Source organism: Trachinotus anak, unplaced genomic scaffold, assembly GCF_046630095.1.
Source record: "Trachinotus anak isolate AG129_WGS33_773 ecotype Australia unplaced genomic scaffold, CSIRO_AGI_Tana_v1 ptg000009l, whole genome shotgun sequence".
In the NCBI taxonomy this organism is placed as follows: domain Eukaryota; kingdom Metazoa; phylum Chordata; class Actinopteri; order Carangiformes; family Carangidae; genus Trachinotus; species Trachinotus anak.
The window spans coordinates 17,529,514-17,673,692 of NW_027273860.1; positions in this window are offsets into that span (position 1 = coordinate 17,529,514).

The window sequence follows — 144,179 nt, forward strand, 5'->3', positions numbered from 1 at the left end:
TCTAGCCACTGGTGATTTCCTGATGCTGCAGTCTTGGACTAATCATAGGTGCTGTATTTGTATTCTCATAAGATGATAAATCGTCCTGATTCATGAATTGTTGTGAACTCATTTTTTCAAGAAAGTTCACATCAAACTGTGATAACAATGTGATCTTTTTTTTTTACGATTAAGAATGTGGAAAAAATAATTTGTCCGAAGGCTTAAGTAGTTTTTTTATTTTTAGTAGGTTTTCTTTTTTGAAGCCACAAGTAACCACAGTCCAAACATCTGACAGAACAGATACTCTAAGCTTCAAACATGGGAATATTTTCTGATTAAAAACTTGCACAAGGAGGGTATGCTAGAGGAAGAAAAACAGAACACATGAAAAAATGGCTTGATCATTTTATGCTCAAAACTTTATTGTTCTTAGCGTCAAGCTTTGAAAAACCATGTAGACTGTCATGTTGGGAAAGTTGACAGATTAGCTAAAAAAAAAATCAAACAATTAAAAAGTAATTAAGGAAATTTAGAGGCCTTGTTATTGGTTTCTGAATTAAATGCAAATGTTCAAGGTTGTGTTGGGGGTAGGGCTGGGCAATCAAACGAAAAAGTATCAACACCGACATTTAGAACCTCTCATGACTTCATCTTTCTCCTGTTGCTTAATCTGGTTAATACTTTCCCCAGTGCATGCATTCATGAACTGCAACTTTAAAAAGGTACTACTTTGTGCTCAGACACTTGCCTCCGGACGGCTGTAAAATGGACACTTTGGAAATGCTGCTTGACCCATTTTTGTTTGAAAACTCCTTGCCTACTGATAATCGTGATATTGACTTCAAATCATATCAACCAGCCCTAGTTGGGGGACTTGTGACCTCAGTATTTCTCAAACCCTGCCCCACAGTTTTGCTTGCACCAATTTATAATTGTGGAACATCCACATCCAGGAGACACAAACAGTTGTCTACACCTTACTTGTGCAGATTGGGTATTGCTGCTCAGTGAAAAATAAGACCAACTTCCTAAGGTTTAGCAGGTATAGTGTTTACTATGCTCATCATCTTAGTTTACATCTTAAAATGATAATTTTTCCATGACTAAAAGGGGCAGTGCAGCTGAAGCACCTATCACAGCTACTGGACCAGTTGCCATGGAATATAATATATGAACCCCACAGTATGGGTCCTAATGCTATAGATAACCTTTGAACCTTCTGTAAAATACTACCACCATGCTTTCCAGTTTGGGTCATGCTACAGTCTTGACATTGGTGGTTAAAATTTGAAATCTAAACATGAAATCTATTGTAGCCATTAATGGCCCCTCAGTGTGCAGTACCCTCAGGGCAAACTCTAGAAAAATTGTTGGTGTGTTTGACACTTTTATACTGAATGTCTTAGGTTGTAGTAGCTATTAGCTGTACTTCAGGCCCACATGATTTTGATCTCTGGAGCTCTTTCGTCTATTTTATATGCATAAGGAAAACATTATTAGTCTTAATAAACACTAATAATAAAGCTGGCTCTTTCCAAGTCCACTAACCTCTACTTCCTAGCAACAACTGCAAAATTATCTTCATTTAAGACTGGGGATGAAATCTTTAAAACTATAGTGGTTGCAGTGACAGTTAAATGCCTATTACTCTAACTCAATAATAAAATTGCACCCAAAAGTGAGGTCTATATTTTCTTCATGCACTTAGAGTAGTGAATTATGTCACTGAGTTAAATGTTTAAGTGTTGTTTATGAAACAAAAGCTGTCTGTGCCATTAAGGCTGCAGAGAGTTGGTTTCTGGGAGCCTTTGGACTCATGCTGTTGGTGATGTATCTGTCACACAAATAATGCTCATGTCTCCATATAAATGACAGTACACTCAGTTATGTTCCAATTCTCAGCTTTTCTCTTCAAATAAAATAGCATCTCTGGAATTTGAGGCAAAAAATTCACAGGCACTTTGTCTCACATTTAGCCCCTCAAAACCAATGTAGTGACACTAATTGTGTTCATCTGTAGTAAGAACAGATGAGCGAAAAAAAAATCAACATGACAGCAAGCAGAGAACAAGTAGTCACTTTGTTTAGCCTTTTCCTTTACAAGTCAAGCAGAAAGACACACTAATAGTCTGTTTCTGGAGATCAAGATATGATCTGCAGCTTATTGCAAATTGTGCAGTATTACATAACTGAAGCTAAGGGCTGCAATGTTATCAGAATTGCTTACTGTATGTAAGACCTGCATGATTCTGAAGATAAGTGTAACTTGTGATTATGTTCTTTGTTACAGTTTCAGTTTTGACCTGAGGGTTACAGAAGTGACCTGAGGAGATTTACTTCTGGCAAAAAAATGACCAAATTAATCTTTTCTTCTGACAGGTTCTTTCAAGTTCTGTCTGTACTGGATTCGCACTGGTATTGCAAAGGTCAGCTATGATCTGACTTTCCCAAGTTAGTGGATTATTTTACAATTATTTTATTGCCGACTCTTGATGTCTTTAGATTTACGCCAACCTATATTACGGGCGAGAGACTTCTTCTTTCACAGGCCACAGAGGAGCTGAAGGAAAAGGGTGTGTGTATCACTGGAGCATCGCAGGGCTTTTATCTCCCAAGCCTCTGTGTATACAACTGAAATTAAGATACAAGATAAAATCTATGGTTAATAGAGATGCAGATAATATGGCCTTTACTGGCCTTTCGGGTGATGTGACTGGAGAATTAGCATACCTGAACCATGTAACTGCTCTCCGGGATAAGTGTCAGCAGAATGCACTGGAGCTTAAAGGAGCACTCCACCAGTTTAGGAGAAACTGTCCTCCTGTAAAAAATTAGCCCATAGGTCATGTCTGCAGTAGGGTTGTCACGATACCAGAATTTCAGTAGTTGATACCAATACCTGTGATTTTCCATGATTCTCGATACTAACTCGATACCACGATTTAAAAAAAAACCCCAAAAAACCCAAAAAAACAGAACCCATAAAGTATATAAAACAAACAATATTCTTCTTCTTATAAATATGCAAATAAATAACAAAACAACAGTGGTGTGGAGCCTGATCTCACATAACTAAAACCTCTAATACCAGGCACTGTTTGCATGTCGGCTTGTTTGTGTCTAGAATTGCTCCGTATTCATCCGCCTCAAATGCAAAATATTTCCACACGCGACTCTTTGTACCTGTTTTGTCAATGAGCCGACGTGTTGTGCTTCCACTCCCACTTGCTAAAGCCATTGTTATTGTTATCTCAGCGCCGCTGACTGCTCTGTGCTGCTCACACGCGTATACTGCCCCCGTCAGTTCAATGTATTTTTTGCGTGTTGGTATCGAATTGGTAACGGAAGTATCCGTTCTTGTGACAACCCTAGTCTGCAGCAGGTTATTATGACCCATAGTTACGTTTTGTTGTTAGATGACATCTAGTGGCCAATGAATTTATGACAGGAACAAAGGGAAAAGTACAGTGATGTAGTTTATAGAGCCACAAAATCCACATCAGGAGGAGGGTGGGGTGGTGTTTGATTCCCATGTGAAAGTAGCAGTTTATGTTGTTTCTATTATCCATGACTGTTTGACAAAGTTAACCAGGCTGTTATTATTGTAACCACGACAACAAAGATCATGTAATGCTGAGGAAGTACTAATTTTAACCCAAATCACCATCTTTTCCTAAACCTAACCAAGCCATGACAGTTATTATAGTCACTATTGCAACAAAAGTAGGTATACCGCTGTAGGTACAGTCCATGTGTCTATTATTGTAATCACAACAACCAAGGTCTGGTACACCTGCAGGAGACACTCCTATGGGTTGTATCAGAGGTTGTTCAGGTTGGAGGATGTTGTTAGTTTAGGACTGTGCTCCTGCAACACAGTCAGACTCATGATGGACAGTTTAAAAAAAAAAAAAAGTGAGCACAAGAACCAGAGATATCCTCTTTTTCATTCCACACATCCTTCTTCCTTGTTTAAACCTTGTGTCTACATTACCCACAATGCAACTCAACAGACAACCATTTCATCAGAGATTCAGGTGTGTTGTGCTACTAGCAGCTTATGTAGCAGCTTATGTGTGCCTCTAGCCTCAAGCAGAGATTAGGAGCAGGCTACAGAGGTCAAACTTGTAGTCTTCAGCCATTTTAATCCTTAGTAGTCATACTGTCAGTGTTGTTAAGTCGTGTGTGTATGTGTATAAGTTTGAATAAACTGCCAGATGTGCCAAAGGTAATTTCTATCCTTGGTGGATAGTACTTGCTATTTCATTATCATGGTAGGTAAAACACTGTGATTTAATAAATCATCAGCTTGATGTAGCCTACAACTAAATATTTTGTACCAGTACCAACATCAATCAATGATTGATCACCACCACAATAGCAAGACAGTTTTTGGTTCTCCATCCATCAAACCTTTGCTGGTTACATGTCAAAGCCCTTTTAACACTTCTAAATCGGGGATGGGGTTTGGGGGTCCTGGAACCCGCTCGGTGAGCATATGGGACCAACCAGTCCTGTTTTTCTCTAACAAAAGGCTTTGAAAACAGCAGGAGCAGCGTCCCTGTATCCTTGGTGCTTAACTAAACAGTACTTGTATTTATGAGAGAAGGAGTGCAATACATCATTCACATGAGCAATTAATTTTTTGTCTCAGATTTATTATTACAAATGACCATGTTGAGACCAATCACGGGCACACATCATTCAAGCACAGTTCCCAACATAACAAATATTACATTCATTTTCAAACTGTATTTTCCTCTCTTCCCCTAAATGTAATCTGTATTGCAGAAATATGATTTGCTTGCAGTTTAATAAGGTGGAGCCTAAACATATTCAGATACTGAAGCTAAAACATATTTATGTTGGCACTTGAATATTTTTAAAAGCTTAAACATATTCAGTATATTTAATCACAGGGCAGTGAATATTAACTTTTTAGCATCTGTTTATTGCAGAGAGGTGCGTGTGTATGTCTGTTTGTATGTGTGCTTCACAACCTCATGCAAACAGCAACTTCAATATCCCATGCTCACTTTTTCTTCCTCTCTTGTTTGATTAATAGAAAAATAGATGTTCAACTGCAGCCGCCATATTTTTCATCTCATTTATCTTAAAATTATACAGCCCTCCTCTTTTTTAATGCTTTCCATTAAGGGTCACTATAACAATGATAATGATAATAGGTTAGAAATTAAAAGGGCAAACGGGCTCTTGGGTGCACTTCAAGCTGAATTGAGACATGAGCAGATGACTACCAATTCAAGTACCTGCTTGTTTGGAATTTTAATTGGGATGATTTCCAAGGTGAAATAAAATTTTGAGGGTTATTATGGAATTTCAGCTGTACACCTGTTTCAAGTAAGACTAAGACAGGAAGTAGAAATAATTACAATTTATTGCCATAATTTAAACTTGTAATACTGTCATTTTGTCTAGAAGACAAGAAATGGGAATTTAGATTTGGGAAAAAATACTCTGGAAGCAGCAGCTTCTCCCACTTGGCAGCTCTATTGTGCGTCTTGTCTGTTGGGCTTTCTGGGAAACGTCATACATCTGGTGATATTCTTTATTTACCCTGTTGTTAACAAATCACATGTACAAACTCAATTAATTGACTCTACTAACAAGTATTTTGTGTGTGTATTGAAAGCCATTGTTGTCTATTAAAAACATCAATGAGTGATACTGTTGCACTGGGTGACATGTTCTTTAATCACCATGAGCTCAGTGTCATAGATTGTCCTGCTGCACAAAATACTCACCAGAGCAACAAATGTGGATTAATCCACATTTGCTAAAAACAATGCTAAAAACAGTCCCCAGCAATTGCACTCTTCCCTCCTGTTTCAGTAACATTTGTTACTAAACAAACAGTAACAAACTGCAGTGTAAATAGTGACATAGTTATGCCACTGTAAATCCCTTTCAGGGCGGAGGTTTGAGTGGATGGTTGGGTATAGAAAAGACTGGCTTACCACAATCCAGAATTTAGCTAACCTTAGCCAAGTAGTTTCAGTTTCCCAAACTTAACCAAACCTTAAGCACAGAAACGGCAGATAAATCGATAAATCTCGTAAATTAGGTTCAGAAGGGAGAGCAGTGTGTGACGACCAAGGAACAGAGACCTGAACAATTAGGGGACAACAATTTATTTTTCACCACGACTCAATCCTAAAAACAGTTACAACATAAAATGTCTGATAAAGGTAATAAAATTGGAAGAAATAAAAATGTTTAAAACAGAGGTCACACAAATGGGAGTTGGTATAGGGTACCGCACAGTCCAGTGTTTGTGGAAATGCTGTGCAGTTCAACAGCACAGCCAATGTGAAACAGTTTCTCCCTCCAGCGTCAGCTGCTAACCCACGGCTGGATCCACAGCCAACCCGTGAACCGTCTCATGCAGTGCGTGGCTCCCTCCGGTCACGACTTCCTGCTGCACCTCCGCGGTGCCCCTGTCCGCGAGTGCACTAGGCAGTGCGTTGCTCACAAAAACCCCACCAAGTACTTTTTACAGTTCACACAGCTGCTACCAAACCTCTGCTGTCGCTCTAGCACCTCTGGCTAGAGAACGGCGGATACTCACCCGTCCGTAACTGAAGAATGTGGCCGTAGATACAACAGTTGGCTCTTTCTCAGCCAGTGTCTCGCAGTTTTCTGGGGAACAAACAGCCGCACGGTCACAGTAGCAGCACTCCCTGCTGTTCTCCTTGGCCCGTGCTCGTGTATGGCGTCCTCACGTTATTACAACCACCTGTGGGTCCACTTTGTAATCGCCCATTGGATCCCCCGGCATCTGCCCCCAGCTGCTGATTGGCCAGTTCTACTGTCTGGCTCATTGTTCAATCAAGCAATTGTCCAGTCTATTGCACTTAAGTCCGGTGCACAGTACGGCAGAAAACAAACCTCCAACACAAAATACACAAAACCAGGATCCAAAACAGCAAACAATCTCAAAATCAAAACACAGCAATCAATAAATTAGGGCTGTCAATCGATTAAAATATTTAATCACGATTAATCGCATGAGTGATCATAGTTAATCATGATTAATCGCATATTTTTAATCTGTTCTAAATGTACCTTAAACTGATTTTTTTCAAATTGTAATACTCTTTTCAACATGAGAATAGACAAATGCTTGCTTTATGCAAAAAAAATCATGTTTATTTATTGCTACAATGAGAAATACACTCAGTTCAAGTAACTAACATGTGCAAACTGCATTGTAAAACAAGATGCTGAAATAAACTAAAACAAAAGCCCAACAAAAAAAAATTACAGATGGGCATACCAATTTACTAACTGTAACATTATACTATAATGTTAATAATAATCCATTACTGCTCACGACGGCATCGACCTCGGTGCATTGCTTCCTGATTTCCCGAGCTATGAAGTGGCCCGAGGTTCAAATGTCACAAGCGTTAATCGCGTTAAAAAAATTACTCCCGTTAAAGGCATGTTACGTTAACGCGTTAACTTTGACAGCCTTACAATAAATATAAACTAAGCACAAAAAGTAAGGAAATTTGTGTTTGGTAGATTATTTCTTTGTAACAATGCTTCTTGGCAATAAATCTTATACTGTTAGAAAGCCTGTTTCCCTTTTAAATGGTGCCACATTTGCAAGGAACATGCATTTGTGGGATGAGCAGCAGAGCTGAGTATGTGGGTTGTGCCCATGAAAGATTTTCCAAATCTTCTCTGCCAATGCCAAACAGCTTTTTTTTGCTGTTGACTCTTGTTTGGTGTTATTTATTGTATGATTGAAACAAGACATTGGCAAGTTAACAATTTTTTACAATTTACAACAGGAGCCTCAGTAGCGTGTGGAAGAACCATACACAGCCACAACAGCCTGGCACCTCCTCCTCATGCTGGTCACCAGCCTGGTCACACACTGCTGTAGGATTGCATCCCATTCTTCAACCAGCATTTGTCGCAAGTCAGCCAACGTGGTTGTGTTGGTCACGCTGGTATGAACAGCACGCCCAAGCTGATCCCACAAGTGTACAATGCGGTTGAGGTCAGGACTGCTGGCAGGCCATTCCATCCTCTCCACTCCCATATTCTGGTGCTGGTCTCTGATAAACCCCGCTCTGTGGGGGTGAGCGTTGTCATCTTGGAGGATAGAGTTTGGTCCCAGACTGTGGAGATATAGGATTGCCACTGGTTGCAGAATTTCATCTCGATATCTCTCTGCATTGAGATTGCCTACATTGATGACTAGCCTCATTTTCCAGTGAGGGAGATGCTGCCCCACACCATCACACTGCCTCCACCAAAAAATGTTACTCTATCGGTGCAGAAATCACCAAAGCGTTCTCCATGTCTTCTCCACACTTTGACCCAACTATCCAAGTGCCATAGTCAGAATGTGGACTCATCGCTGAACATAACGTTCCTCCACATGTTCAGGTTCCAGTGCACGTGTTGCCGACACCACCGCAAACGGGCCTGATGGTGAAGGGCAGTCATGGCAGGCCTCCTGGCAGCCCTATGAGACCGGAGATTGGCTGCGTGCAGTCTGTTCTGGATTGTCTGGGCAGAGAGCCGTCGGGCATATCATCCTGCAAACCTTGACTGCAAATCTATAGAAAACAAGAGTCAATAGTCAAAAAAAAGCTGTTTGGCATTGGCAGAGAATATTTGGAAAATCTTTCATGGGCGCAACCCACATACTCAGCTCTGCTGCTCATCCCACAAATGCATGTTCCTTACAAATGTGGCACCATTTAAAAGGGGAAATAGACAGGCTTTCCAATGGTATAAGATTTATTGCCAAGAAACATTGTTACAACAAAGAAATAATCTACCAAACACAAATTTCCTTAATTTTTGTGCTTAGTTTACATGCAACACAGTTAAAGCCAAATAATCAAAATTAACAACACAACATTTAATGAATAACATGCAAATATCAATCAAAACGTATTCTGCCATGTGACACGTACACAAATTAAAAACTACATAAAAAAAGCTAATTAAAAGAATTGAGGCACGTTAAAGAATACATGAAAGGATGCCAAAATGGTCCATGAGTATTTAAGGTTCATTCAAAGGCAGTCCAGAACATGCAAGTTTTTTAACTGAGCAGGAAATGTAACATCGTCTGTAGTGTACAGTAACTAAATCTAGCTGATGACCTGAGAGGCCAAGAGGATCCGTGTGGTAAAAGACAGTCAGAGATGTATTTTGAGTTTAAGCACTGAGATTTGTGGACAAGCGGTAGTACTTGGAATTGAATTGATTTATATAATTGACTAGTTTCTTTGTACTTCTCTCTGTGATGTTTTTAAGATGGTAGAATGCAGACTTGGTAACTGATTTATTGAGGCTGAGCCCAAGAGCACAACACGATTTCTGGTTGGGTTTTGGTTTTCTGAGACAGGTGGCCCGATCTTACACCCGCTGCAAGTGTCTTTCCAAGTTTCAGACTGACACAATTGTCATTTTCTTGTCCAGCACTCATGCTGTTTAAATAACAAATACACTTGCGTCCATTTCATCGTTGTCAGTGTTGGTCTTACAATGAGGTGTTGTCAGACACATTGCGTTCTAGAGATGGTGGAAAGCGATTGAGCAACTGATCAACACAAACCTAGTCTTAAGTCAGCTGTGCAGTATTTCAGTTATTTCAAGAGCAAATTATTAAGAGTAATAAGCGCCTACATAGGCAGGCGCACATAGTGCAAATTAGCCCGTTGCACATAAGCAGTGTTCCACTGTGTTTCCCATTCTTAAAATTTGTCTCACCATAGTCTCACAATGAACCGAAAATTACTTTAATTACATTACTTTAATGTAACATAAAAACATCTAATCTTGTGATTTGTCCTGTTGCTTCTTTGTAGAGCTGTGTGCAGCACATTGATTCACTCAGCCCTTCCTTGCCCCTCAGTATGCACAGGGCTTCTGCATTGGTGTGTCAGGGCTGGACTCACTGATCAGTCACAATGTGTAATTAGCTCACCACAAAAGGGAATGGGAGATGACACTGTGATTGGCTTCTTGCATCTTATACCTAAAACACTCCCATGATTATATAATGTGTACACCTTTTTGAACTACCTGGCGCAGGGACGTTTTTTCTCACCGTTAAGTAACAAAAGTTATATCCGCATGACCTAAATACATTTGTGCCATGTGCTTTAGACTGTGAGCTTTGGTTTGGCTCTTTGTTAAAACAGAGCCAAGAGAGTCAAGAAAAGCGGTAACAATCAGTCTTCCTTCTCTTCAGCAAAGACTTCAGTTCAAAGTTCAAGCACATTCAATAATTTGTTCAATTCCCTTCCAGAGAGAACTTGTGTCACTGGGTGAGAGAAGGTACATTTTGGATGTCATCTGCATAATTATGATAGTATAATGTATAATCTGGCCTACACAAGAGGACCAAGGGTTGAGCCCTGGAGAACTCAGCAGTTGGTCCACTCAAATGCATAATTACCAAATGAGAAAAAATAGATCCAATACTTAAGTTAGGGCTTGAATCACTTTAGCACTGTCTGAGAGCCCAACCCAGTGTTCCACTCTGCCCAGTAATATTGTATGGTCAACTGAGTCAAATCTTGTCTGAATCAGTTTCTAAGCAAATAGCATATAGAACCTTGATACTAAAAAGAGGATGTACATTATTGGCATTGTTGCTGATGTTGGAGATTAATGATTGTCTAGTCCGTCTAAGTTAGAAACTGTAAATATTGAATGTAAATGATGCTTTTTTTGCCTTCTGTTCTCAGCTTTTTGGCATTACCTTCCTCCTTTATGGATTTGGCAAATCTTAATGGTGCTTTTTGTTGACCAGGAGATAATTTCATTATAGAAAGTGCTGAAGAATGTACCCATTTCTGTTTCTCATATAATCTAAGAAATGAAGAACAACAGATAGCTGCTATATATAGTATGTATATATATATATATATATATATATATATATATATATATATATATATATATATATATATATATATATTTATTTATTTTTTTCTTTTCAAAAAGCAGTCCACAACCACTGCACCATGTAAGCCCTCTAATAAATAGGGAGCTGTCTGTTCACCAGACCCTGAGCTCTGTTACATATTCCAATGACAGGCAATTAGTCTGCTTCTCTCTGCTAGTGCTCCTACCCGCAGACATGTCCGTAGGTGGCCTTTCAAAACACACACACACACCTCCAGGAATGTTGACATGATATAATCAGAAGGTTTTCATGGCAGAAATACAATTCGGCACATGTCACCTGATGGCTAGATAAGGCAAAAAATAATCAAACAATCTCCCGTCAGTGAAGAAGGGGGGCTGCATTTGTAATTGACCCGTGTGATGAGACTAATAAGCTCCCCTGTGAACTCATCAAAGAACAAAGGAGGGATAATGAGACTGTTTCTCTTTTTATATAACTCATAATCAGTTTGCCTTTTTTGTTTTTGCTTTTTTGCCATAACCTTCAGCCTCTCCTCTCGCTCCACTGCAGACAATCTGAGCGAGGTGCTATGTACACTTGTTAATTGTTGTGAAATATCCTTATTATCAATATCAGTAAATGACCTTCAGAGTGGTTCATACCTGCAATTCTTTGATCTGGTTTCATGTCAGACTTTAATATCAGCAATGCTATGAGAAAGGAACACTAATCAGGAAACATAAATATGTTTTTGTTTCTCCACACTGCCAATTATATGTTCTATTTTTACTTTATATATTTCTCCCTGATGACACAAAGATATGACATGTTAAACATTTACCCTTACATTCATGGTGTAAGCAGCACATGCTTGATTATTTTTTGTAAAGATTAGAAGATATACAAGATCCTGGCTAATAACTTCATTCTGGTCCCTGGCCCTTTGGTTTTTGTCTGCTTAAAGGGTAATTAGGGAACCTACAAGTCATCCCAAAAGTGTCTTTGCCCCATTAAAACAAACAAGCATTGATCTTGTTGGTCCGGTATACTGCACTGCAAGACAAAACAGCTTTGAATTAGTTGAAATGTACCCAACCTGTTATTTTACAATAGAATTAAGACCAAAATCCACTCTTTCATTTCATTGAGCCAAGGGCCAAAATACTGAGATTCACCAACATCCAGCCCATTTGGCCTGATTTTTGGAGCTTTGTTCAAGTGTCTGTTGGGGCTGAAGACTACAAGTTTGAAAATGAAAAAAATCTGGAGGTCTGGGGATAGTAGGATGTGAACTTACCAGGCCTCCTCCTCTGCTTTAGGCCAAAAACTCCAGGAAACGTAGTGTAGTGCACCTGACTCTCCAACCTAACTGTCGATGGTCAAGTTGCACTGTACTGTAGGTAATGTAGGCACCAGCTTCAATACTTTCTCTTTTTTATAAGCTATAATACTGGCATGGCTTTGGGTGGTAGTGGTCAGTCAGCCATCCATTCTGGTCCAGACTGAAATATCCCAGCTGGATATTGGATGGATTGACATGAAATTTTATAAAAACATTTGTGGTGCCCAGAGGATGAATCCTACTAAATATGGCAATCCCTGACTCTTCCTCTGGCACCACCAGCAGGTCAGAAGTTAAATTATCCAATACTTTGAATTATGACTGAATATTTATGAAAATGTATGACATTTCCATCAGCGTCAGCCATAGTTTGTCTTTAGTGCTTTAAAAAAAAAAGCACTAAATGCTTACTTCCTCATTGAGAACTTATGGATCAGTCCTCATGCCCCATCCACCTTAAGCCCCTAGCTCGTGCTAGGTTGACCGATGAAAGAGCAGTGAGTATCCAGATAGTTAGCGGTGGAAACATCAGAGAGATTTAGCCACACAGGACCCAGACCCAGACTCAGATGAGGAGTCTGTTGTGCACTGTTGTGTTTGCTTGTAACACGCAGTGGCTGACAACACACACTGGTTCACTACAGTTCCAAAGCAGAAACACTCAGTCATGGTGTTGACTGCTTATTTCACTAAGGATATGTCTTGTATTATGTCATATGGACATGTTAACAAAGTTAAAAATGTTTTCAACTTCATTGGAGGGAATCTTTAAGATTATGGAAGGATTGAGGTTAGAGGACGATTTAATATTGAAAAATCACGGGACAGGACATGTTTAACTACTTGGCTGATCATTTCTTATTGTTAATTAAACCAAAAGAAAAGTTGGATCATATCTTTGTTTTTAAAGATTGTTAAGTGTTTTATATGTTATGAAAAGGTAGACAAAAGGTCTTTCAGAAAATATCAGAGACACTCTTACCTCTCAGCTGGATGGAGGAGCGTATCAGTGTCTGTTTGACAGCATATAGCAGGCTGAGCACCAGCATAAGGACAAGAGACAAAGTAAACACCCTAGCTTACAGGTCACATGTATAAACTGTGTAGATAGTGGTAATAAAGAGGTGGAGCAGACCAGCTTTTAAACAGAAAGAAGGGAGATTTGCAGGTTAGTTTACATAGTTTAGGTCTTTAACATGGCATTACTGTTTTATGCAAAGGGTTTAATCTATCTAAATGGATACCTAATGGTGTTTCATTGAATGACTAATTATAACTAAGGGGCACTTCTATTAACTGGGTCAGACTACATGTAGCAGTAGAGGCCTAAAAGATCGTGAAGATGCTTTGATCTTCACTAACCCTTCAGTACACATACTGTATATTACTATCTCAGTAGCTGCAGCAGGTTGAACCCATGAACCTCAGTGGAACAGAGAGTGGTCTGTTCTGTGACAGGCAGCTTGAAAAGGTTACAATAACATGGGGAGGAGAAGCACAGTTAAACACATAGCTATGAAACAGTTCTTGATTATTTAAGTACGGGTGTATTGATTACAGATACAGCTGCTTGTTTGTGAAGTAGCAAACAGTTTGACAGTTGCTATTTTAGAGCAGTTTATATTCAAATTCACACTTACTCTTCCTGCTTTTCGATTTATTACACATTTATAATTCTGATATTTAATGTGAGTTTGCTTTTACTTTATTTGTGCTGTCGAGTCAACTCTCTCTCTCTCTCTCTCTCTCTCTCTCTCTCTCAGGGGTTAGTCTGCTGGGTTTAGGCCTTTCTAGCCTGTTTAAAATTGAATCATTTCCAAGGAGGCACTCAACTCTCTGGTGAACCACAAGTTTGCAGTGGGAAAAGAATTAGGACTTCAAAATGTGTGTTGCATGCCACTAAAGACACTAGATCTATAAACATGATGCATTCTGATGGTGTCCAAATTTTCTTGACTCAATGTTTTGAGAGTGGTGCAAAAATAAAACAAAAAAAAAGGATCAAGTGTAGTTTTTGTCCCATAATGCAATGCAAGGCCACAGTCTGCGAAAGTTGTCAGACAGTGATGAATATGCAGTAGAGGATTTAACATTTACTCAAACTGTTCATGGTGAGAAAAAAAGACAATTCCATGCCACTTGGAACGCCTCCTGATAAAGTATTATCTTGGCCAATTATGAGAATTGAGCAAATTACTTTTTTTTCTCTCCAGCTTCATTATACAGAATACCCCAAAATAGTAATGTTCAAGAAGTCATTCAGAAAGTATTTGTGCAAAAGCAGGTCTTCAACCTGCTGAACCATTCCCATGTCACCCTGTTCCAGTGCTGTTGCTAACATGACAGTTCTCTGACATCCTGTAAAGATCATGACTGCAGAATCCTCCCCTCTTAAAAATTGATCATCTCATATGATATTCTGATACATGGCCTCATGGTTTGTGATGCATTCTAGCTAGATGTTATGAAAGCGTAAATGTATCCATCTCTCCATGAAGCATACATAATCTTTACTCCTCCCGCTATGTCAGTCAGTACTCTGTGGAAATAGCTTCTTCTCTACAGGGTCCGTCCTCTGTGATAACGACGGTTGAAGTCATAATGATGTTGCACTGAATTTAGCTGTCACTCTGTCACGTGAGACAGGGCAAGTGTTACTGCCACTCTCTGGAGCAGAGGTTACCCTGACTGGGGAAAAAACAATGGCATTCATATTTGTGACACACTCAGTCGCCAGTTTATTAGGGACACCTGGTTAAAACTAAAAACTAATACAACAGGCTTACAATAAATTCTACCAACATGAAGGTTCTAATAAATCATATTGAAAGTAAGGTATGTAGAAGTTGTCACCCTCATCATCTGCTGTCAAACTGCTGTTTGGCTGGGTGGGTTAATGTGTAATTAATATAAGGAACAATATCCATTCCTCCAATATAACATTTTTATGTTATGTTATTTTTTATGTTATATAAATCTGTATATAGTAGAGGGTGGTGGGATAGTTATGAATTATTAGTTTGAGGGAATGAATTAGTAATGGCTGTGCAGAACTTACCCACTATACATGCCAGGCTCCATCAGAGTCATCAGAATATATTAGTTTATCTAACTCAGGTCTGACCTAACAGATAGGTAATGGCATGGAATCAAAGGGAGTGATCTCAATCTCATAAATACAGTATAAGAAGTCGTGAATATATATCACATTTTTTAAATGCAGTTGGAATCAAGAAGCTAAATCAAAAGTATAAGACTATTGGGCACCATTCCCCAACTCTTCCTCTGCCCTTCCCTCCCCTTCATTCCCACTGCTATTCTTAGCTGCTCTCAGTTGCTGTGCTGCTCTCTGTCCAGCAGAATGAACTCCTCTTCCCCCACCCTTTCCACCTGTCAGCAATACAAATCATTATTGTTTTATTTATTTATTGTGATTTGGTCGTAGGACATTGTTGATGAACTCTGGACCAAAACATGCTCTATATATATATATATATATATATATATATATATATATATATATATATACAGCTATTGTATATGCTTCTCTTTTTCTAAATGCATTGCAACTGACCTTCATCACATCATGCTTACTATTCTAAAGGTTATTTATCAAGCAGTCTTTTTTTTAATTATTATTTTTTTTTTTTAGGATGGTGCCATTTCAGCAGGACAATGTTTAAACATTTCATCTCTGTGCATGTGATGGTTGGCAGAGAAGCTTAGAATCACTGCTATTTAAATGTGCCTTAAATTTAAACACTTGATTGCTCCTATAATAACCTGTTTAAGTTGATGAGTTCAAATAGACTTACAATAGACATTTTAACTTATTATAGCAGGTGTAACTAATAACATTAATCACGGCTCAGTTCCATTTGAGTGTCCTTGTAAGTGATGTCAGTGAGCTTACACGTACAACGCTGGGACCCTGGAGCCGTAGCACTGAAAAGGAACGCAGTCGTCATTAATGTTATTAGTTACACCTGTGCTTACCCTGCCATGACTTGTCAAAATGTGTGCTGTGAAAAGGCTACATGCTAACCTCGTACAAGCACAAATAATATTAAGGCCCATTTGAAAATATGAATATGAAACATATGAAATATATGAAACATAACTTTTAGAGATTATAATATATGCTGAAGACAGTTATGGAGAAAGATCATAATTGCAAATGAATTGTGTGGTTTTAACCCCATTGAACACCCATCTACAGCAAACTCAAACAAGTTGAGTGATATTAAACATTTGAAGAGAGAATGTTTATTCTGAACCCACAAAAATACTGAACATCTCACAATAAAGATCCAATTACCAGAGTCCTTCTGTCTGACATCCTCCTCAGTGTTCCCACTCCTACGCAGTGTGCTCACCGATATCTTACATCATCCTGTCTGTTACTGTGCTGCAAGACCTTGTCTATATACTGTACTCAGCCTGTTTGTCACATTATATAATCAGTTAGCCTGCATACAATGGTGAAATAGAATTAAAATAAATAAATACATACCACCCCCGACCTTATGGTCTATATGTATATACAGTATAATCAGGATTATGAATCTGAATAATATACATGAGGGGAATATGCATCTGAAATGAAATACTATGATGAATAAATCACTTTGACGTACTGTGTTGACAGTTTCCAGTTGCTACATGTACGTTTTTTTTCTCTGCTGCAAAACATGGTTTCTTGCTGGGAGCAGGTGGTGGCGATGTTGCCATCCTCTCATGCTGAACTGAGGGGCACTGCTATGCTAACACTGACTATGTAGCAACAGCAAAAACTCACATACAGCACCTTTAAGCACCTTTGGTTTCAGGAACTTGAAGATAACAGATGAGGTTGATGTTGCCTGACACTGTCCTCATCATGTAATTTTGACAGGCACCTGAAGGCAGCACAACCGTTGAATCAGGTCAGTTGCAATTAATGAACAACATAACATGTCACTGTGATTTGTGAGCTACATGTTTTGGTAGGATAACTACAATTTGCAATTTACTCAATTTATCTGCTCTCATATTCCAACTTAGTGCAGTGCATGTGTCACCAGCAGATATTTGCAAGGAAAAAAAAGACAGGACTTGAAATCTGGTGAAAGATGTGGGCTGAGGAATGTGTTTGATCACAGTTGCTCTCCTGCTGAGCAGATGGAAAGATGAAATTCTAAATTAAAATTTAGCCCCTGCCTCCCCTTATTTTCTAAAATACACTAATGGCACTTTGCTATGCTTTTGTGTTTTATTATTAAGCAGGATAGATTTGTGCCCTTCGAGAATTCAATGCTTCCACCCTTGATAAGTACAACTTGAGCTACATGGGCACATTGGCCCAGAATCAATGCTTTTTTTTATTATTGTCAGTTGTATTATGAAACAGAGAGTGTTCACCGACAAAAGCTTGTGTTTATTTTGGCATCAAAGGCTTTAAGTTCAGCATTCAGGTGAACATGGTGTCAGTATCTTGGCTTTAAAGGTCATCCTGCAGACGGAACACAGGCAACAAGCATTGAATCACTGTTATATTTGTTGCTGTTGCTGTTCTATACAACAGTTTATAGTGATATTGTGGAGGTTTATGGAGTGTTTCTTCTCTCTCTTTTCCTGCTCTTAAAATCATTTGCTCAAAGTTAACTGGTTACACTTAACTCACCCTATTTAGCTTTTGTAAGCCCTATACAAACATTTAATACATTGTTTATAACACACTTTAACAGTCAAGGAATTTTTTAAGTATTGATTAATACACAATATCAACCAACAATTATATGTTATGTGAAGATATTTTTTACATAACTTTATTTTACTTTATCGTGATTCATTATCTGTTCATACACCAGTATCTACTTATGGGTTCCCACAGACAGAGTTATTAACAAGTACATTAAAAACATAAGTATCTGCATACAACAACATTATGTGTTCAAAGCTTTTATTAAATATTTATATGTTGCTTATTAATGCTAAAAAGAAGTTAAAGTGTTACTTGTGACTTTTCATATGATGCCACCCACTTCACCACAGTGAGGTGTCTAGCCAAACAAACAGATGGTTTAATCTGGTATTAACCAGCTATGATTATGTTAATTCTCATCCAGCTAACCTGTCGGAGTCCAGTTAGTTTGGCTGGATTCTGGATTTAATCTTAAATAACGCTGCACTCTTGAAATTACGGCCAAAGCTTCTTTAAAACAAAACCTAGACTTTGACAGTTACTCCAGAAGATCTTGATGATTTTCCAATAAATTATGTTTCTTATCTAATATAATTAATTATATGATCAAGTTATTGCTGTCTAAGAAAGAAGTCATATGTGAAAGTGGTTCCCTTTAAAAAAAAATTTTGGTCACGATCCAGCAAATTGCACTTTACAACAAATCTTTCTGGCTAAATGACAAAACATATTGTTTGTCTTCATCAAACAAAAGCAGTGTTGACTGTCAGTTGGTGGTCTACAGTGTCCAAGACATGCTTTAGTGACCTATTAATCCACACACACATGCAGACAACTGGCATAATTTAAACAGCTACATCAGATCCTTGTCAGATATCATATGCCTCGTTCCTCGGCCTGTGTCTGGCCCATACACTCCCACGTTTGGGAAGAGCCTGGCTGTTACTATTGACTGACAACCAGAGGATTTTCTGTATGTGTGCCAGAATAAGTCCAAATGTGGACTTAGCATTTGACAATCATGCTGCATATGGGCCAGATTTGGGCCATGGAACTGAGTGCATACTGGGCCAGAGGAAAACAAGCCTGTGGTAATTAGGCATTTGAATAGAGTGAATCCTGTTTATTTTCCTGTGATGTCTTGCATTTTCACAGGTTTGGTCATAAAGATACCCTGTGGTGAAACAAACTTATTAAGTTATGTTTACCTATGTGCACATTTAGTGTTACCGAACCACAGTGTGTGTGTCCTTGAAGTATAACAAATGTGTTAAATACATGTGTTCTCGTCATAAGATATTTCTGATTTATAAGAATATTTTAAATGTAGGGAGGAGGGCAGGGTGGATCGGGACCATAAACTTATATTCAGTGGATCCAAAAGCCTGAGACCACATTCCCTTGAATGAAAATGGTGTGAAAAAAAAAAAAAAAAAAACCTCCTGGCTCTAAAAATACTGTGTTAAGAGGAGAGGTCAGAGGAGACTGGCTAGACTGGTTCAAGCTGACAGACGTGCGACAGTTACTTAAATAACCCGGTGTTACAACAGTGCTATGCAGGAGAGCATCTCTGAATACATCCCTTCATGGCCACAGTCTACCCATCTTCTAGGGACTACTTCCAGCAGGATAATGTGTCATCTCACATCAGCTCAAGCTGGTTCTGCCAACATGACAGTGAGTTCTGTTACTGCAATGACTTCCACATTCACCACATCTCAATCCAACAGAACACCTTTGGGCTGTAGTGGAGCAGGAGATTTGCAGCATGAATGTGCACAAATCTGCACATTCAACTGCGTGGTAAGGAGTGTTTCCAGCACCTGCATGAATTTACCATGAACAATTCAGTTATGTATTTTTTTTCCAGCCACTGTCAGGGTGATTGCAAGGGACATTAAGACCATACACCTTACAGCCTGTTTGTATTTAACTAAGTTAACAAGCTCATCTCTTCTCACTCTCCTCTATGTGCTATAGTTTTATTATCTCTAGTGCAATACTCTTAACATTTATTGATTATTAAACTCTATGTAGGCTATATACAGTATAGTAGTTGACTCTGAAAGACATGCAGAAGAATTACCTGTGTATCTGTTCAACTCTGTAACTGTACAAATGGCAAATCTAATCTGAATTCTGGGAACAACAAGGGGTTCTACCCTGTTTTAGAAAAATGAACCTAATAAAGTGGTTAAGACTAAAAAGTGCATAAATGACATGAAGCAATAGTTTCACATACAGTTTGTAAAAACTTTAATCTAAATTCTGTCTTGATACATGTGCAGTCAAGTAAGTCATCACATATAAATGCATGTGATGTCACTTGCTGCGATGTTGCATTTTTACGACTTCCACAAACACTGACATCACGTGTTGCACAGGGAATTTATTATGGGCTCTTGCATAAACAATGGTTACTTCAGAATCCAATTAACTAAAGCAAACACTGCATCGGTTACCAGGGGCACGCTGTCTGTGAGTACTAAGATGTGCTCCACATGGAGGATGCTAAAAAGAGCAGTGTCTGACAACCACTCCATGCCCCAGCACTAATCACATGGGCTGTCTTCACTTTGATGTTTATGCTGCTAGCATGCAAAGCCTCCATGCAGGGACGAGAGGAGGGGGAGGAGGAGGGGGGGATGGAGTTAAGGATTGAGTTGATTTGGCAATCACTCCGTTTACTCATAAACAGAAACTGTATTGTGGACTGACTTTGGTCCATTTGATGTGATTCTCACGTGGCTCTCCAGGAGAAATTTGATTAGTCTGAAATATGCTTTTAGAATTGTTGTGAGTACACAAAGTATACATTTACGAGGGCCATATGACTATATTATTTCCTGTTATTGCTCTTATGCTAAGTGTACACACAGCCGAGGTAATCTTAGCTGCACTGCTGCATCTGCCACATCTGTAAAAGGGAAAATGTGCTTTTAAGCTTCCATTAAGTGGCAAATTTCTGGGATGAAAGGTGACATTTTTCCCAATTCACTCTAATTACCTTTAATCAGTGTCTATCACAGTCATTTCTGCTCCTAACAGCTGCTCTTCGCTATAACTCAGTCAACACTGACTATCAAAACATGCTCTATAAACTGATGTAGTAGATATTTCCTGATGGAGGACAAAAAAGGAAAAGAAATGTCAGCACCACTTGCCCTTCATTTACCATCTATTAAACAGTGAGATGGTCTCTGTCCTCTTGACCAGGTCTGTTGAGTTGGTTTGGGATGGCAGTGCTGGATGACCAGCCTGTCTCTATTGCTGTGGACAATGGCTTCAGGGTTTATTTGACCTCTTTATGCTTCATTATGCACTGTCCAGCATGTGTCACCTCTCTGACATCTGACTGCTGGAGATATAATATAACAGCACTCATATTCACAGCTTCTCAAAAAGGCAGCAATAAGTTTCATAAACAATGTGGAGTTAAAGGAGCATTCCTCTAGAAACCAATATATAATATATTTTATTTCTTGTGGAAGCAGTGAAACAACCTGCAATCACAACAGTGACATACTGTGTTATCACTGTTTAAATTTGTTACGGCAAACTTTCTAGCAATCACTTGCCTAATGAAGCAGACTCAGAGCAACATTAGCATTGATTTGGAGTTGTTTTTCTGTCCATCCAACAAATGTAACAAGAGCACTGCAAGGCTGAGGCAGCAGAACTACTGATGTCTTTTTTTATTCCAGACATTCCTCTTCCTTGTCGAAACCTGGTGCCTACATTACCCATAATTCAACTGGACTGGTGACAGAGATACAGGTGTGTTAAGCCAGTAGCTGCTCATGTAACCTGGAGTCCTTAGCCTCAAGCAGAGATGAGGATCAGGCTACAGATGATCAATGAGCTCACTTCTTTCTTTTCTTTTATTTTCAAATGCAAATCTTCAGATCTAACTGACACTGACTTCAGTGACATTATGGACATTCATCAGACTGCACACATCTCCCTCTGAAGACAAAATGCACTGTATTACATTTTTCACATATCCACACCCCAACACCTGGAGCCAGACTTGACGTTTAGTTCCCCTATAAATCCAATATTCGCTCTTCTCTCTGCTCTGTTTTGCTCTACACCAACTCCTGCTCCACCTTTTCACCATCTAGTTGCTTTTTCTGTCATTTCAGTACTCTAACAGTAAGGGTACACGTGATAAAATTAAAACAATGAGCTGAAAGTCTCCCAGAAGAATTGACTTTTTCTCCTCCAAAACTATAGAGTTGTGGGGTGTAAAGGCCATTGTGGACTCATCAGGTTTAGACTTTTATTCCCATTAATCCACGTTACCAATCTACTGTAGGTGGTCATTACATTTTTAGTAGCAGGAATGAAGCATTTTCTGTGCTCTGTGCACCTAACCCAGTACCCTGTAGTGTGCCTGCATTGTGGAGGAGTGCTCTTAGCACATTAGGTACTTTGTTTGTTTCATATTCCTATTCTTAATTAGTCTGAATCTGTCTGCTGGGAAAAATGATAGAGGTATTTAGATCCTTTACACAAGTTAAGTATAAATATATTCAACATCCTACTCATTTAAAAGTACATAAGTATAATCAGTTAAAAGCATCAAAAGTAAATATATTTTCATGCCTACTTCAGGAGTCATTCTCCCTTTCTGCTTCCCCTCTCTGATACCCTTTTCAAAATCCCCTTCACTATAGGAAACAACAACAATCTCCAAGCTGTAACCTACATGCAGAAAATGGGAAGTTTTGGATTGTGCAATCACACAGTTGACACACGTCTTTGCTGTTTTTTGAGGTGAATCTGACATTTTGAATGACACTTTCAGCTCTCTTCCACACATGCAAATGTTCCCACAAAACAAGTTCCTCTCCGACACTATTTTGCATCATCATCATCCAGGGCTCGGCGCCACCCAAAAACATTGATTGGTTTAAAGAATTGCACACAAACCAGAGCATTTTTTATGCTGTCATAGAACGATAGTGGGTGCAACCAGACTGTTCCACCACTGACACTGCACTGTGGAGATTCAGCAGGGTTTAGCATTGCTGCTGCTGCTCGAGGTGGAGACAGTTGTAACTACTGTACATACAGTTAACTAGTTTAGTTTATTAAGAGGTTGTGCACCTCCAAAAGGTCACAAGAGAAATGCGAGGGGTTGTGAGATGGTTATTGGGCGGAAAAAATAAAAAAAATAAAATAAAAAAAGCAAATGCATAAAAAACTTTCCACTATACAAATCTGCATTACATTTTTTGGACTTTTCTGTGATCTCTATTTAAATGAAACCATTTCAGAAGTTTACAGGATTAACGTCTATTTGGTGGAGCTGCTAACAAGTCTTCAACATCTGAAACATGACGAGGGAACCAACTAGATTCAACTTTTCTGTAAGGAGGCAGACATCTAAAAGTATCATGTGCTTTTGTTAAATCTTGAAATGAACAGTATAGTTGTCAAATAAATGTAGGGGACTAAGAAGTAGAATATTTTCCCCTGTAATGTACAGTAGCGGAATATAAAGTATAATATCTACTCGAGCAGAAAACAAGTACCTCAAAATTTTACTCCAAATAATTCACAATTCACAATTTGGATATTTAGAGACATTGTTTTACCTGACAGCTGTGTATTTACCACCTCAGAGACAAAACACAAACAGATTTCTGGACTCCAATCTTTATAATCTGCCTTTTTCAAGATGGTTTGTCTCATTTTAAAACAAATAATCATATTTATTGAAAGCGTAAAGAAAACAGTTACAAAAGGATTAAGTTTTGTTTGTCCATCTAGACATGTATATCGCTTGTGTATCCCCTGTGTTCCTACTCTCTCACTTCAAAAACAAAAGCAGCCAACCTAGAGTTCACTTTAATTAGATTTAACATGTGTTCTGACAGAGAACAATACATCTCATAGCATTTGCATGACAATGTGCTCTAATTGTGCTTTTGCTTAATTCGTTTTTAATAGCTAAAGCAGCAGTGCCTGATAATATTAAAAATGGATCACTGTCACCTCTCTCTTCTTCTTGTCCCTTTCTCAGTCCCTCTCTCCCTCTGAAAACTCACACCCAAATGGCCCACATGGAGAGTTATTCACAAATATCATTAACCCTCCTGACTCTTCATTGTGTTGTTTTCCCTTGGGGAATTGGAATCTGCACTCATTCTGATGAAGAACCGCAGCGGTTCCTTTGTTTGAGCCTCAGATGGAAAGAGGCTGATACTTGATTGTGTGAATGTGGTTGTACCCTGAACTCAAAAGTAAATAGGACTGGATAATGGTCACTTTTCTCTGCCTCTCTAAAGCCTTCTTCTCTCTCCTTGTGCCACTGAACCTAAATAAGAGCAACAATTTACGCTGGAGTGAGGAACTTGATGCTTGTGGCTGAAGGACTGAGCTTGGCCCCCTCAGCAACCTGGCGGTAGTGGTAGATTTAGAGTAAGGAAACCGCTGCTCCCACACCTTTCCACCATCAGGAGAACTTCATCTGACAATAGCCAGAATTTGAACTTCTCTCTCAAGCTCTTTCTTTTGTTTTTCATTCTTCACACAACTACTCTGAGGTTCAGGAGCTCAGAGTGCAGCAGGCAGAAATAGACATGGTAGGAGTGTAGCTGATCTGTCTCTTGAATACCAAGGCGAATGGAACGAATGGATTGTGTGAACATCTCAAAAGAAAAATGAAGCGTGCAGTGGCAGCAGTAGTGTTTCAGTTCATTGATTGTCTGGTCCAAAATTCGCAATCAGATATTGTGGTCATTAGTAAGTATATCTTTATTTTCAGCTTTTTTAAAATATTTAAATGTGGTGCGGCAGGATTATATTTCATAATGCGCATAACAACCGCCTGTAGGCTACCTTTAGGTTTCCCAAAATGGTTGCCACTTGTCCAGGATAATACAGGAACATCTCATATTTGAAGATAAAAAAACTGTGTCCTGTATGGAATCAGTATTGTCCCATATTGATTCAATATAGTCAATACGTGCTGTGCACAATATAATGTCAAGTAAAAACAAACTAGTCATAGCCCACAACTGTACTGGAGAAGTTTATTAGTGAGCAGTAGACTCAAGCTCCGTGTGCTGTGAGAAAATACATGGATGGTTGCCTTTTATACATACATAAGTAACCATGCAGTGTTGCACCAGTGGCCCATCTGGTACAGTGCAGATCTAAAAGGCTTATATTTAACCACAGTGATCCGGGTTTGAGTCCGACCGGAGGTCCTTTGCTGCATGTCATCTGCTTTCAGCGGTACACTGCATTTTTTTTTTACCCTTGATACTTTTGGGTTATAAGCACATGAAAGATTGTGTATCTGCATTTTGAAATTTCCAAAAATGTTTGCAAAAGTCAGCATTAATCTAAATAAACAAACCTAATCATTTAAAAAAATGCATGCAGAGTGCGTACAGGATTACTGCTACCTTTCTCATGTAAATCTCATCTGTGGTTTCACCTGTTTGAAAAGAATTTTCTCAGCAAAACTGACATACGCAAATTGTGTGAACTTAGTTGAAGCACATGAATCCATAATAAAATTCTGTTGACATATAGCATGTTTAAATATTATTTGCAAGGTGTGCCTCTCTCCTTATTGAATATGCACTTCAGGGATCATCCCGCTTTCACTTAGTGTACCTGAGAAATACACTGCGTAAGTCTAGAGTAGAGTGTGTCATGTCTGATAAAAGCCTGTAGACATCAGACATTATAAATTAGAGCCTGCTACAGTGCAGCATGCAGCTGTGCTAGTGACTTATCATATGCATTATCTCATTTTGCCATGTTAGCACGCTAGCATTTGTCTAAACATGAAGTACAGCTGAGCCTGATGGACAAGTCAACCTCATGGTGACCCATCTGAATCTATTGGCTTAGATGGCTAAACAAAGTGACTATCCATCTACTGTAAATTGAGATATGTTACTAGATCTTTGAGCTGCAGATGTGGAGGTGCTAAGAGTAAAAGTCAGGGCATCACAAAAGTCATTAGCATTCATCCACTGGGGAATAGTCTGATGATCATACTGAATTTCCATTTTGTTTCACTTCATTCATTTTATCTGATGTGTCTTCACATTAGCTGATTTGTTACTGAGAGGAGGGTTTTTTGTTTTATTTTTCTCCAAGCAATCAGTAGCAAGTGATGTCCCTGTTCCACCAACATCACTTTCAGTTAAAATGGAGGATGCTGTAACGGTTGCCAGGAGCATTTAACATATTGTTGATTTCAGAGTTATGTCTTATTACAACAGCTTATACATATCCCTCAATCTCTCCCATACTTCTGTTGCTGTTTTTCAAATCAATAGAGAGATGTGGGTAGGCAGCCAACAGTTTTATTGCAACCCCCGCTCTCCTTGTGGTCACTGATGCATTATGGGAAACCTAGATAGGAAGCAGGAGTTTTTCTTTTTTAGGAGTACCCTAACCCTGCTATGTTTGAAATATTTAGTCACTGTTTAATACTTGTGTAGTTGTAATAAGTTTCCCGTGTTGCTCTCCTGGACATGTCCCTCTCCCATGGGTCCACTGATGACTTTAACATTGTGTGACTGCAGAACAATACAGAGCCAAGTACTGGTGAAGACAGGTGGGAATTTGCGGGTATTCAATTGTATAAAAAAAGAAATAAGAAAGTAGCATTAATGCCTGTGGAAATAAGGCGATCATACTGATAATGCTAACAGAATAAATCTCTTCCTCCAAGCTTCTTAACAATTCTCTCAAATCCAAGAAAGACCCAAGAAGAGATGATTTCTAAAATGCCCTTTTCTTCTTATTTATTAAATTTTTCAAGACAGAACAACGCTGCAGGCAGTAACTGGGTGTTTGAAAGTTTAAAGGACTTAATTTCCTACAAATTATACAAGGTGATGTGGGTAAACTGACGGAAAAGTACCCCTCCTCCACCAGACTTTTTGACCCTTTATCAAGACTGAATGCTTCATGTCCACAGCACAATATTATCCTGCATGGAACCTATTGCACTCTTCTGTCTATGTCTTAGTTGCCCTCTGTATTACCTATTAAATGAATTTATTCTAACATTCCAAGTTACATCAGATCGAAATGAAGACATATCAATTTTAGTTTAAAGTTTCTTGAAGTGTGAAATGATGCCACAGATGGCAATGATGCACATGCTACACTGCTGGAGCGTGAGTCTGTGTGTAGACAGGCCAGACAACAGCAGAAGGTGGAAAAATAAAAAAATAATGCTCTTCTTCCCTGGTGACTAGAAGTCAAGTTGCAGTTGACAGTCAGTAGAGTCCATTGGGGTGGAGGTGTTGAACAGCTTCAGCCGTCAGTGACTCAAGTAAGGAGCCAAAATTTTTCAGTATTTAAAGGTAAAGTAAGTGATTGTAATCCAACACACTTTATGACAAATTCCACTATCTGTCCATTCTGTGCATGCTGAAAAAAAAGATCTGGTGTTCCTACACAGCCCTGGCTCTGTAAATGGTAAATAACAACCAGTCCTCCAACTTGAACAACCATACAGGTCTGTTTTTTCATTTTTTCAGCCCTCTTATACGACCCATAGGAACGTTTCCTGAAATGCGTGCGGACCTTGGTTGTCATGGTTACAATAAAAAAAGAAATTTAAAAAAAAAGGGCCCACTATACTGAGAGCGGCATACTTGCCTTTGTCACCATGGTTACTATAATAACGATCATGGCTTGGTTAAGTTTAGGCACAAAAACTAGTTGGTTAGGTTTACGAAAAGATGGTGATTTGTGTTAAAATAAGTACTTCCAACATTAGACGATTTAGTTGTCATGGTTACAAAAACAACAATGTGATTAACTTTGTTGATGGAACATGGATAATAGAAAAAACACAGAATTAGTACATTTAGTACCATAGTACAACATGTTAGCAAACGGTTGTTCATGTAGGCATCAAGCAGACATGGAGCAACATTACTTTTCCCTTTGAGTTGTGTATCTGGTCATGAAGTTCAGTATTCGGTCTCTTATAAACTCTGGTTATAGGAAAAAACATCTTCTCTCTTTAGCTGCTAAAAGCTCCAGCAGCTCATTGCCTTTCTCTCAGCAGTTTGGGTGCAGCAGGGTTTTAGAGCTTTTTGCTGAAAATTGCTTGAAACAAAAGTGACAAGAGCAGAGAGAGTGAACCAAAACAGGAAAGCTCTACACTCAAATGCTTTCTGTCATTTCATAACAATGAACAACCCCTTTTATGTTGCACATAATAATTTGATAAATATTTAATTCCAAATTGATTAGTGCTGCTTTAACATCAAAAATATCAAGGAAAGCTTATGTTTTTCCACTTTATACCTTACAGAAAAAAAACACTGCATCTGGTTTTTCTGTAAGGGATGCAATAGGTAGTGGCCAAAAAAAATATTCTAGCTACATGACCTGCAATATTGAATAAGGCTTTAAAAAGCGACAAGATAGGTAATGCTCATTGCAGCAGTCATCTCTCTGTCTCACTGCTGACTTATTTCTCTCTAATCAATTCTGTGAAGTTGCCGAGCAGCATGACATGATGCTGAGCGTGGCTTTTTGTTGCTGCGAATGAGTGTGTGACTAAATCGCTGCTTCCTATTCTGCTCCAATACAGGAGCTGCATTGTTTTCTCAGCCATGGTTAATGTCTTTGACAGTGAGGCAAATAATTAGAGTGTCTACCTGTTGCCTACCAATTTCCCATCCTCTAACTCTCTGTGTGGAAGAGGGGAGGAGAGGGGATGGGAGGAATGAACAATGATTATCTTCACTCCAGGAAATCCAAAATCACCCAGTGAATGTGACTATACTCACTCTGCTATGTTTACTCTCTCTATATTTCTGTCTGTGAGACGATCTGTACTTTTGTTGTGAACGATGGAAATCTGTGTTGCCATGCGTGCTTAGGGCTAAATGAGTGACTTATAGAGAAAACAATGAAAGTCTAACCGCAGTCACTCTACAATTAGCTGGAAAAATGAAGCCTACAGCATCTGTGAATGCTACACTCACACACACAAGCAAGGTTGATCATGCAGTTTGGCTCCAGTGTGCAGGACAAGGAGAGACAGCCAGAAAGATGGGACACCTGTTGTTTAGGCTTCACTGGCTCAAGGTCAAGTCACACCCAAGCAGTTGACTGAGAGGGGGAAAACTGTTCAACTAAGCAGTGAGTGGAAATGAAAGGTTTGTGCTGCTTGGGCACCCCGGTAGTTCACCTGGTTAAGTGTGTACCACATAGCAAGGCTGAGACCTTGGTGCAGCAACCTGGCTTTGAATCCAGCCCAGGCCGTTTGCTACATGCCCACCCGCACCCTTTCCTATCTGTCTCTACTAGAATAATGGCAGGAATAGTTTCTCAAATGCACTCATGGTTTTGTGGACTTTGTTTCTTGTGGTGTTATTTACATCATCTGCCTGGCATGGCTGAAATTCTGGTCAGTCCTGACCTTCTGCAGGTCATGCCACTCTGTGAAGCAAAGATGATCTGGGATTATGCACACCGGGATATAACAAGACACCTGCACTTGAAGATGCTTGAAGATCAGTTTTTTTGTCTTTCTGATTGTCAGACTCAGGAAAACATCTGTCTTTTCAGCATTCTCCACAGAAAATGTAATGACTCTGCAGCATAATAACAATAATAATAATAATAATAATGATAATCATAATCATAATAATACCACAAGAAATCGCAAAGGAAGACATCAGTAATATGAAATAAAATGTGTTCTGAATACAAGCATTTCCATGTTTGCACTGTGAGACTGTCTGACTATATACATTGTGCTATATAATACAGATAAAACAAAAATGAGGCAAAGACATGCTGATACCGCACATCATTTTTTTCTTTTCAAGTAAAATCACGCAACAGAGGGCTTATGAAGTTTCTAAAAGCATTAGAAACATGAATACTTACTTTCCCGCCAATTCTCCCAGTGTCAGCACCTCCACATTTTATCCATCAAATTTACTATTAAAAATATCCTCCAACACATCCAGCGAACACAAACCATTCATTACTACATCCAAAAATAAAGGTGATGAAGGCAGTGAGACTCAGCCAGTACAGTTAAGTTGCAGGCTGGAGAACTAAAACAATGACCTGAAAGACTCTAAAATGCTCCACAGAGCAGAGAGAAACTGCAGAATTGGTGGTAATGCTCTGGGTTCATAACTACTATTAGTATATAATAGATATATAATTAGTACCTAAATGCAATTTGTAAGCAATAGGATACTATTCTGAATAGGATATAGCAGTTGAAGAAATGATGAATTAAGTTGATAAATTACATATATGCATCTCTTTGAACCATGATGCGGATAGTTAAGAATAAATATTTGTGGAGAGAATTATGGAGGTGTATATATAGTCCATTTTCAGATATTTCATTGACTTTCAAGTTTTATATGAGCACAGTCTTTATTTCCACTCCCACAGTGTGCAACAGACAGTAGATGTAGGTAAAAACAATGGCTGTGGCCATTTATATTACCCACAGCTTTGACAATGCAATAATCCATTACTGTTAATGTCTCAATTAACATAATCAAACCTCAGAAAAGTAAAAAGTAGTGATTTATGGAACACCAGAGTTTACAAAATGCTTGTCTCTAAATGAATGAAAAGAACATAACAAAGGAAAATAAAGCCAAATGGAAAACACCAAATTCAGATTAAGTAAAAGAAGTAATAGAACAGAGCACATCACATTAATTAAAATGTTATGCATGTTTGATTAGCGTAGTACAAATAAATGACAAGACTGCAGTAAAATCATCACTGATTATCATCAGTGAAATACAAACCACATTGAAATATGAATGTCAGATATTAAATTCTGTCTCTCACCTTAATTTTTTACCATCAGACTTTGTTCTAGAAACTTTCTAGAAAGGGATGTGCTATTTTGCACCTGCTCTTTTTGTTAAGCATTTCATGTGTAGAAAATATAGGAACATACAGAAGGTGTAAATTGTCATTTCTGTCTATTTTTTTTTCATATTACATTAATACGCTGAATATGCATCATTATCCTGTACATCTGTCAGTATTCAGGTTACATCAGAAGTGGGTGTGGCTAATGAGATACTGGAAATTAAATTGTTACTTACCACACCTTAGCTACTCCTCATACATATATTACTTTAGCGGCCAACAAAATAATATATTTTCATTGTTTAAATAAAAGCTGTGTAATTGTTAGGGTCCAGTGGAAATCAATAGTGAACTGCATGATAAATAATTGTAAAAGCTATCAACAAAACAGATTTATGTAATAGATGTAGTTGTGTTGCTCAGATAGAACTGTCCTCACTGTTACCACAGCCCGCCTTGTTCCAGAGAAAAACTATTTTTCTGTTACAGCCTCTAATTATTATTATCATTAAAAATCTAAGAAGCTCCCTTGACACATTAACATGCACTTTTAAGACTTCCAAGGTGCCATGGAGGTAGTCAAGGTTCATCTATCACCATCCAACAAATCTGACAACTGATGAAAAATTATGGTTGAAGGATTAGGATTTGTTCTGAGCAGATTATCTATACACATTTACCCAACCCAAGTTGGAGTCTTTGAGTTTCAAATCTGAGTCTATATTAATTCAGTTATTCAGTCTTCCTTTGCCTTTATTAAAGGAACATTCTACCAATTTAGCATCGCAGTCTCATAACATTGTTGGACTCAGGATAAACAGTTAAAAAAATAAAAAAATAAAAAAATAAATTTTCATTTTTCTTAAAAACTGCTGACTACATTACCCACGATGCAACTGAAGCGCAGACAGTGCAGTCAGAGATTCAGGAGAGTTATGCTGGTACCTGCTAATGTACCCTGGAGATGGATATAAAATTACAGATGGTGTGCATCTAACAAGCAGACACTTTGCTGCTGGCCCTCTCCTCACCTGTTGATTTTGTCTGAGTTTGAATCATCTGAGGTCATTGTATTATGCAAATTAACATATATTGAAAACGACCTTGTAGCACACAAACACAAGTTAGCACAAATTTTGATTTTAGCTCGCTAAGCAGTACACTGAATTAACTCTTGACCAGAGCTGAATACAATAGGGAATTAAGGCAGTGCAATCATCGCTGTCTTTAAGAGGCTATACAAGACACAGATGAACATAGATTGGTAAAATCAATAGGAGGTGAATTCTGTATCTTTGAGGAAAATAATTGGGCAAAGCAGCTCTGCATACACAAGCAGGCTTTGACGCGTTAAATCTGGTAGCCTACAAATAATGATGCTGTAGCAGCCAGTGGAGAGTTACAATGATGCCCTTCCTCGTTCTGCACATAAACCTGTTTTTAGGGAGATTTTAATTCTTATGATTTATCTGGGTGTTTGCCAACCCTTCAAGCAATTCACTTTACCCACACATAACAAAGGGCCAAAGGTAACAAAGGTAGCTGCAGGATCCAGATCTGCCACTACAAAGCTAATATTATCATTAATAATTGTTGCTGCTATTACTGCTGCTGTTATTATTGATAACACCATTACACCTATGGGTATTACTATTATTGTTTTCACTATAACAATCAACAACTAGGCAGATAGCCACCCACCCTGTGTCTGGTTCTGTTGGAGGTTTCTTCCTGTTAAAAGGGAGTCTTTCCTCTCCACTGTTGCCAAGTGCTTGCTCATTGTTGGGTTTCTCTCTATTTTATATATGTGTGTGTGTGTATATATATATATATATATATATATATATATATATATATATATAAAAAATAGTATTTTATGATTTGCTGCTATACATATGCCTTCAGTGCTGTTTGCAGGCTGCCCCGGGAAGATCGGATCACAGTGTTATTCATCTTTTGCCCAAGCATAAGGCACTGCTGAAATGAGGGAAGATCATAACCAAAGTAAACTCTATTTACTCCTATATAAAGTTCTGTGAGGACAAAAAGTGTGAGAATCTTCCCCAGCAACAAGTCTTTGCGATCAAAAGAATTGAATGGATGTCTTAATGAAAAGAAAAATGACCTTTTGCAGCGGCGTCACTGAATGATTCTCTGAGTAAAGGAGATAATTAAGAGGGGAAGATCGTTAAAGCACAAACAGACAACAACAAAAATAAAACTGAAAAACATTTTTCCACAAATAACAAAAGACAAGGGTGGGAAGGTTTAAATGCATTGATGTGGAGCACCAGAAAAAAGAAGGAATGCTCTGACATTAACAGTCAGCTATTTACCAATGGGCTAAATGGATGTGAGTGCAGAATGTAATCGACAATGTGATGTGATAAACTATGCAGCAACATACCCTTAAAGTCGTGTGAAAAAGGCCACTGGCTCAGAATCATGGAAATCATAGAAACTCTCAGTGATTATGCCTAAGGCCCAAAAGCTAAAAGCAAGTAGTCAAGAGACTGACTATGTTTAATGTCATCACTAAACATCTTATGTATCATGAAGAGTATGCCAGAGTTTTATTTTTGTTAACTCAAAAAGCCTTTTACAAAGACTCATTGATCTTGAGGTTAATGTTGACTTAATTCCGTGGATTAAAAATTGTCTTTCTCATGAACAGTCAGTCAGTCTGTCATTGGCGCAGTGTCTGATTTTCTGACAGTACCGTCCTGCATGTACAAAGATGAATTTAGGAGTCAAAGAGCAGGGTTTTTGTTTGGATGAGTATCTGGAATACGTAGTCAGCTGCCTTCAGAAATCAGACCTTTAAGTGAATTGTTTATTTGGCCCATTTGCACAGTCTTCAGGTGCAAAAGTAGCAATTTTGTTGATAAGACAAAGAAACTGTTATTTGTGTCAAACAGGATTTTTACAACAGATATATATTCTTGTTACTTGTTGGAGATTGTTAAAAATAGCAAATATCTTGAACTACTTGGACTACTCTTGGACTATTGTACTCCTCTTAACTTAAAAACTTGTTGTATATTCCAGAGATGCACAAAACAGCTTCAGCTTCTTCTTAGGAGATTTAACAGTTTTCAAGTGAGCCAGTCAAACTTAGAAATTATACAAAAACCCTCGACTGAAAGTGTTTTAAATTCCCTAAAATCAAGTAACCTTGTTAACATGACTGAAGTCAACGCCATGACTGCATAGTTGTACCCACGAACTGCAGTGAACTAATGACCTGCGGGCATGGGAGGCAGGCAAATTAAATCCGAAACCTTGTCAGTGCAGAGAGCAGGAGTTTGGATAAGCACAGCTACTAACACTGTGTCAGCCACTGCCAGTTACAAGTTACACTGCTTTTATACTGTGCAAAAAATCCACTAACGCTTATGCCCCCTATTGTCATCAGTGTGAAAGGGTAAAATCAGCCTTCACTCCATGGCCAAATCACTCAGCAGTAGTCATGAGTATGTATTGGCTTGGGCCCTGATTGGTAGTGATGTAAAAAAACACCTGAGTGAACAAGCTGATTTTCATGCCTTTTCCGTTCTGTGATGTCTTTCAGAGCACACACTACCGTAAACAGACCTGTCACCTCCCCCCGCATGGTGGCTACACCTTCAGAGTGTGCTGCACTCCGAACTGTGCTTGAAATTAGTTTTAAAAACTATCACCAACCAAAATGATTCACTCAGAGGCTCAGAGACTTGCAGGTGCACTAACCAGAATGACAGATCCATGTTACCAGTCTGCGTTAAGTTTGAACTAAAAAAAACTGAGCCACACTTCGTGCTCCACAGTATTTTATGTTTTGCTTTAATGTTTTATACTTTCTGTGAAGTGTATTAGCTGTAATTGTTAATTTTGTAGTAGCTTGTTGCCACTTTTGCTATATACGTTACTTTTCTTACATTACATGTTCCCATGTTGCTTTTGTTTTCCTGAGCAGCCAAAGACAATTTTGCCATCTGGTGGACAGTTAAGTTCTATTTTATAGAACTCATTAATTCAGATTAATATTACCTTGGAGACAAAAGTATATTTGCAACTACAATTAATTCAAGCAACTGTACAAACAGTGTCAGGGATGATTCTCCTCAAATATTTGAATTAGATTTTTTTCTTTTTTGGTCTACAACACCCACTGTTTACTGAGAATTTATCACATCTTCATTCTGTCATTCTTATAACTGAACAGAACAATATTTTCATATCTGGAAACCTAAACCAGATAAAAGAAGTCAGTTAAAACTTTTATTTTTAAAGTATATCTTATCATTTGTTAAAGGTCAAACTCCCAGAGCCCTGACACATGCAATTAATTGAGACAAAGTCTTTTGTTTAAAAGTGAGGCATATTTAAGATAACCTTATATAGACCTGTTTTGTATTGAGGAAGAAAATACACAACTTTGTGTAATGAAGACTAGATAATTGAATGACATCTGGGAGCAACTTCAACCCTCTGCTGGTTTGGCCTATTGATCAACAATTTGTCAACTATGTGTGTGTCCTTCCTGCCACCCTTGCTGATTTGTGTTATTTGGTTGCTGTTGCTACTATCCAAAGACAGTACTCCCTCCTGTTTGACAACGGTCTGACTGAATGTAATACTTCCTTTCCTTCCCCTTTCATCTCCAGTGCATCACTTCCTTGCAAATGCCCTTACTTGTGCTGACTAATAAAGTTTGTGGGCTTCCTCTTGGCCCCTAATTTTGTCTATGTGTGACATTGCAAGGTTTCTTAATGTAAACACATTTTCCTTACTTTCTTTTTGATTCCTTGGCTTTAGTGATTTTCTTCAGCAGTAAGCATCCTTCTGAATTACAAATATGTGCATTTAAGACAATGGTGCCCCAGCAGAGCTCAGGAGGGTTGAAGAGAAGGTGTGGAGGGAGTCATAAGTCATAACTCAAATCTGAATGCAAACACATTATAAACACTGAATATTGACATCATTCAGTGTGATTTTCACTCCCTGGAGGTGTCCATCATGAATAATGTTCACGCTTCAGAATTTGAACATTTTAAGTTTTAATCTTTATCACAGTAATCCAGTGATAGTTGTCTGTACATTCATGGATACAGTGCAACCAGGAACTGGTAATAGCCAATTTGGAATAATTTTGGTGGCGCCAGTTTGCTAAAACATGAACAAATGCACAAGTAAACAGGAGATAATACCCATACCTACAGTACCCGCAACTGACAATGCAACAACACATTTGATGACGTTGTAAAGGGTCTTACCTCCTGATGGCTTTAATTTTTATGCTGTCATATTTGCTCCCCAATAGGCCTATATGTGCGTAGCACTTTTCTATTAAGTTAGCAAAAACATTTTCTATTTACTCTGTTTTCACATAAAAAAACTAAATTTTCAGATGCGGTTTAAAATTCAAGGATGTTACTCCAGACTGGGACCAGCCAGACAACTGGTCCTCCTACACCCAAATCTAGCCATATGCAGCATGATTGTCAGATGCTATTTCCACATCTGGACCAATGCTGGCGTGCACTCAGAAAATCTTCTGGCCGTCAGTCAATACCAGAGAATGACAGCCAGAATTTGCCCAGATGTGGAAGTATGTGGGCCAGACGCAGGCTGAGGACCCAGCTATATGTTGGGCACAAGTTTAATTTCGCTATCTTAGTATCTTACACCTGGCACCAAGCACATTGCAAGTGGGTTTCATACTCAAGCAGTTGCCATCTTCCCATTCTGTGCCCGTGTTGTTTAAATAGCAAATACACTTGTGCCCACAGGCACGTTGGTCTTTAAATGAGGTCTGATCTGATGCATTGTTGGTGCACTGCAATTAAGAGGCAGCGAAAAGCAATTGCACGACTGGTAAACAAAAACCTGGGTGAAGTCAACGCCATGGTATTTCACTGTTATTTTAAGGGCGCATTATCACAATGGTATACAGTGCATCTGGAAAGTATTCACAGCGCTTCACTTTTTCCACATTTTGTTATGTTAAGTGAAAAAAGTTTGCGTGAATCTTTTGCAAATTTCTTAAAAATAAAAAACAAAAATATAACATGTACATAAGTATTCACAGCCTTTGCATCTTTGGCAGCAATTACAGCCTCAAGTCTTTTTGAGTATGATGCTACAAGCTTGGCACACCTGTTTTTGGGCAGTTTCTTCCATTCTTCTTTGCAGAACCTCTCAAGCTCCATCAGGTTGGATGGGGAGCATCGGTGCACAGCCATTTTCAGATCTCTCCAGAGATGTTCAATCGGGTTCAAGTCTGGGCTCTGGCTGGGCCACTCAAGAACATTCACAGAGTTGTCCCGAAGCCACTCCTTTGTTATCTTGGCTGTGTGCTTAGGGTCGTTGTCCTGTTGGAAGATGAACCTTCGCCCCAGTCTGAGGTCCAGAGCGCTCTGGAGCAGGTTATCATCAAACATGTCTCTGTACATTGCTGCATTCATCTTTCCCTCGACCCTGACTAGTCTCCCAGTTCCTACTGCCGAAAAACATCCCCACAGCATGATGCTGCCACCACCATGCTTCACTGTAGGGATGGTATTGGCTAGGTGATGAGCGGTATCTGGTTTCCTCCAGACATGACACTTGGCATTCAGGCCAAAGAGTTCGCTGGAGCACTGTCAGAGTGACCATCGGGTTCTTGGTCACCTCCCTGACTGAGGCCCTTCTGCCCCGATCGCTCAGATTGGCCGGGCAGCCAGCTCTGGGAAGAATCCTGGTGGTTCCAAACTTCGTCCATTTATGGATGATGGAGGCCACAGTGCTCATTGGGACCTTCAATGCTGCAGAAAATTTTCTGTACCCTTCCCTAGATCTGTGCCTCAATACAATCCTGTCTCGGAGGTCTACAGAGAATTCCTTGGACTTCATGGCTTGGTTTGTGCTCTGACATGCACTGTCAACTATGGGACCTTTTCGGAATAAGGCTGTCACATGACAAAATATGGAAAAAGTGAAGCGCTGTGAATACTTTCTGGATGCACTGTATTACTGGTGGACAATGCACTGAACTACTTATACTGAAACAGAACAGAGGAGATCACATACAGATGGAATATCAGGGTTTCTTAGCCTATTTGCTTTTTGTGGTTGTAAATAAATCAGGTTTTTGTGCACCTCCCCCACTCCAACAGAGATCATCTTCCTCTGCAGAGAAGCATTCTCTCTTACTACCTTGTGAGTCCAAATAAACATAGCAACCTGCCAAAATACAAGTGCACCTGGCTTTGAAAGGGAATGGGAAATGGCACTCTTATTGGCTTATTGCATGTTATGCCCAAAACACTCCCAACACAACCATTTTGAAACATGTCCCTGGTGCTTCAGCCATTTGTTTCTGCTGTTTAACTACCAAAAGTGGATTTAAATACACCCTAAATGCACTTTCTCAAAGCGCTTTTTTGTGAAAATAGAGCCCACTGTCTTTAGTAGTAATACTACATAAGCATGTGTGTAGTTGGGGCAGGTTGCACATATTGCCATTCAAATCAGCTCTTCTCATTCCCTTTAAAAGCTGTGAAAACCTCCTGAATATGTTGAATTCAGGTAGGGGTGTTGCTTCACACTGTTTCCTATTGAAGGGAGAAATTTAGAAGTTATTGTCCAAGGTGCAGAGCACTGTATTCAACACCTCCACATTGATTATACACCAACTCAAATATTCTTTCCTGATGTCATTCTACTGTTGTAAAGTTGAACAACATTTCTGAAATCCTCCCCGTTTACACCACAGGCAACATTTTAATTAACCAGAGAAATGATTTTTAGAGCTACAGTTATTGAAAATGTCTCAAAGTCTTTAATAGAGTTGATGCCCTCTGAGAAGTTGTAATAATTTTCAGTGTATAACCTTGTCGAATCGCCCACCACTTTTGAGTGAGAAAGAACAGATGACCCTGTACTAATGCTTACCAACAGCAGCAGTGGCTGTGACACATGGCTCATAAACTCAATTAGGGTACTTTAAAACTCTCATTGCTGCAATTTGCAATCAAAATTGCAGTTCTTGGATTCACAACTCAGTCATATTTAAATATATTTGCTGTGAATTACACTTGCCAAGGAAATCATTATCTCTAATGTCAATCACAGATACTCTTCCATAGAGAATTGCAGTAGAAACATGATGTCATTTTGTCCAAGGTACAGTTGTAACTCACTCACAATATGTTTCATGTCAGTAGATTAAACACTGGCTGAGATATGACTTGATTAATTGTTTGGCACCTTTGCCAGATGAAACAGCCAACAAATTTTGAAGAACATCTGTCAATTTTGATAAAGATCCAACACAGGAATTTTGATTTTTAAAGCAACTTATCTTATTGCACTGCACCCTAAAGGTCAAAGGATGCCAGAATTCTTGAGCTAACTCCTGATGGGGTCCTGAGACCATGTAAAAATTTTAGTTTTCATACATACACGTGAGATTTGCCCTCACTTCCTGCTTGCAGGCTTTGCCATTTTCGAGGGGCTGTGACAGACAAATGCTTTAAAAATCAAAGATCCATGTGATAACTTTCGTGAGGCTTGGTCTGAAGAGGTGTAGCAAAAAAAAAAAAAAAAAAAAATCCAAAGTTGGAGCCACATCAATTAGGATGACATGAGAAGTTGCCATGTCTCAACCATGGATCCTTCTATGATATTGCCACTCAGAGGAATTTTGATTTTGAGGCAAACGCATCAACAGACTTTTACATAAAATCCAATATGGCGGACATTGACGTCATATTACTTGGCTTTATCCAAGGAATCCGATGGTCCTTATTTTTGAAAATCAGGTACACAGTTCAAAAGGTACATGTGTCAATGCCCTTTGCATGTAGCTCAGTGTAATCTGGAAAAGAATTTGACCTATTGGTGGTGCCAAAGCGCTTAAGGTACAGACATTAAATTTTGTGAGAGGCAACATGAGGCTTTCAGACAGAACATGATTTACGATGTGCTCACTGCTTGGCTCAGCACATTATTCAGTTGTTGAGGACAGAGCATAGGTAGAGTTCTTCAATCTGCCAGTCACTGCAAAGCAGGAAGCCCCCGCTGTGTTTAGAGTCTATTGTTGACAGTAACAATGATGCATCTTTACATTGCTAAGAAGCAAGTGTTAGCACTAGCCCCGCTTATACAAAGAAAAAGGGGAGTACCAAGGAAGAGGCTGTGGGTGTTGTCAGGTGCAAACAGCAGCTTGGGGAATTAAGGCTTGTGAAGGAGGGCCATTTCCACAGCAACCAGTTTCAGGTCTACTTTCCGTTTACTTTCCGTGCCTGGCTGGATGCCTTGTTGCTATTGGGCACATGTTCATCACAGCGCGCAAGTCTGCTGATCGGTTCTAGGAGCTGCCATACATACCCATGGAAGAAGAAAAAGAAAAGGTAGAAACATAATGGGTGCCTACACAGCTTTGCTGCTTGGCCCCCAACACAGGTTACAATATCTCTCAAGTCTGAGGGAGGACTCTCAGTGTCACACTTTGAAAACTATGGGGTTAGAAGATAAGTGCCTGTGTATGTGTGTCCACACCAACTCAAAAAGCACCTTTTACACATTTACTGCACGTCACTCTGTGGGAGATGGATCTCATAAAAAGATTGTGAAGACTGCTGTGGCCAAGGCAACGAGGGCAACATGGACTAGCGGAGTTTGACACAGCATGTATTTGGTGACAGAAGCTCTCTAGATTGGCCATCAATGGAAAATGTCTCACAGTGCAATCTAGGACCACAATTTTATGATTGATGACCAAAGCTTTCAAAACATTTATTTCAAGATTGTCAACTTTTGCCAAACACAGCAAAAACAAAAAATCATACTGCTGCAAAACGTGGCAGAAAAGCAAGTGCAATTTTATAGCAAGGGTTTGATAATAATACTTATTTTTTTACTGTCAACAAATCTCATGAAAAAAAAAAAGAGCTAAAGCAACTAACATCAGCAGTCTGACTTCCCCGCCGTGTCTGTGGCACTCCACTGGTTCCTACTGAAGACGTACATCTTTAAAAACATCTCTCAGATACTGCATCTAGTTTCTTCTTTTTTTTTTAAATTTCATTTCATTTCAGCTGGTCACTGTAGTTTTTAGCAAACAGCTTGTAGAATGCATGCATTGCTGATATGGCTTTTTTCATCGGTTTTATAGAATTCTTCTTTAAGCACAAAGCAGTTACAAAATTGCTCTGCACCAGCTCATCTGCATAACCACAACTTCAGGTGTGCCATTCCAGCAAACGCAACTCTGAGATTTGTTAATCAGCCTGTGTTTGCACTTCAGCCAGATTTGCACCATGGAAATAAACAGTTACCTAGAGGCAGCAATTTATGTTACTGATGACACCAATAGTGCTGAATGTGTCCATGTACACAGTGCAACACATTGTTCTGTTTTTCAATTTGCAATCTCTCTTTTAATGATTTGTTTTAGAAAAAAAAGCTACTATTTTTACAGTAAATGAAACTTTCTGTCACTGAGAATGAGTAGGTAACAGTATCTTCTGTGTAAAAATTCAGCTATAGGTGAAATAAAATGCATTACTCTGAAAATATAATATTGTCTTCAGAAGAGGATTTTAACATGAGCAATATTTGAAAAAAGTAATAGTAGTGTCCAACTTAATGCTGATAATTATATATATTGTTATTGAAGTAACTGTATTGTTATGTGTCTTGAGCATAAATGAGAATGAGTTAAAAATACTGGTAAGGTTTTTTTTTTTTTGAACTGCTGTACAGGTTTACACACACACAATTCATGAAATCAAGATGAGAGAGGATTTTTCTAGAGGACATATTATATGTGACCACAGGGTTTATATATTTATGCACACACCATACACACACAGTGCTCCATGCTGGAGGCAAGCAGTCAAAGCCTGTGCTTTCAGCTGGCAGTGAAGCTGTATGAGGCAAGTTGGTTGAGGAAGACTGAAGGCCTTGGCCCACTTTGATCTAAATGACAGGACTGAGAAAAACATTTGGCTCTGACGGAAACACTAACTCAGGGAAAAGTGCACCTCATCCCTCCCGCCCAGGCAGAGACGTACAGTGGCTGTTTGTACGCCTTAACACGACCTGTTACCACCGCCAGCACTCAGAAACCACACGGTGAGCGAGGCAAAAGATTTCCTGTCAGAGAGAGGAAAGTATGCGTGAGCAAGAATGTGTGAGTGTGCGAACCTTTTTCTCACCTCACTCTCCTTCCACTCCAGCTTCTCAGGGATTTTTAATGACATTCCACTTTAAGCTTTTCCTGTGACCCATCAGTCATTAAAGTTAAAACAAAAGCACTGCAACACTTGTCGTTTAACAGTGGGGCTCTTCAACTAATCTTTTTTTTTTCCGCTTCCAGAAATGCTTTACAATCAGATAAATCCTTCTTTCAACTGAGCAGATGCATCCTGCAGAAATCACTTATCTATCATTCTTAAATGCTTATCCCAGCCTTGCATAGAGCACTTGGCATCCTCTTGTTAAAGAGGCATGCAGTTCTGTTTTTTCCTCCCTCTTTCACCCCCCCGTGGACCAGCAAACACTGCGACAAATGTCTTAATAGCTGCATTTGTTCACTTCTCCCCTCCACAACGTCATGAATTTAAAATGGCTCCTGTTTAATTTACTGCTGCAGAATGTCTGGTATTTTGCAGAAAACGCTGAGGGCGAGCCGTCTCTCTCTGGAGGTGAAAGGCGGCGCTTGATTTGGAACTTGTTTTATCACCCGGCACACGCCAAAATCTCTGCTATTCAACAGGTAATCAGAAATGCTAAGACAACCTGAGGCAAGTGGGAATATCTCAGAGGCAAAGTCACCTTGAGACCTCCATCTGGTGGAGCATATGCTCTGTGTGTACCTGTCTGCATAGAAAATAAGCAAAGGCCTGAGTGCTGTTATGTTATTCTTTTACTTCTTCATTCCATTTTCCACTCTTTTCTCTTCCACACCTGCCCTCTTTTACATCTCAGAGTCTGATCATATCAAAGGTTTCTGGTCTGAACAGTGATGGAGGAGTTTACTTTGTTGCATGTATTTTGTTCATTTTGGCTTCATCTGTCACCTTAATGGCTCTAAAGCCATGACAAAAGAGAGGGAGATACAGGTTAAATGTAACTAATTTATTTTAAAACGGAGCATAACAGTGAATGCATAACAAATGAAAACCACAATAAGACTTGGTAATCTTTATTGGGAGTAGTTAGGGTGTGAGTATGGATGAGTGAGATGTATGGTGTTAGGCCCAGGAACCTGCTGCAGTGACAGACATCGAAGGCAAATGAGACTGAGGACCATCAAACCGCACCTCGACAAAAACAGGGTTTTTAACATGTTTCCATCTGAAAAGCACAAAGACCTCACGTAACCTTGTGGCCTGCTCTTATGGCACCAAATTAAAAAGCAAAAACAGACCTGTACACAATCTTGGTTGGGTGATACATCAAGTTAATTTAGTTAAGTAAATTGTTTTTGTATAAACTCTTTTTTAGTGTGCACAAGGAGTAGATTTTTCAGCCTACAACGCAACACGCACACGATAAAGTTTACGGGTCTCATGGTGTCTTCGCCCGTCTCCAAGTTCTTAACATGCAGTTAATTCCACAGTCTCAGCAGGTTGAAAACAGGACAACACATTGTCTCAGAATATGTGAGGTGAAGTGATGGGAGTCCACCAATCAGTGCATGGAATTTACTCCTCCTGTTAGCAGCAGAGTGTCTGCAGACATCAATCTTGAAGCTCAAAAAGCAGGGCATGAAATGGCAATCAGACTTTTCCGCTCCGTCTGTACTGAAACTTGACTATTACAAGTGGATGTTTTCATCTTCTAAACTAAAGCATTTAGTACTGACATTCCATATATATTTTGACTGTGCAAAAGCAATACAGCTTTGCAGGTGGTGCTGTTTTTCTGTCATGAATGCTCAGCTATTGTGCACATGAAGTCCTAAAAATATCATGGTTCGATCATGTTTAAAGGGGCTATTTGTAAGTTTTCTTCTGTGCATGGTTTCATGTCAGAAGCAGGTGGTGGTAATTGTCGCTTCAGTGTTGACAAAACATGAAGTTATAATACGTTCTCTGAGCAGCGCTATATCTTCAGGGCAGACTGGAGGCTACAGTGAGTCACTATCAGAAAGTGATGAGAGACACCGGGGCTAGCTGGTAAGCATAGCTAGTCATATTTTTGGCCCAGTCCTCTGCACAAGGTATTATGATTTTCAACCAGCTCATTTATTGAATAGTGTTAGAAACCTGTCATCCCAGCACATCTCCAGGCCCTCTAAGTTCAGGTCTGCATGTTGGTCCTGTCTGCCCACCATGCTGCTCCTGACCTTTTCTGGTATTCATACCAGGTAATAAAAAAATCACTGTACTTGGTATGAGCATCAGTTCAGACCTGATATTGTAATGCTTGGCTTTCCAAGCATGAGGAGCTGATGCCATTATGCTCAAACTCTTTGTGTGTTTGGTCTCTTCCCTGCATTTTGTTCAGATTTTGTTCATACTCCATTGAACCATAGTAGAGCTCTCTTGCATATTTGTATCCATGTTATTTTGTAGCACTTGACTCATTGTCTTTCATCCAGCCAAAACTAACAAACAAGCATATAAAAATAAGCTTCTCCTAACATGCCTGATATGGACCAACATCAAGCATTTGCTCTTTGACATTTTTGCTGAACTGTGAGAAAATAGAGCCTCGAGCTGGAATTTGCTGTGTCTAATTTCAAGACACAATCTAAGACCCCACTCGTCTGTGTGGGGGTCTAGCTGAATCCTGTTTTCACTTTATTATTTGGGGAAGATATGCAGGTTCAGCCCACAAGGCCTCAGTCCTCTGAAGGCCATACCATCATACCCGTATCCCTTCTACAAGGGTTGTTTCCTCCCAAGGACACGGCCACTGCTTATATCATTCATCAAGGAAAACCATCAAATAACCAACAAACTGGTTGCACCCTCTCAACGGGAGGATTTACTGCTTTTCACTGTTTTGAAATACATATATATTTTATCTCATGATGTAAAATTGGAGAGATTGTGTTTGTGATAGTTGTGATGCCAATTTTTCACTTTTTTTTTTTTTTTTTAACATCTTATGAACTAAATCCATTAATTAAAGCATAAAGGTTACATAGTAACATCTTGTCTACACCAGCCACATAGCAAAAGCAGTGGCTGCACACCTATATCAGTTTCTACACAGAAAGCTCCTGAAAGTACCTCTTATCTCTGAGGTTGCCAGGCAACCAGCAGAGATTTGTAAACCATCATGTGTTTTCACACAGTAACGTATCAGTATGTGTTAATTAGTGAGCTTTAGAAGTGTCTTTATGCTAAGATAAACTAACCATCTCCATGCTCTACTGTGTATAATGGACAGATATGAGAGTTTTATCATTCTTTTTATCTAAGTTGTGGCCACGAAATGAATAAAAACATAAGCTCAAGATGACTAACTATGGGGCAGCCCGATGGCGGAGTGGTTAGGGCACATACCACATGAGCGGATGCTCTTGGCAGGTGAGTGCCGGTTCGACTCCCGACCGGCCCGACTTTCCTGCGTGTCATTCCCCCTCTCTCTCTGCTCCTTTCCTGTCACTGTCTACTGTTCTGTCAATAAAGGCCAAAAATGCCCAACAAAATATTAAAAAAAAAAAAAAAAAAAGATGACTAATTATTCCAATCCACATATCAAAGTATCCAGGGGGAGGCACTGAACCCCAAATTGCCTCTGATGGCCGTCCCATCAGCGTATGAGTGTGTGTGAATGTTAGAAGCTGTACTGTAAGTGCTGTATGTCTGTGTGTGTGAATGGGTGAATGCGGTTCATGTTGTAAAGCACTTTGAGTGGTCAATAAGACTAGAAAAGCACTATATAAGCAGTCAATTTTTTTTTTTTTTTTTTTAAGATGTAGGGTAACGCTTGAATGAAGCATGCATTGTTAACCCAAACTCTATCTTTTAATCCCTATCTATCGCTGAATGAGGAGCCTATGACCCACAGATGAAATTATGTAGAAGTCTTTGTATTTTACAGTTTTATGAACTTGGTGTTTGCTATGACTCCACTGAAAAATCACAAGGAACAGGGGTCACTAACACAAACACAAGTGTAGTTAAAAAACAAACCTGCAGTTACCATGTATCGCCGAAGATAATGAAAGAGATTGCTAGTTTAAGCATATCTGTTCTGTTGAGAAAGACATCGGAAAAACATGAATTTAATGTGCTCCATGTGGTCACGTGCACGCTTTCAAGTCTGACATTTAACACATGATGGACGATGGAATTTTTATGAACCTATCTTTTAAAATGATGGACAGCGAGCAAGTCTAACACAACATGAGGTAGATATGGTCCCCGCCACTCAGTCTTGCTGCCAGTTTCTCCCAGTGGTCCAAAAATGCATTTCCCTGTAGAAATAAAAGTATTTTTCCTCTGCATGCACACCCATGGGGCACAAGCAAACCAGCAACTGTAGCAGTACTTGTCTGTCTATCAGCCTAACACTTCAGATTACATATGTCTCTTTATATATAATGTGTCACTAAAAGAATCAAGAATGCAGACACACACATCTTTCTCTCTCTCTCTCTCTCTTTCACACACACACACACACACACACACACAGACTTTTCTCTTTGTATAGAGACACTTGATACAATAGTAATTGTTTTGTCATGCTGTAGTACACAGTTTGGAAGAGCTGATTGATTTTTCGTTCCCACACTTCTGAGAGCACAACTTGCCTTGTCTCAGCTTTCCCTGGCTGTGCATTAAAAAGCCTCCCTCAGCCATATTGCCAGTTAGGCTGAAAGAAAAAAGTTTGGACCCTGCTTACATATTCTCCCAGCGTTTGTAGAGTTAGTTGTGATGAATGGTGCCTTAGATGTACCACCTATCTGCGTTCACCCTGCACAACAGGAGAGTATTATCACTCTGTTCCTCGCTGGTCGAACACATTCCCAGTCTGTTCCACACATCATTTCGCAAGCCAAACACACTCGGTTCCATTACATTTTGTGGAGGCTATCAGATGATGGGGCTTCTGTGTGAATCAGGTGTTGGAATATCAAGGTGGATCATTACTTCTTTATGGATAGACTTACCCCAAATCCCATAGAAGTGGGAAACATCAAGAAACCATTAGTCTGGTCAGAAAACTGGTGAAAGAAAATTGGAATTAGTCCGTTTCCATCCACTACTGAGAGTGGTACTGCAAAGTAAGCGCTGTCAACACCACACAAACACCAGTCACACACCAGTTTGAGCTGTTAAGACAGCCGTGGGCAAGAGGGGAGACATGGGGGTGGATTTTCACTCCTGTCCCATCCCATGCCCACAAAAATACTGTCCCATCCCAATCCAGTAACAGAATTAAAGAAAGGGATTTCTGTCCTGTCCCATGCTGTCCTTGTGTTATGCCTTTTTTTTAGGGGACCTCAACATTTTTGGGTTGTCCTATGTATGCATGTATGTCCGTCCATTCCATTCTTGTTGACATAATATCTCAGTAACACCCTGACAGAACATCTTCAAATTTGGTGCAGACATTCACTTGGACTCAAGGATGAACTCATTAGATTTTGGTGGGTCAAAGATCACAAAACGTGGTTTTGGCCTTATGAAAACAATATCTCTGTAAAGCCTTGAGGGAATTTCTTCAAATTTGGTAAAAATGTTCACCTGGACTCAAGTATGAAGTGATTAGGTTTTGGTGACTAAAGTTCGAAGGTCAAAGGTAAAGGTCACATTGATCTCACAATGCATGATTTTAGCCTTGTGAATGCAATATCTCCAACTCATCAAGGGAATCCCTTCAAATTTGACGCAAACATTCACTTGGCCTCAAGGATGAACTTATTAGACTTTGGTGGTCAAAGGTCATAAAAAGTGGTTTTGGCCTTATGAAAACAATATCTCCTTGCCTTGAGGGATTTTTTGTAAAATTTGGTACAAACATTAACTTGGACTGATCAGATTTTGGTGGTCAAAGGTCAAAGTCATGGTGACCTCTTAAAACACTTTTTAGCCATTACTCAACACTTCACACAGCAATTATGTAAGAATTTCCAGAATTTCACATAAATATATATATATATATATATATATATTTGACTCTGGATGAACAGGGATATAATCTTAAACTAGTCTGAGTGGCTGAGGCATACAACCACAAGATGGTAATTCAAGTTTTTTTCAGTGTTTCCCATAAGTTGAGAATTTACTTGGTGGTGGGTGTGACTGATGTGCATGCAGACATGCAGTTTAAAGGGAGAGACTGTAACCCCAATTACAGATGTTCCCTAAATGCCTCACATAGAGGGTGTGGGTAGACACTATCTAGGTGGCTGTGCTCAAAGAGGCCTCCAGTCTCTTCTGAGTTACAGCAGCACATGCAGCTCAGACAGGTGTGTGGCCAAAAGTTAGTTAGTGTGAATAGAATTTATTGGCTCTGCAGTGAGCAGCTTCTCTGAGTTTTGACAAGACAACAGAACGGCTAGCATTATATTTAGAATAAAGAAAATAGGATTTGTTCATATTATAACTGCATATCGGCCTCTATCATGGACCCCAAACAGAACATATCGGGGGTTTCCTGATGGCGTAATCATCTCAGACCTTTTAACAGTGTATGGAGTATAAGAAACAGTTTGCAGTCCATCAGTCGACTTTATTTTTAAATGTTGGCTTGTGATTGCAGAATGGTCATTTAACATGCAGACCAGAGTCTCAGTAATTATAATGGTACCAGACTGTACTTCTGTATTCATCTGAGCACATACTGATGTAATATATGAGGTAGAGTCAAGCAAATCTTGACTCTACCTCATATATTCAGACTCTAACACATCCAGGATAGCTCCTAAGCACTTAAGTCATTTTTTCTTTGATAGACTTAAGCAACATTAGAAGAAACATAATATATACCATACAGACTGTATACTGCATACCAATGTCAAACCCAGCTGTGGCACCCTGTTAACAGCCTGTATTTGTAAGTCACATTTGAACTTTAATTTGTCCAGCAGACAAAGGACTTCTGTCTGCCAGCTGTGTGCCAAGCAGGTCCTCAGATCATAAAAGACAGGGTGAAATATGATGAGCCTGTAACTAAAAAATTCATTGGCGATGATGCATAATTTAATTTAGGGTGTGCCGATGGATCTTCAAAGTCCTGATTTACTCATATTTTTGTGGAGGAGTTGGATGTCTCTTATTCCTGTTGAATGGAAAAGAAATGGCAGAAATTAGATGAAAGCGAGGGCACATAAAACAAACTTACTGACACATGCAGTCTTAAGGTAGGTAGGCGATATAACATATCAGTGTTTTCCACAGAATTAGAGTATTTGTTGCAGTAGCCACATGTACCACACCCCAAAGGTCTTCTGTTGGATTCAGGTCTGGTGATTGAGGACTTCTCTGAACTGAACTCATTTTCATGTTCATGAAACCAGTTATCATGCTGGAAGTAGCCATGTCGGCAACAACACTCATATAGGCTGAGGCATTTAAACAATGATTGATTGGTTTTAAGGGGCCCAAACTGCACAAAGAAAACATTCCCTGCACCATTACGCCAGCAGCAACAGCCTTGACTCTAGACACAAGGCACGTTGGGTGTGTGGATTCACGCTGTTGAAGCCAAATTCTGCTATCAAGTTCTCTGTGTGGTTTTCCACTGTTTGTGATTTCACTGTCACTCTTCTAATTAAGTCGTCATGTTGTTCCTTTGTCTTCTGCAGTGGTTTAATGGCACCCAAATGGAGAATTTGTTCCAACTGTTAATCTTGATGTGCCCAACTTCTGATATTCACATACTGGTAGTGGATGGAAAAACTTTTTTTTTTTCCTGGAAATTTGTTTAAAATTTTCACATTTGAATGGAAACCCTCTGTGTGTCTGTGACAGAGCGAAGGACAGCTTGTATGTGAGAAAGAGTTTTCATGTCATGCAGCAGAATTCAGCAATGTTCTCTAATATCGCAGGTAAACTATTTTCAACATTTTAGAGATATAACTTTCAAAATCTGGATTTCTCAGCTTTGCTAACCTTCAGTGACCACGGTATGTCATTATTACGTATCCAACTGAAAGTAAAAATGAAGCGGGTAGGAAAGAAAAAAAAATTTGGAGGAATTAAAGGTGAAGACAGGCCTGTGGTCACTGGCAGTACATATCTTTTTGGTTACTGAAGGAGCATATAACCCCCTAACGTCAACGGGGCCTCTCACATTACTTTGATCAAATCCCTAAGTGCTGACACTTCCTGTGGAAGAAGCATAGGTTCTGCTAGCTTTAGCAGTCACAGGTCCTCAAACAGTGAGACCTTGCTCACACTGACATCATGTTTTTCACAGCCAAAGTGTGGGCAGTGCTGATGACCCTGCTACAGCTTGTTCCTCCCCCTATGACACCATTGGTGGCCTACAGTTTTCTTAGTGCCATTCTGAGAAGAGAAGAATGTGTGTGTGCGTGTGCGTGTGCGTGTGCGTGTGTACTTAAATGCAATTAAGTGCAATGGCAATACATTCACTTTATGATTTCAAGTCATTTAACAGAATGTGCTGGTTTTACCACTACACAGAAACACAGGACCTTTGTGAGGTAGAATTACTCTTTATTTTACTAAAGTGCTAGGAACTAGCAAGTGAGCAGTATGGGAAAGATGCTACTCACTTCAGAATGACTGTAGATTTGCTCTTAATTATAGTTTACTTATAAGGAATGGTTTCAGAAGTGAGTTAACTATGGAGTTTTTGCATTACACTTATGTAAACAACTCGGTGATTTTACCAACCAGCCAGACTAATTGAACGTCAGTCTCAGTGTTAACCCTAGCCACCGCTTGCACGTACTCCAGAGATTTTGTTGTTGAGCAAACTGAATGCCATGCTATAGCAGGCATACAGTGGAGGAAATTATTATTTGATCCCTCGCTGATTTTGTAAGTTTGCCCACTGACAAAGAAACAAACAGTCTATAATTTTAATGGTAGGTTTATTCAAATAGTGAGAGATAAAATATCAAAAAGAAAATCCAGGAAATCACTTTGAATAAAAGACATAAACAGACTTGCATTTTATCGAGTGAAATAAGTATTTGATCCCTTGGCAAAACGTGGCTTAGTACTTGGTGGCAAAACCCCTGTTGGCAAGCACAGAGGTCAGACGTTTCTTGTAGTTAATTACCAGATTTGTGCACATATCAGGAGGAATCTTGGTCCACTCCTCTTTGCAAATCATCTCCAAATCCTTAAGGTTTTGAGGCTGTCGCTTCGCAACTCGAAGCTTCAGCTCCCTTCACAGATTTTCTATGGGATTAAGGTCCGGAGACTGGCTAGGCCACTCCATTACCTTAATATGCTTCTTTTTGAGCTACTCCTTTGTTGCCTTGGCCGTATGTTTTGGGTCATTGTCGTGCTGGAAGACCCATCCACGACCCATTTTCAGTGCCCTGGCGGAGGGAAGAAGGTTGTCACTCAGGAGTGAAGTCGTCCTGTCCCCTTAGCAGAGAAACACCCCCAAAGCATAATGTTTCCACCTCCATGCTTGACGGTGGGGACGGTGTTCTTGGGGTCATAGTCAGTATTTTTCTTCCTCCAAACACGGCGAGTCGAGTTGATGCCAAAGAGCTCGATTTTGGTTTCATCTGCACTCTCTCCCAAGACTTCTCTGAATCATTCAGGTGATCATTGGCAAACTTCAGACGGGCCTGTACATGTGCCTTCTTGAGCAGGGGGACCTTGCGGGCACTGCAGGATTTTAATCCATTGCGGCGTAGTGTGTTACCAATGGTTTTCTTGGTGACTGTGGTCCCAGCTGCCTTGAGATCATTAGCAAACCTTCATCAGAATCAGAATCAGAATCAGAATCAGTTTTATTGCCAAGTATGTTTTCACATACAAGGAATTTTTTCTGGTGATTGGTGCAATTGATCAGCAACAGTGGGGCTCTCTAGCCTTGTTGATAAGGCTAATAGCAGATGGGAAGAAGCTATTTTTGTGGCGAGAGGTTTTGGTCCTGAAGGACCGCAGCCTCCTGCCAGAGGGGAGTGTCACAAAGAGTTTGTGTCCAGGGTGGGAGGAGTCAGCTACAATCTTCCCTGCACGCCTCAGAGTCCTTGAGGCGTACAGGTCCTGGAGGGACGGAAGAATACAGCCAATCACCTTCTCAGCAGAGTGGACGATACGCTGCAGTCTGTTATTGTCCCTCTCCGTGGCAGCAGCGTACCAGATGGTGATGGAGGAGGTGAGGATGGACTCAATGATGGAGGTGTAGAAGTTCACCATCATAGTCCTTGGCAGGTTGAACTTCTTCAATTGCCTCAGCAAATACATCCTCTGCTGAGCTTTTTTGATGAGGGAGCTGATGTTTAGCTCCCATTTGAGATCCTGTGTGATGGTGGTTCCCAAGAAGCGAAAATGCTCCATGGTAGCCACGGGGGAGTCACACAGGGAGATGGGGGTGGGTGGGGCTGGGCTCTTCCTGAAGTCCACTATCATTTCCACTGTCTTCAGAGCGTTTAGCTCTAGGTTGTTCTGCCTGCACCAGGTCACCAGACGCTCAGTCTCCCACCTGTAGGCAGACTCATTGCCATCAGAGATGAGTCCAATGAGAGTGGTGTCGTCTGCAAACTTCAGGAGCTTGACAGACTGATGACTGGAGGTGCAGGTGTTGGTGTACAGGGAGAAGAGCAGAGGAGAAAGAACGCAGCCTTGCGGGGATCCAGTGCTGATGGTCTGGGAGTCAGACACGTGCTTTCCTAGCTTCACGTGCTCCCTCCTGTCAGACAGGAAGTCGGTGATCCACCTGCAGGTGGAGTCAGGCACGCTCAGCTGGGAGAGCTTGTCCTGCAGCAGAGCTGGGATGATGGTGTTGAAGGCAGAGCTGAAGTCCACAAACAGGATCCTGGCATAGGTCCCTGAGGAGTCCAGGTTCTGGAGGATGAAGTGGAGAGCCATGTTGACGGCGTCATCTACAGACCTGTTGGCTCTGTAGGCGAACTGCAGGGGGTCCAGGAGTGGGTCAGTGATGGATTTGAGATGGGACAGGATAAGGCGCTCAAATGATTTCATGACCACAGAGGTCAGGGCAATGGGTCTATAGTCATTTAGACCTGTGGGCCTTGGTTTTTTGGGGACAGGGATGATGGTGGAGGATTTGAAGCAGGCTGGCACGTGGCAGGTCTCCAGTGAGATGTTGAAGATGTCTGTGAACACTGGAGACAGCTGATCAGCACAGTGCTTCAGGGATGATGGAGAGACAGAGTCAGGACCGGCTGCTTTGCGGGGGTTCTGCTTCTTAAAAAGCCTGTTGACATCTCTCTCCAGGATAGAGAGAGACGTTCCTTTGGTAGGGGAGGAGGGGGGTTCTGATGTGGCTCTGATGTGGAGGTTAGTGTCAGGCTTGTCCCATTGTCTTTCAAAGCGGCAGTAGAACTCATTCAGATCGTTGGCCAGATGGAAGTGGTTAGTGGAGTGGGGGGGTTTAGGTTTGTAGTTTGTGATCTGTCTGAGCCCTTTCCAGACAGAAGCAGAGTCGTTGGCTGAGAACTGGAGCTGAAGTTTCTCAGAGTACAGTCGTTTAGCTTCTCTCACCGCCTTGCTAAACCTGTACTTGGACTCTTTAAACCTGTCCCTGTCCCCACTCCTGAAAGCTTCCTCCTTTTGCCTCCTGAGCTGACTGAGCTTAGCTGTGAACCAGGGTTTGTCATTGTTATAACTCACCCTGGTGCGTGATGGGATACAGCAGTCCTCACAGAAGCTGATGTATGACGTCACAGCCTCTGTGAACTCATCCAGACTGTTGGAAGCAGTCCTGAACACCTCCCCAGTCAGTGCAGTCCAAACATGCCCGCAGATCCTCTATGGCTTCACTGCTCCACTGCTTCGATGTCCTCGCAACAGGTTTACACAGTTTTAGTTTCTGCCTGTATGTGGGAATCAGGTGGACCATGACATGGTCAGAGTGGCCCAGTGCAGCCTGGGGGACGGCGTGATAAGCACCACTGATTGTGGTGTAACAGTGGTCCAGAGTGTTCCCCTCTCTGGTCGGGCAATTAACAAACTGTCTGTATTTGGGCAGTTCGTGGTTGAGGTTACCTTTGTTAAAGTCACCAAGGACAATAACTACGGAGTCCGGGTTGGTCCGCTCCACACACAGTATCTGGTCGGCGAGCGCCCGCTGTGCCTCCTGCACGTTGGCCTGTGGTGGGATGTAAACACCGACCAGGATGAATGAGGTGAACTCACGGGGGGAGTAGAAGGGCCTGCAGTTTATGATGAAAGTCTCCAGGTCAGGAGAACAGTGCTGCAGGATCACTGTCACGTCTCTGCACCAGCCACTGTTAGCATAAAAGCAGTGATACTCATGATCAGTGATACGCCACGAGGTAAGATCTTGCGTGGAGCCCCAGAACGAGGTCGATTGATGGTCATTTTGTGTTTCTTCCATTTTCGAATAATTGCACCAACAGTTGTCTCTTTCTCACCCAGCTTCTTGCCTATGGTCTTGTAGCCCAATCCAGCCTTGTGCAGGTCTACAATCTTGTCCCTGATGTCCTTAGACAGCTCTTTGGTCTTGCCCATGGTGGAGAGGTTGGAGTCTGATTGATTGCATGGACAGGTGTCTTTTATACAGGTGACTGATTGACACAGGTGTCTTTGCTGCAGGTCACAAGTTTTTTTTCGGTGTGTCTAAGGAGTAGGAGTATTTACCCAGTATTTACTGTGGGAGCCAGAATTGTTAATGGTTGGCAGGGGATCAAATACTTCACTCAATGAAATGCAAATCAATTTATATATTTTATATAATGTGGTTTTCTGAATTTTCTTTTCGATATTCTAGGCTTGTTGTCACCTTACTAGCCTGCTTACCTGTAGTTCATTTGAATCCTCTAACAGTTTTTTTTCTGTCAGTTGACCCAGATAGTGTAATAAATCTCAAGTTATTTGGTACAAATGATGCTAATTGTTCTTGTGTCAATATATTAGACAATGAAATGCACAATAGCCAGTTTATTTGGTTCACCTAGCCAGTATTATATTGGGATTAGTGAGAAAAGGCAGCCCCTGTCCAACATGGTTGAAGAGGGAGCTTGAGTGTTAACTTCCTTATTAATAAAATTGGATAGCAGCAGGGACCCAGGATATACAGTAAGTTCTATCTATTGTGAAGCAGCAGAGCGGGACTCAGTTGGAAATTTGAATGAATAACCACACAGGACAGAGCTTGTCTCCCTGTGTGTTTGTGTGTGTGTATGTGTCCCCAGTGGAGCAGCAGGGGACCGAGTGTTATCAGCGACTCTGCTGAGCCTCAGCTCCTCAGCATGCTGATTATGTCTACTCTAAACAAAGCCCACAATTCTCTCTTCTATCCTACCAAAAGCCGCCTCATAACAATACTTTTACCATTCAAAGCAATACCTTCACTTTTCTCAAGGAACCACATGTGACGAAGAAAGATATGGTGTGTTACTTTCTTAATCCCTCTCTTGTGGTGTATTTTAATCATTTTTTTCCCTTTGCTCTGTGTGGGCCCTGTTTCATGATGGTGGTCTGTTAGTCTGTATCTCCAAGACATGGGTCAAAAGCACTAACCAGTATAACATTTGGTAAGGATATTCATGGCCCCTAGAGGGTTATTCTTATTGACACTGACCCTCTGACCTTTAATCTAGCACCATCAATTTAAACATTTTTCCTTAAGCAACACCCTCACAGGAGGTTTCAAAATATCAGTTGAACTTTTAAATTAGCCATCGTTATTCTATTGTTGCTCATGGTTTTGATAACCTTTTCTCTTGTGCCACCACAAGGCCAACCTTTCTGTTTGTACACTATATGTGCTGCTATTTGGACACCCTTTGTGTAATGTGAGCATCGTAGAAGCAGAAACTCTGGAAGGCAAAGTACAAAAAGTGTTTAGTGATTTAATGATAATTCTTAAAGGTTATATATGTGATATTCACCGCCACTAGATGTTGCTCTAAACCACCAGCATCTGGCCAAAACAAACGCTTCATTGGCTACACCTCGACCTGCCTTCAGCCACAATTCCCCACTCCCTTCTTGTTCCCTAAGAGGTGTTTCACAGCCCAGTGAAAATGCAGTGGAAAATCATCCAGCCACAACCATTAGTCCGCACTAGTATTGCTGTGAAATGCTCCACAACAGTGCTCACAGTTAGCCAACTAGCGATAGCAACATTTGCCGAACAAATTCATTATGTTGGTAACAACATTATAATGCCCACTGTGGATGTCACTGTTGAAAGCAGACATGTAACATTATGTAGCCATCAAGTCACTTATAGATTAAGGAGAAGAAAAGCCAGTTCTGAGTAAAGCTGGAGCCTTTTAGCAGCTCGTAGGACTCTCCATCTGTGACAAGTCAGACCAATATCAGCTCTGCCCAAGGTCCGACTGCGAAAGTCATTCAGCCCTGGTGTTATCCACTGAGACAGCCCAATGACAGGCACACAGATAGGGCTGGTAAAGACGATGATAGAGCCCTAAAAACCTTTATGGATGTTTTGACAGTCCACTGGCCAGCAGGAATTTGAGCTGGCAGTCCCCCTGTGCTCTGGTCTTATATCTTTCTTTAAACAGAAGAACTTCATTAGATCATGTCATTTCTCATCAAGTTCTTATGTTTACTGCAAGCATTGACTTCTTCTTTTTTCTTTCTTTACTATATCTTTAAAAAGGAAATAGTTTGTTTGGATGTTATTATTTAAAATATTGTAAATATAAATGAAAAAAAAAATTAAAGCTCTATAATTTGATTTAAATCAAAATCACAAGACGGCAAATTAACATCTTCCAACTGAAAGCAAAGAAACAAAAGAAAAAATAGTCCATGAGAAAAGCTGCACTAACAAATTTATATATTAACAATGAAGAATGTAATGTGGAAGTGGCTGGGTGAAAGTGGTCATATCAAGGTTTTTTTTTTTTTTTTTTTTACTTAAGGCCTTGGTTCAGTCTTAGCAATCTTATCGTCCTCATTTCCAGCACCAGCAGGCAGCTCTTTTCAATTAAAAAGCTGTGATAAGCCCCATTACCCTGCACCATTCGGCAGACAGACAAAAGTCAGTGCCTAGCTAGTGAACACAGTGGAACATTTAGCAGCTAAAGAGCCAGATATCTTTCTTAGGAGTTAGTGGAGACAAAGCTATAAGAAGAGTGAATATTGGACTCATCACATGGCCACAAAACACACATTTAAGCCAACAAAGTGACAATTTGTTGAAAATGAACATGTGTGCATTTTTGTGTTCTACCACTCTGATTTCAAATCATCTACAATTGTTTCATACTTTCCTAAGGTTAATTTGAACATAATGTTTCTACTCTACAGTGTACCCACACTCAATTTATGTTTGCACTGGCTATTTTTTAACATGCCTAATCACTCTTTCAATGCAACTACTGTGTGATAACGTTCCTCTTAAGTCCAGCTACAAGCCGCTCAAAGATGTGGGTGAGGTGACAATAATATCAGTGTGTCACTCGCAAGAGATTTGAGTTGAAATTTTGCTCCGGTGTATTTTGGTGCATCTGGGCCTGAGTCTGCCTACCACTGAAGCAATGCTGATATATGAAACTGTTAGCTGGTTAGTCAAAGTAGTATAGGCTAGTGCCACAACCTAGCTCCACAGTATGTGACAAAGAGGGAGACCCACACACATCTGTACGTATGGATCAATATTTTAATTAAGTAAATTACAGAAAAGGAATAGGGCGTGTCTGTCAGCAGGTCAGTATGTATGCAATGTCTGTGTGAGTGTGAGACATAAAATACAAAATGAAGGACAAACTCAGTCAACAGGCAAAGGAACATGGAGGATGTTGCAGGGCTGTTTTATAGCCTCCTGAGTTCAGTCTGCTCAGGTGTTTTGCATCAGCAGTTCCACCCATTAATTTCCTGAAACAATCAGAGACAGAGCCAGCCAAAAGAGAAGTACAAGATAGGGCTACTCCTGAGGCAATCACAATAGTTAAAGGTAAAATTAGGCATCTATAAGAGCAATATTGAAGTGGAAGCGATATCTCTGATCTGTCCCACACATGATCTGATGCCTGACATTCATCTTGTCATTACTGCCCTCTTCAGGCAGCAGTAGGATATTCTCTACAAGCTAGCCTGACTACCAACTGCTGCAAGAATCATTTCTGTCATTTTCATGGGCGTGGCCATGTACCTTTGACAAAGGCTGGGGCTCGTTAAGCAGAGGAGGGAGCAAGCTGCCCTTAAATCAGCTTCCACTGATCTGACATCAGTTATAATATTGCACGCATTATTATACACGCGCAGTTTCATATGTCAACAGTGCTTGCGCATTACAAAATTATGCAACCAGTCTTCCTACACGTTAATATATAGCAAGTTACAATGTGATTTATGTATTTTTTATTAATTTTTTTTATTTATTTTAGGATATTGTCAAGCTGCTTTAATTTACTTCTCTTGCAAGAGAATTTTTCATAGACATATAATGTCAATTTACAGTTAACAATGTAACATAATACCAAAGCCTTTTAATTCAGTTTTCCTTCTCAGTTATTATTTTAATATCTATATTTTTCTGTTCATCAAGGTGTAGGGTTCTCTGTACAAGATCTACAGTAAGTTTGATAAGTTTGAGAGAAAATATTGAGGCAGGAAAATACAGGACTCTGTGTTGTCACTGAAGTGTGTCATTGTCAGTTAATGATAGGGCCTAAATGTTTTGAAGATGACTATAGAAAGGAATAAAGGAATAATCCTAATACTTCTTCTGACAGGAAGGAGTGCAGAAAAGTGAAGATGTCCAGGCAGAGTGCAGCAAGATGCAGGAGAGAGACTTTCAGCACAAGACAGACAGACAGCACAAAATCATGATACAGAACAGGCCCTGAATTTAAGAAAGATTTGCTCCTACTACTGTCATTTAAAGGTGTGTTTATGTCTGGTCTGTGAGATGTTGGTTTGTGGGCAGTGGAGGGTTCTTGAACTCCGTTTTACTATCTGTAGAAGTTACCACATGCCACTGATATGTAGGGTGATAACGTGTCAGTTTTTGTGTAATTGCACCATGCCTGTGTCAAAAAAATCAATTAATGCAGGTTTGACATGAGGAAAGAAAGACTAGACCAGCCACACATTAAACTACCAAAAGATAGGTCCCAACTTTTGAAAACGAGGAAGCAAATGAAACCATTTCCAAGCTCTTTAAGCAGTCACTCTTTGAGAAAGTCTCTGTAAGTCACTGCTGCACATATAGTAGCTCCTCTGTAAGAGATTCTCGGTAGTGAGTTGAGACCTCGGCTGGAGCAGCAGGAAAATGTGATGCTACTCACTCAAACGTTTTGCAACCATATCAATTCAGGCTTTGTACTTTCAGCCCAGTACAGCTGACACCTCAGGATTTACATGTGCAGGAGGTGGTGTGCTCTTTATTGTCGTGAAACAGTAATGGTGTAGAGGTTGGGTGCTGGATGCGTGTCAGACTTGGTTAAGATTAGGGAAAGAGTGGGGTTTAATAAATAATAACATGTGGTTTTAGCTGCCTAAACCTAACCACAGCCTAATGAGAGTTTATTTCTCACAACCACAATCTCTACCGAACCTTAACCATACAGTAGTTGCCTGGTCCAAATAGAGTCGAAAGCAAAACAATGTTGGGATTGGGCATGGTGTAACCTGGGGTTTATCCAGTGTTTATGTTCTTATGTGGTGGATGTAGTATCATAAAAAAAAATTATTGTTATCTTTTTAAAATTTATTTATTATTTCCACATAAAATTAATATAATGGCAAACCGTACAATTAGTACTACAATTATGGTATAGTATAGTCTACGAGTTGATGTCGTTTAGGGATGTTGATGGGTCATTGACAATAAAGCTTTTAAAAATGTTTTTAAAAAAAGTCTTTTTAAAATGGATATTATGCATATTTTTGAAATTAGAATAATGTGTTTCAACAAGCCTTATTTGTGTTACAACATTTCAAAGTTTTAAATTCATTTTTTACTGTATTTTTAACTTCACCAGCTGCAAAATGTCAGGTGGCGCAACCAAATTTATATACTTTCCTTCGATTTATTCTAAGTGAAATTTTTGGCAAGTATACCTGAGTGTGTCTATAGTGGCTAACACATTGTTATTTTTTGGTTGAGTTTTTTGTTAACTATAATTTAAGATTCTTGCATTTCAGTGGCCAGGTATTTAATATTTTTAATATCCAATTTTACATTTAAATACAGAAAAACTTGTATATAAATATACAAATGAATCTATTTAATAAAATAGCTATATACCTCATAGTTTTCAACCATTTGTTCACTTTAACCTATCATTTATTGGTTTAAATAAATATTTTACCTGGTCGCACCACCTGACGATTCAGTTGTGTCACCTGACTTTTGCAGCTAATTTCAAATTAAACAGGCTTCTACTTAGACACCTGTTTAACCTTTAGCCTTTGCTAGCAAGTTCATACATATAGTTTTTTAATAAAATGAAGAGTCTTATAATAAAATAACATTTTCCTAGTTTTACCTTGGTTGTACCACCTGACATGAAAAGTGTACCAGCCCAACTATGAGTTGAAAGTAGCTATTTTTTATCAATATTTGAGAGAGCTCTACAAACCTTTTCACTCATCAATAAAGATCACTTGGGGTCCTCTGGCTGATGCAATATCCTGTTTGATGTTGTAACTATTCGCTTCAGAATAAAAGATGCATGTATACAGTTGCACCACCCTGACATTTGACAATACACAAATTCCCGGACAAAAGTTTTTGAATTATCTTAACACCTTTAAAACTATTAATATTTGTGAATTTAGTTTATTTGAAAGGTCTCAAACATGAAATCATGCCACAGTATTAATTTTGAATTTATTATTATTAAAATATCATATTTAATACTTTTCTCAGGCTGTTCATTAACTCGGGCGGTTGCACCACCTGACATTTTGGTGGTTTGAGAGGCCAAAATATAGAATATATACATTATTATAATGTACTGAAAACATGGTCAGACTACAGCAGTTTTATAGAATAAAATGATGCATGTCATGAATGAATTAAAATTATTTTAAAGGAAAGTAATGCACTCAGACACACAAATATGCATGTCATGTCAATGACCCTGATACTGACATTATTAAGCTGATCTGACCTATGAATACAGTTCAGTTCTGCTACACTAATTTGTTGCTGAGGTTGAGCTGACATTACCAAATATGAAAAATACAGTTAAAAAACTGTTGTTGTTTTTTTTAACATATAATTAACAAAGCTTAATAAAAGATACAATTTCAGATGATAGTTTTTGCTAAGATAGTTTTGGTTTGTGAGGAGGACACACAGGTAAAGTAGTTTGGAGAAGCACGGCCATCTTGGAACATTTTGGGAGAGCTGTCCACTGGCATACCTGAGACAAATGATGTGTGATTATAATATCTAATGACAATAATTTTACAGTACTTTATTATTTCAAATGTGACTTTATTCGGCGGCAAGAATAGCTCTGTCATGCTATCACCATCAGCTTTCAGTGAGTACCTTTACATTACAACTGTTGCCTCTTATCACTTGTGATTTTTATCTTCTTTAGAATATGATATGAGGAATAACCTGATTATTCATGTCTCTGAATAACTTGAACATTATCCAGGTTATATGTGCAGGAGTGCCTTTGATGCCTCAACATCACAGAGCCTCCATCATCTCTGTGCTGTACTCTTTGGCTGTGGTGAGACACTGATGAATGCTGCTGAGGGAAAATCAAGGATTTAGACGTTGTTGGATCAGTTATGAAGGTACAGATGGTCGAGACTCTAAAACACTCACTTTGAAGAATGGACCATGGGATGTTAGGACTGAAACAGTAGCAAAAGCAATGAAGTAAAACTACTACACTTTCTCATAAGGCAGTACAAGTTGTTTTGATATTTTAAAGCATTAGCTGTTACTGACAGTGTGATCTGCTGTGAGAGGCATTCGCGCTGCGTGTCATAAGCTGATTCAGTAGATGGGATTTGTGCTCATGCATCCCTTGATCTGTATAGAAATATAGCAGTTACTTCTTTTTCTGTCATATAAGTGTGAAATTATGCTATACATGCAATACCTACGTATGTATAAATATATGTATGTGTGTCATTCTTATAGGTATTCTGTACAAGTGACTAGGCCGGGTTGCAGTGTTGATTAATTTACTTCTGCTGAAACAATCTAAATGTAAATTGGAACTCTCTATCTGTGTCTCCCAGACTATAATGAGAAGAGAATTTAAATGACCTGGTTGCTTTTCATCCATTCTGACGCAAAGTTGAAATTTACAGAGACGACTTCTGTGTAAACAAAAAGAAATTAGGTATAGGAAAGAGAAAACACCTCGAAGGCTTTACTGGAGACCTATGGGCTACAGTATGAGGTTTTGTCAGGATGGTTATACATAGCAAGCACTTGGTAATGGTTTGAGCAGAGCTATTATAGGATCAGCTGTGTGTCAAGTTGATGTCTCTCAATGGACTCCGTTTTTTTGTTTAAAAAAAAAATTAAATATGGCAGCCAGTGTGTCGGCTGGTTGTTTGTCTCTTCAACACTCTGGACGAGAGCAAACTGACTGCATATAAAATTTGCTGTTCTCTCAGCACCAAGCAGACTAAGTTAGCAAATGTAATGGAACATTTAGAAACTATGTCCACAGAAATGTCCACAGGTCTAAGTATGAACAGTCAGGCACTTTGATAGTCAAGGCTTCTTTGGGGGAAACTCTTGTCAGTCCGAGATTACTTTGAGACTGCCATTTTTCTTTTCTCTTATCTTGACTTTTACTCTGAAACTTTTCAACTTAGAATAATTGTCATTCATAACTGATACATGCTTTTAATCTGTTAATTAAACTACTAATTATGTTTGTTCATGCTGGTTGATATTTTAATTGATTAGAAAGCATTTATTCCTGTGTTACCTTTTCGCATTTACCAGTCTTGTAGTTGTGTTCTTTGATATTCTCAGTGGTTTACTATGATTGTTTTGGTATTTTAGTGCAGCATATTGATTGTTCATTTTGATGGTTAATACCAGTTCCTCAACAACTGATTGATAATAATCGCTTGATTGGCATATTTGATCAAGTGATCATTGCTCAGCACTCATTTGAAATAAATGCTTAGTCGATTATTTCTATGCTTAATTTTTGATAAATTCATTGATTAGATTAATTGATTAATTGATTAGTCAATTGTTGATTGGTTTGTGATTTTAGCTCTTTGGTTATTCAGCCCATAGATGATGAATTATGAATGCATTTAAAATCTGTATCGGCATTTGAACACATTTATGGTCATATTTTGTTATCAAGTTAAGTCATTGCTAATTATAACTATGTTTTTTGTTTTGCCTTTTGTTCATTTTCCATCACACCCTCAGGACGAACTTTACATTTTAAACCCACCATTTGCAAGTTTCCAGGTATATTCATTCCCTCCAACACTATTATACTGTGGGATGTAAAGATCATGGCAGTTTCTAGGGTTCTCTAACATGATACATACGCAAAAGAATCTCTTTGTGCCAGCATGAGCCATTGTTTCCCACCGGAAAGACCAAAGACAGAACTTACTCCTTTGGGTATCCCAAGCTGCTCAGATTCAACAAATGAGAGGAAAGCTGTCCACCCCATAGTCTGAAAGGAGCCTGTTCAGACAAAAAGGGTTAAAGCACCCAAGCTATTCTTGATCATCTGTCTGTCTACCTGGTTCCTCTTTGCAATGAGCTCTGCAGACCACTTTGATGTAAGCACAGCTCATATTGCTGATCACACTTACAGGATCTTAGAGTTTCATGCTGCACTAATCAATACTTTAAATTAACAATATATCAAATTAAATGTGTAATCTGTATGGGGTTAGTCGTGGTGACACACCCACATGCCCAAGAATTATCACCCAATTCTGATGATAATTCCTGTGGAACCCTTAAGTCGTTTGTCATTAATTAGGTTTTCCAGTCTGCACATTTTGATCTCATGAGCCCTGTTTGAAGCCACAGCAGGCAGCAATTTTCCATCAAAAAAAGAGACTCTGATAAACCGGCTTTAGACTACCCATCCATCACCGTACATCTAGCAAAACAAAGTTAACAACTAGCTGATAAACATAGTGGAGCGTTTAGCAGCTGCAAGGCCAGATATTTTTCTTGGGATTGGAGAAGCCCAAACAGTAGTAAAAGAAGAGTGAATTTTGGGCTTAACTTAATCAGGTTGCCCTAGGCAAGACAAATTCATGGTAAAGTTTTCTGTGTTTGGAGCATGTGTAAATAGATGACTATATGCTACCAAAAATAAATGAATGTAGCTTTAGGTTTTGTTTGATAGATTTCAGGTCGCTGAAAAACCTAAAACCTAAAAATGAAAACATTCAACCAAAATAAATTTTGCATGATGTTCTGCCATTACAACATAATATATAACAAAAATAAGTGTTGCTGTGGAAAAACATATTGCCATCTGTCCATTGCTTCCTGGGTATTGTGACATGCTGCTTCACCGCTCGTTTCCTGGATTCACTTTGTTTGTAACACAACAATAATTCCAGCACGTAAATCACTTGGATCATCTAAAAGAAAACTGGAACCAACTCATATTATCCCCTTTTGACACCATCTGAGGCAACAAACACTCTCAGAAGGAAACCATCAGTATGTTTTTAGAGGGTGTGATGGAGTAAGGCAGAGGATCTACTAAGCAATGGCTGGAACTCATTTGGATTTACTCTGTTTCAGTATTCACTGTCTGACACAGGACACTGACCTCTTCCTCTCTATTCATCTTCAACATTTCACCTTGTGTTATGTCTTCACCTCCATTTCTCTTTGTCTCCTCAATCACACTAATTCACCATCCCTGCCACTGGATGTGTGTGCAGGTGTCTCACCATAACAGGGGAGGATATAACAAGTTACATTTATTCTTATTAATGTCACAAAGGCATTTGTTCACAATCAGTAATTTAACTCATACTTAAGTATTTTTCAACTCAACTATTTTACTTCTCTATTTTTAAAGTCGAAATCATTACAAAGGAAAAACAGAAGTCACATGATGAAGTTCTGATTAATTGTGCAGCTGCAGCTGAGGAGAAGCTGCTGATTTGATGCACCACCCGCTGACCACAGCAAGTGTCCCAAAACAAACACGCCTGTCATTTTGTGTGACCAACAGGTTCATGCAGGGGCTGGCTAAATGCAAAATGCTTAAATACTGATGGTGGATCCAACTTTCTGCTGTCTTTGATAATCCCTGCTGTGACTGCAGAGCTCATACATCTCAGTGAAAACTTGGAGGAGCTCCGTGAGACAGAGAGGCTGAGTGGCCTGGTTATATTTTGCATTGAGAATGAACAGGCAGAGAATTTGGATTTAGAGCAGATAGTGAAGGACTTTTCACAAAAAAGATCCACAAAACCTGCAGAGTGACGTTCAGACTGGTGTGTGCAACAAATGACCGTTGATGATTGTTGTTTATGTTGTTTATACATTTTTCTGCAGATCTATTCTGCTGTCAATTCCATAAGAAGTGGCGGCTTTGATTTATGTAGGTTCATAACATAAACAAGTGCAATAAACAGGTAATTCTACTTTGGTGAAAATTTTGTACAGCACAGTAACAGTACTAGTACTTTGATTTAGTACAGTTTTCCACAACTCTTTCCATCCCTGAACCATGTACACACATTAGAAAAAATTAGTTTCACTCAAGTGTAGCTCATTCAACGTGAGGTAAGCTGGTTGTCTTCATTAGAGCTGAGTTAGTGTTAGGGTACGGTCAAAATAAGCCTCCAGGGCAACAGTACATAAAGATGGACGTAGCCTCTGTAACATCACCCATAGGTTTCTGAAGAGTGGTTTTAAGGCTCAGAGCACGTTGCACCATTGTCGCCATCTTGGCAGTGTATGACTCCTAATTCCCAGCTAATTCAAAAAAGGCAAGGAGGTGAGGCGTATGTTGAGCAGAGATTTCGGTGCATGCCGGTTTTATAACTCTGGCAAACATGCGCTCCTTTTATGTTGTTAGCACAGCTGGGTGTCTTGCTCCAAGGCTAATTCCAGGCTAATCTATTTGCTTGTTAATTAGCTATTTAACATGCTAAGCTAACAAGCCAGGTATGGCGATCACAGATACCTGATAATTAATGATTAATAATTAATGCGAATTAATGCTAACAGATAAATAAAATCATACTAGAATTTTGCTCAGAAACGGGAGAAAATTAAAATCCTCCAGAAGGTACCACCACCACACACGGCCACAAGGTCACGTTCAGAGACAGATAGCCAGCAGCTAAACACAGAGCTGCCAGTCAACTATGACAGCCGCATGTCACTCAAAGGGGCCACACGCTCAGTAATACAGAACTTTAATCCGAAATAAAATTAGCCATATGGACCAAAATCTTTTTTTTTTTTTTTTTTTTTAAAGTTTGGCATTTTAACATGGGAGCATATGGGGATTGTCTCCCTTTTCGAGCCTGCCTCTGGTGGCCGTTCGAGGAACTGCAGATTTTGGTATTTCCATGTTGGTTCCATTTTTCAGCTCAAGAGGTTGCTGCTTTCTCCAGACAAAATTATGAACCGGTGTGCAATGTATGTGGTTATGTTTTTGCTGTAAATCTTTGGTTAAAAACTTAACCAATATTTCTTAATACATAAACAAAGAGAGAAAAAGAAAGGAAAGAAAACAAAGAGAAACGAGTCAAAAGGTATTTTTTTTTGAATAGTCAGTTTGTAGAATGAAATAACTGAAAACAAACTTGGATGAGCAATTTATAGAAAGGTGAAATTCATGCATAGGAAGTCTTTTCAAATACCTCAGTTTTTTTCAGTTTTACGGAAGAAAGACTTCCAGGATGAAGATGAACATGGTTTTGGCAAAGGAAGGTCTGGTTAACTCCTCCTCCGTTAAAGAGAAGCTTTACTTTGGAACGATCTCCTAGTGGATGAGACAACCTCAAACAGGTCTAGTGCTTAGTAGCCCTACAACAGAGCAGAGCTTCCTGCTGAATTTTCTGGAGAATAAAGAGTTGGCAAAACTGGTCACACACTGCAATGTTTCTGTTCATATTACCTGGTAGAATACATGTTGTCTTTTATACATTGATAACAGCTTCTCTGTTTATTACATTCTTTTCTGTGGGATACCTCAAGGCTCTGTTCAAGGCCCGTTACATTTCTCACTGTGGATTCTCCAATATGGCGGTATCGTATGTACATTTCATGATAAAAAAAATTGTCTTTACTCTGATGACAACCATATTCAAATTCAGTCATCTAGATTTGTTAAACTAAATCCATAATAACTTCAAGGATAAGGCTGGCATTATTCTATATCTTTTCATACGCTCAACAAAGCTCATGAGAAGACTAAAACAAACTGTGTTAATCCTTCTCTCAATACTTTCTGACTTCCCCTGTCTTTGGGTGTAAGTATCCTTGACTTTTTTTTTCTCTCCTAAGGCTCAGTAATTTTCTAAAACAGCTGGGTACTGCGATTGCAATAAATCTTACTCAGACAGGAGGAAACTAGGGGTGATTTCCGCCCATGGATTAACATACTTTACTGAGCATTTAGGGTAGTTGGACAGTCTGTTGATGGCAAAATGAACTTTGGTTTATGGTAGTGAAGGAATATGTCACCCAGTGCAACAGTGTGGCACACTGACATGGTTTTACTAGCTCTGGACAACAGCTCAGCTCCATGACACAGACGAATAAGGTGCAGTGTGTCAGGCTTTGGATACACACACAATACTTGTTAGGATCTTTGAATATTGGTCTGGTCTTTTCATGGGATTTGTGCAGAGCAAGAAAAAAACAGAAAATGTCATAAGACTAAATTATATATATAAGAATTAAGTAATATTTACCTAATTCAGTTTTCCTCCATCTGCAACACATTGTCTGAGTAGGTCTATTTTAACACACTCACATGCAGATGTTCAATTCTTGATATTTAAAATGTTCACTTTTGTGGTGAATATGATTACAGCATGCAGTTCAAAATGTTCAAATGGAAAAACATTCATTTGAGGTCTGTAGAGTCTACTGGTCAAACCTTTGGGAGTATATGCCTGTAAAAACCTAACATTTGAAATTCACAGGTACAGTGACCCAGTTTTCCCACTTGGATCAATTAAGTTATTTCTACACCAGACCCCACTGTGATTTCCATTTTTTTTTAACAGATGTGGAATCTTCCTATGATAACTACTGCTGTAGTTTTGAAAAGCAGTGATGAGAGGCCTCCTCCTCCTCTGACTGGACGTTTGACTCTGGTTTGCTGATAAATTGCAGCTCCTATTTGCTCCCCTCTCTGTGGGAAGAGACTATGAATTCACTTCATTAATATTCCACCAGGGAAGATGACACCTTTTATTTAAGGTCTCCCATTCTCTCCCTCTCTCTCTCTCTCTCGCACTCTTCTTCTTTTTTTACACAGGGGAGATTGATTTGAATTTTAATTTGCCAGCACAATGTCACAGCATCTGTTTGTGAAATGAGGTCAAGGAGCTCAAGTTGTTTTACAGGATCAATACTGAGGGATGTAATGTAATAAAGGAAAAATGCTGGACCTTGCCAATGCGCACAGGGCTTCAAATACAGTCTTCCTATGGAAATATTAGTACAGATATCATGTTGATATAACCAAGGTCTTTTCCTCATTTGCCTCTTTTGTCGATGGAAAGCCTCATATCAGCCTCTGCATTTTATTTGGTGAATATGAGGGCAGCCCGTCTGAATGACTGAACCACAGACAGAGAGAATGCAATGGAGGATTTCAAGGAAAACAAGTGTGTGTACCTCCTCCATATTCACCAGGAGAAGGCCAGCCTGTGGGATGTGTCTGTTGTGTGAGTTGTTGATTGAAACAGACATGCTCGGCTAAGCTTCAGAGAGCATCTGGTGGATTCACTTATTACTGACTTCATGAGGCTTTCAACTCCCACTTGACCTGTGGTAACACACACACACACATTTATACACACACACACACACACACACACCTAGGGCAGCTTATGCACACATATACAGTTGTGATAGTGGGTTTAGTCTGTGGCTTTGTCTCTTTTCTCTATCCTGTGACAGTGTGAAGTTGTTGGCACGATCTAATTACGAGGTACTCAGTATCATGTACTTGTCTAGTATGACTACACTTTTTATTGCTTTTAATCTATAGACACAAATTTGCATAGAGTGTTTTTGTGAAGCTGTCTTAAAAAGTTGACATTAATTGTTCAAGCATGTTTTTGAAAGAAATAAAATCATGTACAGCCCAATCATTTCATATAAGCAAGACCTTGACTGTGAGTTGGGATAAACTGCCACAGTAACATACATAGTACTGTACAGTTAACTTAACTGTAGAAAAGTAAGAAAATAAATATAGAGTCCACATTGGATAAAAGTGTCTCAATATTGTAATGTAAAGTTTCTGCAGGGACAGGTTGGCACCATTATATATGTTGTATGTTCAAACGCAGCTATAATGTTTGCAGTCACTGGAGCCAGAGAGGAGAAGACCTTGGGTGATGCTGAAGACACATTGAAGTTATGTAGGAGTTATTGTAGTTTCCAGTTTCTGACTTCTAAATGTAATTCACAAGGACATATAACACATAACAACACAGGAAGTCATTGCGTGACCGATTCTTCAGCCAATTCCAATATATCCAACACTGTGCTTCAAAATACAGAAGAACGGGGTGGCCTGGTAGTCGAATGGTTAGGGCGCGTACCATGTTGAGCGCAAGACGCTCTCAGCAGGCAGTCACCGGTTCGACTCCCGACCGGTCCGACTCTTTCCTGCATGTCATTCCCCTCTCTCTACCCCCCTTTCCTGTCAGTCTCCACTTACCTATAATAAAGGCACAAAAAAAAAAAATACAGAAGTCACACCAGCTACAGCCCTTTGTTATAGGCAATTAAACCTATAACTAATGCATATAGTGCTATACCAACCTGGTCTCAAGTCAGTTCATGTCAAAGTTTACAAAATGTAATCTACTGGTTTCATGAACCTGGGCGCCATTGTCCATTTTTTTTTGTTACAGTCAGCACCACTTTTAGTTTTTGAAATGGTAAAGGAATTTAATGTTGTGATTCTTGTACATTTAAAGGAATTTTCCATATTTTTGTGACAGAAACAACACTTTAATGGATATGCTCAAGCACTCACAGCAGCTGGTTAAGGTATTTCTTCTACTTTAAAAGAGAAAAAGTTCACAGTGGCTTCATGTGTTGAATTATATTTAACCAAAACCACAATGTTTTGCTAAACTTCACTAAAAGGCTTTTATTTCCTAAACCACACACACTGAACTCTGGATGTGAACACTCACCTATGGCGCTTTCTACACCCACCATCCATCATATCCTGCCTCCTGTTGACTTTGCAGTTGCTAATGAATGTACCACTTAATTCATTGAAAGAATAGGTTAATATTTTCATGCTAGGTGTCACAAAAAAAGAAGAAAAGAAAAAAAAAAACATGGGCAATTTGTGTCTAAGTACACACAATCAACATATTCAGTTTTGTGTTTCTGGAGATGAGAATGTGTTGGCTACATTGTCAATGTAGAATATTTGTAATCCTCACTCACCAACTCCATCACAATTGTCTTGAGTTTTCCTCTCGCAGCGCTCACAGGTAGTAGCAGTAAACAAGGAGATCTTTCCAGTCTCTATCATCTGCCCAGTATGAGGTGGGATGAGCCAGCAGCCATCACTAGAGCAGATCGTGATAGAATGAGAAACCTGTCAATCAGGCCCACACCCCCGAACAAACGTCTTTCTCAAGGTGAAGTCAGACTGGAACCAATTCATCACTACCTATTCATTTTAGTGAAGAACAGGCAGATTCATTTTTAGTAAATTGATCCCTCTTTGCTTGCTTCCTGCAGAGTCCAATGTACTGAACTTTGAGGAAGGCATGGTGCTTTAATGCCCAGCCAGTTTGAGAGAAATAACACAAGCAGCAGAGTTGGAGGGATGCTGCCTGGCAGCAGTAAGTGACAGTGACAGAGGTCAATGACAAGAAAGTATTTGATAAGAAGCTGTATAATGTATGACTTTGTGGATTGCTCTTGTTTGCCCACTAGCTGTTCTCCCCTCCTGCCACGCATACATTGTTTTCTTAGGCTGTGCTGGAAGAGCATGTGCATCCTCTTCAGCCGAGCTGGCTGACTTCCCGCTGACTCCCCACGTGTGAATAGCATGACTTTCGGGTTTTATAGGAATGGCTCAATAATGTTCAAATTCTGATGTTTTCAGGTTAGTGTGTTTATGACACTTCTTGTTTGTGCCAGTGTGCATCATGTGACATGCAGTTCCAACTGTGACCACAGCTCAGTATTGTGTATGGTGGCTTATCTCCTGGAGTCCGTGCTCACAACCATGCTTACAAAACACGCCTTCTTAAAGCCAAAAACCTTGTGAATTGCCTCCAAAACATATACTAGGAAATTATGATTGCTTGTTTAAGAGCCATTCCTTGTTGCCGGCATCTAGAGGCCTTTAGAGGAACTGCACATTCAAGCATTTTGATATTATTCTCAGCATTCAGTTCTGGTAGTTGTATCCTTGACGTTACTCTGTGTTTAACAGGTTTAAGGTGTACAAACCCAGAAATGACAGGATCAGTAAAAAGGAATGCAATGAAATAGAAGATGAGATGATGATGAGATGAAATTAAAGCAGGGTCCTTTAAAGAGCAGATATGGTAAAATAAAACATGCTCATAAAACACTAACACTTTTTTAAGAAACAATCTCATTCTGTCCCAGTCCACTTCTTCCAGTGTCCACACTATTTTATATGTGTTTTAGGTGCTGTTTTGACAGGGGAAACTCAATTGCTTAGTTTGTGAGATGAAGAAAACTTTTCATCTTCAGTTCACAGCAGAGTTCATGTCTCTAGGCTTGGATTGCAATCACTGAGTGATTGTTTGACAAGGATATGATGTGAATAAAATGCACCAGCCTATACTTTTCATCATTGTTAACCACGCTGGAGACTGACCTGGCCAGAGATGGGCCAGGAAATATCTTGGGGGCTATTGTTTGATCTTGACAAGCAATAAACAAAGTCTTCTTGAAGTCCTGATAGCAGCCCCTAGAGGCTACAATCATCATTACACCATTGTTGCAATACAATGTTGGCCATGTGAGCAAAATGCTGATTGTTTTCATACTGTTAGAGCCTCAGTACAGTTAAAAATGGAGATTGTGTCCTGAGGCTCGTGCTCCATGTAACACGAATGTGCTCAGCAATTTCCACATCAGTTTTCTCATGAGTTTAGATGTTTCTTGCATGGATTTTTGGGGGAAAAAAAAAAAAAAAAAAATCAAGTCTTTTGAATAACATTTTGCTTTCCCTTTGTGAAGTTGATTAATATGCAATGGCATGTATTTTAGCCTATAATTTCCTGTTGAAAGTATAAAATGGTGAATTCTTGAATATTAACTTAAAAAACAGTCTTGACAATAATAGTAACCAGCTTTCTATACACAGTTACAAAGAGCAGTGAGTAGGAATCATCCTCTGGGGACCTTAAACATCTATCATCTCAAGTTCTCAGCTATCTGATTCCAAATCCAAAATAGATCCATGGGGGAATTCATTATCTGATTAGTCAACAAGTCAAACTATATTTTCTAATATATTTTGTAATCTATTTTAAGCTAAATACTAAGGGTTTGTGCCCAACCACAGCAGTGGTTAAGGGTTGGTTAGGGCATGGTTAAGGTTAGAATACCTACATCATGATTGTATACCTCTGCCAAACAGTCAAGTTGATCTTTGACCATTTGAATATAAGGGAACTGTACTGTATTTCCATTCATAACAGGAGACAAATATTAACATATAATGAGCATCAGTGTAGTAGAAATATGAACTAGTCACTAATCCCTCTACAATTTATGTGTTAAAACTCCATCCCATACTTTTTCTGACCAGTGCTTCAACTGGCCAATCATTTGTTCCCTTCATCCTCCACTAATCCAACCGTGCACTTTTGCAACCATTCATCTCTTAATCTATCTAGTCCAAGTCTTCCCAGTGCTCTCCCTGCTGGCACTGGTGTCAGGAAGAGTTAACAGTATTCCCTTTGAATGCCACTCAGCCCCATCTTGTGCAGCAGCCATTGAAGATTATGAGGGGCCCTCATTAAAAGATGATGTAAGACCTCTGGAAGGCCAACATCTGAGTTCCCTTCCTCTATATTTCTCTTGTCTTCCCTTCAGACACTCACTCAGTCACACTTTTATGCCGATCCTTCTTTTCATGCTTCCAATAATCTGAAGCCAGAGTATGCTAATGGCACATGGACACTGTTGTATTTTTATTAGGTCTAATGTGAGTGTGATGATAATTTCACAGGCAAGATGAAGTGCCCAACTGCAAGTTACTGCTGGCACGAGATCAGTTCACAAGTCATACAGACAGTGTCATGCTGAATTGGTTCGTTAGCACATTTCTATCAAAATTTCAAACTGTAACTATCAGGTTGTGCAGCATTTCATATCATCCAACTGAGTTGACTCATCACACAAAGTCAGCATCCACATTCAGGAAAGACAATTTTGTTAGCTGCAGACCTTGGCTTCAAGGTCCCCATGACTGCTGGACAGTCAGATCCGGCTCAATATCAACATTATTTGTTTATTCAGTCTCTGTTCACTCCATGAAGTCGTTGTTGTTCCACAGCAGACATTTTAACTTGTCATTGTAGGGATGTCATTATTCATCTCTGGGCTCTCTTGTGCACTCCTCCAGACCTGCCATCCCCTCATGTCTTCTTTCCCTTCACTACACTCACCTGGCTTTCCCTGCATACCTGTTCTCACGCTGCTAATCACCCAGCCCTGACTGGCACACCCACTCACCTGCTTGTCATCTGCAATCAGCCACAGACGAGATACAGTATATACCAGCCCGTTGCTTAAGACTGATTGTGTCGCAGCACTCAATATTACAGCACTTAACTGTAATGCCTGTCTCCTCTACCTGCCCCTTGGTTGTTCCTTCTGTCTATTCTGTTGTCCCGAGCCTGCCCTCAGCTGTGGATGGAAGCTCTAAGTAATAGAGTGCACAAGTGAACATAAATGTCCCCACTGACCTGCTATCTTAAAAATATTGAAATTGCTACTATAATGTGAAAGAGAAATTGTTCCATTTAAATGACTTTATTTTGTCTGTGTAACAGGTAGCAAGGACTGTGTCTCTTAGCTGCTGCCAGAGCCCACACACGGTCTCTATTCGTAATTACTATTGAATCTTCTAAAAAATTGGGAAACAAAAATGGCAAAATAATAATCTAATTGTTATTAGTATTTCTCAGCACTTTTCTAAACCCATTTTGCAAAGTGCTTCACACAAGGCAACAACTTCAAAACAAAGAGATCAAAAAATCTATTTCCAATAGAGCAATAAACCTCTGCCCAGGGATCTGAGGCTATGTACTGGCTCATATTCGACTAAGAGGTCACATGCACAGAGAGAGGCCATGAAGAGCCTTAAAGTGAACAATAAGATATTAAAATCAATTCTAATTATACATACATACTCCCAGTCATACTGGCGGCCAGTGCATTAGGCTAAAACTGGACCAGCAGAGTCTGCAGCTGATGAATAGATTTTTGGCTGAGGCAGATGAAGAGGCAGGTGAAGAGGCTGTTGCGAGGCATGAGGAGATGAAGGCATGTAAAATGTCTTTGAAACATAAAGTAGATTGTATCTTGAGAGTATTTCTAATATGATAAAAACAAGACTAAACTGATTCTGTGCAGCACTGTGCAAAATTAAAGTTACTATCATGAAGACAGTATAAAAGACTGATCTGATACAGCTTATAGTGGCTAAGTATTTACACTAAAAGTTGTGTAACTGAACCAAACTGCAGCAGCACTCTCTCCAAACTCCATAGGCAGCAGGAGTAAGAGTAGTAATATACTGATAAATGTCCTTGTCGTGTTTGACAACTGTCTGGCAATGTAAGAGCAGTAAGTAAGGCTGACATGTTTGGATTATAACTTATTCTGTCAGATTAAGCCAGGCTGCCTGACAAGAACTGTCTTTTGTACAGAAGTCCTGTCAGTAGACCCTGAAGCAACAGGCGACATTAGCAACACATTGAAAAGATCCCCTTCAGGCTGGAAACAAGGAGGAGGCACTTAGGCTACAGCCTGGGCAGTGAATGAACCCACAGGATCAGACAGACAAGGATAGGACATTTGGACAGAGGAGACAATAGTTAGATGAGAACTCCGCGTTGGCAACCACAGAATATTTTTTGGGGGGTTAAAAAGGTTAGAGTGTTTCTCCACATTGTAATATACAGCCCCAAAACAGTGCTTTCTGAAGGGACTGTAGTCCTCCATTGGACTTTGGACTGGGCCGGGGTTTGGAGGCCCTCTCCTGTAGTTGATGGGTTGATGTCTTCCACATATTTGAGAATAGGTTTTCACAGGCCTTTTGCCTGACACCAAACTTTACAAACAATGGACTTGGAGTTAATTTTGTCAGCTACTCCTTATATAAAAAGTCCATGCTAATTTCAGTAATACTTAGTCAACATCATCCTCTTTATTAGCCACCATAAGCTACTGGACATACTGGACCAAAGTAGACAAAACTGAGTGTAAGAAATCGAGCAAAGGTACATTTTATTCCGTAGGAATGTGACTTTTGGAAACAAGAGGGATATGGTGTTTTTGTTTTTTATGAAGTACTGCTCTCTCTTTCAGAAGTATGAGTCCCAAAGGCTTCTAAGGCTTTTTACTTTAATAAAACTGGACATCCTATTTTTACACACTATTAAATTAATTGAAAGCCTAAGCCTTGTTGTCAGTGTGCATTTCCTTATGGTTAACTGTATCTACAATCGTTGTTGGATTGATTTACCCAGGTTTTGAGATACAAATCTCTTCACAATAAAGTTGTTCTTGTTATTACCATCAGGTGTGATGATGTCTGTAACACCTATTACTGCTTGTGTTAATACTTGACGTTGGGAACATCCAGGTCACCAGACCGTCACCGATGCTGTCCAAGTACTTTAGATTTCTGAGGTGAGCATTTGGCTTTCTTGAGATTTCTGCTCTTCCATAATCTTACAAACTGGTGACCTTTTTTAAGATTCATTGTCTGTCAGAATAGGTAGTACTCCTGAGGTCATAAAAGGGTCTGTTTGCTTTTGAATAACTGTCTCTAAAAACTGGAAATATGGAAATGAAGAAACACAAAGAAATTCATCTGAAGGTCTAATAATGTGTAGTCCTGACTCTTTGTCCCTTTTAACTGTATGACATTTTGCTTCAGATTGAACTTAAACAAACTTCAGTGAAATAAATTGTACAGAACTGCAGTGGAAAAAGACCTTGATGACTCAGATATTTTCACAATCATGCTGTGAGACTATTAAACAATCCTGGCTATTAAAGCATCTAATTAACACCGTGAAAAAAAATCTCTTTCACAGTCTGGGTTGCAATCTAGATCTGCAAAAAAGATTTGTAAAATGTGTGTAACTTTTATAATTATATTTGTCACATACTATTGACACTGACTTTTCTTTACCAAAGAAAATGACTTTACCAAGTCATAACCATTATTACTGAAGGGAGTTCATTCTGTTTGTGTCAAGTGGAAATGTCATTTTCTTTTTCTTTTATAGTTTTGAAAAACAAACCAGAGAAAATCAAGTAATTTAGTCCTAAATTAATTTATTACATATTATACACATAGTTTGAAACATCTGGGCAACTGCATCTCTGGATTCTGGGATATTTTGCTCAGTGGATGAAACAGCAATCAGAGGCAATTTGGGGTTCAGTACCTTGCCCACTTTGACTGGAGGAGCCGGGATCAAACTACCGACCTTCTGTTTACTGGACGACCCACTCTACCTTCTGAGCCATGATAGCATGATAAAACATTATGCCATGTTTCCGTTTATGTTTCAGACTTGCATACCCTGGAGGTCAGTACAAACTCTCCAGTGGTGTTGTAACCTCAATCAATGAGTTTTTGGTTTTTTTTCCCCCAACTTATTAACACTACTAAAATATAAGTATAAATTTTATAACATAAGTATATTACAGTATAGTATAAGCATATTACACTTGATAGATATTACACTACATAAATATAAGTACTCATAATCAACAGAGTTTTTATGTGATTGTGCTGTTGCTTCTGTCAAAGTGATACGTTTTTGAGATAATGAGACAATTCCAGTCAGAAATCTGTAAATTCTAGTTAAATACTACTACAGAGCAGAACAAAGTATTTTTGTTAAAATAAGTTATGTTTGTCATACATTAAATTAGTTCATATGATTTTCCTTCATCTGTTGCGTACCTTGGTTGCACTTTTAAGAATCATGTTAAATTGTTGAGATGTAGAGCTTCATGAAAGTTACTGTATGTTTTCACCATGGTTACGTGACTGACAGCACCCCAATCTGAAATGATTACCTCCAAAGTGGTGGTACCTCCAAAGTGGTGGTGAGTCTGTTGCACACAAATGGTCAACATAAACACGCAGCTCACCCTTTGTGCAACTACATTCTTCCAAGGAAAGACAGTAAATCAGCTTTTGTGGATATCCATTATTATGTAAAAATCATCAAAACAGATGTTACTTGTTGAAATAAAAATATTAAAAATACAGATCTGCAGTAGAGAGCAGAGGATGACAGTGCAGCAGCAGTGTGAGTAAACGCCGCAGCTAAGAAACAAGTGAAAAGAGCTGAGGAGGCATTTGGACTGTGGCTTCATTGTCCTCTGTCTACGAACTGAACAAAATGATATTACCTGATACAATCCTTTTTATTCATAACACTGCCAACAAACCATGATGCTAACATCAAAGGTGTATTATATATTTTGCTTGCATGTGGTAGTTGCCTGCGCTGCACTGCCTCTCAGCAGCCTTTGTGTATTCCCTGTTGTATTTGTTTTGTTACTTGGGAATACATTACATATTCACATTTCTGCGGCAAGAGAATCCTTTGAATATTAGCAAGGCAAGGAGCTGTCTGACTTGATCAAATATTGCCCTGCAGTCGTTTCTTTATACAAGCCAGGGTTTTATTTCTGATTCACTCTATGCTTTTTCAAGAAAGGAGCAGAAAGAGAATATGTTCTGTATGCGTGTGTGTATGTGGAAAAAGTGAGTGTTTGCAAAGCATGTTTTTACTTGAGGGTGAAAATGGAGACCCAGAAAATCTTTCATCTGACTAATGCATAATTAATGTCCAGTGTGTTTGCAGTAATTATGATACTGTATATGTGCCATGCCTGAAAAATGCCCATTTGTCTCTCAGGCTGGAGTCTGCTGGGTCAAACATTTGTGTTTTTCCAACCACTGAAGAAGGGCCTTATTTTGAGAACTGTCAATTTTTTATCAGTCAGATGAAGTTGCAAAATTTTACTGTTGCATCTCACTGTTGCTCATTGGTTACGGAGCTGCCAAAAAGCATTTGGCCAGTGTGATTCTTATACATATAAGCAAGTGCCATCAGAGATAAGAAACTTGACTATTCTCTCTGCAGAAAGTGAAAAAGGACAGAACAGAGACTGAAAAAGGAGCCTGGAATCAATTATAATTCATCAGCAAAGATAATAAAGATCAAGTTGACATTTGCAAGTAGAGCTATGGTTATTAAGAGTAAGGTAACTCTACATCTGCTGTTTTGAGTTAGTAAATTAAATGTACAGTTGATATCTTTGTCTTTTTTCCAGAGAAAATAAAGTGGTGCTGCCCTTTAGACCAATAAAAAAAATCAGTGAAAAATCTATAAAGTTGCCTTGTACTGTAGGCCCCTTAAGTAAGAGGCAAAAATCATGTTCACTCCAAATATGAATTATGTATGTAACTGCAGTGCTATGAATTCTGGATGACCATCAGATTTGTTAATTAGGCTGTTAATGTAGCTGAATCGTGTCCGTGTTGTCAGGGAGAAGGTAGAGGGTTGCTGAAGAAACTGTCCACTTTTGCCAACTGTGCAAAGTGGGAAACTTCCCCGATGCCATGGAAGCTCCAGTCAGAAGATTGGTTTGTGCTAATTCATTAGAAAATGTGATTGTATCACTAAAGCTCTATACACCACATGATAATGGCCTCAAAGGGGGTCCAGCCTTCTGCATTTCATCAATCACGTCTAACTTAACTCATGCTACTATGCTGTCATTGTAGACAAGCTACTATTACCTAATCCTCACAGTGTGTAGATCTGGTTTAAAACGCTTTGGACTCTTTGCATGGTAAGTTTTTTTCTTTTGTTTTGTCTTTTTTTGTTGTTTTTGCATTTGCCCTTGATTTGACAGTGACTGTGTGTGTGTGTGTGAGGGTGGGGCAGACATGGCCATCAAATGTGGTGTGGCACAAAGGACCCCAGCCAGAATGGAACCAGGGACGTTTGTTTTATACTCCTAACGTGTTTAATTAAATTACCTCACAGGGGCCCAGGTGGTACTCTATCAAGAACTGTACACACTGCACAGAGAGCATGACAAGTAGGGGATGTAATGGAGGCCCAGAGAACCTCTCCATAGGAGTACCTGAGTTTGAATGCTTTTGCTTAAGTGAGGGGGGCATGTTCAATTTAGAATAGAAAAGTTGCTCTTTAACCAAACAAATGTAATTTGTGACCAGTGTGAACAATTACATTAACAAGTCTGAAACAGAAATAATCCACAATAGGAACAAACAATGCTGGCATGTCATTTCTTCCTGAGCATGAAATATATCATCAGACTCAGGTGTGAATGGAGCTGCCTGTAGAGAACAATGCACCGTGCAGCACGTCTCCGTTTTAATTCACCTGAAGACGAAGATAAATGAAAACTTTAAATATCACAGTACATTCCAGACACTATGTCTGGAACAGTCAGTGGAGAAGGGCCCTTCAGAATATTAACGTCCCATATTCATCCACGTGGTCACAGCAGTACTTTTGTTTCATGTATCCGGCTCTGACCATTGATCATTGACCATTTAGCACAGGGTGTGTTGGACATATATTGTGCACATACATGCACTTCTCCACAGGTGTGTTGAATTAAATGCATCAAGCCAGTAGAGAACTTACGAAGCAGGGGGTCATTGGTTCCTGGTGCTCTGGCCTGTGTGTTATTTATGCAACCTCTATAGACTCCCTCTCCCATTATATCCAGGCAAGTGTGATGCTCACTGCAGGGTTTCCATCAATTAACCAAGGTCAACACATGACAATCTGATTTTGAAGAAATCGGTTATTCCTGTAGTCCTTCAGCATGGAACAGCACAAGGCTACTGATGAGGCTGACGTTGAACACACAGAGAACATGCTTGTACTCATCTGCCTGCCCTTTTTTTTAAATGATGGATCTCAGCAGCATTTGACCAAATGACTGGGCAGAACGGGTCCTTGAAATTGCAATCCTCGCACCCATCATGGAAACAATTTGATGAATCATTCATTAATGCTGCACAAATCATATGTGATTCTGTCTGAGCTCTACTCACATTGGTAAAGCACATAACAAAGTTGAGTCATCCATGTATGACTCCCACTACATCTGCATTTGGATGAATGTAGATTACAGTAAATGTTTAGACACATGATCTCTGAGCATTATGTTTTATTTGTTGATATTTAATAAATTCAAAGCAGATATTTTATATGGACACACTACCATGTGTTTTGCCTCTATATGGACGTAGTGTCTCAGAAGTCAACCCTTGGATGTATAAAACTAGAAGAAAAACATTCAGACATGTTGTTTTATTTTTATTTATAAATAAATAGATAAATAATTAGATAAATGATGAGACCAGTCATGCAGCAGAAGAAAAGGAAACTGCATCAGGCCTACATACATAAAAGAACCTTCAGATATCAAAAATGTATTGTGACAGTTTTAAGCTCTATATGCCTCTTCAGTGGCAGCAGCCAGGGCGGAAGGCATTATGTTTTCAGGTTGTCCGTCCATCCATCCATCCATACATGTGTCCATCTGTCCCATTCTTATGAAGGTGATATCTCAGCAACACTTTGAGGGAATTTATACAGTTTAAACTGAATATATGGTTTTGGCCTTGTGAATGCTGTGATGGAAATTCTTTTGAGCTGATGAAGACATGATAACCAGGAGTTCAGATGTCTCAGGCAGTAGTATTTATATTGTAAGCTTGGCCGTGGAGAAAATGATGAGCTGTACACAGTCAGCATGTGAACCATAGTAGTGCCACACCAATTTCTAAAAAGTATATATTTCCAGATCTCACACAGTTGCAACATTTACCAAACCTTACTCCAAATAAGGCTAAACTATAGTCTAAACATTCCTGTGTGAAGATGCTATTGAACACCAAAATCCACACTGTCACATGTTCTTACCTAATTAATATTACATGTGTCTTGTCCTTTCACTTACTTAGCTCATCCTTGACACTAACTAAACTTCTAAGTTTATGCTTTCCTTCTACCTCCTTATCTAAAAGACCTTGGGTATCCCAGCTATGGTGGATAACAGTGGCTCCATCTAGAACACAAACAGTTGCGATAGAAGCCAAACAGTGAAATGTAAAGGTTGTTATGGCCTGAACTCTCAGAGAGTGAGTGAGGCCTAGGAAAACAAGAGGAACACTGAAAGTGAAGAAAATTTTCTTCACAAACGCAATATTTCAGGAACACTTCAAGGGAATCCCCTCACATTAAGCACAAATGCCCACTGGGACTTACAGATGAAGGTCAAAAGGTCAAGGTCAGCGTGACCTCACAAAACACTTTTTAGCCATGACTCAAGACTTCACATAGCAGTTATGACAAAATTTCACACAAATGTTACCATTTTATATGATTCTGGGATGTAATCTGCAACTAGTCTAAGTGGCAGAGGCATGCAACCACAAGGTTGCATTTTTGATCATAAAGCAGGTCTAGGTTCTATATTAAAACTGTTATAGTATCAAAGCCTCAGTCCACAGAGAAATGCACACAGCCTGTATTCAGAAACTGAGCCTTAAAATGAGCCATCAGGACTTCTGTAACTTTGTGATGTCACAACAAAGCAGTCACTGCTCTCAGCCATGCCCCAAACTCACACCATGCGGACACCATCCTTGAAGATTTGGTTTCTTTTTGTGTTTACCTGAAAACTGCTTTTTTTTTTTTTTTTTTATTTGATCACTCAAAAACAGTCAGCCAATCAGTCAGCCAATCAGAAGAGAGGCTCAGAGTCTCTCTTCTGATTGGCTCACTGACCTGTTGTTGCTAGAGCTCCAGAGAGAAGCCTCAGAGAGGACATGTGAAAGTACAGTGGGATGGTTATTGGTACTTAAAACCATAAATATATCTTCTTATGGATGTCAACACTTCAAATAAAACACAGGAAAAGTGTAAAATATGGGACCTTTAAGTTTGCTTAGTCAAACCTACAAAGGAGCCAGGACTAGAAGGGGGGAAAAAAGCCTCCAAAGATAATTTTTCACTTTACAACAATGAAAGAAAATTCAAATGACAAAGAAAGACACACTGTTTATTAAAGGTTTTGTATTTAAATAATATTAACTGTGTAAGTGATTATGTTTGTAATTTGCAACAACCAGCAGCAGTGGCCAACAATTCATAATTTGCAGAAAAGAAAGGAAAACCAAAAGAGCCCAAAACTAAATCCCATGAACCGTATAATTCATCAGTGTCATTTATGCAAAAAAAGCAACAATTTCTCTTTAAAAATGAGAAAAATAACAAAGATTTAATTACCTGTGTTACTGCTTCTTGGAGCAGAGCTGTAACACTGGTGGTTGGACCCATGGTCACAAGGTCAGCCCTCAACCACAGTGACCAACCCACAGGTGATGAACTTTGAGTGGAAGGGGCAGGGGCTGAGCTGTGGTTCACTGCATCTGCCATGTGCTGATGTGACAGATGATGCTCACCTGGAGAGCTGCCAGTTCCATCTGCAACCTGTCCAAGCTGAAGCACTGGACATCCAAGAAATCTTGCTCGCCTGGCCTCCAGGTCACACCATGACCACCCCTGCCCTTTAGTGCTGTGACAACATGTGACAGTGTTCCCTTCTGCTCAACAACAAATTCCTTTCCTACCTAGATATGGCTTCCAAAGAGACCAACAAGAATATCTGGTTTAGCTTTGGAAGAGATTTTTAAACTGAATTAATTGGAGCAAGAGAGCAGATGAGTTTCTTTACCAGCGCTACCGCTGTCTGGTGCCTGGCTGGAAGCTGCCAGACACCTGCCTGTGAGGTCCCCTTCCAACCTGCTTGTGGAAGAGGCTCAAGCTTACCTCCCACAGGTGAAGTCATTCTTTACTTAAATACCTCATTGTTCCCTATAATGATGAAGATTTTTGCTAATTTATTAAAAATGCAAAAACTGAAATAGCACTTTGACATAAGTATTTGGACACTTCGCTATGATAATTGAAATTTAGCTCAGGTTCCTCCTATTTCTGTTGACAATCTTAATGTTTCTACACCATGATTAGAGTCCACCTGTGGTAAATTCAACTGAATGGACATGATTTGGAAAGGCACAAACCTGTCTATATAAGGTCTTAGCTGGTAATGCATATCTCATCTGATCTCAGATATACAGCTCATAGCTCAGTGATGAAGGCTGAAGGTTCCCAAAAGCACAGTATCATGTCTGGTTTCCTTAGAATTGAGGCCAAACAGTTCAATCTTAGTTTTATCAAACCAAACAATCTAGTTTCTCACAGTCTGAGAGTCCTTTAGCTTTCCATGTGTTTTTCACTGAGGAGAGGTTTCATCTGGTCACTCTGCCATAGATCCCAGATCATTGGAGTGCTGCAGTGATGGTTTTCCTTCTGGAAGTTTCTCCCATCAGCCTGAGTGACCAGCGGCTTCTAGATCACCTCTCTAACCAAGGTCCTTCTCCCCCAGTTTCTCAGTTTGGCTAGGGGACCAACTCTTTGTAGAGTCCTGGTTGTTCCATTTAAGATTGATGGAGGCCACTGTGCTCTTGGGAACCAGAAATGCTTATGTAGCCTTCCCCAGATCTGAGCCTGGACACAATCCTGTCTCTTAGCTCTGCAGGCAGCTCCTTTACCTCATGAGTTGGTTTTTGCTCTGATATGTATTACCAGCTGTGAGACCTTACATAGACAGCTGTGTGTATTTCCAAATCATGTCCAATCAATAGAATTTACCACAGGTGGACTACAGTCAAGGTGTAGAAACATTTCAGAGATGATCAAGAGAAATAGAGGGAACCTGATCTAAATTTCAATACTTAAGTTTTCTTTTTAATAAAAATTCTGTTTTCACTTTGTCATTATGGGGTGTTAAGCATAGATTGATTAGGGAAAATGCCTTTTTTTTTTTTTTTTAGTATAAGGCTGCAACCTAGCAAAGATTAAAAAGGGGGGGGGGGCTGAAAACTTTCTGAATATGCTGTGTGTTTGTATTCAAAGTAAGTGAAATGCATTTTCAGTGTGGGTCAGTCCTCGCCCAACTTTGCCTTGTCGCTAATTTTGTTAGTAACTTTCACAGACAGAATCTCTCAGCCCAGGAGTATCCACTCCAATGCCAAGGACTGAAGAGTGTCCAATTGAGTAGCCTCAAGAATACATCTACGGCTTTTGCCAGTGACATAGTTCTGCCGGCCTCGTCAAACTGAGCCCTCCAGTGCGCATAGGGGTGGTGTGATCTGCCTTGGAAACAATTTCTCTTTAGATGGTGTTTCTATTTGTCCTTAGAGACAGGGCAAAGAGTTCCATGGGGCTCAGAGCAGACTTGCAGCATGTTAGCATCTTAGCATTGAACAGAAGATCTATGAGGCATGGCCAAGGTCCAAACGCTGAGCTTGCTTGGGAGGTTCAAGGGCACGCTCCTCTAATAAATTTTGATTTCCGTGATCTACATATATGCATTTTAATATGTTTGGAGGCAAACATTGGATAACAATAGCCTTAAAACCACATCAGTGGAAATGATAGAAAATTGTCTCAAACAGTATATAAATGTAAGCAAAATGTGTTTTACAGAACAATCTTTGATACAATAAAACTATATTATGACACTATGAATATGCTAGGTCCACACTGTTGAAAAATAAACACAGGGTGAATTAATATTCATGTACTAAGCGTTACCACCTAGCGTAGGTTGGTTACAATGAAAATACCTCATTTTACATGGATTTCAGTGCTTTACATGAACTGAAATGACAGAAAAGCATCTCAACTTTCATTAAAAATGTATCAGCCTGATGTTGGATGGATGCAGTTCATGTTAGCTTGGTAGTTGATTCACTAAGGTAGAATTAAGATGGCATCACGATGGATGGCCATTGTTGAACATAGCTCAACCGCACAGGAGCTATTGTTCACATGACGCCTGGGGATGGAAGACACCGAAACTGCAAACATTCCACTTGTGAAATTCTCTAGTTGCCTGTATCACACTTCAGTGGGTTCAGCTGCCTGTCCACATTGTTGACATAATCAAAGAACCACCATGTTGAATAAAAATGTTTTGTAGTTACAAGATCTTTCACTGTCACACACACACACACACACACATATGCAGTGAAGCAGGTGATCAGATGAGGAAGTCAGTGATCTTGGAATTGTACAGCATCTTTGCAGCACCAAAGTCATTTTAGGTTTTATTATAAACACCTCAGAATGAATACAGAGGTCCAGACCTCAGTGACCTCTGTGGTCAGTACGCCACGTACAGTACAAAGCCACGCTTTGAGGTATTAGGGAGAGTTTAATACAGAGCATAGAATAGTTGTCAGTAATGAAGATATGAACTTGTTTTATGACCAACAATAATAACAGACATGAAGAAGCTGAAGAGTCAGCCTGAATATAGTTATTCCAACCCTGTCTCAAAGAAATGACACTTATATACAACTAATATCCAACAGAAAATACAGTTTGAGGGACAGACAGAAATGAATAATTCATGTCCAAACATTATGGTGGGAATTGCACAGGCGATCTCTTAATATGAAGACCCCGACCCTGTATGGATAAGTGGTGTAGATAATGAATGATTGAATATCTGATATTGTAAAGACACTGGGTGCAAAGAATAAATATTGAATCATATCCTTTCATAGATTTGTAGGAACTCAGTACACAACACAGTATTTCCCAGTACATTCCTTCCCTAAAAGTTTTTTTTCAGACCGAAACCATTCAAAATATATTATGTCTCATTTGTGTACAGTAAGTCCATTTGCTTCTAGATAAATTAATTGCTTTACTAATTGTATTTCCCCTCCCAGCTCCAAAAGTTGTTTGTTTTCCCCTGTCGTCTGATTGTACTTGTAACGCTGCGTGGGTGATCCCATGTCAACTGAGCCATGTATTTATATTTGCGTGAGCCAAGGGATGGCCTCATTAATAAAACATTTCCTAGTGAACTTAAAAGGCACTTGGGCACTGTGGAAGCTACTGGAAATAAATGTATGTCATACAAGTAGGCACTTGACTACATATTGGGTTGAATCCTGTGTATCAGAGGTTGAAGTGTGAGGTGTGCCTCCCCTGGGGGAGGCGAAGCGGGGGGGAAATAAACTAGAAAAAATAACTGTACACGTGTGGTTAGCTAAACTGAGAGGAGACAGAATGTGGGGCGAACAGAAAACAGGAAGTATTATCTACATTTATTCCTTTCTACACCGCATCCCTGCATCAACTGTCTATGCAACAGACTCGTTGTTCCCACTATGGTAGGGGTGAGCTAAGTAAGGAGCAAAATCAGTGTTTTGCAGAGATCATATAAGGATTTGTGACAATGATATGAAAAGCAGCACTGTGAATGTGGTGAAGCTAAGCCTCAGTTCAGTCAGGGAGACTATCTTTATGCCTCTTTCATTTACAACTCTTTCTCTCTCCCACACTCCCACCCCACTTCTTGTAATCAGCTGACTTCAGGTGTCTGGTAACGAATCAGATTTCGCCATGATCTCAGCCAGCTATTAAAATCTGATCTCCCCTCTTCTGCCGTCACCTGTCATTTCACCACATATTTCTGCAACCCTCCTCCACCTCAGTCACCTCCGGTCTTCACATCCGGTGTGAATTGCAGTGATCCTCCAGTGTTTATGTCCAGTGCCAGGTTGAGTCCTCTCCTCACTTACATCCAGATTACCAGTTTTCCCCACTTTCCGTCACCACCAGCAGCAGTCTCTAGACATCAGGAGGTTTCCTATACTTCACACAGCCTCACTTCCTTTTCACAAATGATGACATCATGATAGGGTCAAATCGCCAGATAAAGCTCATATCTCTCACTTTTCCTCAATTATTTTGCACATGCCATTAAAAGTTTATTTGTCAACTCTGGATGTACATCCAACCTAAAAACACCTTGGTTATCTGAGAGGAAGAGGAGGAAACACCTGTGTACACTAGCATCAGTTGCACTTGGGTCAGCCTGCTATCTCTTTGATTGGGATGAATAGCAAATAGACTGTCCCTATAAATGAACACTGAGTCATAATTACGTTAAACTAACTTTATAATAATTATGGAGAACAAAAGTACCATCCTACTCACACCTAAATGGTGTCACTTACTCGGTGCAGACCTCCTCATTATGTTCAAATTTGTCAGTCAAGTCTGAAGCAAAGGAAGGAACACTAGTCTCATTTGTTTTAATTAATTCATGGAAGAACTTGATTATTACACTTGCTTATTGACATTGATATGGTTGATAGAACTGGTGGAATTATACTCCTTAAATGAAGGTCGATGCTGATGTTTTACTTGCAGTGACTGTTTCTTTTCTTGGATGATCTCTTTTCATAGTTTTGTGAAGGCACTGTGGATGGAGAATATCATCCATGTCCTCACATCTGGCCACAGGCTCCAAATATACTATCACCCTGAAAGAACCCAGGCTGAATGCAGTCAGAGCAGGCGATCTACACAGAATAATGTTTGAGCCCCTCTACTTTTCTCCATCTCTGTTCTTCCCCTTTTCCTCTCACTTCCCATCTACAACTGCAGGCCTCTAACTCAGCCTATTTAAAGACAACTATAATATTTCTCTCCCACATTAGGGGTTTGTGCCGCGGATGGGTGACCATGATGTGGAGTCTTGTTAGTACCTGACCCTCGGGGGGTCTTGCACAGGTGGAAAGCCATCAACATGAATCTGTGGCGACAACAGCGAGCATATAGCTGCGCGCCTGCTTTCAATTTGCATCTGCTCCCTGTTACTCTCTAGCCTGAGAACATAATGAGCACAAACAACTCAGAGGAAAATGAGATAAATGAGGGCTATAATTGTGTTTGGAATTGCAATTACTGTCATCACAGTCTTTTGTCGCAGGGATTTAGTGTATCCAGATGTGCAAATGGGAAAGACTGCCATTGTTTGAGTGGACCAGATCAACCCTACTCTCAGCTTCCAGTTCTATCGGCTTCTAATTACTGGCTTTAATTGACCGACCACAGCTGTTGCTGAGCAATAAAAAGAAGCATCAGTCTTTACGTTGGTGGGGTTTTTCCTCCAGGTGAATTCTTTGACTGCAAAACCACTGACCAAGACAGGCTAACAGTGGCGGCATGGTTTGCTTATTTACCCATGGTGACAGAAGAAGTAAGTGAAAGTCCTACATTAAAAATTTTAGTTAAGTAAAAGTACCAAAGTATTGCAAATATACTTTAAGCACCAAAGATAAAAAGTATTCATTATGCAGCAAGACCCATTTCAGGATAATGCACGATATTGGATTTATGATTATTGATGCATTCATTTGTACATCGGTTTAAAATATCTCAACCTTTACCAGCAGCAGCACTGATCACTTTACATACAGCTGCGTCCCTTGCAAATTTTTTACAGATCCAACTCAATATTTCAACCATCATTATCATGATTTATGTTTTGATAATATTTGTCTTGTGAATCTGAATCTGAAAAGTAACTAAACTTATGTTTAGTTATGTTTAGTTAAATTTCCATCAGAATAGATTACTGTAATGCTCTACTTTCTGGTCTTCCTAAGAAAAATATAGCTCAACTGCAGTTACTACAAAACTCAGCTGCACGCAGGCTGACGAAGACCAGAAAGAGAGCACACATTACTCCAATTTTAAAATCTCTGCATTGGCTGCCTGTGTCCTTCAGGGTTGATTTTACGGTCCCTTTACTAGTTTACAAAGCTCTCAATGGTCTTAGTCCTACTTATCTGTCAGATTTGCTTCTATCTTATGAGCCCTCAAGAACCCTCAGGTCTTCTGGTAGTGGCCTTTTAATCATCCAAAAGTTAGAACAAAAACCCACGGTGAGGCAGCCTTTCAGTATTATGGCGCACATTTGTGGAACAGCCTGCCTGAAGACCTGAGGGCTGCACAGAATGTTGATACTCTTAAAAGCAAACTTAAGACTAACCTTTTAAATTTAGCTTTTGCTGTTTTATTGTTCATCATCTATGTAAAGCACTTTGTGCTACATGTTATTGTATGAAAAGTGCTATACAAATAAAGTAAGATTGATTGATTGATGTAATGGAGTAAAAAGTACTATATCTGTATTTAAATGTAGTGAAGTCAAAGTATAAAAAAGCATAAAATGGAAATATTCAAGCACCTCAACATTGTACACATTGTAAGTGCAATAATTGAGTAAATGTACCTTAAATTAAAACTTCCTTTAATGTGTTTGTCCCTTTACATAATGTGTACACACTGACCACAAAATCCTCAGATTATGACCCAGAGTTCTTCACTAATTTTACTCATCCAGGTGAGTTTACTCTTAATGACGATGGGTACCACACCTGTAAAAACAGCTGGAGGAACTTCATGTGAACTGATGATTTGACCAAGCTACAAAAATATGCATTTATAAAGCCTGACCCATACTCAAACTAGTAATCAGAGCAATACTGCATCAATTTTCAAATTTCTTTTAGATTTTTAACATAATTTCCAACCAAATGTTTAGTTTGTATTGTCCTGTTAAACAAGTATATGAGCAAAAGACCAAATGAGGAATGTTGGGTTTGAGCTTCAACAATAAACACAGAGCAGGTGGCTGTTTCTTTACTATCGATCATTAACCCATTAAAGCTACAAACCGTCTTTAAATATACATGTACCACAGCAACAAAAGCACATTGTTTGTTGGAGCGACTCAGAGGCAGGAACATTGTAAACACAACCAGAGCACAACAGAGAGCTATTTTCCTGCCCAGCTTCTAGACTCAGGCATTCCACTAGCTTTTTATCCCACGTGAATTTCCATGGATGTATTAAGGGGATTGCATGTCCTGCAACAAGTAAGCCTCACTGCCAATTTGAACAAGACAATGGCCAGTAGGCTACTATATACAACTAAAAATATCCCCTGTGGACTTTTTTAAAAACATCAGGACCCCTGTGTAGACAGGACACCTCCAACCTGAAGCAAGGCCAAATATTACTTTATGTATTATGAATTTTTAAACCGTGGAGATTTAATATTTGTAAACATTTTCCCTGAACCAAGAGCGGCTGTTTTTATTCGCATGGAGTTAACCCACTGTGAAATATTTGGTAAGCCTTTTATACCAAATTGTTTACCTGGTGCCTGTATTTTCTGTAAAACTCTGACACAGTCTGTTCTGACAGAAGTCGACAAACGACACTTGTCCAGCTTGAAGAGAGATCGCCAATTGTCTCTGAGCCCATATTCACTGTGCTGTGAGAGACTGTTTGAAATGTGACCATTTCCTCTGGATATGGTCCTGCTCTCTTTGCACTGTCACTGTGTCAGGCTGCCACTACAAGTCCAATGTGTCCTCTTGCAAGTCCTCTCAGATCTATTACCTGCAAATCCGTCAGGCCTCTTTTTTGTGTTTCATTTCTTTTCTTTTCTTTTTTCTCTTTCATACATTTTATACATCTGGTATTTCCGAAGTTGTATTGCTGTATTGACTTACTATAGTAACAACCTGGGGTGTAGTGCAGTGCAGACAGTACATAAACACTGTTTACACACCTCTCACACCTGAAATAGAGTTTACTCACATCTCCTGGGGTGTTTATGAATCCACGGGTCATTTCACAGGTTGCTGTCTTACACCGTCTTTTGTAAGTTCTGCAATTTCTTGTTTTATCTACCATATGTGAGCACACAGCAGCCATCAACCTACTACACACTCTTGCCAGGTGGAGGAAGAAAAAAAAACAAATCAAACAAAGCCTGAAAGCAGCAAAAGCACTGAATTTGTTTATCCTAAGGTGCAGATAGAGGAGGCAGGATGGTCATCTGATAGTTTCCTGATTCCTCAGAGCAGGTCAGGAGTGGTTTATCATAAATCTGCATTCATGACAAAGAGTAGAGTGGTCTTTACTTGTGGATAAACAACGCAAATCCTGTGTTGGTTTTAAGATAACAAGATATGTACATCTTTGACATAGTTGCTTAAATTCATGTAAATAAAATAGATGAAACAGAAACAGGAACTGTCCCTCTCTTAAATTCATGTGGAGAAAATACCGAAATTACTGAAAAACTAAAAGTAATGTGATGTGGTTATGTGGCTATTGTGATGTCACAGTGACCCTTGAGCATTTGTACATAAAATGTCATCACTTCATTTTATCATTTTTGGTAAATTGTGTCATAATTATAGTGTATGAATTCATAAGTTATGGCCCACAATGTGTTTTGGGAGGTCACAGTGAATATTTGCGCTAAATTTAAAGAAGTTATCTCAAGGCGTTAGATATCCTCTTCTTGAGAATGGGCCAGATGGACGGATGGAAAACAAAATGCATGAGGCATAAAAATATATTTATACAGATTTCTCACAGTAAACAGTAAACTGTTCAGAAGTTTTAATTTTATAAAGATCATGTAACTTTGTTACAAAACAAGACTCAGAAGACTTTTGAACCATGGAAAATAACCCACCTGCATGTTTACAAAGGACAAAGGACAGCAGAGTTGTCATCTCTTGTGGACAAACATGCTCTGTCTGGAGAGACGGCATCATGCTAATGTTAGCTACTGGGGAGATTTTTACTGACAATAAAAAAAAAAAAAAACTTCAAAAAAAACATGGCGAAATTAATCTAATACAAAATACATAATGTTACCAGGTAAGCCAGCTCAACTATTATGTGCTTTTCAAGTTAGTTTATGGACAGTCACAGACACGTCCCGTAAAGGCAAATACTCAACTTTGAGGATTACCCATAATCCTTTAATGCAGGTACACTTTATAAGAGCAGGTGGCGTAATTGTCCCATTTAGCAGGATTTAACCTGAACCTTTTCAACTACAGAAGGTGACAAATTAAAGGAAAAGCCTGAAAAATCTGAGAAATAGGACGACAGTAGTCTCATCCACAGGGCACGAGGGGTCACTGAATGGTTTGATGACGTTCACAGTCACCAGATCTCTACCCAGGTTAAAGCTTATGGCAGATTTTGGACTGATGTGTTAGACAGTGCTCTCCACCCCCATCATCCTTCTGACAGAATGGTGTTCATCTCTCCAGTAGCATCCAGAGACTTGAAGAATCAATGCAAAGGAACACTGAAGCTGTTCTGGTTGTTTGTGATGGCCCAGCACCTCACTGACCCAAAGTCATCACTTAAAATGCACTGAGAGAATTAATTGATGACAAAGGACATGCTTGATTATATTTAATTTGAAAATTGCTAAAGTGCAAAATTAAGAGCACAAAGAAAGCCAGGTTGCTCGCCTGTGCTTTGCTTTATTAGTGAATGACTCCATAATAGTCCGTTTTTGTTGCAGTTGCAGGTGATAATGGGGAGACCATTTGTTCTCCATCAGCAGAGAGCCCTCAGCAAGCTCTTCAGATGTGTACGCCATGCAAATGATGTGATTTCAAATGCACCCAGGTACAAAAGCTGCGGTAGTGTTTGACAGGACTTTTGGTCCAGACATTTAAAGAACTAGCTTGATATTTGGTTTCTTGCTGAAGGTAATTAAAAGTTAATTGCAATACTTTACTCAGTATTCGGCAGAAAAAGTAATGTGTTACACAAATCATTGTTTTACTTTTATTACTCAGTTAAACTCAATTTGAGTCAAACTCAAATTCATGTATACCCACATGTTGCAGCTTTTGTATTTAACGTGTAGAAATAGAAAACAGAAGAGTGTGGCTTGATTTTCAGTTAAAATGCTTACGTGTGGGAGTTCAATTTTCACCTTTGGCCCAATAGTGGCAGAGGCAACCATGATTAATCCCTAAATAAAATTCCTTTTACTTCCTAAAACCCAGAATACAGGTTAGAGTGCTTGTCATTTTAAGACTAAATGCGTGTCACACAACTGAATAAAGGGGTTGTTGTAGCTGTCACATAAGCTGCGTTTCCTGAAAAATGAGTCATGGAAAGATTTTGAAAAAACTCTCAAATGTTGCAAAAAAAATGTATAGGCTTGCTTGAGAACAAATAGCTTCTCTTTTGTGCAAAACTGCAATGAAAACACCGCTACTGTGAGCAGTGAGGCCTTGTATCGAGATGGTTTTAATATTCCTAATTTATTGGATGAGAGGTGTCCGTTCAACACACTGTATGTAGGTCTGTTGAAAACAAAACATCACTAATAACAACAAGTTCTCTGTGTATTCAAAAAATAACAACACTTCAGCAGAAATTATTTTGACATCCACAGTGTGTGTTGCTAAGTAGAGCCCTCTGAACCAAAGTCCTCACACACCCCACCATGAGCTGACCCATATCATTAAGGCAGGAGAGGGATTCTCCAGAGATCACAAACTCTCTCTGAAGCTGCCCGAGGGGTCGGCCATCTAACTCCACTAACAGGGTGCCAGAGAGGACCTTTCCGGGTTTTTAATAGAGAGCCCCGTTTACTCCACACACACACACACACACACACACACCCCTCCATGATGAAAGCTTTTTGGGAGAATGTTTCATCTCACTGTGCCTTCAGTTAGATGGGAAGAACAGGAGTACAAGTTTGAAAATATCTTTATGTGTGAGGCCTGTGTGTGTGTGTGTGTGTGTGTGTGTGAGTACTTAAATGTGAGGTGTTTGTACCATATGTGTGTGTGTGTCTGCATGCGCCCCTCTGCCTGTCGGCCCTGAGCTAGCTCCTCACCAGAGTGTGAGTTTCACACGCATTTCATTTCCTGCAGTCAGCATCAATTCAAACCCTCCAAGGAATTAACTCTATCTACCTTCTTGTCGTTTTCTCCTGTCGCTCTAGGCGCACCTCACACATGCAGACACACACACACTTGAACACATTTCCTCTTTGAAGGTTTTCAGTCTCCCCAGTCAGGGAAGATAAGACTGCGCACTGGAGAGAAGAGAAGTCACAGTGATGGATGGTGTGCACCGCTGCCACACAACGCTATACTATTAATGCCTTATTGATTAATGTCTGTCACTGGCCTCCCACTATATAAGTAGCCACACACGATTCTGCCCTGCACCACGTCTCCATGCTATCATTAGCAACTGACACTAATTTGCCCCTGAAGGGTTGCGTTAGTGTGGTGTTAAAAATAGCTCCACCTATGTGGGAGTCTGCAGGCTGGTGTCGGTTGAAGCTGCTGAAACAGCTGAAAATACTATTTTATTATTTATATATATATTTATGTATTATTCTTTCCATTTGTGTGTTTGCTGTAAATTTCTGAAATGCTATCTCTTTGAAATCAAATTCAGTGAGTCTATGACAGTCAGCCGGTCTCTGTCCAACACTCAGGACCAGAGAAAAACACTGTATCTCAACAACTGCTGCTCAGATTCATGAAATTCCCAGAAGATGATTCTTCCACTATGGGAACGTCAAAACTCATCTTCTTATGGCCTGAACTTTTAATAACATGTAAAGCTTTGATTCTAAGCTCTGGCTTTCATTTTCACTTGGTTTTACAAACCACTACGTTTCATATGTACATCATTAATGCCGGGAACACACTAGCTGTGCTGTGTGTATGTGGCAGTTGCGTCACTGAACCGCTGCGGCTCACACATATGCGTGTTCATACCGGCAATGTGACAGAAAATACATCTGTATGTTTTCATGTCTGTCACATATTCAGATTCAGCCCAGACATTCAAACTGTAGTGACAGGTGTCAATTTTAAGTAATGTTGCTGATGTGATGTCGATGTGACAACACGTCTTTTCTCTGTCTGTTTCTGCTGGGAACTGTGCATCATGTGAAAAATTTGTGAGACGCTGAATCTCTAGATCATGTGCTGCAGCCACAAGGCGTGAGACACAGGCGGTGGGCGCCGAAATGACAACCAAGACGTTTCGCAGCCGCCACACAGCCATTGACACAAGGACAAACATTGTCATTTTTGAGCACAACTGAGGACACACAACAGTGTAACTAACGTTCCTGTGTCATGCCTTTTAAACATCAGTATCATTAGCTCGATAACAAAATTGTTCATTCAGATACTAAAACCACAGAAACCTTGTGGAAAGGGTCATAAGACTTGTTGGGAGTTCTATGAAATCTGCTGTGGACATTAATGGTTCAAAAAGTATCCAATTTGGTACGCTGATGAGGTCCGGATCTTTCTTCCTCAAATGCCATCAGTCCAAAATCATAAAGCATTAGCACAATGGTAGTAAGACTATTACCAAACTGGTGCAGGATAATACTTCAGTTTATGCATGAATCATTATAAAGCCATGCACCAGTATTCATTAATTATTGACTTTTATTACCTGTTGTGCATTTAAATTAAAACTACAACCGTATTTCTGCTTTATTTGCATTTTATTTTTTGCCAATGTAAAGCACTGAATGATCCCAGTGTCTGAAATGTGCTACTCTATATGAATAAAGCTGCCTTACTTTTCCTTACCTATAATCTTAACTCAGTGCACTAGTAATCTTATTCTAGAGCAGTGGTTCCCAACCTTTTCCATCTCATGGCCCACTTGAAAATCTTAAAAATGTTGGCCGCCCACATCTGACCCCATAACAATACAGAGGCCAAATTAATGTTTCCTCAGAGCACTTTTTATTTTAATGATGCTAATCTAACTTTGAGGATTGAACTGAATGCAGGGGAAGCTCAATTTTTCTTTTGAACAATGGAGAAAGGAGTTTTAAAAAAGAAATTCTAACAGTTTTAAAGATAATTTTGTTTTGAAAAAATTAAAAATACTATATTACATTATATATATGTTCAAATAATATGCAAACGGTACAATTTTGGAGAAAAGAAGAGACGTATATAATTACACATTTTCTGTTTGCATATGATTTGATTTGTCGGCCCACTTGCAATAGCTTCATGGCCCACCAAGGTTGGGAACCGCTGATCTAGAGCTTACAACCAAATCTCATGGTCTCCATTAAAAGACGGTGTTTGCTCAGTCGACATGAAAATGCTTCAGGTTTCAGGTGCCAGACACACTAACACCAGCATTCTTTGGCGTACCGGCAGCAGTTTGGCCTGTACAGGAAGTGTCGAGACTGAGCATGTACAAGAGCTGTTATCAGCAGCAGTGGAGCTGAGTTGAGTATACAGATTTGTAGTACTGAGCTCACGTGGCTACGGTAAGCCCTGAGGGGAAAACTTGGTTCAGCCAGTCACCACCTGCGCCTGCCTAAAGTTAAACTAAACTTTGTCACACAAGTTTACGACACAGTTTAAGGTTGTAATACTTTCACTTATATGGCTAGCAAGTTCAGTAATATATAAAAGTCGAGTAGGCAGAAGAAGGTGAAAGTTTTTGTCAGTGTCAGCCTTAGAGTGTGGGGGCGAATGGTTATTTCCTGGAGGCAGCATATTACCAGTTTAAACTGGATTTGTATTGAACCAGCATGTATGTGGCATCACTGACTGGATGATGTAATTTAATATGGTGAACATTACTGTTTGGCAGCATGTTTCCAGGCTGTATCACAACCAAACAACATTAGATTGAAATTGTTATACACCTGCTTTACAATTATTAATTAACAAATGTTCAAACTATCAGCTAATCTTTAATTATGTTGAAGAACAGATTCTGATCATTAATTTACTGCCAGATACAAGTTCAGTGTAGTTCTGTGTCACTGGGTGTGATTAAGTTTGTTAGTTAATGAAACTATTGTTCAGACTCTGGAAAAATGCCTTTGGCTTCACATCTCAAACTGGGGCTCAGCAAATGTCATGGAGTAACCTCTTTTGACTTTAGGGCAGGACCATAGCCAGGATACTGAAGATGCACCATGACTGTGAAAAACTGTAGTATACAGCATATTTATACTATAAAATTTATATTTTAAGAGCAAAAAGAATCATTCTGCCTACGGAGAAAACATAATCAACCTTTCATCCTGCCTGTTCGGCTGCTGAGGTGCACCTCATCAACACATTCTCACCAATGACTTCGTGACTAAAACAGAAATGTCTGTGGGTCTCTGAGAGTTGGATGTCAATGGTTAAAACCATCCAGGACATGGATGGATTACCAAATGGCCCCACGGGGCACAGGCCCTAAGTCACAGCATCTGTGTGAAGTGCCTGCTGTTGAGATTTCTAAATCAAAATGAAAGGGGTAAAAATGCCTCTGAAAAACTAAAGTAAAGCCAAAACTTTTACTTTGACATTGTGTCAAGGAAGAGGTGATGGTGACATCTTTCAAGGATTTATCCCCTCAGGTTTTCTGTTAAAGCTATTATTTTGTAGGTGTGCAGCAGTCAGGGAAAGTGATGGAAAGATTTGTCAGAAACAGAATTCAAAGAAATGGTGAATACAGTGCTGTCAATACTACAGCACTCTTTAATAATCTGATGGACAAATGGAGATTGGTTAAAGCAAATGTAACTTACGGTCAACGAGCAGAATTGAGGACGTAGTTGCAAACAAATGACATCATCGTGTTGTATTTGCATTCTGCCTAGTGTCAGCCTCCTTCTCTCTGTGCTCACATATACAGGATTTTAATACATAAAGCTGTTCTCTTTTGCATGTTTTTTTCTGTTTCTGGTGTCAAACAGTGGAACAATGGATGTATGAAATAGTGACTTGAACGTGACTCATTAAGATTACATGTTAACCTCCAGGCTATTTCCGAGAAGCTGTTCTGCTGCTGCTAAATCCTGATTTTATAACCACAGATGTTGTCTGAGAAAATCACCAAACAGATGAATTAAAGACAAGGACTGCACTGTGATTTCAGCTGTATTTATGTGTTAAATGATGATTTAGATATAAAGTTAGAAGTGACAGAATATCTTTATTGTTGTTCTCCCATGCAGCACACAGCCTCTGTCTGGGTAACAAACTGCTGCCCCACTACTCACTGAACACAGCAGACACAGAGAGGGCAGCACTGGTGACTCTCTTCATGGAACGTAGCTAATTTTCATCCAAGAAGTTTCAAGAATTGTCGCTAGGTGTTTTTAACAGTCTCTAAATCTAGTCAAATCTAAGTTGGCAACACTGCAGGCTGTTGTGAACAAACAATGTCCACTGGGGAAACTCCAATGATCAGCAGGCCGACCAATGGCGTAACTCCATAACTCAGTCACATGGAAGTCAGCTGACCAATTGGTGAAAGTTGATCACTCAACTCTATCTCAGTCAGTCACACATATTTGCATTTATAGTGTTGGCTTCACTGTTGCAGTCCAGCCAAAAATATACTTTCAGTCTGAGTTTATATGTTGTGCCACAAGGTGCTGCTGAGCTGTATTGTATTACACAGACAAGTCTTTCTGTTATTTGGCCCAGCCCATTTTTAAGAATGAGGGTAACCTAAATAACAGAAACACCTCTCTGTATAGCCCAATACATGTCTTAACCAATTATCCAGTTTGATAGGGGAGTCATTTCTTTCGCTCAGCTTCCATTTCTCATCGATAATAACTTCTTCTTAAGACTTTTCTTTAGTGGCCTGAACACAATACTGTCCATGCCAAGGGACACTTTAATAATAACCCTTCAATCGAATAAATATTATTCAGTTTATAGCACAATTTTGACATGGTTTCTCCATCCCTTCTACGTACAAGTACAGAGGCTAAGTGGAAGGAGGTGGCATTTTCTTTTCTGTGTAGGTGCAATAAACAGGAAACAAATCATTGTCCTGCCACCAAGGAACAGTGGGAGCACCTTCAAGAGTTACAGCTCTTATCTCGCTCTGAATGGCTTCATTTCTTCTCAGCACAAATACAATGAAGCCATTCTCCTTTCGGACATCTTGACCATGTAGCAATGCTTCTACAAGTATGCAGTATGTCCAGGGTGAGGTGTGTTGAGAAGAATGCTTTTACTGGAGGACACTTGCCAACGGATGACGATTCTTTCCTCCATCATTCCCGTGAATTCAGAGGCAGTGTGTCAGATAACCCTGGCACCTCTGGCCCTTCACAGCTATCTGCAAGTGCAGGACAAGGACAAGGACATACATCCTCCCAGCTCCCATAGACACAGAGGCTCAAGACCACCACATCATCTCACCGTTACCCTCCTTCCATCAGTGACTGGTGGCCGACACAGTAGTGCCACCAGGAAAAACCGCAGTGAGGTGATAATGCCTTAACCTTCTATTCTGTCCTACATTTAAACACGTTTTGACGGTATGACTTTATAATTCAATGTTGTGATGACAAACCTGCCTAGAGCCTAGACATGTTGCAGTGCAGGTATTGCTATCTTGTAAATTAATGCAAGCGATTCTGTAGTCAGACAGTTTCAGTCGCATTTTGTGTTACATTCATGTGTGGCATTAAAGGGAAAGTGATGTAAATGCGTGGAAACCTTTGTTTGCTGAATATTAGGATCTCTACTGTGGCTGAAGGCATTATTAGCTACTTGTTTGAGGACCCACTTCCCCCACTGTGCACTGACACACACCATAGGTTATTACCTCTCCAACTGCAAATTTTAACACAGTTTTAAAGAGTGTCCTAAAAAGCAATTCAAGACTGCACTGTGGTGCATTCACTAAAAACTGAACTGGAATTTACAATTTGTCTGGCATTTTATCCCACACTGTGCCCTTTCTTGTTCTGTCATGGTGACAGCTGGAGAAAACTTCATAAAAACAGGGCTTTTGCTGCCAAACCTCAGCAAGTTTTTCTTCTCAGCCAGAGTCCCACAAACTTCATTTTCATTTCACCTCCATCACTTTGGATTGTTTTTTGTTCTTTTCTCTTTATTCAAAATCGGTGCTTTTAAAAAGCTGCACTGTCTACACAGTTCTGTCTGGTCAGGGTGAGGGACTGGGTGAGGTGAGATGAGCACAGGATGCTGTGATTTGTATTCCAACTTCATACTGTATCGTCATTTTAAGTAGGTTTTAAATGTGTTAAAATTTAATATACTCAAAACAGGCAGTATGCCTACTGAAAAAGACTTTTAGCTGTGCTGTCAATGGACAGTATTCTCCCACAATGCAATGCACAAAGGAAGATGTATAACATTAACTGTGAATGGTGGTGAAACAGCTCCAGATACCCCAGAAAACAATACAAAAAGTAATAGTTAAATCCTAAAGAAAATGCTTTGCTGTGTAATTGTGAAGTTTGATTGATGTGCATCAGTGCACATATTAAATCCAAGAACATTACGAGACAGTTTGTATATATAGTATTCAGTTATAATGTACATGTGGATGTAGCGTGGAACTGGGACACAATGGAAGTGTTTACTGGCTAAAACATGGCTAAAAACATAATCATACCTGTGTGATAATGCAGCAGTTATGAATTGTGCTAACTAACATGAAATAAATCTACATGGTTCGGGGCTTGAGGACAGAACTGGCTGCTAAACCTGATTTTAAATAAATTGTGGTTATAACCTCCACTCCCTACACACACACTTGTAAACAACTCAAGAAATCCAGAGCTGTAAGAACCCCCGGAAATCCTGGATCCTACTCTGGGAACTTCTGATAGGCAACATCATCAACTATGTCTTGGTGGCCTGCACACCCATACACACTCTGTCTCTTGCCTCCCACTGCCACAAACACACCACAATCTCATTTGATTTCTCCCTTCAGGAGAGGGGATAAATCAGCAGGTTTGAACGTGCCAGTGCTGGTCCCAGAGTTTTCCCTCTTGTCCTTTTCTACTTCCAGCTCACAGTCTGTGTTCATAATGGAAACTCAAGCTAGAATGTATTCTTTCTCTGTGCATGCTCAAAGATCCAGTGCTGATTCTGGGAAATGAAATGTGGCCACTGAAGCAGCAAACTCTATGAAAAATGGATTTTCTTCAAACAGAACCTGAAGCATGTTCTGGGTTGACCTTTGACTTGAGGCAATTCTCTCTTTTCCACTCTTCTGATTGAACTTCCAGTTTACTTTACAAGATCTTAAGAGAAAAACCTTACAAGATTAAATAAAAATATTCTATATGCAATACTGTTAATAAAAGTGAAATTACCTGACAACATAGCAACATTTTCAAGTATTTAACATGAATAAGATTTTGTGCTTCTAAACTGAATTACGACTGTTACCATTATTATTAATATGCTTAACAAAGTATGATGACATAGTAATACACATCTTTCATTCTGTATGTCACATGAGCACATGTATGTTTTCAAACTTCCCAAACAAGTATTTTTAAATCTCAGTGCTGCATTTCACACAGTCAGCAGATTTTCTCACATTGCACTACTGGTTTGAATTCCATTTAAAGGACAGGGACTACTTTGCATTGATGGCTAATTACACATACAAGTCTACAAAAGTGATGTCAAGCCCCCCGAGGTAGAGGTCGACTACAGGCCATAATATTGAAAGGCCTCCTGCTCAGCCCTCGGAGAGGTCCTGCTTTTTTTTACTGTCGGCCTCCAGCTCAACCTCCAGAAAGGTTCTGCCTTTGTCATTGCTTTCGCTGATGTCCTCCGAAGCAGTCCTGTCTCCACCATCGCTCTCCAGGGCAGTCAACCTTCTGAGCAGCCCTGCCTGTCTGCCCAGGTCTTAGGCCATTGGCCCCAGTCCAGCCCCAAGTGCCTTGCCTCAATGCCTCTATTCCACTCCCATATAGCACCAAGTCCTGGGTGTCAAGCCGTTGCCTTTAGTCGTTCCTTCTGTGCACTCAACATTATGTCACATCCAGTCTTTTGTCTGCAGTCTCAATTAATCCCATTAAAAACTACTTATGGTATGGCAGTAATGGATGGCTAGACTGCCCCTTCTTCTTCTCATGGTAAATTGGCACTATCCGAGCGCCACACTGGGCTGAATTTCTCTCCCAGTGTGACCAGCATTTCACTGTTTTGGCCAGTCCCCAGGATGCTTGCTTGTGCCTACTTATGCAGTGAGGGCACACATGCAAGAGCAAGCAATAGGATACTGACTGCAGTTCATTTAACGGCCACTGGTTTCATTAATAACAAGGTTTGTCTGAATGTTATGTATAGGAGCTTTATGTGTGGCATGGTACTTTGAGTAGATGTAAAGTCCAAGCGTTCATGTACACTTGGATTGCTTGTTGAGAGCTTTCGTTATTTTGCTATACAACTTCTGTAAAAGCGAATGCTCACAGCAGAGTAACAAAACATCTGCATTGCCAACCCTGTGTCCTACAAAATATGTTTAAATACTACTAATTTGATGCATTTGTTGCCAGAGGTAGATTTCCTACAAAACTAATTTGCTATTGCAGACTTGTTGTTTATGAAGACAGGTCTGATAGTCCATCCTAATGTCTCTTGGTTTCGCATTCACTCACCACCTCATTCTTAAGTTTCCAAAAATGTCAGTGTTATGATGCAGTTAATTGTTACTGCCTCACATTCTTATGAAAACACCTTGAAATAAATAGCTTTTTTTTCCATGGGGATATTGAACGGCAAGACATCAAAGGAACATGATGCACTGAAGGTGAGCCACTCCTCACATTAAATAATACAGCTATAAAGATCAAAATTTAATGCATCTCCTACTCATCAAGGCTCATTTGTGATTTACAGCACTTCTCCAGGAATAAAAACAGCCTAATTTAAGAATGACGATCCTGCCCAGATTGCCTGAAAGGAGACTGAGAGTAGGTTTGAATTATTTTTTAAGGTAGAACAAAGGTAAGATATTCCAAGTCTATTTTAATGTCTCTTTGAAATAAATTAAACCCATCAAATGAAGGTTTATTGATGCAGAACTTTTTGCACTCTAAACCAGTGCTTATTTGATCTTACATAAAGGAGTTATCTCTCCCGTCCTGGCTCTGCTCGCTTATGGGGGAATTTAACAAGTATATCAAACACATAAGGCTCATCATCTCAACAGTTTCAGCAATGCTAATGCTGTAATCCAATTAGCAAGGTCATGTTTGTAGATTACTGTATGCGCACTCACTCTAGACTTTCAGAGCATGTTAATCTGCAAATGCACATGGAATGAAAGGAATATAAAGATAATATCAGCATTCTCATTATGTGATATTTTGACCCCACTAGTGTGCCTCTATCAAACACTCTGGGGATGTAAATTATTCTGAGAACACCATGCTGCAGTGTTTGCTTTTGAGTTCATATTCAGGTTAAAAACCCATTCTTATAGATGCAGGGGGAGGTGCATACAGTGTAGCTGCTGTGTTACCATACAATGTCATTATCTCTGGCAAACTTTATGTGGCATTATTTATTTGTGTATTTTTTGGCCACATGGGGGCAGTAGCATGAGCTGAAAATTGGAAATTTTGCTGCAATGCAACATGACGTCATCCAGCAATGGCCAGATGCATCCAAGCACACATTCCTGATGGATTATATTGTACCTCAAACTATTTCTGTATGACAATCATTGTGATAACAGATCAAATTTTGCCCCAGTGATAAACTATCCAGAGTTAAACAATCCTGTTTGTGAATATTACAAACTGCTGTGCTGTGTTTTGGTGTCTGATAAAGCTTTCAACACATTAATCTGTTACTCCAACTGAATTCCGGGATCATATTTCACGATCTCACCTGTACCTCTCACCAATATCATCCAGTGAGCACATCTTCCTGGGGAATAATTTGTGACATGAATGGTGCATTACTACTGTTTGGGGTTAATCAAATCAAGCAACTCAATATAACTGTAATGCAGAGAAAGTACTTGTTCCTTTCAAAGAAAACACATGATGCTGTGAATACATAAATGCAGAGTCTTCAAATATAATAGGACCAACACTTTTTTGAATTTGTATTATATTTTGGCCAATAAAGTAATTTAGAGTTATGGCTCTGGTCAACTAGTGACTGTAAGTCCAGTATTTACAGTCATATTTGGTACCTTCTGGCAGGTGATCATGATCATGTGAGTCTATTAATGTATTCTTTAATATACATTCATTGATAAAAGTGGAGTTTGCGGGCCAGAAAAACAAAAATTTACAATATTAAGAAAATATATTTTAAAGGGGCTATATGAAAGTTTTCTCTGCTGCTGAATGTGGTTTCTTGCAGGGAGGAGGTGGTGGTTATCGTCACTTGACAAGAACTTCAGCCCTTGTTGTCTTTATAATACAAGAGGTTATAATTCGCCCTCTGAGCAGCGCCACAGCTAATTTTCAACATTCAATATGAATAAAAAATCCATTACATGTGTCATAGTGTTTGATGTTTTTAAATGAATGTTTTTATACCGACCATAAATGTAAAATAATGGTATTCTTGAAATGATATGGTTTAGTATAATTACATTGAATAATTTAAGTGCTATACAAGCACACATACTGTTTGAGAGCCCAAGAAGCTGGCTGTTACTGCTGAGCTGAGCCAAATGATCTGGTTCAGTAAAAAAAAAAAAAATCCCATCGCTAATTCAACACATTTATTGTTGTCATATTTAATCAGTTGTCAGGCAAATGCAAAGAAAATACAATTCTTCTGGCTTCTCCTCAGATTGTGATTTTCTTTGATTCAGTCTCAATATTTTTCTCACCACAATAGCCCAACTGACAAGCTTTTTGGTAAAGGCACTCTCTGCTTTAAAGTGATTCGCTTCCAATTTTCTCAAAGATCAATAACAACACATCTTAGGCAGACATACACACTGCGAATTTCCATTCCCCAATATGCCACCCAGAGCTATGCAGGCATTTCAGATGTATTCAAAGAGGGAGAAAGCTGTTTGATAATGGTGCACCGGAGAGCTGCGTGAGACAAATGAAATGAAATCAGTGAAAGGTGTACACTTCATTTCACTGTGTTTATTCACAGGAGGCTGAGGTATATGCAACATATTGAGACACCTGCTGCGTCAGTGCTGGAGAGTGGGGGGGTCATAAATAATGAATTGAGACCTTCAAACACAGTGTGATACCTAGCGACAGAGTCTGAGGCAGGAGATGTGCATACTGATGACACAACGGCTGTCAGTGACATGTACAACAAGATGATGGGGACTTTGACTCCCTCCACCTTGACATCCCATCTCCTCAGTAGTTTTTGTAAGACTAAACAAGTACATTTTTCAAAAGAACATATTACGTCCAGTTATATCTGATCAAAGATTTAGTTTTTATTATGCGCTGTTATCCTAATTCAGTCTGTCCAGCGGAAAACTGCATGATTAGCCGCGTTAATCACGGTGCCAAAATCTCCATAATTCAGTTTGCAACTTCTTACAAACCAATCCAATGTTTTTACTATGTTCATTGAGTTTGATGAATAAAGGCTACTAACGCAACACTGCATGTGCACTGCAATGAATCCATTAAAATGTTAAGGCCGTGGAAAGCCTTTATTATGAATCCACTTTCCATTCGGTAACACATGTGATCTGTATCAGGATATATTATCTAAATAACAACATATGAGCCACAGGCCTTTGTATTTACACCTGATATTATTGAGTGTCCTTGTTATTTCCCCAATAAGGATCAATCATGTTCATCAAATCGGAATTGCAATTGCAGTGAAAATGTATTCCGGGTATTCAACATGAATTCTTCAAGGCACATTTTTTCAATGAGAAGTTGTGTGGTGTTTACATTATGGCTGTATGATGCTTTCATATTGTTCTGTGCTCCCTGTGTGTAATTATTATGTGGATTTGGTTGATTCACTGCTTGTGATCAACCAGGCTGACCCGCAGTACTGGTCGGGAAAAAACCTCGGCAACATAAGTATATACAAACACATTTTACAACACAATGACGCAAGACAATTTGCTCCAGGGGAGGGGGGAAAGGGGGGAGGAGGTGATTCCAGTGCAGACAGGCAGCCAGCCGCAGCCGCTGCCATTAAGGCACAGCCATTGGACCCCGCCCACCGCACTGGATGGGAGGAAGCGGCGAAGGCGTGGGATGGGGTTGGGGGTTGGGGTGAGTTGCATATGTACATGTAAGAGGTGTCCGTGGATGTGTGTGTGTGCATAGGCCTGGAGAGTCGCTTCGTCTAGTTCACAATCAGTGCCTCAGTTCGCAGGGTGTCATCGCGATAACACAGCAAGTTGCCATGGAGACATCCTTGATCGGGTCCCGGACGGAGTCAACAATCAACAGGTGTCCGTGGAAATCATCAGAATCAGAATCGGTTTTATTGCCAAGTATGTTTCCAAATACAAGGAATTTGTGCTGGTGATTGGTGCAATTGGGGATCAGGGGGATCAGTGACAGTGGGGCTCTCTAGCCTTGTTGATAAGGCTGATAGCAGACGGGAAGAAGCTTTTTTTGTGGCGAGAGGTTTTGGTCCTGAAGGACCGCAGCCTCCTGCCAGAGGGGAGTGACTCAAAGAGTTCGTGTCCAGGGTGGGAGGAGTCAGCTACAATCTTCCCTGCACGCCTCAGAGTCCTTGAGGCGTAAAGGTCCTGGAGGGATGGTAGATTGCAGCCAATCACCTTCTCAGCAGAGTGGATGATACGCTGCAGTCTGTTATTGTCCTTCTCCGTGGCAGCAGCGTACCAGATGGTGATGGAGGAGGTGAGGATGGACTCAATGATGGAGGTGTAGAAGTTCACCATCATAGTCTTTGGCAGGTTGAACTTCTTCAACTGCCTTAGGAAATACATCCTCTGCTGAGCTTTTTTGATGAGGGAGCTGAAGCGGAAATGCTCCATGGTAGCCACGGGGGAGTCGCACAGGGTGATGGGGGTGGGTGGGGCTGGGTTTTTCCTGAAGTCCACTATCATCTCCACTGTCTTCAGAGCGTTAAGCTCTAGGTTGTTCTGCCTGCACCAGGTCACCAGACGGTCAGTCTCCCACCTGTAGGCAGACTCATCGCCATCAGAGATGAGTCCAATGAGAGTGGTGTCGTCTGCAAACTTCAGGAGCTTGACAGACTGATGGCTGGAGGTGCAGGTGTTGGTGTACAGGGAGAAGAGCAGAGGAGAAAGAACGCAGCCTTGTGGGGATCCAGTGCTGATGGTCTGGGAGTCAGACACGTGCTTTCCAAGCTTCACGTGCTGCCTCTTGTCAGACAGGAAGTCGGTGATCCACCTGCCGGTGGAGTCAGGCACGCTCAGCTGGGAGAGCTTGTCCTGCAGCAGAGCCGGGATGATGGTGTTGAAGGCAGAGCTGAAGTCCACAAACATGATCCTGGGATAGATCCCTGAGGAGTCCAGGTGCTGGAGGATGAAGTGGAGAGCCATGTTGACGGCGTCGTCTACAGACCTGTTGGCTCTGTAGGCGAACTGCAGGGGGTCCAGGAGTGGGTCAGTGATGGATTTGAGGTGGGACAGGACAAGGTGCTCATATGATTTCATGACCACAGAGGTCAGGGCAACGGGTCTGTAGTCATTTAGTCCTGTGGGCCTTGGTTTTTTGGGGACAGGGATGATGGTGGAGGATTTGAAGCAGGCTGGCACGTGGCAGGTCTCCAGTGAGGTGTTGAAGATGTCTGTGAACACCGGAGACAGCTGATCAGCACAGTGCTTCAGGGATGATGGAGAGACAGAGTCAGGACCGGCTGCTTTGCGGGGGTTCTGCTTCTTAAAAAGCCTGTTGACATCTCTCTCCAGGATAGAGAGAGACGTTCCTTTGGTAGGGGAGGAGGGGGGTTCTGATGTGGCTAGTTGTTGAGGTGCCAGGGCCCCTGCTAAAGTGGGGGAGGAGAAGCTGGTGGTCTGGAGGTGGTGGCTGGACTCGCAGGGGTTGGTGTCAGGCCTGTCCCATTGTCTTTCAAAGCGGCAGTAGAACTCATTCAGATCGTTGGCCAGACGGAAGTCGTTAATGGAGTGGGGGGGTTTAGGTTTGTAGTTAGTGATCTGTCTGAGTCCTTTCCAGACAGAAGCAGAGTCATTGGCTGAGAACTGGAGCTGAAGTTTCTCAGAGTACAGACGTTTAGCTTCTCTCACCGCCTTGCTAAACCTGTACTTGGACTCTTTAAACTTGTCCCTGTCCCCACTCCTGAAAGCTTCCTCCTTTTGCCTCCTGAGCTGACTGAGCTTAGCTGTGAACCAGGGTTTGTCATTGTTATAACTCACCCTGGTGCGTGATGGGATACAGCAGTCCTCACAGAAGCTGATGTATGACGTCACAGCCTCTGTGAACTCATCCAGACTGTTGGAAGCAGTCCTTAACACTTCCCAGTTAGTGCAGTCCAAACATGCCCGCAGATCCTCTATGGCTTCACTGCTCCACTGCTTCGATGTCCTCGCAACAGGTTTACACAGTTTTAGTTTCTGCCTGTATGTGGGAATCAGGTGGACCATGACATGGTCAGAGTGGCCCAGTGCAGCCCGGGGGACGGCGTGATAAGCACCACTGATTGTGGTGTAACAGTGGTCCAGAGTGTTCCCCTCTCTGGTCGGGCAATTAACAAACTGTCTGTATTTGGGCAGTTCGTGGTTGAGGTTACCTTTGTTAAAGTCACCAAGGACAGTAACTAAGGAGTCCGGGTTGGTCCGCTCCACACACAGTATCTGCTGTGGCCTGTGGTGGGATGGAAACACCGACCAGGATGAATGAAGTGAACTCACGGGGGAGTAGAAGGGCCTGCAGTTTATGATGAAAGTCTCCAGGTCAGGAGAACAGTGCTGCAGGATCACGTCTCTGCACCAGCCACTGTTAGCATAAAAACAGATTCCTCCACCTTTGCTTTTGCCGGACAGCTCTGTGTCGCGATCCGCTCTGAAGAGCTGGAAGCCGGCCAGCTCCAGCGCAGAGTCCGGAATCGATCCACACAGCCACGTCTCCGTGAAGCACAGGACGGCAGATGAAGAAAAGTCTCTGTTCTTCTGCACCAGTAGCTGAAGTTCATCCAGTTTGTTGGGCAGTGAACGCACCTTGGAGAGAAAGATACCTGGGAGCGGTGTGCGGAGTCCGCGCAAGCACACCGGCACGTTTTCCTCTCCTCCGGCGTTTCACTGCGAGAGTAACGGTCAGTGACCTCTGACCAAAATGTCCAATAATCCCACAGGTGAGTCGAGAAAGGCGGAAAAAAATCCACTGGAGTTGTTTCTCTGATATTAATGAGCTCTTCTCTGGTGAAAGAGCTCCGGAAACCAATGATTCTGTTGCCATGGCGCCGCGGATGGCTGCCTCGGTGTTTTGGTGTGCATTTTTTTGCCTTATTTTTTTTTTTTTTTTGATAATTTTTTTTTTTTTCATAATATGTAACTTTTCCACAACGACATGACCTATGTTAAATATTCATTTAAGTTATGTACTTACATTATTCCAAATGTTCATCAATTCTCATACCAGAGAAATTGTGTTTTTAATCACGGTAATGCTCCGTTTTATTTGGTCACCTGTCAATAATAAGTTGTCAGAGAAAACAGGCAGGCAAATGGCAGCTCAGCTCCCATCCACTCATGGATTTCCTTGCCTCAGCTTTGAGATGCCCTGTCCACCGAAGCAACAGTGAATCACTGTAAGTGAAGGTGCTTTATTTGTTGTTTCTTTTAACCCCCTGGTCCGTTTGTTATGGAGAGACGGACACCTCTGCTGAAAACCTAAAAACCAGTAAAGAGTGACAGAGAAGGGGAATGACATGCAGTAAAGAGTTCCGGTCGGGACTTGCCTGCTTGGTGGATTAGAGCCTACCTGGTGTGAGTCCTAAAGAAGAATTTCTGGTTCATAAGTTATCAAAGAAACTAAGGTGAGGAATATCTTGTGTCCACCGAAAAGCAATGTTTCTACCAGTTTCTTAAAGAGGGGAGGGCACATCTGCAGATAATTCACCTGCCAGTAAAAAAAACTCCTGAATGTCTGGTTCATGAATTAATTAGTTAGATTAGCAGTCTAAGCTCTCTCAGTCTTTTTAACAGTTATAATCACCTGGTCTGTTTATTTTGGAGAGGAGGAGGCCTCTGTGGATAATTCAGCTCCAGGTAAAAACCTCCTGAACTGACACTGAAGAAATCCAAACCGGGGTAGCTTATGGCAATGGTGATGAAGACAACAACTCCCATGATCCCACGTTTTTTCATGACGTCACCCAATGCCATCTTTTGTTAGAGAGACGCCTAGCAGCAGAAGTTACATACAATGCGTTTAAGTTATAGATTTTTGTTTTGTTCTGTGCACAGACTTCTGTTTGTCCAAATAACTCAGCAAGTTTATGACACTTTGTGTGCGTGCTTTCATCCTAATGGCAAATATGCCTGTCTGTGAGTGTAAGAGGTAATTCTGAACATGCTGACTGGCACAATTTTTCCTCCATGCCAGACATGCAAGTCTGTCCTAGCAGCAGAAGGTATAAATTCCATCTCTTCCAAGGAGATTCCTTTCTGGTCATCACAAGCCCGTTAACAGGACTAATAGGAAATCTCAACCTTTTTTAATAGGTTTCAGTTAAATGTAGTAGAATATTAGGCAATGGTCAGGGATTGAGGGACTACTTTTTGACACAAAAGACACCACTTCAGAAAAGATACAAGTGTGACTAAAGGTACAATACTGTTCTGTATACAGTACAATCTATAGCAACATCACCTTTCTGTGAGCCAAACAGAGACACTGATCTCTTAATGTTCTCTTAATGAAGTCTCCAAACAAGAAGCATCACAATGACACCAGCAGTCAAGAATGATGGTCAGCCTTTAAAAGTTTATTGCTTTACAGCATTTCAGAGTGGGAACACAGCCAAAACAAGTAAATACAACAACATCAGCTAGACTTCCTGTGTAAATCTGCACTGAACAGACAAATAACAATTAACTATCCCAACTTTCACTGTTGGCAAATGCTTCTTCTTTGTTGTTTTTGCAGTAAGTTGGCAAAGCAACATACACAGTACAGTGCATTGCAGTCACAGTCTGTTAGTGTTAATGTGCGGTAAAACATAAAGGATCTGAATACTGCCTCCACCACTGAAAATCACACAATAACACAAACTAACTAACCAATCAAGGCAGTGATTGACCAGCATCTCTCATGCTCTGCTAGGTAAAATTACTGCTTTTGTCAGTGGAGTCTGGTCGCGGTATAACAGCTGTTTGTCTGTAGGAATCTTATGCATAATGTGGTCAGACACTTATCACGACAATTGGAGCATGTCAATGGCAAAACAAGCTCTTCAGTGGACTTGTTGTTTACATTGCAGCAGCTGTTTCGTGGCTGTCGGGTGAACAGTTCTTTTTGTCCCTATCAATCATTTATACCCATAAACATTGGAAAATAAGGTCCAGATTTTTTTTTTTTAAGTCCCCATGTTATCCTTTAATTGTGTTAATTTCTCATGTTTTACTGCAATACACAGAAGATTCCTTGGCCTTGTTTCCCAGTTTTTGCTTCCATGAATATATTAAGAAATGTCATTGTCCTCCTTTATGCTCACACACAGAATCATCTCCAAAAGGGGATGGAAACACTAAGCTTGTCTCACCTAGGTTAAGATGTGGAGCAAAAGATTAGCTATACAACCTTAGTAAAAACCCTGAGACCTTCCAGGTGTATATTGTCATTTTGGTGCATTGTGCAAGTATCTATTATAGAAACATTTTGTTAAAGAGCATATAGCCACTGCTGGAATGTGGATGTAGTAAATAGTAAAATATTGTGAATGCAGCGAATGCTTTGCCAAAGAAGTTCCAGCTAAATCTAGGAACACAGGGAAAGATTTAAGGCCTAATTATTACCCTGATTTTGCCAAGATGATGGAGCATCTGCTCTGGTCTTTGTAAAATAGGGCATGTTATCTTTGTAGTGCATTGCAGTTTAGGATTCAGCACTCTTACCTCCAACTGAGCTTCAGACCAGCCAGTAGTTTTACAATTGGATAATCACAGAAATTGTCACAGAGAGTGGTTGCTTTTGACTGTATGAGAAATATGTGAGGCTCTGATTCAGTTTCTAAGCCTGCATTCCTGATATTAAGGAAGTGAAGATATTGAAGGGGAGGGAGATGAAAGCTGAGGAAGGATAGTCAAAGGGAAAGTATGTGAAACACAGCAGGAGATAGGTACCTGCAAGGAGGATAAACAGCAATAAAATTGTGAGTGAGGAGAAGGCAGGGCTGCAGAAATAGTAGGGAGGAGGAAATAAGTTGATTGTCCAATGGACTTGGGGAGAGAGAAGCTAGGAGTTTGGAAGCGGTATACTGGAGCACCAAAATGCAATAAAAAGACAACCTTACCTTGTATCCAGATTATCTTGTATCCAGATTTATGAATACCAGGAGGGTTCTGCTCAAATTATCACAGCAGCAGATAAGGGTTACAGGATTTCTCAGTTAATTTGACACAACTAAGGCTCATGCTTCCACTGTAATTAACGTAGCCACCAAAAGTCTAATTTTACAACTGATAAACTAACCGCTGTCATCCCTCTCAGAAACAGAATACACTACATTTGCCAGATACCGTTCTCATCTGTCTACAGTGAGATCCCTGTCTCCAGAGCATAGCAACAAAGAAATTGACGGTGAAAAGGCAAGATAGATAAATAAAAAGGCAGCAGCAGCAGGTGGAGATGAGGAGGAGAGAGGGACATAAATAAGGTGAGAGGAAAGTGTGAGAGGAGGAGAGAGTGGATTGATTGTTGCCCTGCAGCTCAGGAAACAATCATGGAGCAGCAGCGTTCATGACCTCCTGCAGAAGGCTTTATTACCCTGTTATCTGCTGTGGAGAGGACCTCCCCATACTGCTGCTGAGAACACCCTGTTCATTTCTGCAGACTGTAGTCTGCTGAAACGTAGTGTGACCATGAGTGAACCCACTGTCAAAGGACGATTTTGATTTACTTTAAGTTACACTTAGAGTTACAAGTCATGTTAAAGGTACAGAAAAGGGGTATTTGTTGGTGCCTGTGCTCCAGGAATCAGTGGGGTAGCATTGAAAAGTCAATGAATCGTAACAGTATGAATATGGGCTATTGGATACAACTATGTAATTTCCTTCGCCCCCAGTTAAAAACGTGAGCATCATCTCAATTATCCTATCACAAGGCAATATATCAAATCCAGTATACTCTCGTCATTTCAATGTCTGGTGCAGTGTATGGATGAAATCCAGATGTGATTTGTTCAGCCTTTGCCAAATATGTGCCTCTCTGTTGGCTAGATCACAAATCAGGGAAATGCAATCTGTCTTGGTTCTTTCTGCAGATCAGGATCAGTTATACTCCAGTCACTTAAAGCAGTTTGGTAAATGCCCCAAAAAAAAGAAAAAAAAAAAAAAGAAGAAAGAACGCCTAGGGAGAAATAACGGAAATAACTGCAAGTGAGACAAAAGTTCATCCATGTCGCTCCCTCACCTAATGGTCAAACTGATCAGGCATCTAATAAACACCACAACAGCACCTTCTGTATGATGATGTGTGTTAAAAGCAGTGTTTCAGACTGGGAGGTTTCTTACCCCACTGGGGTACTTTTTCGTAATAGAGTAGGCTGTGTTAACGTGGTCTACTTTTGTTTCCATCAGCAAGAAGAAAAATTGGGCTACTTTGTCAGTGCAATCTGGCAACTCTTGTTGAAATTGATGGAGACTATTTTTCTCAAGGAATGTGAAGAATAATGGGAAATTTCAGTCCAACCTCAGTCTAACTTTGGCTCTCAATAGCACAGGAGACATTCACCCTAGACAAACAAAGTCACAAAGTGGAAATGGCATCTTACTGAGTTGACTCTAGCATCATCATTGAGGTTTTGGATTTGAGCCTGTTACTTGAAACAGTTATTTCAAACTGACCAACAAGACATTGGAAAGTTAGACAGGGTGGTGTTTTTCTGATCTGCTGCCACAATGAAACAAATGTGCCTTTGACCTGCCACCACTAGTAGGGTTTGACTAGATTTATACACAAACTAATTGATGAGGAGCAGTGGTGTAGCACAGTAATCTGGGCCCTCCACATTTGCAGCCTCAGTGATCCCTCTTACCCTTTTAGTACATCCACTGTCATGCCTGTACGAATAATTAAATCAACAAGTGTGAACTCTTGCATGAGCAGTGGTTATTAGAGTAATCACTAATGAAATGTTTTGAATGCATTGCAGAGTCTGAACAATTTGAAATCTCAGCATATTTGAGCCATGTTTTCTGAACATACTGTAATTACTGTGTGAAGCTGTCCCTGTGAGGGTTTACATGATTTTAGGTCTTATTATACCTTGAGCATCGGACAATGGTGGAAGGCCAGCTTACTTTGACCCCTACAATAAGAAAAGCTGATGTTACTGCATTTCATGATAAAAGAAAATCAAATAAGCCTTTGGAGAAATCATGTTTTATTTTCAGAATTAAGTTTCTAACACTTACTAGCCTTGTCTGTTGTAAAACTCGGGACTTAGACCTTAGAAGGATCAGCATGTGTTTTAACTTCTAAAAAAATCCCTTATAAGTCAGAACAGACTTGCACCTCACAGTTAGAGTTTGACTCTAGTTTCTTCAGTCCCTCAGTTCTTTTAGTTTAAGAGAAAAAATGGTCGTTGTTTTATAGAGAGAGGTGTTAGTGAAGAGAAGTGAGAGAAAGTGAATGAAAGTGATGATTAATCAAAGCCAACGTGTCCACTGATCTCACAGTGCGGCATTATAATCCTTTTCAATGATCCACAGCTAATGAATGACATTGCTGCACTTGTCTTCAGAAGTGACAGCTAATGGCAGCTGAGTCTCTTGCTGGCAGTTAGTAAGCAGCCTAGGATATTTCTCTCTCTCTGTGTCCTGCATGTCACACTTTTCTTGTTTCCTCTTTACTTCCATCCTCTTTCATTTTGTCCTAATTTTCCTAATTTTCTTCTTGGCCTGATTTCATTATGTGGGGAGGAGATGAGGGGTGACTTTTGGCTCAGGTTTTGAGGCCTTGGTTTGTTAAAATGCTTAGGTTTTCATCAAACTGAGATGAAAGCTTCTCTACTCAATATTTTTATATTAAATCAACTTACTGTTAATTTACTGTTATTTTCATTTAGCTTGTCGTGCTTTGAGCATAGGCTGTATATAGATGGACGGAGCCCCTGTGTAATCACCCACAGGTTTGTGAAGAGCAGTTCTGAAGCTCAGAGTGGGCTGCTCTGCCGTCACCGTCTTGGCACTGCCTAATTCCCAGCTAATCCTAAAATGGGCAAAGAGGTGGGGCTTCTGTGGAGCCAAGACTTTGGTCCATGCCAGTTTGTGGCAAGCATAGCTCACCAGCTACGCCCTCAATTAAACATAATGTTAAGCCTTAATAAAATTTAAATTAGCGATTTACATAAAAATTCACCCCTTGTACAGTTGTCATGAGGGGGGAAATAACCTATAGAAACCAAAACAGTTCTTTGTACCAGGCTGTAAATGTGTTTATTTCTGTTTATAAATGATTTGAAAAACGCTTAAATCGCAAAATCGAGATCACTTAAGAGCCAGTGTGAGTAATTCTCTGGAGTCACCACAGCGCGGTGGTTGGCACAATTTCCCAGACACACCTTTATGTCTGAGCTCTTCTGGGTAAACGAACAACAAACATGAGCCATGGCATCTGCAAAAAAAAACCGAAATGATACTGAAAAAAGGTAGTCATGTTACTTCAGTCATATGGGCATGGTTTGGTTTTGCAAGGTCGGACCTGGAACAGACCAACGTGCTGTGCAGAGTTTGTAAAAGCGCTGTTAAAACAAAAAGTGTCAGCACAACAAACCTATTCCAACACCTGAGACAAAAGCATCCAGTGGAATGGGAGCAACATTTTCTCTTGAGTGGGCAGAACAAAATCAATTTAAAATCGTTAATCATCCAGAACACGGAAAAAAATTGAGATTTGATTTTTTTAACCATATCGCCCAGCCCTAGTTATAAGTGTCACCTACTTTGGCCACCCTGGACTATTGTGGTTTGTCACATTTTGAGTTCTACAGTATGTCTGTCATTTCAACCATCATTTCTGACAGTTATGATATCTCTTGTACTCACTAAAGCAAAGATCATAAAAGCCAACAGCTAAGCCAGACTATCCAGAGCAGCTGAAGTCTTCTGAGGTTAGTCTTGGGTCAAACTTCAATCCTTAAGAAAAAGTCAAAGTTAGAAGTCCTCATATCAAATGACAAGCCAGTTTTCAAATGGTATGTGAATGCTGACCATTTGCATTTCAACACTATCTTTTCAAAGGTCTTCATGTTTTTTTGTTTTGTTTTGTTTTGGTTTTTTTTTAAAAAAAAAAAAAAAGCTTTGTGACTATACAACACTGCCTTATTTCTTTTTGTTCATTGTTCAGAGATTTTCCAAGATCAGAGGTTGAGGCTTCAATATTTTAATCTCAAGTACCACAAGGGTAGCCCTTGGTGTTTCATCAAACCTGTATTTACCTGTTTGACTTATTCTTAGCGATGTTTCAGAACTAACAGATCTCACGAATAGGAATGATGGACAAAAGAACTGAAGTGAGACCCATGTTGTAATAAGCTGCAATGGTTTTGCAATGCTTTAGTAAATACTGTTCCCAGTATTCATCGGGATACTGTCCATATTTGATGTTTCATCACCTCATAATTGACGCCCAGTTGCAACTTCAGTGCCAGTCTAGGAACTAGTGTGGCCTGTACAGTATGTAGTGAAACGGATTGTGAAGGTTTGGAGCTCAGGGTGGTGGATAGACTTGTAGCATGTCCAACTTTCATGCAGGAGAGCAGAGATATTGTCACACCGTACTTGCCACGCACAGATGGGCACACAGGCAAGACTTTTGACAATGTTGTCAATGGATTTTTCTTGCTGAATTGTCCAGTATTGTTGTTCTCATCTGGCAATAGGGTTGTGATGAAAAGAGGGGATGTTGTTTTTTACTATGAGGACAAATTTCCCGTGAGAACAGTTTTGTCATTTTGGTCTAGAGGGGCACTGTGTCATTCATGAGACAAAATGGTAACTCTTGCCTTCTTTCATTCCTGACATTTTCCTGCACGACCATCTCCGCCTTCACTTTTTCTCTCCCTATCCCCTGCCTCATTGCACAGACCGTGATGTACGGGGCTTCATTAGAGACTCTCCTTCTCTACCAAAATGTCTCTACAATGAGACATCAGGAGTAAAGAACCTATTTGTATCCATGCTAATGAGGCTGAGTGAGTCCATCCCTCCTGGTGAGCGTGCAAGCACACACTCATGCACACACACACACACACACACACACACACACACACACAGCCCAAGTACTAGCCCTCCCCACAGTGAGAGTCTACAGAGCAGGGGAATATAATATTCTCTTTTTTCTCCATATCAGGCCTGTTGGAGGCTCTTCTTGCTGCTATTTACTTTAGATGAGGCTTTTCAAATTGAGAGCATTATCTGCTGGTGATGGAGTTATAATTACAGGGCCTCAGCAGTCACTCCAGAGAAAGGTCCGCGCTGTTTCATCATGACTACAAGACCAGAAACTGGCAAAGTGCATCAGTGGAAGGAAGGAAGGAAAGCAGGAAAGAAGACAGAAAGGAAGAGAGAGAAATGAGAGTTTGGTCTGTATTTGTGGTTAACCAGCTTAGGTGCCAGATCTGGCCCTCAAGATGATTAAATTCAGCTCCCCATGTTTGATGTAACTGGTCCTCAAAAAGTTTTTACGGATTTACTCCTGTCATTTATTTCATGATAATCAGTTAATTTTCTAGCAAGGCTGTGAAATTGGATAATACAATTTTGGCTCTTTATTTCACATTAATATTTAGCCAGCTGCACCTAACTGCACAGCTTGTCAACAATATGAGCACATAGCAGGACTAACCAGTGGTGGAAGAAGTACTCTGATCCTTTACTTCCCTAAAACTACAAATACTATAATATAAAATGTACCTTTACTAAAAGACCCGGCCCTTGTGACTGATACAATAAATTGCATTATTAGCGATTTCAATTCAGTGGTTCTCAACCTTGGGGTTTGGCCCCTCTAAGGATCAAGAGATTTTAGCTAATCAATGGGGCACAAAAGAAGAAAAATCAAATATCTGATAAAATATATTATATATATATATATTATAATTTAATCAATATTGTAGCTTTTTGAGTCTCAACGTTATTGAAATGAAACCATTTGAGAAGATTAGAAAGGACTTGTCTCTTTGTTGGAATTTTTAAAAACTCATAGACATCTACTACATGACAAGGATACAATGATTTAAGGGGTCACAAGTCAAAAAAGACTGGTCTGCAAAGTAACTAAAGCTATCAAATGTCATGGAGTGAAGTCTTTTACTCTGAAATGTGGTGGAACAGGAGTGCCAAGTAGAACAAAATGTAATAACTCAAGTACAAGCACATCAAAACTGTACTTTAGCACAGTACTTGAGTAATGTACTTACTTATATTCCACCACAGGGATTACCACCACTCTTATTCGCTGTGGTGCACCTGACACCAAAATGTCTTGTGACTGTGAATCTACAAGAAAGGTTGACCTGGAGGACAGATGGATCCAAGAGAGGCAGCCTCTTACTTTTGCATGGCTTTTAATATGGTGGTTATTATTTTTTTATGGATTTTAAAGAGAAAGCTTTAACAAGCCTTCCGTGGACAATGAGAGAGTTGAAGTTCTCCAGAAGTACAATCTCAAATTCCAGAAATAACATATCAAATGACATTATTCTGCTCTACTAATGCTGGACAATATGCTAGACATGGGTTCCATTTTGGTAGTTTCCCCTGTTGAAAGGTTAGACCTTCAGATTATGAGGGCTGACTTGAATAAATATTCATGTCGTGATTTTGGTGAATTTTTTCAATCCAGTTGAAAATGCTGAAGCTTTTAAAATTATGTTTTGGGCATTTTATTCCTTTGTTGGACAGCAACATTCACAGAGATCACAGAAATTAAGGCAAAATCAAAATGGGGAAGGATATTCAAAAAAGCTGAACATGAACTGGGAACAATGCACCTCCTGGTGCTGTAACAGCTAGGCCATGAGGGAAACCCCACCTTAAACAATCATAATATGTACTTCTTTCTTCAGTATAATTTGCCCCCACTCTTTTGCAAATCATCAAATCAATTATTATTGAGTTTGGTGGGATAAGCATTATGCTGAGCACTTTTTATCAGACATAGTCAGGGAAATGATTGTTGCACATTTTTCTGTAATGTTGTAGCTGTGTAGCTGCAGTGGATACATGCCAGAACAACAGGGAGATTAAAAATCCATGGTGCACGTGATCCTGTTTTTTGTTACAATGATGCCAGTAAGTAAGTACACAGTCTGATCTGTGTTTTACTGCTGCTTCTCCTCAACTTTACTTGATTGGTCCTCAGATAGTTAATCAACATGAAATACGGGTATCATGCTGAAAGCTTTTTATTGAAAACTGGCCCGACCATCCTCTATAAAAATGACAGATAACATTAACATCGTCACCCCACTCTAGTGTCTTTATGGGCTAAAAGCATGAAGCAAAAGCCAGTAAAGTGATATTACCCCTGGACACCAAAGCACAGTCAATGTGCTACTGCCTCAACAAAAATCCTCATGAAGGCACATTATGTGTATTAAAAGTTGTATGATATTCGACCAAAGCGAGCTCTGAGTCATGATTTTGACATATTGTAGGTGCAGTGGTGTCTCAGGCCCAAGTCCATAAACAAGAGAATAAAACTTTATCAAAACAGTTCATTTCAGCTTGTAATTGCAGATTTTTGGCCAGTGAAAAAAAGATAAAAATCAAGAAAAAGAGAAAGCTTTCAAGACATGCTCCGTGGCAGAAGGAAAATCAATTTTTATAGGATTGGGTTTATAGATGGATTGTGGTTTTGCCTCTGCACTGACGTTCATTGTTGCACAGTTATCAGATGTTTGAAAAAAAACGAAGTGAACATCATAAAACCACCAGCTGTCCAACAAAACATCCACAGTGCATCTGGTCCTTCTAAAAGCATGCAGCTTCAATCACTATTACGCTTACATTTTTTTCTTTAGCACTCTTGGGCTTACCCTCTAGTTGAAATTACAGTTTTTTGTGAGGAAACATTTTTTACTTTCACTGCACCTTCAACGCCACAGTCCCATTTTCATCCAAGCAATTGATTGGGCATTTAAAAGGGATTGTGCTCAGTTATCGGATGGGATCCAGTTTGAGGCTCCAGAGACTCCTCTATGTACACAAATGACAGGACAGAAAGAAAAAAGCCAAGCAATGCAATATGGGAGCTTCATGTTGTTTGGAATTCTACACCAGTCCCAAATCACTTCAGTCATGCAGTTTCCAGTTTCTCAAATGTTTTTATGTGTTTGTGAATGGAATATCTTTGGGTTTTGGAACGTTGGTGATAAAAGCAAGAATTACAAACATCACCTTGGACTCTTGGAAATTTGATGGCAATTTATCAGTGTTGCAGACCGAGTGATTAATAGCTAAGAAAAACTAGCATTTCCTGCGTATTTCTTGAAGAAAATGCAATGTGATTGCTGGAAGCTCCTGCAGCTTGCTGTTGGAGTTGCTATAGCTGGAAGTTGCTGCAGCTTTCTTGCAGCTTCCTGCAACTTGCTTGCAGCTGCTGCACCACGTTTTATTTTATTTAAAACAGAATTACAATATTGTACTCTAGTGCCCCCCTATGTTTGAAAGTCTAATGTATTATTAATGGCAAATTTAACTGTAAGACAATCTTTACTTTTATTTCTGGGGTGCTGCAAATAGGGTTCCATTTGATGAAGACTGGATGAAACTAGGAACTAGGAAGTAATGTGAAGTGAAGTTTTGATATCAAATTGAATGACATGATATCATAAACAGTGCAACTCACACACATCAAAAATTGTACAGAAAAAAAAGAAGACAGAAGGATAATAATAAAGAGAGACGATAATAGTGTGATTACTCTCAGCAATCACACAATAATTGTTGGTTATAAGGAAGGTAAGCAAGCTTAGTTAACAATCGCACAACTAAGTTAAGCCTTGCAAAAGTAGAAATGACGGAAGAAATATTAAGACTGTGAGGCACAGCTTTGAGCTGAATGCTAACATCAGCATACTAACGTACATACAATGACAATATTGATTTTTAGCAGGTATAATATCTAACATGTTCACCATCTTAGTTTAGAATGTAATAATGCTAGCAATTGCTAACTAGCACTAAACAAAAAGAAAAGTACAGCTGTTGGAATGTCATTAGTTTTGCAGGTGTTTGGTGATAAATTAAAGGTTGGGATAAATTAAAATTTTGACCTGATGATGGTAGAACGCATCTACCAAAGGAATGATATTTATATATGATACAATGCCCAAAATTTCATGACAATCTGTTCATTCCTAAACCTGTTGGTGGCACTAGATGTCACAGGATCACCAAAGTCCTTGTGGTACATCTTCTGAATGTCAGAACCAAATCTTGTGCCAATCCATCGGGTAGGTGTTGAGATGTTTCACAGGATTAATGAAAACTTGCTGTAGGACTTATCTACTGTGGACCATGAATGTTTCTACAAAATAACATGGCAACCCGTCTTATATTTGTTGAGGTAACTAATAACATGTAGCCTCATTGTGTGTGTGTCTGTCTGAGTGTGTGTGTCATGAAGGCCTTAGCATTGTAAAGGTGCAGCGTGTATCATTTTTAAACATCGCTATATCATTGTCAAATTATAGTGCTATCTTGGTACATTTACTGTGAACATATGGCACCACAGTGGAAAGATTGGTGGTCTGTGTCCAACTCTGTATGGTGTTGTTAATGCTGCTGTTCCCACAAATTATCACCACATCTTCTATAGACTCTGTTTACAGGTTTGATACCAAGCCATAAATTTTAATACTCCGTGTTTCTCAGTACTCTGTCAGAAGTTACCACCGTGCTTCATCTAACAGTGAAAAAGTACAATAACCAAACTATCAGTGGTGTTGAGGTTAATAACTTAAAGACCAAAACAACAGTGCATTCAATTGATTATTGTCTTTAAGGTGACAGCATCCAGTTTCACATATGGGGTTTGATATACTGTGGACTTTATGTGGCTTGAAGCAATGTTATGATAATTCTGTATGCTTTGCTATAGTGGGACTTTCATGTTTGTCAGCTGTTCAAATGTTACGTATTCAACTATATGAATGCACACAGAAAATATAGTTTAAATGTATTTTGATATATTTATTATGCTAAGCTCTTCTCCAATTTATCATTTTGCCACAATGTGAAGAAACATCTTTATTATTATATTGATCATCTGATCCTGGCCCATTTTTTTCTCAAAAAGGATATTTTATATTGAAAAATGCTCATATCTTTTCTACAACTTAACTGTTTGTTCATAATAAATTAGATTAAATTTTTAATTCACCTTGACCGAGCTTTCCAACAGATGGACAAAAGTACAGCAGAAATTCAAACCTCTTCTGAGACTACTTATGATGCATCACCATTTCAAAGTTGGGGTAAATTATTAACCATTAACTACAAACCACTAACTTTTCGATCTAAGCTACACACAGCTGACCACAGATCAGAGACACAGTAACCGTGTAGAGCCTCTTCTGTAGATAAAAAAAAAATACCACAAGTTGATGAAAATTAGTGTTGACTCATCAGGTTTCTTAGTTTATCTTACATTTCCGGTAGATAGCATTATCTCAAATGTCCCTCACAAATGAATCGATATCCATCACATTCACACATAAATTAAATTGTATCCATCCATGAACCAACTCAAAAATCACACAAAAAGATGCTTCAGGTCCTCATATTAACTCATATTCAGACACGATTATCTTTTCCGAGCTGCAGTTGCCCATTGCCGTTTTTATCAAACACAATAAATCGGTGTATTTCACTCTCACTTTTGTCAGGCACAGAGCAGCTCTGGAAGTGGCTTCAAATGAAACACATTCTGACAGAGAGTGATGCACTGCAGCTTAACATTACTGTTATTTGCTGACATCAAACTTGGAGAGAACACAAATTCACTTGATTGCTGTTTCTGCAACTCACTCTTATGGTATTTTTTATTTCTCTTTTCATAGCCAGAAGGATAGTTCTACTTCATCCTCTCATCCATCCATCCATCCTTTGGGGACCACAGGGCATCCTCTCATCGCAGTTGTAAACACTGACACCCGCTTTGACACTAGAGGGGGCCTTTGTGGAATTTATGGGGCCCTATGTAACTTACGTAGTCAATATATAAGGCAGATTCATGCCCGCTTGTGGGACATTTCAAGTGCTCTGGGGGGCCCTCTGGTGGCCATGGGGGACCTAAGCAGAAGCTTAGTTTGTTTATTCATCAGGCCGGCTCTGGTTTGTCTGGCCCTGTGATCGATGCTTTCATGATCAGTTTGACGAGCGTTTGTTAGAGTTTGAGTGTGTGACTTGTTAATATGGCAAGTCACACACTCAAGAAAATCATACAAATATACAAACTGCAAATAAAGATCAATTTGACAACACGGACACTCCAGTGATACTGAGGTTATTACCTGAATACTCAATGGTCACTACTACATTATTACAAAGGTACTCAGTACTCACCCAGCTTCAGACTCGTTCTGCATTTTGATGTCAGCTACACACCTGTTAAGATTTGTCGCTGTATCTTTTACGTTGTGATGCTATTACAGTGACAGACACACAAACACCTGCAAAAGAGCTCAAAACCACCGCTGTGGCACTTCTTGCTACAGTGGTCTCCACGCATTTCAACATGGTGATACACACACACATACACACACACACAATGAAAACATCACTGCCACACTGTCGCAGCTGGTAAATATTTAATTTGTAAATGCAATTTAGGACACTTTTCTATTTTTAACTATTCTTGGATGTTTTGTTGGATGTGACAGAAAAGGATCTGTCAACAGAGAGGTTACATTGTGCATGGTCTGTTGTGAATGTGTGGAAACAGGCCTGCACTGACATTGATATCCCAGTCCAGCCCTGCTGATGTGTATTTCAGTTTGTAATAATGCACTTTATACACTGATACACATTTATATACATTTTCTTATGTGTGTAAAATCTTGATCTCCAAATATTAGTAACTATAACTGTCATAAAATGTAGTGGAGTATGTCATACAGTCACATAAAATAGAAATGCTTCAGTACAAATACCACTTAACAATATATATAACAATATATACTTATATATAAACTAGACCAGTGGTTCTCAAAGTGGGGTCCGAGGACCGCCAGGGGTCCTTGGGGGGTGTTCCTGGGGGTCCCCAGCAAAAAAGGAAAATGATTTATTTTCACTATAAATCCATCCATAAGTAACACATTGACAAATGCATTCTGTAATTAAGCATCTAAAAGCAAAAACTTTATCAAATGGGGGTCTGTGGTCTAATTTGTGTCAGTTTAGGGATCTTTGATGTGAAAAGGTTTGATCTAGATGTTAAAAAACATCTAGATCAAACTTCAGACACATAAATGAAATTGTTTGTGGTTTGATTATATTCACATACATTAAGATGTTTAAAGGTCTTATATTTTACACTTCTCCTGTGTTTTATTTGAAGTGTTGATATCCATAGGAAGATGTAAAACTACTTTGAGATAGTTTTTTATATCTCCTCTCTCAGGCTTCTCTTCACATAAAGCTTTGCATTGTTATTATGGAGTATTGGAGTATTGAGTGTTGATAAGGGGGGAATTTTGCAACATAACAAAATGTGAAAAAAGTTTGAATATTGTCTGAAAGCACTGTATTTATGAATATGATCTATAAATACAGTGAGGTTTAGTAAGTTACTAAGCAACAGTGTCCGAATGCCACCAGTATCATAGCTGAATACTGGTGTTGAAGTCAGGTGTTCCTCTTCACTCTGGAAGGCATTGTTAGTCTCACTGAAAGGAGCTTCAGCTGCAACCCTGAAGCTGCACTTGTGGGGAAGTGACATTTACAGTACATAGCCTGTACATTACACTGACTGCACACTGTGTGTGTGTGTGTGTGTGTGTGTGTATGGACTCAACAGGCTGCGCAGTTAGCCGTGAAGAAATGCACTCTCATATGGCCATCTCACAAATAGGCTAAAATTACACATACTCGCACATTAACACTCTTTTGCTCACTGCTGTGCAGGTTCCTCATGGAAAAGTCAAGATTGTGTTTCATCATCTCAATTTCCCCTGGCTGCCGCTGCTCTCCAAATCTCCATGTTGGGAAAAATAACATAGATTTATGGGTGGGGCGCTAACAATATCCTCAGTTATTGCTTGAAGCAAATGAATAAATCACCATGCCAAGATGCTTCGGCTCCACTGCCTGGACCCATAAGAATTGAGAGTGTTTGTGTGTGTGTGTTTGTGTGTCTGTGTGTCTGTGTGTGCATTTCTGTGTGGCATTGTGTGTGTGCAGACTAGTTTTTGCCTCCACACAGGCATGCATCTGTGTGCTTGTGCATTTCATTTGAAATGTGTTATGAACCAACTGCAGCCTGCTTAAACCGTTCCTGTTTGATTTATTCGGTTGATTGCTGTTGGTTTTCAGTCGCTTGATGAGGCTGGTGAAATGCAGTCACTTGTAAAACTCAGTTACAAAAAAACTGAATCTAATTCAGTTGAGAAAAATCTCCTTTCCTTTTTCTTTCTCTTATTTATAAAGATAAGATCACTGTTAGATTCTGCAGGACTGCTAGTACAAACATATGTCATGGGTGTTACTGGATGTATTCAAAATCAACTCCAAATTCCTGGAGAGGAAAAATGCACAATTTATTCTGGGAGCCACATTTGTTGGTATAATTAGGACACCATGAAAATCCATATTTAGCCATTCAGAAAGGATTAAACGTTGCTTGCCTTCTGTCAAGAACATAAAAAATATGTGCAACAGGCCCATGGATGACAGGCATGCAGCCAGATTAGATATTGTCCTGAAAATACAGGGAAATTTTCAAACTGGTGACAGGTTGGGCTGTTAATTTTTGATTTGAAATTCAAATGTTTGGTCAAACATTGAATTTGGTCAGCCCTGTTCAGACCTGGTTTTAACATCCAATCACAAGTGGACAGCTCTAAGTTCAGGTGTGAAGGCACCCAGGACGCATTGACGACCCTTTGAGATCTGATCACTCAGACCACATTTGGAGGTGGTCTGGGCAACATGTGGCCACATTCTTTTAGCAGTGTGAACGCAAATGTGTCCTGGCTACATTGAAGGACCACCTCCTCTGCCACAGTCTAATTAGTTCCGACAGAGTTTCATAATGAACTGAAAATATTTGACTACTTCAAATGGCTACAACCTCACCTTCGCTGTGGAGGTGTGTGCAGTGCAAGGATTGGCTCAACTCCTCCATACCACTCCCTCTCTTGCTCTCACTCACGAACACATATAGGCTACACACACGCACATTGACAACAGACCTGTCTGTCAGACTGGCTAAAAACAACAATGCATACGTGTTTATTTATTGGTGTAAATATTTATTTACATATAAAGCAGGGAGGTGAAATTGGATCAAAGTGCTTAGATCTCACCACTTGTGATCAATCACTGAAAACACGTGTTAACGCCAGGTCTGAACAGGGCCGTGGTCACAATCAACCCTTCCTGAGTTACAGCGTAGAATAATGAAATCTTTTTGGAGAACATTATGATGTCACAGTGACCTTTTACCATTTGCATAGAATGTCATCACTTCATCATTTTAACATATAAGACAATTGTGTTATATTGTGTCACAATGAGTGCGTGAATTTGTAAGTTATGACCAAAAAGGTGTTTTATAAGGTCACAGTGACCTTTGACCTTTGACCACCAAAAACTAATTAGTTCATCGTTTTGCCCAATCTGAAGAAACTCCTCTGAGCGTTACTGAGATATCACGTTCATGAGAATGGGACGGATAGGATGGACAGGCAGATGGATGGGCAACCTGAAACTGGTCATCGGCATGGAGGCATGGAAATAGATCTGTTCAAAATTCAAAATTTAAAGTTGATAAGTGCAACAGACCAATAGAAATAGTTTAATGCCTTAGAGACAGCTCTCCCATTGACCAGAATATGCTTGCAACAGAAGTGTAGAAAACAAGTTGCCACAACAGCTTATATATAGGCATTTTTCTTATTAAGAAATAAGGCAGCTGCCAGATAATCTGTATGCAACACTCATCCTTGCATCCTTGCATTTAAAAAACTTTTCTTTATTTTTTATTTTTTTTAACCCCACAAGCTGTCTTTGGTTTACATCTGTCAACTGTGGGCAAGAAGAAGTGGCTGATAAATAACTGTGTGTATAGCCTAATATACAATATGTAAACAATATGTAAATAAGGCTGAACACAAAGCGGCTGCACAAGTAGAGCGAAAGGATCAACAGTGCAGATTTAAAGCACAGAGGCTGCCTTACAGTTAACTATAGCATAAAAAAAACATTAGCAGGTGTTTGCCTGCTGCACAAGTAAAGAGCACTCATTCTGGTTATTACATTTGTAACATTATCATGCATGAATCAGATTTTTGCTCAAGATATAACAGAAACTGGATGTACTGTATGCAAATATAAAAAAAACCTATAGAGCATATTATACTGTAGACGAGCTGAGCTTCACTGTGTCAATATATGATTAATACTAATACCACTGTATTGATCGTCCACACAGGATCATGAAAATGACACTGTGGAAAAATATAAATATAACAACAGCTGGCACTGATACCAACACTGAAACTCTAAAAGCACAGAGCTGAGCAAATATTAGCAATATTCACGAAACAGCCCTGAACACGGTACTGACTCACTGTTATTCTTGTATTTTAAGTGCAAAATTATCCAGAGCTCTGACCAGAACACTGGTGCTAAAAGCCAATTCAGCTCTCTGAGCTAACAGGCAGGTTTTCTTCTTGGGATAATGAACATTTTTGACTCATTGCTTTTCAGATTCCAGCTGTTTTGAGCACAAAAACAACTTTTCAGGTTGATGTCCTTATAATCTCTCAGTCAATTTGGAGCTCTACCCCCTGCCTGCACCATCGTTTCACTGACGACATCACCTGGATGAATGTATCACATTAGCTACTTTAGCTGCAGAGTTCCTTCTATGTTTTTTTTTTTTTTTTTTTTTTTTTTTTTACCACATTCAAAACAACAAAGCTGTAAATTCTGACAAAAACCACACAGGAACACATTTATGCAAATATGTGATTTTACCAGCTGCTAACCTGTAAAGAACAAGAAAATGATGAGATGGGAAACTTCTACGGTGGCCCAGAGAGCTCAATGCATTAGAGCTTAGGAAAACATATGAAAATATTAATACTGCAAATACTCACAACACAACAGAAACCAGAAAGTGATGAAACAGGCTGGGAAGCAGTTGTTCAATTATTCTTAGTAAAAGCACTGAACAACAAGTGAGAATGGATGTTTTATGGCTCATGTATTATAATGCATGCATGCAGGTGCATCCTGGACGGGTTCATCACTTTTTTAAAAGGTATTTATTCCAGTAGCGACAGGAAATTCAAGGAGAGAGAGAGAGAGAGAGAGAGAGAGAGAGGGTGACATGTAGCAAATAGCCACAGGTTGGACTTGATCCTATTGCCGCTAACATTAGAACCACACTTTCGTGGTAAGCGATGTACTAAATGAGACACAGGGATGCACCTGCCCCTTTTTTGTGTCTGCTGGAAACAAATTGATGAAGAAGTGTTCGGAATTTGTTTGTGTGTTTTCTATGTGTTTGTGTTTTCTTAGGTTGCAGTGCATTGAGCTCTCAGGGCCACCATATGCTTCTTGAGAGCTGGCTGTTGGCCACATCCAGTCATTTCACAGGGACAACCCACTCTCACCACCATCAGTTCTTGTTCAGCAACAAAAAATGTAATCTATTGATTTTGTGTACATGGAATTGTACTTTTTTTCTGACAGTCAGCACAACATTCACTTTGTGAATTTTCAAATTGTTTTCATGACAAAAATATCTAATATTGGTGAGTACAGCGGGACTGAAGTTTTAGACTCTCACAGCACTTGATTAAGTTTAGGGACAGATCTGGGTGTGGTGTAACACAGACACAGTTCACGGTGACTTGGAGTACAACATGTTTTTGTATATTTAACCCTAACCATAATCTTATTGTAACCAATAATGCTTTTGTTATCTTAACCTAACCACTGACCAAACTCTGGATGCAAACCTGGGTCTCTGGTAGAAAGTCACACACTTTGTACACCTGCTACTCACCCCAACCTGTCTCCTGTTGACTGCAGGAATGTAGTGGTTCATTAAACCAAAAAATCCATTTAATGCTGAGTGTCATGAAAAACATGGACAATTCATGGTACATGTACAGGAAATCAACAGATTAAAATTGATGTATGTGGAAATCAGACTTCAACTCTAAATAGGGAATTACACACACTGAAATAAATAATGATCATTCAAAAATTAAAACAATATATACATTATACACTTTGTTAAGTCACAGCCCAGAGCAGCAGCAGCAGCACTGAGCCAGACTATCAGAACACACACACAACACAATTTGCCCGATTGTTGGAGAGTTTCTCATTGTGGATATTTCAAACAACCATATCCATGTATTCATTTTGTCTCTAACAGGAAGTTAAGATGCTCTGTGTGGAAAAGGGCTACATGACTTGCTGTTTATAGAAAAGACTCATAAAGGACAAACAAATGACATCATTGTGGTTAAAAAAAAAATACATGAACAAAAATCTTCACAGTCACAAATAGGCAGTTGCAATACTACAAGAGATCAGAAAAGTTAGATTCAAGTGAACTTGCAGCACAAGAGGAGTTAACCTCTTGACAGAATCTGTATTCAGAGCAGCTTATTAAATTGCAAAACATAACAGACCCTTCACAGCCATCCAGAACTTCTTGACTTGCAAAAGTCAAATGGTCTCAACGCTGGCAGAGTACTTCACTCTAGTGTCACTTCACGATGCATGGTGCCCCTTCTTCTCACTTGTGCAGGGCTGGTGAAAATACTGAACGCAGTTCAAACGACAGATGCATGTCTGAGGGACTTGCTACGAAGCTGTCGAAAGTGGCTGCTTAAAGAACATGGGTCTTATGCTGGATGCTCTGGATGCGCTCAAAGATTTGTAGCAAAGTTTGCAGTCAAGGGACATAATTATGTTCACAGCATGAGATAATGTATAGAGGCAAATTGATGTTTTTGTGGCTAGACAACACAATACTTGACCACGCTACAAACAGGTGAGACTGTCCTGTAAAACACGAGCCAGTAAACAAGGTCGTCTGTGCAGCTAGTTATTATGACCCATAGTTCCGTTTTGTTTTAAGGTGACATCTAGTGGTCGTAGTAATGATGACAGGAGCGAAGGGAAAAGTGCGGTGATGTAGTATATTGAGCGACACAGTCCACGTCAGGAGGAGGTTGGGGTGGATGGACGGGTCAACGAAACACAGGAATATGACACAGGAGAGCCGTGTTTGATTCCCATGTGAAAGTAGCAGTTTATGTTTTATTGTAACCATGACAACAAAGACTGTGGCTCAGGAGGTACACGGGCAAGATACTGAGCCCCAAATTTCCTCTGATGGCTGTTCCATCAGTGTATGAGTGTGTGTGAATGGTAGATGTAAGCGCTGTATGAGTGTGTACGTGAATTTGGCTTATATTGTAAAGTGCTTTGAGTGGTTGATAAGCCTAGAAAAGTGCTCCATAAGCAGTCCATTTACCATTTTAAAGAAAAGTTGGGGGGGTTGTATTTATTCTAACCCAATTCATGGGTTGGAATGAAGCTTTTCCAAACCTAACTGAGTAGTTAGTGCCTAACCAAGCCATGACTATTATTATATGGTACATTGTAACGGAGGTAGGTACGCTGCTTAGCAGATGCTCATGTGAGTTGTATCAGAGGGTTGAAAAAAAACAAACTACCTATTTGGTTGTTCAGGCTGGAGGACTGGTTGACACAGGCTGGTGAGCCTGTTGAATGTGGAAGCTTCCATAGAGTTACAGTGCAAAATGACTGAAGGCAGAAATCAATCAACCCTCAGAAATCTGAAGGACTCAGTGACAGCATGTGCACATGTGAGTGAGAATAAAACATCTCTTTTTGACTAAATTAATGTTCTTATGCCAAAAGCACAGCCATAACCTTTAACCAACGTTTTATGCGGAGGAGGACAAAAGACAGCCCTGTGACCTTTTTAACATCAGATTTTCTGGTGTCAGAGATAGAGCGATATCAAAGAGCATCCAGAAATTCCTGTGACCAATGCGCTGCTGAAACCGCAGCAAAATCACTTATTGTTAGCAGAGCTGACTGTGAAAGAGGAGTCTTCATGGCCTGGCCACAAATAAAAGTCAAAGAGCACCAGAGCTCATGGCATAAATCAATTTTTTTTGGGGGGGGGTGGGGGCTTTTTATGCTTTTATTATAGCTTAGTGGAGACTGACAGGAAAGGGGGTAGAGAGAGGGGAATGACATGCAAGAGTCAGACCGGTCGGGAGTCGAACCTTTGACTGCCCTGCTAAGAGCGTCTTGCGCTCAACATGGTACGCACCCTAACCACTCAACTACCGGGCCGCCGGTATAAATCGATTTTGAGGTGACTAATTTTTCCCCTTCGCACCATGACACCAGACCTTAGGGTTCCCCCACTATGCCGTATCCCATTTTAACCCCTGTGTACGTCTACAGGAAAGCTCCTAATCATTACTTCTCTGTGCGCTCAACCAAAAACAAAACTTCGTCTGTGGTTTCATTCAGGTGCTTTTCAGTTTCAGACTGTCATTGCAATGTTCTACAAAGTAGATTTTAGTAGTTTAAAGCTGCTGTAATTAATAGTTTTGTATTAAGAGTGGATCAAATGTCATTATAACACATTATAATGTGACTCAACAGTTCACCTCAGCTCCAAGGAACATTTTTTGCTTCTTTCAGCTCATTGTTTTGGTTTTGCAACCTGCAGCATCCACCCTTGTCCCATGTCTGCTGGATGTAGGCCTGATTCGCGAGTCATTGGCTGCTATCAATCAGAACAAAACCACAGACATAAGAAACGAGGTTATTCAAACCAATGTGTACAGGACTCTAACAGTACCCAATTTTCCATAGTATCCATGTTTTTAAGCTGTTGTTTTCATCTTGTTTTTAAAGTTGACTGTTGATGCTAATTTCTAGCTATATATTTTTATTTCTAGACACCACTCAAATAGCTTTGCATGATTCACCGTTCAAAAAATGGTCCTGTTTATCTCCAGCTGTCTGTTATGCAGCTTCTCAGTTGAGCCTCAGACTGTGAAAGGAAATATTAGCTTGGGTCTCCTTAAGAGGCCTCCTTAACACCCACTTTCTCTTGATTGGGCATCATCTGGAAGCCTGTTAAGGTATTTCATCCTCTTACCAGTGTGGAGGTTTTGAAAGCAAACTGTACAAGTAACTAGTAACTAAAACTAAGTAATAGAACATAATTGATAAACATCAGGATACAAGACCCCCAAACACAAACAGGACACTAGACCACATGGATATGCACTCATTGTTTAAAGGTGCTAGTGAGATACTAATAGTTTGACATATAGATCAGTGAGTTTGAAGGTTTAATGGAGAATTTTGTAACTCTGGAAAGTTTTCATGGCAGAAGAAATTTTGTAATCCGCCTTGACCACAGGGTAATCATTCAAAACCTTTTCATGTTAATGAGACAAAGAGTCTATAGTCATGCTAACCTGTAGACTGTACTTAGACACAGCATTGCTTTAAGCCAAATGCTAGAGTTAGCATGCTAACATGATTACAATGACTACTTTAACATGCTGATACAAAAGCAGGCATAGTGTTAACCGTTTTTAATGCATGCTAGTATGCTAACAGTTTCCACAATCCAGTGGTTTTTAACGTTTCACTTAAAACCACAAATGTCAACCCTGTAAGTTACCTGTGCTGCTGGGTGTTTGTTTTGCCAACAGTTACAAAGTTAAGACCGGTTTGTCATCGACCCAGCTATTTTTTTGTTTTGTTTTTATTTGCCAGAGCCTTCTGCTACAGCTTCACTCACTACTTACCTGTTGGTTACTTTCACTTTATGTTTAGTAAGTTTCAGTCAATGTAAAATTCAGAAAACTACAAGTAACTTAGCTTGTAAGCTGTGGCATCAGCTGAAACCAGTTTAATGAACTTTGCAAAGAAAGTGTTGAAATTGCTATTTGCCCAATAGTATTTCTTCAGTTAATCAAATTAGGAACAAATGTTATCTACAGTTTTTTTTTGTTTGTTTTATTTTTTTAATGATATAACTTCAGTTTGTCTTCTCCCAAACCCCTTCCCTTGTTCAGTTTTAGTTCCAATAATTGAATAAACATGTCAAGAAAAAATCCATACAAGCTGCTGAACTGAAGAAAAAGAGAAAACATATGTTCTTTTTCCCTTTCGAGGGATGCTTGATGACATATTGATTTAGCAGTAGAAATACAATCCACGTGTGTCATCTTATTGTTTACCATTTGTCTTTATAGGTTAGAATGAATTGTGTCCCAATGCACATATCTTAATTAAATTTTGATAGGTACTGCAATGATAGACTGTGTGTGTGTGTGTGTCTGTGTGGGTCTGTGTGTGTCTGTGTGGGTTGGGGGTTGTCAGCTCCAGCACTTTTATAAATGAGCAGAGTAATTTATCATGTGGTGCTGGACCAGCAGTCCAGACCTCAGAACACAAGGAGTAATGACCGGAGCGTCACGGGTAGTTGAGTTGCTCATTTCTAATTGATGTGTGTCTCCCCCGATGGTATAGTACATCTCCCTCTTGAGGGTCTCGTAGTGATGTGAGATCTGAGTGTGGTAGCATCTGGCTGGCACCAGGTAGCAACATGCATTAGAGATCCACTGATGTTAGAGAAAGATTCTTGCATGGACCATATAATACTTTCATAGCAGTAACACATACTGCAAGGATTAAACCTATCTTTAGTTTCCCTGATAACGATACTGCCATACACGCCTTAATTTCATGCTGATTTACAGACCACAGAATCACTAGCACTAAGTGATGGGAGGACAATACTCCTTTTTCATTTCAAAATTAATTAGCTGCTAGCCTTTAAAGCATTTAATGGCTAAGAAGTAGTATTTACACCATGGTTCTGTAAATGAGATTTTAAACAATAATATAGCAGTAAACAACTATTTTCTATGTAAAGATAGTGGAGTGATGGTATCCTGAGCACAGAACGAAGTCACACCACCCCTGTGTTTGACTCTGTGTACTGCTCTCTCTTTAGCGAGATGGGGAACCCATCCCATGGTTTTCTTCTCCTCTGTGTGTAAGACACTTGATGCTACTTATTGTTACACACCTGTCTTCATTAGTGACTGGCTACAGTAGCATAATAATAAGGCCTTGCTGTGACCAATATTATGAATGTGTTTAGTAAAAGTTGCTATTGCTAGGTGGCTAGCTGTCAGCACTGCTGTGGCGCATATCACGATGCATTTTACTTATTGAGCATTTACAACTGCAAAATAGATGCTACTTACCAACGCTGTATGAGAACAATTCAGCTCAGAAAAGACCACAGAACAGTCCACACAACTCATCCAAAAGTAAACACCAACTTCTGTGAGAATGTGAACTAATGCCAGTTGTACTCAAGTCTGGCACCGTACATTCTTTAGGGTGACCAGCACTACACACAGATCTTCAAGCCTCAATCTGAAGCAAACAACGTGCATTGACTACACAACTAAATTGGGAGTGCTGCTGACAAAAGGCGAGTCAAAGGTGGCTCCAACAAGATCTCACACGCACACAAAAGGGCAGACTAAGTTGCTGTCACTGGATTTAAGAATGAGCAGCCAACACACAAGCAGACATACAAGTGGGTGCCACTCCCATTAGAAGCAACAGGCACAAACCAAAAGGGTCACAACAAGGAGACCGACTACAAAATTGCTTTCATACACCAACTGCAACACACAAAGACCCAACAAAAGTGAACTGCCACTACTGCAACGCAGAATGGACACCAAGTTGTCTTCAACCATGTCCACAAATTCCTGTGATAAATGTAGTAAACCAGCAACACAACACACACACACTCTGACTCCCATCACACTAAGATCCAATGACCCGTGGGGGGACTACATCCCATAATAACAATTAACGCCTCATGGTTATATGCCTTCGCCAACCAGCCAAGCTGCAGAAAATATGGTGACAACCTCCTCTTCCTGAGTTACAGCACTGAATAATGTCAAGAGGTGTTTTTGCAGAACATTATGATGTCACAGTGAAGTTGACCTTTGACCTTTTGGATATAGAATGTCATCACTTCATCAACAACCGGGACAACCCGAAAACATTATGCCTCTGGCTCTGGCCATCACCAGCGCAGAGATAAAAGAAGGTCACAGCGAAACTGATTAGCTGCAATTAAAGACCGAGAAGCAGTAACTCACTAGTGACCAAAACAAAAGTGGACTGACACCCACAACACAAAATGGTGACCCAGCAAATCCAGAGAGAGGTTACCACAACATAACTATTACACACCACAAGTTACTCCACCCTAAAGTATTTATCAAAGTTGCACAAAACAGCTGACCACTAAAATTAAGACCATTGGAAACACATAATCATACACAATTTATAAGCTTTATAAGCTTATAAATTGATTTGAATGGAAGTGGTGGCCCAACCAATAATTTATACTGAAAAACGAGAAAAAGTTTTTTCGGGGTTTTTTTTCAGAGTTCTTTCCCAAAGCCACAGACATCTCTAATTATAGTTTGCATAGTATCGTTTTCTAGTACTTTTGCTTTGAAAATGGTACCTATTAAAGTGCATACCAGCTGTATCAGTTTGTCGGGTTGTTTAAAAAAAGTCTATTCATGTTTTTTGGAGGAGATCTTTTGCAGGTTATGCTTCACTCATTTCTTTTGCACATTTTGGCCTCTGAAATTGAACTCAGACCCTTCACAAGATCAAACACTCCTCTGTAGTGATGAATTGGGCTGTAATATTGTACTATTTCTTGGATACGTGGGCCAACAGAAAGATGAGGAGAATCACAACCAGATAAAAAAAAAAAAAGTGCTGACTCCAGAGAAGCTTCCAGAACAGCTTCAATGCTCCTTGTCAGTGATTCTCCAAGTCTGTTGAACTTGTATACACTGTGCTCCTGTATGCCAGGTTCACAGTGTCTACACAAATCCACATGATAAATCACTGTCATAGTCAAAGGAAGTGCCCTGATGACACCTGCCCGGACTTTCTATCTATAACCCCCCCCCTGGCATTCTCATGAAACTTTCCTGAGCCTGCCATTCCTCATCACTTCACTTGGTGCTCCTCTGAGTTTCCCACTCCTGCCAATCACCTGACCATTCTGCACACGTTTCTCATTCCCTCATTCAACCACACCTTTTCCCTGATCCCTGCTATTTCCCTGGCTGCCTCCTCTTGGGTTAACCGAGCTTGCTTGTTTTCTGTTTCCTGTGTTTAAGACCTGCTGCCTCTTCACTGTCACATTCATTTGTTGTATTGTCTGATGTATTTAATCTGACTGTTTAACGCGCCTCCAGAGGAGGTTTGAGACTCATTTTAGCCAGATGGTGAGAAGATGTAATTGTAAGATGTAATTTATCTGATCCCTAATCAGCTCAACCATTGAATCTGTGTGGGTGAGGGAGGGGCATGAGTTAGAGCAGTGAAGACAATGAACACTTTTTCTGTATCACTTATCTTTATTTATTTTAAACACTGTACATCACTTTTCCAGAGTGGTTTAGATATACTGTTTTTTTACAGTCTTCCCTGGAACAACTTTTTCCTTCCTCCCTCCCTCCCTTCCTTCCTCCGCCTCGCCCATGAACTCACAGCCATCAGTGTTTATGACAACAATGAGGATGTTTTACAAAATGACAATAAAGAATGAAAACTTTTGTCTTAGACACAGTTCATAAAAACCATTCATTTGTGATGGCTCAGGGAGAATAAGTTAGTGTATTTAGCTAATTGTTAGATAATAATTGTTGTATTATTGTACCTGCAGGAGTTCCAGCAAACTGCTTCAGGCACAGTACCACCTCCTTCTAGACTGGAGGAGAACCAACCCTGATTTGCACATAACCTGGGAAAACAAAGATGAATGCCAATCAGATTTGAGATGAGACCAGCAAAGACCCTTATGTCACTAAATGAAAGTCTTAAATCTCATTTGGATTTTATGCAGACATGAGACTTTTGGGCCTAAGTTGTTCATCTTTATTTTGACTAGAGCTCCTAGTAAAGTGTGTTTAATTCAACCTACTCTGCTTGAGTCTCTGCATTACCACTTTTATTTTTTCCATACCTGAACTATAAGGCAAAAGCATTTCTCTTACCTTCATCTACAGCAGTCATGGTTAAGAAGTGTTTAAGTACTTCACCTACAAAGCTGTTTGGCAGAATGCTATCAAACTCATTAATAACCTTTGACTTTTCTGGCAAACTGTGTTTACTGGAAATCTGCTATATTTTCATTTCATCTCTCAGGAAACAATGAGCCAATCAGAAGGGAGGTTCAGGCTCTGATTGGGTCACCGATTTGTTGTTACTAGAGCTCCAGAGAGAAGCCAGAGAGAGAAGAAAACTACATCAGCATGGTTCTCATGGATATCAAAACCTCAAATAAAACACCAGAAAAGTGTTACATATGGGACCTTTAACCTTAACCCTAATGTTGTCACTCACATATATTCCATACTATTTACTAGATTTAATATTTCTTTTAGTGCATTTTACGGGAATGTATCAAAACCAATTCAAACTTGCAGCTAACTTTGAGTTTGACAAGTCTCTGAAAGCCTGTGTCCTTCTTACCAGCACCTCAGGTAATTATAATCAGGAAAGCAGTGTTTAGAGCAGCTAGCAGCTGTCGAGTTTCCTCCAAGAAACTCTGTGGCAAAAAAGATATTTGACTCCCCTCAGGCCGACCGTCAGCAGCTCATTCAACAATAAAAGAGCCAAATAATTACTGTGCCTGAGGAGGTGATGTGTCTGCGGCCCCCAGTGGTGCTCCACACAGTTCTGACTGCCTACAGGCTTGAGGTACACGGAGATATGAGGGACTGATGAGGGAGAGAAAGTTAATGACGAAAGTAGTGAAGAAACAGCACATTTCTAGTGTTTAGAAACTTTTTTTTTTTCAGTAAGAAGTATTTCCAGTTTGGGGATGTGTGTTTGTCCACTTCTGGAGCTTTGGTGAAAATTCTCTACTTCCTGGGTGTGTGGGCCTGGGATAAATGTTGGTATATGATATAACTGGTGATTTCCCTGGTCATTGGTTGTAGAAAAATACATTAAACTGTTTAATGTGACTAAAACTAACATCACCATAAGCTCTCTACTGACCAATGCTTTCCTTACTCATATTTTCACAAAGTTAGCCTTGGACTTATCCACTGGGACTGGCCACATGAATGACACTCATGGAGCCAGTAAAAACTTTATGGATGTTTTGAAGAAGTCTCCGTGGCCCGTCTACCTGTACTTTGTTCTTATCTCATTCTTTGTTGAAGGCCTTTGTGGACGAAAAACGTGGTTTCTTTATTGGAGAAAACACTGAAAGGTTGCTTTCACCTGATTGCTGCATACTGCACTTTGCCGTTGTAGGTGTCAGTGGTCCAAACACAAACCTACACACGCCGCTGGGCTGACACAGAGTCATTTTACAACACATTCAGGGGGGACGTGACTTCATTCTTTGCTCATGACACCATTACTCCACTATATTTCTACATAGAAAATTGTTGTTTGCTGCTATGCTATTGTTTAAAATCTTGTTTAGAGGACCTTTAATTCAGCCTGTTATCAGGTAACTGAAGGAATAACGGTACTTGGTAACAGCAGACATGATCTGCACCTTTTCTGTTGCACTCTTAATGATGGAAAGGAACATGCTTGAAAAGAAAACCATGGTTTGTAAAGACGTGACAGCAAAGGTATAATGTGAAACCAGATGTGACACCTCAGGAGCACAGCACCAGATTGTGGATGGATAATATTTGAAGAGCTTAGTTCTCTCAAAAAACCCTAATCCCCCCTCTAAGGGATAAATATGTCTGCAGAAGAACATGACACAAAACTGAAGTCTGGGTTTATGAAAAGAATAAAATGACTCTGATGTATATTATGCCCAATGCATGAGATTATGCTTGATTTACTACTTTGAATATGATGCCAGAGAGCTTCCTCCTCATGAGCTGAGGATCAAGACTGTGTGCAGCAGGTCACACTTGATTTGAATAAGGTAACAATAACACTAATACTTAAAGGAAATGTGTTATGAATGTGTTTTAGACAACACTATATCATGTCTGAGACACAAAAAGGAAAAAGGAGATCTAACTGGTTTGAAATATATGACCCAAATTGATCTATTTTGCTATCACTACATAGCTAGTGTTAGCATAAACAAACGTTTACGTACCAGTCTAGAAGAAACATCATTCCTTTACACACCAAGAGCTGTCTCCAGCGGTGGAAAGCAACCCTCTTGTATTGCTTCTCTGTCTATTACTTACTTTCCTCTACTGATATTAGCATGCTAACCAGCTAGCCCTGGCCAGGTTGGACTGTGTCATCACTTTCCGATATCGAGTCACTGTTGCGCCCAGCCTGCTCTGAAGAACTAGTACTGCTTAGAGCAGTGGTTCCCAACCTTTTCTCCTTGGAGCCCCCCGTGCTTGCATCCAAGACAGGCCAGGCCCCCCGACCCTTACCCCCGCCCACACAAGCACCAAAAGAATAAAGTGATTCATTACAAATCTTTATTTGCAAAAATAAACATCAATTGTAGGCTTTTTTTCCTACTCCTCTTTGGTTTACCATGTATATAAATGAATGTTTCTCATTCCTCCTGTTATATCACCAGGTGTATCAAATACACACAAAAAATAACTGCAAAGACATTCATATAATTTTCTATTTTCAAGAGCTAAACATTTAAACTTCAAACATAAGCTTAACATTATAGGCCTTCCTCCTCACAAAAAGTATGATATATCAGCACCTATGGATGAATATAATTTTCTTTCCCTTTGTTTGTCACCAGGTGTATAAAATGCAAACAGAAATAATAAGGAATAAAGATTAATTTTCAGAGATTAATCAGTACCTCTGACCTACACATACAGCAACATTCAAAGCAAACAGCAACATTTAACAAGTTCTTCCTTATGGTTTTTACTCTGTGTCAAACTAATGGCCACCTGACAACACTGTTGCTCACACCGTGAGGGTCACAAGGTTCAGAGGTCACAGAGGTGTGGCTACTAAGTGGCTTCATAAATTTAAATGTGGAACAAAATATATTTTCAGTGGGCATATGCAGTCTTTTGATTATCCATTTGGTTTTGCTATTATGATTTTTATTTAACATACACAAATATAATTGTGACAAACTCACAACCTCAGAGGAAACAAAGCCTTGCGCACACCTTGTCATCTCTGACCCTAGGTTGGGAACCACTGGCTTAGCGGGTATGTATCATAACCCCTTGTCTTGTAAATGCAACACGACTCATACCAAGACTGGTAACTGAACAGCTGTTAATGGTAACATTGGCTATGTACCAATAGCAAAACTTACAAATAGCTCCTTTAACTGAAGGTGCACTTAAATTGTGTGCTCTGGAACTTTGAGATTGTTATTGTTATTATTGATTATGAAATAAACAACCTTACATACACGTATTCTTCAATAGGCCTATCTTATTATTGTTATTATTGGTATTGTATTCCTGTATTTCATTTTGAATAGCCAACCTTACCTACAGTATTTGCTTAAGGTCATGGCTGCCCAACTTCGCTGGTGTATGTTTGTGGAAGATGGGGGTGATGCCTTATACCAGAGATCAACTGTGATCGACCTGTTAATAATTGTGGCATATCCATGTCAGTTGCGATCAGCATGTTCTACTCGAACTATACGGGGACATCAACCACAATAACGTACTCCAAACTTAAAGTAGTTTTACAAAAGCTTTAGTGAAGCTTTAAGTGTAAAGAAACTATAGGAAATATGTTGTATTTGTCATGGAAGTTAGTGTCAACTGTTGTGCATTGTAATTTTGTGAACCCAAGTGTTTCTCTTTTTCTTACAGTTGTGTAACTGAACTCTGAAAGGTGAAATTACAAAGATCTCCAATGTCCTTCCAGTCTGAAAGAGAGGGTAGCCCTGATCTCTCATTCAGAAAATATTGTTATACAACTGTACTGCAAATTCCAGATAGCAAATATGGAGCTGTGCAGCTTAGCTGTATTGAATACATTGACGATGTTCTTTGTTTAATGATAATAATGTGTTTGTTTAAAAATTTGTAACTACTGCAGTTTATGTTTACAGCCTTACCAAAGCTATTTCCTGGTCGAGCAGCTGCATTTGTACAAGCCAAAGGCATGAGGTCATTTTGGTTTTTTTTTTTTTTTTTTTTTTTGGTCTTAACCCTGAATACAATGAATCAAAAGAATCTGACGGATACTATATAAAAAATTAAACCCTGTATGACCTCCTCAACAGGAGGTTGACAGAGAAAAGATCTGATCTCTGAGCTGCTTCACAGTTGATTAAAAACTGTCACCTGTAAGGATAGGTGGACTGAAATACAGGCAGCAAACCAGGCAGGAAGGTGAAATGCAGGCGCTGTAATAAACAATGTCCAAACAAAAACTCACTCGAAGGCCATCCAAATCCAAACACAGGAGATCAAACTCAGGAAAAATAGGATCAGCAACAAACAAAATCAAAATGCTGACAACATGAGGGAACTTTTTGCCCTACCTGACTGATGGTGGTTGAGGAGGATGTATGCAGCCTGTAAAGAAAACCTGCAGATGCTATTGAGTATTCAACAAAAAAGCACTTCACAGGGGCTATAAGGTTTTTTTGTTGGGAGAAGTTGGTGGTAATTGTTGCTTAAAAAGAGCTTCAGCTGTTGTTGCGTTTACAAGACAAGAGCTTATAATACGCCCTCTGAGCAGCACTACATCTTCAGGTCTGGAGGCTACGGTGAGTTGCTCTCGGAAAGTGACAAGGCGGGCCAGGGCTAGCTGGTTAGCTTGCTAACTTCAGTAGAGGAAAAGACATGATAGAGACAAGAGTTAACATTTCGTTGCTTTCCACCACTGGAGACAGCTCTTGATGAGAAAAGGAATGAAGCTTGATGCTGAAATTGCACCATTTTCTCTAAACTGGAAAGTAAACAGCTGTTAATGCTAACACAAAATGTACAGATAGCTCCTTTCATCTTCTTAAAATGAAAGTAGCAGAAATTTCTGCTGATTTAATATGTATATTTATTTATTCATATTCTCATAAAAAGATAGAACATTGTCTATCAATATTTAGTCAAGTCACTACAGTGATTTTAAGTGGTTTTAGTGCATCAACAATACAGACTTTCACATAACATTTCCTTTATTTATTCCAGAAACAGTTCAGAAACAAAAACTATGCTCTTAAACAAGGACGAGGTGAACCAAATTCTAACCCTAACCCTATAATTGTGTGGATTATATCTCTTCCTTTGATTTTAATCAGCTCTGATGTGACTTTTAGCTGGCTACAAAGGTGTAAGGTGTCATAGTGAGCAGTGAAAGTCCTCGTGCTGACAGCAGTCCTCTGGCTTTACAGCAGGCAACAGTCAGTTCTCCGAGGACTCATACAGCACAAATCTCTTCTTAATGAAACTCATATCAATGTGGGCAACAACCTTAATCTCAAAATAGATTTGTCTGAAAAATGATCCTGCTGTCTCAAACCTATGTGCTGTGTGGCAGCTATATTTGTCTTTCTTGCTATGAAAGTGTCCCTGCATCTGTTTGAGTTCTTGCCAAAGGGCAGCAGAACTTCTGTCTGTGCACAGCATGTTTAATACCCACATTGTCCTGGATGTGCTGCCTTCACCTGACTACGTGACAGCTGGGGGGGCTTTGCAAGATGGAGCTGAGGTTCTCAGCTGACTCAATCAACATTAAGCTGAAAAGAAATCTAAAGCCTGAGAGTGCTTCATGCATCTGCCTCCGTTCCAGCACCGTTTTTCAGAGGCAGAGCTATTCAGATGCTGTGTAGTGCTGCTGTACAGTAATGCCCTAACAGCTTTCAGACATCCTGCCCACCCGACTGTCTTCTGTTTGGTTTCCCAGCATTAGAGAGGGAAGCCTCTTTAACACTGACACATGAGCTCCCGCTGAGCTTGAGTCAATGGATCCTCTTCTTACACTGCTGCCATCATAAACCCACTCATTTCAATTGTGTACTCAGAGGCATCCACTGAGGTCGACACACTAGACAAAATATTTAATGCCAAATCTAAAGAACTTGCTGTGCGATGAACAAATGTGGTTTTGAGGCTGAAACGGACTGAAAGCATCCTTGATTGTTTGTCTATTCTAACACTGGATCGTTTCTTACATACTGAGCATCCAGACTATGTCCGCATAGCAATTATCCACAGAAAAGAGCAGAATAAATGTGCTTAACATGGTTCAGAAGAAAAGAAATGAAATATGATAGTCTGACTTAAAGTCTGACGACTTAAGGATGTTCTCCGGGTGCATTTACCCAGTTGTCATGCAAACATAAATGCATCCTTCTCACTAAACCACAGCTCTTCCCTCCAGGACATTGTTGCCTACATATGAATAGATAGACCAGAAATCTGATCAATGAACAAACATTTATCCCTCTACTGCCACAAGCTTAACTGTATTTCTATTTCAGTATTTGATACCCACTTACTAATAGTTTATATTTCATTAAAATCCCCATTAGTTGTTGCCCTAGCAACAGTTATTTTCTGGCTTACTGGTGAGGAGACCCAGGTATTTAGCCTCTGTCATTATCAAGGGTATTGATGAACCGAGTGACATCAATGGCCTCGATAGCAACCTCATTGAGGCTGAATACCTGGAGCTGGACAACCATTTTAGCTCCATATCAGAAACGATCTCCTTCCACACTGTCGCACCTCAAATCACATGACCATTCATGTACACTGGGCATGCACAAGCAGGTGTAAACAGGAAGCAGATTGTCAACGAGGCTGATAAGACCCAATCAGGGAGCGACTATGGATGTCTATATCATCGTTTCTGAATGTCTGTTTTTGCCTGTCCAGACTACAACACAACCCCAGAGTTTTCAAAATAAAATGGGGCCAGCAGCATTTCCAA